General features: G+C 39.0%; 2 pseudogenes; both read right to left on the reverse strand.

The window, feature by feature from the left end:
- Nucleotides 1-7270: 7270 nt before the first annotated feature.
- Nucleotides 7271-75257, reverse strand: LOC100454789 (la-related protein 4-like; annotated as a pseudogene).
- A 66230-nt stretch (nucleotides 75258-141487) lies between these two features.
- On the reverse strand, nucleotides 141488-142238 carry LOC100936261 (14-3-3 protein zeta/delta-like; annotated as a pseudogene).
- Between the last annotated feature and the right edge of the window lie 1941 nt (nucleotides 142239-144179).

Below are 144179 nucleotides of genomic sequence, written 5' to 3' on the forward strand. Positions count from 1 at the left end.
TTAATAAATGGTGCTGGGACAACTGGCTAGCTATGTGTAGAAAGCTGAAACTGGATCCCTTCCTTACACCTTATACAAAAATTAATTGAAGATGGATTAAAGACTTAACTGTTAAACCTAAAACCATAAAAACCCTAGAAGAAAACCTGGGCAATAACATTCAGGACATAGGCACGGGCAAGGACTTCATGACTAAAACACCAAAACCAATGACAACAAAAGCCAAAATTGACAAATGGATCTAATTAAACTGAAATGCTTCTGCACATCAAAAGAAACGGTCATCAGAATGAACAGGCAACCTACAGAATGGGAGGAAATTTTGCAATCTACTCATCTGACAAAGGGCTAATATCCAGAATCTACCAAGAACTTAAGCCAATTTACAAGAAAAAAACAAACAACCCCATCAACAAGTGGGCAAAGGATATGAACAGACACTTCTCAAAAGAAGACATTTATGCAACCAACAGACACATGAAAAAATGCTCATCATCACTGGCCATCAGAGAAATGCAAATCAAAACCACAATGAGATACCATCTCACACCAGTTACAATGGCAATCATTAAAAAGCCAGGAAACAACAGGTGCTGGAGAGGATGTAGAGGAATATGAACACTTTTACACTGTTGGTGGGACTGTAAACTAGTTCAACCATTGTGGAAAACAGTGTGGTGATTCCTCAGGGATATAGAACTAGAAACACCATTTGACCCAGCCATCCCATTGCTGGGCATATACCCAAAGGATTATAAATCATGCTGCTATAAAGACACATGCACACATATGTTTATTGCAGCACTGTTCACAATAGCAAAGACTTGGAACCAACCCAAATGTCCATCCATGATAGACTGGATTAAGAAAATGTGGCCCACATGCATCATGAAATACTATGCCTCCATAAAAAAGGATGAGTTCATGTCCTTTGTGGGGACATGGATGAAGCCGGAGACCATCATTCTGAGCAAACTATCACAAGGACAGAAAACCAAACACCGCATATTCTCACTCATAGGTGGGAATTAAACAATGAGAATACTTGGACACTGGGTGGGGAACATCACACACTGGGGCCTGTCGTGGTGTGAGGGGAGGGAGGAGGGATAGCATTAGGAGATATATCTAATATAAATGAAGAGTTAATGGGTGCAGCACACCAACATGGCACACGTATACATATGTAACAAACTTGCATGTTGTGCACATGTACCCTAGAATTTAATGTGTAATTTAAAAAAAAACTCAGTGCCTCAACTTTATCCCCCAGCTTTTTACCTTTTTGTTTTTTCTATTTATATTTAATTATACTACTATGTTTTGAAAACTTGTTGTAGTTATTATTTTTGATTGGCTCATCATTTAATCTTTTTACTTAGGATTTTATCTTTTTACTTATGATAAAGGCAGTTTACACACCACTCGTTTAGTGTTATAATATGCTGTGTTTTTCTGTGTACTAACTATTTTTTTCAAGTTTTATTTTAAGTCCTGGAGTATATGTGCAGGATGTGCAGATTTGTTATATAGGTAAACGTGTGCAATTGTGGTTTGCTGCATAGATGAATCCATCACCTAGGTATTAAGTTCAGCCTCCATTAGCTATTGTTTTTGATGTTCTTCCTCTCCCCACTTCCTCCTGACAGACCCCAGTGTGTGTTCTTTTCCCATGTATCTGTGTATTATTCAGCTCCCACTCATAAGTGAAACCGTATGGTATTTGGTTTTCTGTTCCCATGTTAGTTTGCAGAGAATAACAGCTTCCAGCTCCATACATGTCCACACAAATGACCTAATCTCATTCTTTTTTATTGCTGCGTTGTATTCAATGTTGTATATATACCATGTTTTTTAATTCATTCTAACATTGATGGGCGTTTGGGTGGATTCCATGTCTTTGCTATTGTGAATAGGGCTTCAATGAACATGCATGTGCATGTATGTTTGTAATAGGATAATCTGTATTCCTTTGAGTATATATTCAGTAATGGGATTGCTGAGTCCCATTGTATTTCTGACTCTAGGTCTTTGAGGAATCACCACACTGTCTTTCACAACTGTTGAACTAATTTACACTTCCACCAATAGTTTAAGAGCATTTTTTTCTCTGCAATCTGGCCAGCATCTGTTGTTTTTTGACATTTAATAATTGCCATTCTGACTGGTGTGAGATGGTATCTCATTGTGCTTTTGAGTTGCATTTCTCTAATAATTGGTGATGCTTAGCTTGTTTTAAATGTGTGTTGACTGCATGTATGCCTTTTATTGAAAAGTGTCCATTCATTTTCTTTTCCCACTTTTTAGTGGGGTTGTTTGTTTATTTCTATTAGATTTGTTTAAGTTCCTTGTAGATTCTGGATATTAGATCTTTGTCAGATGGATAGGTTGCAAAATTTTTCTCCTATTCTGTAGGTGGTCTGTTCACTTTGATGATAGTTTCTTTTGCCGTGCAGAGCTCTTTAATTTAATTAGATTATGTCTGTCAATTTTCATTTTTGTTGCAATTGATTTTGGCGTTTACATCATGAAATATTTGTCCATGCCTATGTCCTGAGTGGTATTGCCCAGATTCTCTTTTTGGCTTTTTACAGTTTTGGGTTTTACATTTAAGTCTTTCATCTATCATGAGTTAGTTTTTGTATAAGGTGTAAAGAAGGAGCCCCATTTCAATTTTCTACATTTGGCTAGTCAGTTCTTCTAGCGCCATTTATTAAATAGAATATCTTTTCCCAATAGCTTGTTTTTGTCAGGTTTGTCAAAGATCAGATGATTGTAGACATGCAGTTTTATTTCTCATTTTTCTATTCTGTTCTATTAATCTATGTATCTGTTTTTGTACCAGTACCATTCTGTTTTGCTTACTGTAGCCTCGTAGTATAGTTAGAAGTTGGGTAGTGTGATGTCTCTAGCTGTGGTCTTTTTGCTTAAGACTGTCCTGGTTATTTGTGCTCTTTTTTGGTTCCATATGAATTTTGAAATAGTTTTCTCTAATTCTGTGAAGAATATCAGTGGTAGTTTAGTGGGAATAGCATTGAATTTATAAGTTACTTTGGGCAGTATGGTCATTTTTATAATACTGATACTTTTTATCCATGAGCATGAAATGTTTTTCCATTTCTTTGTGTCCTCTCTGATTTCCTTGAGCAATGGTTTCTAATTCTCCTTGAAGAGGTCCTTCATTTTCTTGTTAGCTGTATTCATAGGTATTTTATTCTCTTTGTAGCAATTGTGGATGGGAGTTCATTCATGATTTGGCTCTCTGCTTGCTTGTTTGTTGTTGATGTTCAGAAATTCTTGTAATTTTTGCACATTGATTTTTATCTTGAGACTTTGCTGAAGTTTTTTGTCAGCTTAAGAAATTTTTGGGCTAAGACTATGGGATTTTCTAGATGTAGAATTATGTCATATGTAAATAAAGATAATTTGACTTTCTTCCTTTTTATTTGAATATCCTTTATTTCTTTCTCTTGCCTGATTGCCCTGGCCAGAAATTCAAATACTGTGTTGAATAAGAGTGGTGATAGAGGACAGCTTTGTCTTGTGCTGGTTTTCAAGGGGCATGCTTCCAGCTTTTGCCCGTTCAGTATAATATTGGTTGTGGAATTGTCATATATGGATTTTATTATTTTGAGGTATGTTTCTTCAAAACCTAGTTTATTGAGAGTTTTTATTTTCACATGAAGGAATGTTGAATTTTATCAACGGTCTTTTCTGCATCTATTGAGGTAATTATGTGGTTTTTGTCTTTAGTTCTGTTTATGTCATGAATTATATTAATTGATTTGCATATGTTGAACCAATTTTGCATGTTGGGAATTAAGCCAACTTGATCGTGGTTGATATGTTTTTTGATGTGATGCTGTATTTGGTTTTCCAGTATTTTATTGAAGATTTTTGTGTCAATGTTCATCAGGGATATTGGCCTGAAGTTATTTTTTTTTATTGTATCTGCTAAGTTTTGGTATCAGGATAATGCTGGCCTCATAAAGTGATTTAGGGAGGAGTCCCTCCTTTTCAATTGCTTGGAATAGTTTCGGTAGAAATGTTACCATCTCTTCTTTGTACATTTTGTAAGACTCAGCTGTAAATCCGTCTGGTCCTGCATTTTTTGTTTGTTTGTGAGGCCATTTATTACCACCTCAGTTTCAGAACTTGTTATTGATTTATTCAGTAATTCAGTTTCTTCCTGATTCAGTCTTGGGAGGGTCAATGTATCCAGTGATTTATTAATTTCTTCCTGGATTTTCTGGCTTATGTGCATAGTAGTGTTTATAGTATTCTCTGATGATTGTTTATGTATTTCTGTGGAGTCAGTGATAATATTCCCCTTATCATTTCTGATTGTGTCTATTTGATTCTTCTCTTTTTTCTTCTTTATTAGCATAGCTAGCTATCTATTTTATTAATTTATTTTCAAAATATCAGCTCCTGTATTGGTTGTTTTTTTCAGGGATTTTTATGTCTCTATCTCCTTCAGTTCCTATCTGATCTTGGTTATTTCTTGTCTTCTGCTAACTTTGGGGTTTGTTTGCCCTTGGCTCTCTAGTTCTTTTAGTTGTGATGTTAGATTGCTAATTTTAGATCTTTATAGGTTTTTAATGTGGGCATTTAGGGCTGTAAATTTTCCTCTTAACACTGCTTTAGCTGCATTCCAGAGATTCTGGTACATTGTCTCTTTGTTTTCAGTAGTTCTGGAGAACTTCTTGATTTCTGCCTTAATTTCCTTATTTACCCAGGAGTTATTTAGGAGTGCGTTGTTCAATTTCTATGCAGTTGTGTAGTATTGGGTGAATTTTTTAGTCTTGTGTTGTAGTTTGATTGCACGGTGGTGTGGGTGTGAGAGACTGTTATAATTTCAGTTATTTTGCATTTATTTAGGAGTGTTTTTCTTCTTATTATATGAGCAATTTTAGAGTAACTGTCATGTGACAATGAGAAGAGTGTATATTCTTCTATTTTTTTTTTTTTTTTGAGTTGGGTGTGTGGAGAGTTCTATAGATATCTATCGGGTCCCCTTTATCCAGAGCTGAATTCAGGTCCTGAAAATCTTTGTTAATTTTCCATCTTGATGATCTGTCTAGTATTGTCATTTGGGTGTTAAAGTCCCCCATTATTATTGTTTGGGTGTTAAAGTCCCGCATTATTATTGTTTGGGAGTCAAAGTCTCTTTGTAGGTGTCTAAGAACCTGCTTTATGAATCTGGGTGTTCTTGTATTGGGTGTATATAAATTTAGGATAGTTAGCTCTTCTTGTTGAATTGCTTTCCTTAAGTATCAAGCTGATTGGTTGTCATATCTTCAAGTACAATCAGAGCTTAGCAACTTGTTGAATAAAATATTAGAAATGTCAAAAAGGCAGACTAAATTTCAAACTACAAAAAAATCCATTCAATTATTGCATTCAGTTTTCAAAACATTTACTAACACGACAACAGATTTGGTTTCAGGTGCTTTTGTACACACACACTCACAAGAGGCACTCCAGCCACTGGTCTTCTTTGCAGTACAAGGCCGTATAGTCAGAGATGGCATTTTCCAAGCCAAACTTTAAATAGATTTTAAAAAGTAAATTTTAATTTTACAGAAATGCTACTTCAAAAAATGTTTCCTCTCACTCCCTCATCTCTTATACTAAAAAGTGTAAAATTTTTTTTTCTTCCAAGCTGAATCCAAAGCCTCAAAATTGATTCCTGGAAAATAATCTCTGCAAATAGTAATTAAAAACAAAAATATAGAAAAATTATACTTTTTATCTATGTATGTGTAGATAAATAGATAAAGTAATGGATAGATATAGATAGATAGATAGATAGATAGATAGATAGATAGACAGATAGATGGGAATCCTGCAGCCTTTAAAAATCACATTAAAGGTGAATTTTTGGGATCGTATCTGATATGATTTGGCTGTGTCCTTACCAAAATCTTATCTTAAATTTTATTCCCATCATCTCCACGTGTCATAGGAGGGACTTGGTGGAAGGTAATTAAATCATGGGGGAAGTTACCTCATGCTATTCTCGTGATAGTGAGTGAGTTTTCTTGAGATCTGATAGTTTTATAAGAGACTTTTCCCCCTTTGCTTGGCACTTCTCTTTCCTGCCACCATGTGAAGGAGGACATGTTTGCTTTCACTTCCACCATGATTGTAAGTTTCTTGAGTCCTCCCCAGCCCTGCAAAACTGTGAGTCAATTAAACTTCTTTTCTTTATAACTTACCCAGTTGTGGGCAGCTCTTTATAGCAGCATGAGAATGAATTAATATAGTAAATTGGTACTGAGGGAGTGGGAGGCTGATGTTAGGCTACTCAAAAATGTGGAAGTGACTTTTTAACTGGGTCACAGGCAGAGGTTGAAGCAGTTTGGAAGGCTCAGAAGAAGATAGAAATATGTGGGAAAGTTTGAAACTTCCTAGAGACTTGTTGAATGACTTTGACCAAAATGCTGATAGTGATATGGACAATAAAGTCCTGGCTGAGATGGTCTCAGATGGAGATGAGGAACTTGTTGGCAACTGGAGCACAGGTGACTGTTGTGATGCTTTAGTAGAGACTGACAGCATTTTGCCCCAGCCCTAGAGATCTGTGGAACTTTGAACTTGAGAAAGATGATTTAGTGTATCTGGTGGAAGAAATTTCTAAGTGGCAAAGCATTCAAAAGGAAGCAGAGTTTAATAGTTTGGAAAATTTGCAGCCTGATGATGAGATAGATAGAAAAGAAAAACCAATTTTCTGGGGAGAAATTCAAGTTAGCTGCAGAAATTTGCATCAATAACAAGAAGCCAATTGTTAATCTCCAAGAAAATATCTACAGGGAATGTCAGAGACCTTTATGACAAACCCTCCCATCACAAGCCTTGAAGCCTAGGAGGGAAAAATGGTTTCTTGGGCCAGGCCCAGGGCCCCCTGCTCTATACAGCCTCAGGACGTGGTGTCCTGCATTCCAGCTGCTTCAGCTCAAGCTGTGGTTAAAAAAGCCTAAGGTACATCTCAGGCCATTGCTTAAGAAGGTGTAAGTCTCAAGCCTTGGTGGCTTACATGTGGTGTTGAACCCGTGGGTGCACAGAAGTAAAGAATTGAGGTTTGGGAACCTCTGCCTAGATTTCAGAGAATGTACAAAAATGACTGGATGTCCAGGGGAAGTTTGCTACAGGGGTGGAGCCCTCATGGAGCACCTCTGCTAGGGCTATGTGTAACAAAAATGTGGGATTGGAGCCTACACACAGAGTCCTCACTGTGGCACAGCCTAGTGGAGCTGTGAGAAAAGGGTCACTGTTTTCCAGACCCCAGAATGTTAGATCCACCACCAGCTTGCATAGTGCAACTGGAAAAGCCACACATACTAAATTCCAGCCTGTTAAAGCAGTTGGGAGGGAAGCTGTACTTTGCAAAGCCATAGGAGTAGAGCTCCCCAAGGCCATAGGAGCCCACCTGTTGCATCAACCTGATCTGGATGTGAGACATGGACTAAAAGGAGATCATTTTGAAACTTTAAGTTTTAATGACTGCCCTATTGTATTTCAGACTTGCACGGGGCCTGTAGCTCTTTGGTTTTGGCCAATTTTTCCTATATGGAATGGATGTTTTTACCCAATGCCTGTACCTCCATTGGATCTGTGAAGAAACTAACTTGACTTTGATTTTACAGACTGATAGGTGGAAGGGACTTGTCTTGTCTCAGATGAGACTTTGGAGTTGGGCTTTTGGGTTAATGTTGGAATGAGCTAACACTTTGGAGGACTGTTGGGGAGGCATGATTATGTTTTGAAATGTGAGGACGTGAGATTTTGGAAAGATCAGGGGTTGAATAATTTGGTTTGGCTGTGTCCCCACACAAATCTCATCTTGTATTGTTGTTCCCATAATCCCCTCATGTTGTGGGAGGGACCCAGTGGAAGGTAATTACATCATGGGGGCAGTTACCCTCATGCTGTTCTCTTAATAGTGAGTGAGTTCTCATGAGATCTGATTTTTTAAATAAGGTTATTTACCCCCTTTTCTTGGCACTTCTTCCTGCTGCTGTGTGAAGAATGATGTATTTGCTTCTTTTTATGCCATGATTGTATTTCCTGAGGCCTCCCCAGCCCTGGGGAACTGTGAGTCAAGTAAATCTATTTTCTTTATAAATTACCCAGTCTCACGCAGTTTTTTATAGCAATGTGAGAACGGACTAATACACTATAACTCACAACTCCAAAATCCATAATGATTTAAGGATGCACTTTCTCCTGTTTCCTTCCTGGTTACCGCTTCCATTCCAAAACAGTTCAATATAGCCATGGCTCAAGTTTAATAGGAAAAGAGAGAAAATTTTGAATAGTTTTTTGGGGTTGCTTTTGTTGTTTTCCACTTTGGTGATCTGGGTGGTACATATTCCTCTTTGCCATTATATTGAGTAACTCCCTGAGGTATAGTTCTATGGCTAAACTGGCATTTCTTTTCCTTGATTTTTCCACATTCTCCCTGAGAATGGTATTGCCTCCAAAGCCAGAATATTCCTTACTAGTCCTTGCTTCTGGCTGCTCATGTGGTTTCTCAATGGACTTCTCAGGAGCTTCATTGTCTTCATTTTTGGTGGGAGATAGTAAAATGAGTGACGTTCCCAGAGTGGCTGCACAAAAACTGAAGATGGCTCTTTAGGGAGCTTTTGGCACACTTCAGCATAAATTAACATTAGGGGTTCCTGTAGATCCACAGCTGCAGCTGCATTTATGTCATTATTATATGGTGAAGCAGTATTTGCCATTGATAGCTTTGTAGCACTTGGAGGAGAAACTGGTATAGTCCATCTGGTTGAAACTGTACCTCTGAACAGTGGAATTGTCTTTTAGATCTTTTTCTTGCTGAGTTGTGGTTAATGCAAGAAGCTCAGCTGCACATGGAGGACTGGTACTCAAGTTGATTTGCTAATCAGAAGTGCATTGTGTCTGCTCATTTGCAGGCACTGGGCAACAAACAAATCTTTATTATCCTTTTCTTTGTAGCCACCTTTAACAGCATAAGAAATCATATTCTCTAAAATGAGTTCACCTGGAATTCTTGATAAAGTTGGAAAATTTGAGGCTAGTAAGCCAAACTTTGGTGTTGGAGCCTTTGATTCAACTGTTGAAGGATAGGGTCTTGGGATACTATCATCTTCTCATCACCTTCGACCTCTGAAAAGAGTTTTTCTGCTCCTACCGTAGTCCCACTCTGTTTTATCTGCACAATGGAAGTCTCCTTTTGAAGGTAAGTTTGCTCCTGATGCAGGATTATGCTGTTCAGTATGGAAAGTTTCTTGAACTACATGTGTTCAATGATCTTCCCTCCAATAATACAAAGCCCTCTATTTAGTGTTCTGAACCTAAAATGAGGCTTCACACTTTTTTTTTTTTTTTTGGATGGTCGAACTAAATTCAAAGCAGCAGCATTTGTTTTGAGATCCTGATGAATTAAAGCCATTGGCAAAACTACCATTGGGAAAGGAAGCCAGTGGTGTTTCACAGTAAAGTGCAAGATTTGGAGATCAAGACTGAGGCACAATACTGTAGACTGAGTACTGTTGGTGAGGATTATATACAAGCTGCATAAAGACTGGTGAGGCATACTGTGCTTGAGTCTGAATGGGCTGGCTATATATACTAGAATCCATTAGTTGATAATCATTCTTAGCAAGTAAAATGTATTGATGGCCTTTATCCTTGCAATGACTGGCTTGCCCTGAAATGTTTTAACTTACTCTCTTAAGCATTTAAAAGCCTGTTGTGCATCTGTTTCTGACTGGAAAGTGATGTACCCTTTGCGATTGTGTGCAAACTCACAGATTATCACTTTGGTGCAGTTTGCACTTTTGATCAAAGCTTTTACTTCCTCTATTGATGTTCCAGAAATCTCTCTAAGAATCTCAATAGAACGCTTATGACTTGATCTCACTTTCTCACCCTTCTCGTCCACTTGTACCATAGGAGAAGATCTCAACACTTCAAGAATTAGATCAGGGTCTGTGATCAACATTTTTATTTCTTCTAAGTAGGCAACTGTCTAAATTTAGATGAGCTAATCAGTATCCATTGGAGATATCAAGTAAAGATACTTTAACATTTTTTTCTTGAAAAACACAATTCTAATTGTTTCTTCAAACATTCTTTTAAGTCTTTGCTGATTGCTTTCTCAAAATATATCATATATTTGGTAACTCAGACCTTCTGGTCTTGAAATTAGTTTTCAGTTGATTCTTCAATGCCTGTAGTATTTCTTGTGATTTCACAAGATAAAGAATGTATTACGGGGAGGAGCCAAGATGGCGGAATAGGAACAGCTCCGGTCTATAGCCCCCAGCCTGAGTGATGCAGAAGACGGGTGATTTCTGCATTTCCATCTGAGCTTTGAGGAAAGCAGTGGTTCTCCCAGCACGCAGCTGGAGATCTGAGAACGGGCAGACAGCCTCCTCAAGTGGGTCCCTGACCCCTGACCCTCGAGCAGCCTAACTGGGAGGCACCCGGCAACAGGGGCAGACTGACACCTCACACGGCCGGACGGGTACTCCAACAGACCTGGAGCTGAGGGTCCTGTCTGTTAGAAGGAAAACTAACAAACAGAAAGGACATCCACACCAAAAACCCATCTGTACATCACCATCATCAAAGACGAAAAGTAGATAAAACCACAAAGATGGGGGAAAAACAGAGCAGAAAAACTGGAAACTCTAAAAAGCAGAGTGCCTCTCCTCCTCCAAAGGAACGCAGTTCCTCACCAGCAATGGAACAAAGCTGGACGGAGAATGACTTTGACGAGCTGAGAGAAGAAGGCTTCAGATGATCAAATTACTCTGAGCTAACGGAGGATATTCAAACCAAAGGCAAAGAAGTTGAAAACTTTGAAAAAAATTCAGAAGAATGTATAACTAGAATAACCAGTACAGAGAAGTGCTTAAAGGAGCTGATGGAGCTGACAACCAAGGCTCAAGAACTACGTGAAGAATGCAGAAGCCTCAGGAGTTGATGCGATCAAATGGAAGAAAAGATATCAGTGATGGAAGATGAAATGAATGAAATGAAGTGAGAAGGGAAGTTTAGAGAAAAAAGAATAAAAAGAAACAAGCAAAGCCTCCAAGAAATGTGGGACTATGTGACAAGACCAAATCTACGTCTGATTGGTGTACCTGAAAGTGACGGGGAGAATGGAACCAAGTTGGAAAACACTCTGCAGGATATTATCCAGGAGAACTTCCCCAATCTAGCAAGGCAGGCCAACATTCAGATTCAGGAAATACAGAGAACGCCACAAAGATACTCCTCGAGAAGAGCAACTCCAAGACACATAATTGTCAGATTCACCAAAGTTGAAATGAAGGAAACACTGTTAAGGGCAGCCAGAGAGAAAGGTCGGGTTACCATCAAAGGGAAACCCATCAGACTAACAGCGGAACTCTCGGCAGAAACTCTACAAGCCAGAAGAGAGTGGGGACCAATATTCAACATTCTTAAAGAAAAGAATTTTCAACCCAGAATTTCATATCCAGCCAAACTAAGCTTCATAAGTGAAGGAGAAATAAAATACTTTACAGACAAGCAAATGTTGAGAGACTTTGTCACCACCAGGCCTGCCCTAAAAGAGCTCCTGAAGGAAGCACTAAACATGGAAAGGCACAACCAGTACCAGCTACTGCAAAATCATGCCAAAATGTAAAGACCATCAAGACTAGGAAGAGACTGCATCAACTAACGAGCAAAATAACCAGCTAACATCATAATGACAGGATCAAATTCACACATAACAATATTAACATTAAATGTAAATGGACTAAATGCTCCAATTAAAAGACACAGACTGGCAAATTGGATAAAGACTCAAGACCCATCAGTGTGCTGTATTCAGGAAACCCATCTCATGCGCAGAGACACACATAGGCTCAAAATAAAAGGATGGAGGAAGATCTACCAAACGAATGGAAAACAAAAAAAGGCAGGGGTTGCAATCCTAGTCTCTGATAAAACAGACTTTAAACCAACAAACATCAAAAGAGACAAAGAAAGTCATTACATAATGGTAAAGGGATTAATTCAACAAGAAGAGCTAACTATCCTAAATATATATGCACCCAATACAGGAGCACCCAGATTCATAAAGCAAGTACTGAGTGACCTACAAAGAGACTTAGACTCCCACACATTAATAATGGGAGACTTTAACACCCCACTTCAACATTAGACAGATCAAAGAGACAGAAAGTCAACAAGGATACCCAGGAATTGAACTCAGCTCTGCACCAAGCAGACCTAATAGACATCTACAGAACTCTCTACCCCAAATCAACAGAATATACATTTTTTTCAGCACCACACCACACCTATTCCAAAACTGACCACATACTTGGAAGTAAAGCTCTCCTCAGTAAATGTAAAAGAACAGAAATTATAACAAACTATCTCTCAGATCACAGTGCAATCAAGGCAGAACTCAGGATTAAGAATCTCACTCAAAACCGCTCAACTACATGGAAACTGAACAACCTGCTCCTGAATGACTACTGGGTACATAACGAAATGAAGGCAGAAATAAAGATGTTCTTTGAAACCAACGAGAACCAAGACACAACGTACCAGAATCTCTGGGATGCATTCAAAGCAGTGTGTAGAGGGAAATTTATAGCACTAAATGCCCACAAGAGAAAGCAGGAAAGATCCAAAATTGACACCCTAACATCACAATTAAAAGAACTAGAAAAGCAAGAAGAAATACATTGAAAAGCTAGCAGAAGGCAAGAAATAACTAAAATCAGAGCAGAACTGAAGGAAATAGAGACACAAAAAACCCTTCAAAAAATTAATGAATCCAGGAGCTGCTTTTTTGAAAGGATCAACAAAATTGATAGACCGCTAGCAAGATTAATAAAGAAAAAAAGAGAGAAGAGTCAAATAGATGCAATAAAAAATGATACAGAGGATATCACCACTGATCCCACAGAAATACAAACTACCATCAGAGAATACTAAAAACACCTCTATGCAAATAAGCTAGAAGATCCAGAAGAAATGGATAAATTTCTCAACAAATACACCTTCCCAAGACTAAACCAGGAAGAAGTTGAATCTCTGAATAGACCAATAACAGGAGCTGAAATTGTGGCAATAATCAATAGCTTACCAACCAAAAAAAGTCCAGGACCAGATGGATTCACAGCCGAATTCTACCAGAGGTACAAGGAGGAACTGGTACCATTCCTTCTCAAACTATTCCAATCAATAGAAAAAGAGGGAATCCTCCCTAACTCATTTTATGAGGCCAGCATCATCCTGATACCAAAGCCGGGCAGAGACACAACAAAAAAAGAGAATTTTAGACCAATATCCTTGATGAACATTGATGCAAAAATCCTCAATAAAATACTGGCAAACCGAATCCAGCAGCACATCAAAAAGCTTATCCACCATGATCAAGTGGGCTTCATCCCTGGGATGCAAGTCTGGTTCAATATACGCAAATCAATAAATGTAATCCAGCATATAAACAGAACCAAAGACAAAAACCACATGATTATCTCAATAGATGCAGAAAAGGCCTTTGACAAAATTCAACAACACTTCATGCTAAAAACTCTCAATAAATTAGGTATTGATGGGATGTATCTCAAAATAATAAAAGCTATATATGAAAAACCCACAGCCAATATCATACTGAATGGGCAAAAACTGGAAGCATTTCCCTTGAAAACTGGCTCAAGACAGGGATGCCCTCTCTCACCACTTCTGTTCAACATAGTGTTGGAAGTTCTGGCCAGGGCAGTTAGGCAGGAGAAGGAAATAAAGGGCACTCAATTAGGAAAACAGGAAGTCAAATTGTCCCTGTTTGCAGATGACATGATAGTATATCTAGAAAACCCCATTGTCTCAGCCCAAAATCTCCTTAAGCTCATAAGCAGCCTCAGCAAAGTCTCAGGATACAAAATCAATGTATAAAAATCACAAGCATTCTTATACACAAACAACAGACAAACGGAGAGCCAAATCATGAGTGAACTCCTATTCACAATTGCTTCAAAGAGAATAAAATACTTAGGAATCCAACTTACAAGGGATGCGAAAGACCTCTTCAAGGAGAACAACCAACCACTGCTCAAGGAAATAAAAGAGGATACAAACAAATGGAAGAACATTCCATACTCATGGGTAGGAAGAATCAATATCGTGAAAATGGCCATCCTTCCCAAGGTAATTTACAGATTTAATGCCATCCTCATCAAGCCACCAATGACTTTCTTCACAGATTGGAAAAAACTGCTTTAAAGTTCATATGGAACCAAAAAAGAGCCCGCATCGCCAAGTCAATCCTAAGCCAAAAGAACAAAGCTGGAGGCATCACGCTACCTGACTTCAAACTATACTACAAGGCTACAGTAACCAAAACAGCATGGTACTGATACCAAAACAGAGATGTAGATCAATGGAACAGAACAGAGCCCTCAGAAATAACGCCGCATATCTACAGCTATCTGATCTTTGCCAAACCTGAGAAAAACAAGCAATGAGGAAAGGATTCCCTATTTATTAAATGCTGCTGGGAAAACTGGCTAGCCATATTTAGAAAGCTGAAACTGGATCCCTTCCTTACACCTTATACAAAATCAATTCAAGATGGATTAAAGACTTAAACATTAGACCTAAAACCATAAAAACCCTAGAAGAAAACCTAGGCATTACCATTCAGGACATAGGCATGTGCAAGGACTTCATGTCTGAAACACCAAAAGCAATGGCAACAAAAGCCAAAATTGACAAATGGGATCTAATTAAACTAAAGAGCTTCTGCACAGCAAAGGAAACTACCATCAGAGTGAACAGGCAACCTACAAAATGGGAGAAAATTTTCGCAACCTACTCATCTGACAAAGGACTAATACCCAGAATCCACAATGAACTCCAACAAATTTACAAGAAAAAAACAAACAACCCCATCAAAAAGTGGGTGAAGGACATGAACAGACACTTCTCAAAAGAAGACATTTATGCAGCCAAAAAAGACATGAAGAAATGCTCACCATCACTGGCCATCAGAGAAATGCAAATCAAAACCACAATGAGATACCATCTCACACCAGTTGGAATGGCAATCATTAAAAAGTCAGGAAACAACAGGTGCTGGAGAGGATGTGGAGAAATAGGAACACTTTTACACTTTTGGTGGGAATGTAAACTAGTTCAACACTTGTGGAAGTCAGTGTGGTGATTCCTCAGGGATCTAGAACTAGAAATACCATTTGACCCAGCAATCTCATTACTGGGTATATACCCAAAGGATTATAAATCATGCTGCTATAAAGACACATGCACACGTATGTTTATTGCAGCACTATTCACAATAGCAAAGACTTGGAACCAACCCAAATGTCCAACAATGATAGACTGGATTAAGAAAATGTGGCACATATACACCATGGAATACTATGCAGCCATAAAAAATGATGAGTTCATGTCCTTTGTAGGGACATGGATGAAATTGGAAATCATCATTCTCAGTAAACTATCAGAAGAACAAAAAACCAAACACCGCATATTCTCACTCATAGGTGGGAATTGAACAATGAGAACACATGGACACAGGAAGGCGATCATCACACTTTGGGGACTGTTGTGGGGTGGGGGTAGGGTGGACGTATAGCATTGGGAGATATACCTAATGCTAGATGACGAGTTAGTGGGTGCAGCGCACCAGCATGGCACATGTATACATATGTAACTAACCTGCACATTGCGCACATGTACCATAAAACCTGAAGTATAATAATAATAATAAAAAAAAGAATATATTACTTTATATTCTTTACACATGTCTCCTGAGAGCTCTGCATTACACTCAGAATGAGCACCTGATGTAGCTGCTGTTTCATGCCAAGATCTTTCAGTTTCATTAGTTACTTGGGTGGCATCAGTATTTCTAGAAGCAACTCTTTGCCATAATTTGGCATTAGGATTTAAACCAGTTCCTTTAGATGTTACCTGCGCATTTCACCTTTCTCTCTCCTCTGCCTCAAATGTTGCTCACTTCCCTCCCACAGGGCCTCGAAATGTCCCCCTGTGTACTTACTATTACCAGTGAGTTTTTTACCCTCGGATAATTTCTGATTGTTTATTAATGTCTTTTCCTTTCTGATTGAATAATTTCCTTAGCATTTATTTCAAGACAGGTATGGTGTTGAAGAAATCCCTCCACTTTTGTTTGTTAGGGAAAGTCTTTATTTCTCCTTCATGATTTAAGGACATTATTGTCAGATATACTATCCTAAGATATTATTTTTTTCTTCAACACTTTAAATATGTCATGCCATTTTATCCTGGCCTGTAAAGATTCCACTGAAAAGTCTGCTGCCAGACACATTGGACGTCTATTGTGTGTTCTTTGTTTATCTCTTTTCTCTTGCTGATTTTAGGATTTTTTCCTTATCCTTGGCCTTTGAGAGTTTATTAGATTCCTTGAGAAAGTCCTTTTCGGGGTTAAATCTGGTTTGTGTTCTATTACGTTCTTTTTCTTGGATAGTGATATATTTCTCTGGGCTTGGGAAGTTCTGTTACTAGAGCTTTGAGTAACCATCTTCAAGCTCACTATTTTTTTCTTCTTCTTCTTGATCAATTCTGCTATTAAATAACTCTGATGCATTCTTCAGTATGTCAGTGGCATTTTTCAGCTCTAAAATTTCGCTTGATTCTTTGAAATTATTTCAATTTCTTTGTTAGATTTATCTGATATAATTCTGAAATCCTCCTTTGTGTTATGTTGAATTTCTTTGAGTTTCCTCAACTTGGCTACTTTAAATTATCTGTCTGAAAGGTCCCTTCCCTTGTGCCTTACTTAGTTAATTTGGTAAGGTCATATTTTCCTAGATGGTGTCAATGCTAGTAGATGTTTTTCAGTGACTTGACATTGAGGAGTTAGATATTTATTGTAGTCATCACTGCCTGGGCTTATTTGTACCTGTCCCTGGGAAGACTTTACAGATATTTGAAGGGGTTTGCTTGGGTGTTGTGTTCTAAGCTGTTTCTTCTTTATAGGGCACCCCTAAACCCAGTAATGCTCTGGTTCTTGCAGACTTGTAGAGATACCTCCTTGATGGTGTTTGACAAGATCCAGAAGAATTATCTGGATTACCAGCCAAAGATTCTGATTCTCTTCACTTGTTTTTTTTTCCCCAAACAGAGTCTTTCTCTCTCTCTGTTCTGAGCCATCTAAAGCTGGGGTTGAAGTGGAACAAGCACCTCTGTGGCCGCCACCACTATGACTGTGCTGGTTCAGACCTGAAGCCAGTACAGCACTGGGTTTCTCTCAAGGCTTGGTGTAAAAACTCCCTGGCTACTGCCTATGTTCACTCAAGGCACTGGGACACTACAATCAGCAAGTGGCTAAGCCAGCCAGACCTCTTTTGTTTCTTAAGGGTGGCAAGGTGCCCCATGCCTTTGGTGGGTCCAGAGGTGCCATCCAGGAGTCGGGGACTAGAGTTAAAATTCTTAGAAGTCTACCTGGTGTTCTATTGTATTTCAGCTGAGTTGACACTCAAACCACAAGTCACAGTTTTTCCTACTCTTCCCTCCACTTTCCAAAGGCAGAGGAGCTTCACCCTGTAGCCACCACCACCCCAGGACACAAGTCGTACTGCAAAACTGCCACTAATATTTTTTTTAGTGCCCAAGGGCTCTTAAATCAGCTTGTGGTGAATGCTGCCTGGCCTGAGACTCACCCTTCAGAGCAGTTGGCTCCCCTCTAGCCCAGGAAATGTCCAAGAATGCCATCCAAAAGTCAAGTCCTAGAATCAGGGGCCCCAAGAGCCCACATGGTGCTCTACCCCACTGTGGCCATGTTGACACCTAAGGTGCAAGAGAAAGTCACGTTTACTCTTCCCTCTCCTTTTCTCAAGCAGAAAGAGTTTTGCCTCATAGCCACTATATCTGGTAACGTGGTGGAAATGTGCTGAGTCTCACCTGAAGCTAGCAAATGTCAGAGTCTCACCCAAGGCCATCAACATAGTACCTGTGTATCACTGCTGGTTATTCATGGCCCAAGGGCTCTCCAGTTAGCAGGTAATAAATACTGCCAGGACTGAGTCCTTTCCTTTAAGGCAGAGGGTTCCCTTCTGACCCAGGGTATGTCTAGAATTGTCATCTTAGAGCTAGTTCCTGGAACAGGGGCCTCCTGGCTCTGACCAATGTCTTATTCTGCTGTGGCTGAGCTGGTATCCAAGATGCAAGACAAAGTCCTTCCCACTCTTCTCTTCCACCTCCTCAAGTGGAAGGAAGGGGTCTCTTTTGGAGCCATAAGCTGTGCAGCCTGAGTTTAGGGGAGTGGTAATGCCAGCACTTTCTTGGTTGGCATTATCCAGCAGTTCTTTGGCTGGCTGCCCCTGTTGGTGTCTCCATAGGTCACATACCTCACCCCCCGACCACGACAACCACCAAGTCTACTATCTCTGGGCCTAGTTTAGCGCTAACACTCTACTAAGAGTTGCAGTTCTTATGGCCTAGGCTGCCTTTCAAATGTACCTGGAGACACAGGGAACTCTAGCTCTTGGTAATGAGGTTTGTGGGAACTCAAGATTGGACCACTGGAATTGGCAATTACCCTCTGGCTAGGGCTGGTTTAAATCCACCATTCACGGATGGGTGCTAGCTGAGTTTTGTCCAGATTTTGTTTCATCACTAACAGGACAGTCCTGAGTTCAATGCCTAACAATTGCTGTGTTCCCTCTCCCCTGGAGCCCAGAGACACTCTCCACAATATGCTACAGCTGCCAGAGATGGGGCAGGGGTAGCATTGGCAATTTAAGATTTTTTTTCCTATCTCTTCAGTGCCTCTTTCAGTGATATGAAGTTCAAACCAGTGCTCACCTGATTTTTGGTTCTTATGGAGGTGTTTTTTTCAGTGTAGATAGTTTTTAAATTGATGTCTTTGCCAGGGAAACAATCAACAGACTCTCTCTCTCTATATAATATATATGTCATATATATCATATAATATATGATATATATCATGTTATATATATCATATATATGATATATAATACATTATATTATATATATTTTATATTATATATATATATTTATATTATAAAATATATATTATATAAATGTATATTATATATTAATATACATGATATATATTCTATATATCATATATATAACCTCTAATTTTAGGTTCAGGTGTACATGTGCGGGTTTGTTATATAGGTGGTAAATCGTAGGTCACGGGGGTTTGGTGTGTAAATTATTCCATCACCCAGGTGATAAGCATGGTACTCAATAGGTATTTTTCCTGCTCCTTTCCCCCCTCCCACTCTCCACCCTCAAGTAGGCTCTGGTGTCGTTGTTCCCCTCTTTGTGTCCACGATTTCTCATTGTTTAGCTCTCAGTTATAAGTGACAACTTGCGGTACTTGGTTTTCTGTTTCTGCATTAGTTTGCTTAGGATAATGGCCTCCACCTCCATCCATGCTGCAACAAAGAACAAGATCTCATTCTTTTTATTAATTTTTAATTTTAATTAATCTATTTATTTATTGTTGTTTCAATAGTTTCGGGGGAACAAGTGGTATTTGGTTACATTGATGAGTTCTTTAGTGGTGATTTCAGAGATTTTGTTGCACCCATCACCCAAGCAGTGTACACTGTACCCAATGTGTAGAATTTTATCCTTCATCCCCCTTCCCCACTTCTCCCCTCAAGTTTCCAAAGTCCATTGTACCATTCTTATGCCTTTGTGTCCACATAGCTTAACTCCCATTTACAGGTGAGAATATACAATGTTTGATTTTCCATTCCCGAATTACTTCACTTAGAATAATGGTCTCCAACTCCATTCAGGTTGCTGCAAATGCCATTATTTCATTCCTTTTTATGGCTGAGTAGTATTCCATTGTGTATATATGCCACAGTTTCTTTATCCACTCGTTGGTTGATGGACATTTGGGCTGGTTCCATATTTTGCAATTTGAATTGTGCTGCTATAAACATACATATGCAAGTGTCTTTTTCATATCTGGATCTCATTCTGTTTTGTGGCTGCATAGTATTCCATGATATATATGTACCATAATTTTTATACTGTCTACTATTAATGAGAATTTAGGTTGATTCTATGTCTTTGCTATTGTGAATAGTGCTGCAATAAATAAGTGTGCCTTTATGTTAGAGAGATTTATATTTTTTTTTCAGTACATACCCAACGATGGAGTTGCTGGGTTCAATGGTAATTTGGTTTTAAGTTGTTTGAGGAAACACAACACTGCTTTCCACATTGGCTGAACTAATTTGCACTTTCACCAGCACTGTATAAGCATTCCTCTTTCTGCACAACCTCACATGCATGTGTTACTTTTGGACTTTTTTTATATCTATATATATTTTTATTATAGTTTAAGTTCTAGGGTACATGTGCACAATGTGTAGGTTTGTTAGATATGTATACATGTGCCATGTTGGTGTGTTGCACCCATTAACTCCTCATCCACATTAGGTATATCTTCTAATGCTATCAATCCCCCCTCCCCCCACCCCACAACAGTCCCTGGTGTGTGATGTTCCCCTTCCTGTGTCCAAGTGTTCTCATTGTTCAATTCCCACCTACGAGTGAGAACATGAGGCGTTTGGTTTTTCATCTTTGTGATAGTTTGCTGAGAATGATGGTTTTCAGCTTCACCCATGTCCCTACAAAGGACATGAACTCATCCTTTTTTATGGCTGCATAGTATTCCACGGTGTATATATGACACATTTTCTTAATCCACTCTATCATTGTTGGACATTTGGGTTGATTCCAAGTCTTTGCTATTGTGAGTAGTGTCACAATAAACATACGTGTGCATGTGTCCTTATGGCAGCATGATTTATATTCCTTTGGGTATATACCCAGTAATGGGATGTCTGGATGAAATGGTATTTCTAGTTCTAGATCCCTGAGGAATCGCCACACTGTCTTCCACAAGAGTTGAACTAGTTTACAGTCCCACCAACAGTGTAAAAGTGTTCCTATTTCTCCACATCCTCTCCAACACCTGTTGTTTCCTGACTTTTTAATGATTGCCATTCTAACTGGTGTGAGATGGTATCTCATTGTTGTTTTGATTTGCATTTCTCTGAAGATCAGTGATGATGAGCATTTTTTCATGTGTCTGTTGCCTGCATAAATGTCTTCTTTTGAGAAGTGTCTGATTATATCCTTCACCCACTTTTTGATGGGGTTGTTTGATTACTTCTTGTAAATGTGTTTTAATTATTTGTAGATTCTGGATATTAGCCCTTTGTCAGATGAGTAGATTGCAAAAATTTTCTCTCATTCTGTAGGTTGCCTGTTCACTCTGATGGTGGTTTCTTTTGCTGTGCTGAAGCTCCTTAGTTTAATTAGATCCCATTTGTCAATTTTGGCTTTTGTTGCCATTGCTCTTGGTGTTTTAGTCATGAAGCCCTTGCCCATGTCTATGTCCTGAATGATATTGCCTAGGTTTTCTTCTAGGGTTTTTATGGCTTTAGGTCTAACATTTAAGTCTTTAATCCATCTTCAATTAATTTTTGTGTAAGGTGTAAGGAAGGGATCCACTTTCAGCTTTATACATATGGCTAGCCAGTTTTCCCAGTACTATTTATTAAATAGGGAATCCTTTCCCCATTTCTTGTTTTTGTGAGGTTTGTCAAAGATCAGATGGTTGTAGATGTGTGGCATTATTTCTGAGGGCTGTGTTCTGTTCCATTGGTCTATATCTCTATTTTGTTACCAGTACCATGCTGTTTTGGTTACTGTAGCCTTGTAGTATAGTTTGAAGTCAGGTAGTGGGATGTCTCCAGCTTTGTTCTTTTGGCTTAGGATTGACTTGGCAATTCAGGCTCTTTTTTGGTTCCATATGAACTTTAAAGTAGTTTTTCCAATTCTGTGAAGAAAGTCATTGGTAGCTTGGTGAGGATGGCATTGAATCTATAAATTACCTTTGGCAGTATGACCATTTTCACTATATTGATTCTTCCTACCCATGAACATGGAAAGTTCTTCCATTTGTTTGTATCCTCCTTTATTTCCTTGAGCAGTGGTTTGTAGTTGTCCTTGAAGAGGTCCTTCACATCCATTGAAAGTTGGATTCCTAGGTATTTTATTCTCTTTGAAGCAATTGTGAATGGGAGGTCACTCATGATTTGGCTCTCTGTTTGTCTGTTATTTGCGTATAAGAATGCTTGTGATTTTTGCACATGGATTTTGTATCCTGAGTCTTTGCTGAAGTTGCTTATCAGCTTAAGGAGATTTTGGGCTGAGACAATGGGGTTTTCTAGGTGTAAAATCATGTCATCTGCAAACAGGGACAATTTGACTTCCTCTTTTCATAATCGAATACCTTTTATTTCTTTCTCCTGCCTGATTGCCCTGTCCAGAACTGCCGACACTATGTTGAATAGGAGTGGTGAGAGAGGGCATCCCTGTCTTGTGCCAGTTTTCAAAGGGAATGCTTCCAGTTTTTGCCCATTCAGTATGATATTGGCTGTGGGTTTGTCATAAATAGCTCTTAGTATTTTGATATACTTTCCATCAATACGTAGTTTATTGAGAGTTTTTAGCATGAAGGGCTGTTGAATTTTGTTGAAGGCCTTTCTGCATCTATTGAGATAATCATGTGGTTTTTGTCTTTGGTTCTGTTTATATGCTGGATTATGTTTATTGATTTGTGTATGTTGAACCAGCCTTGCATCCCAGGGATGAAGCCAACTTGATCATGGTGGATTAGCTTTTTGATGTGCTGCTGGATTCAGTTTGTGGACTTCTTAACAATAGTCATTCAGACTGGTGTGAGATGGTATTTCATTGTGTTTTTAATTTGCATTTCTCTAATGATTAGTGATGTTGAGCATTATTTCACATGCTTGTTGGCTGCATATATGCCTTCTTTGGAAATGTGTCTGTTCATATCCTTTGCCCATTTTTAACGAGTGTTTTTGATTCTTGCCTGTAAAATTAAGTTTCTCATAAATTATGGATCCAATTTTTGTTGCATGCATAGTTTGAAAATTTTTTCTCCCATTCTGTAGATTGTTTACTCTGTTGATAGTTTCTTTTGCTGCAGTAGCTCTTTAGGTTAATTAGGTACCATTTGATCATGTTTCATTTTGTGCAATTGCTTTTGCTATCTTCATCGTGTAATCTTTGTCAGTTTCCATGTTCAGAATGGTATTGCCTAGGGTTTTTATAGTTTTAGATTTTACATTTATTTCTTTAATCTATCTTAAGTTGATTTTTGTATGTAGGGTAGGAAGGAATCCAGTTTTATTCTTCTGCATATGCGTAGCCAGTTATTCCAGCACCATTTATTAAATAGGGGGTGCTTTCCCTAGTTCTTGTTTTTGTCGACTTTATCAAAGATCAGATGGTGGCAGGTGTAGGGCCTTACTTCTGGGCTCCCTATTCTGTTCCATTGGTCTATGTGTCTGTTTTGGTACCAGTGCCATGTATTTTTGGTTGCTGTTGTCTTATAATGTAGTTGAAAGTCAGGTAGCATGACGCCTTTAGCTTTGTTCTTTTTGTTTAAATTTGCCGTGGGTATTTAGGCTGTTTGTGGTTTCATATGAATTTTTTTAAGATAGTTTTTTTTTTCTAATTCTGTGAAGCATGTCATTAGTAGGTCAGTGGGAATAGCATTCAATCTGTAAGTTGCTTTGAGCAGTATGGCCATGGTTATCACATTGGTTCTATTTATCTATGAACATGTAATAATTTTTACTTGTTTGTGCCATCTCTGATTTCTTTGAGCGGTGTTTTGTAATTCTCATTGTAAAGAACATTCACCTTCCTGGTTAGCTGTATTTCTAGGTATTTTGTTCTTTTTGTGGTAGATATGAGTTGGATTATTATCCTGATTTGGCTGTCATCTTGCATGCTATTAGTGTGTAGAAATGCTACTGTGTTTTGTACATTGATTTTGTATCCTGAAACTTTGCTGAAGTTGTTTATTAGGTGAAGGAGCTTTTGGTCAGAGACTGTGCAATTTTTTACATATAGAATCGTGTCATCTACCAATAGGGAGAGTTTAACTTCCTCTCTTCTTATTTGGATGCCTTTTATTTATTTCTCTTTCCTGATTGCTCTAGCTAGGAATTCCAGTACCCTGTTGAATAAGTGTGGTTAGAATAGCCATCCTTGTCTTGTTCTGGTTCCAAAGGGGAATGCTTTTGGCTTTTTTTATTTTTGCATTTCGTTTATGTTGCCTGTGGGTTTGTCATAGATAGCTCTGATTTCAAGGTATGATCCTTCAATGCCAATTTCTTGAGAATTTTTAACATGAAGAAATGTTGAGTTTTATCACAAGCTTTTTCTACATCTATTGAGATGATTATGTGGTTTCTGTTTTTAGCTCTGTTTATATGATGAATCAAATGTATTTATTTGCATATGCTGAACCAACCTTGCATCCCAGGGATAAAATCTACTAGAGCATCGTGGATTAGCTTTTTGATCTGCTGCTGGATTCAATCATCTATGTTCATCAAGCATACTGGCCGGAGTTTTTCTCTTTTCATTGTGTCTCTGCCAGGTTTTGGTATTAAGATGATGCAGGCCTCATAGAATGAGTTGGGGAGGAATCTCTCCTCCTCAATTTTTTTGGAATAGTTTCAGTTGTAATTGTAATAGCTCTTTATAGAGCTGGCAGAATTTAGTTGTGAATCTGTCTTATCCTGGGCTTTTTTTTCATTGGTAGGCTTTTTAATACCGACCAATTTTTGAACTCCTTATTGGTATATTCCGGGATTCAACTTACTAGTTCAAACTTGGGAGGTTGTGTGTTTCCAGGAATTTGTATGTTTCTAGGAAAACATAGTTTTTCTATCTTGTGTGCATAGATATGTCTGTAGCAGTCTCTGAGGTTTGCTGTATTTCTGTGGGGTGAGAGGTTAACTCCCCTTTGTTATTTCTGATTATGTTTATTTGGATCTTCTCTCTCTCTCTTTTTCTTTATTAGTCTAGCTAGTGGTATATCAATCTTATTTATTCGTTCAATACAGCAGATCCTAGATTTGTTGACCTTTTGTATGGTTTTCACTCTCAATTTCCCTCAGTTCAGCACTGATTTTATTTTATTCTCATTTTCTGCTAGCTTTGGGGTTAGTTTATTCTTTCAGTAGTTCCTCTGGGTGTGATATTAGGTTGTTAATTTGAGATCTTTCTATCTTTTTGATGTGGGATTTTAGTGCTATAATCTTGCGTCTTAACAATGCTTTAGCTGTGTCTCAGAGATTTTGGTATGTTGTATATTTGTTTTCAGTGTTAAAGAATTTCTTAGTTTCTACCTTAATTTCATTGCTTACCCAAAAGTCATTCAGGAGCAGGTTACTTTATTTCCATGTGAATGTATGATTCTGAGTGATTTTCTTAGTATTGGTTCCTATTTTTATTGGGCTGTGGTCTGAGATTGTGTTTGGTATGATTTTGGTTTTTTGAATTTGCTGATAATTGTTTTATGGCTGATTTTGTGTTCAATTTTAAAGTATGTGCCATGTGCAGATGAGAATGTATATTCTGTTTTTTGGGAGTGAAAAATCCTGTAGATGTATGTTAAGCCCATTTGGTCAAGTGCCAAGTTCAGGCCCCAAATATCTTTGTTAATTTTTTGCTTCAGTGGTCTGTCTAAAACAGTTAGTAGGGCACTGAAGTCTCTCACTATTATTGTATGGGTACCTAAGTTTTTTCATAGGTCTCTAAAAACTTACTTTATAAATCTGGGTGCTCCTGTGTTGGGTGCATATGTACTTAGGATGGTTAGGTCTTTTTGTTGAATTGAACCCTTTACCATATGTAATTTCTTTCTTTTTCTCTCTTTTTTTTTAAATTATTGTTGGTTTAAAGTCTATTTTGTTTGAAATTAGAATAGAAGCCCATTTCTTCGGTTTTCTGTTTGCTTGGTGGATTTTTCTCCATCTTCTTACTTGAGACCTATGGGTGTCACTACATGTGGGAAGGGTCTCTTGAAGAGAGTGAACTGTTGGGTCTTGCTTCTTTATCCAACTTGACACTCTGCCTTTTAATTTGGGGTATTTATCCCATTTACATTCAAGGTTAATATTATGTCTAGATTTTATCCTGTCAGCGTGTTGATAGCTGGTTATTTTGCAGACTTGCTTGTGTGATTGCTTTTTAGTTTTAATAGTCTGTATAGTTAAGTGTGTTTTTATGTTGGCCAGCAATAGTCTTGCTTTTTATATTTAGCACTTCCTTAAAAATCACTTATAAGATAAGTCTGGTGATAATAAATTTTCTTACTATTTGCTTTTCTGGAAAGGATTTTTTTTCTCTCTTGCTTATGAAGCATAGTTTTCCTAGATATAAAATTATTGGTGGAATTCTTTTCTTTGGGTATGCTTTATATAGATACCCAACCTGTTCTGGCTTGCAGGTTTTCCACTGAAAGTTCTGCTGTTAGCCTGATGGGGTTCCTTTTTTTAGGTGGCCTCCTCTCTAGCTGTCTTTAACATTTTTTCTTCCATTTCGACTTTGGAGAATCTCATGCATATTTTTCTTGGGGATGGCCATCTTATATAGTATCTTGATGGCATTCTCTGCATTTCCTGAATTTGAATGTTAACCTCTCTAGTGAGTTTGAGGAAACTTTCATGGATGACATCTTTATTTATGTTTTCCATGTTGCTTGCTTTCTCTCTTTCTCTTTTAGGGATGCCAAAGAGTCATAGATTTGGTATGTTTACATAATCCCATGTTGCTCGGAGGAGTTTTTTTTCTCCATTTTTTAAAATTTTTGCTTACTGAGTTATTTCAGAGAACTAACCTTCGAGCTCTGAGATGCTTTCCTCAGCTGTGTTGATTCGGCTGTTAATACTTGCAATTGTACTATAAAATTCTTGAAGTGAGTTTTTCTTAGCTATCATACAGTTTAGTTTTTTTAATGGCCATTTTATTATTCATCTCCTGTATTATTTTATTCTATTTCTTAAATTTCTTTGGTTTGTTTAAACTTTTCCCTGAATCTCCATGACTTTTTTTTCTATCCATATTCTAAATTATATTTTTGTCATTTCAGCCATTTCAGCCTGGTTAAAATTCATTGCTGGGGAAGTATAGACTTGTTTGGATGTGAGAAGACATCTGGCTGTTTGAGTTGCCAGTGTTCTTGTGTTCATTATTTCTCATCTGTGTGAGCTGATGTTCCTTCTATCTTTGAAGTTGTTATCCTTTGGATGGCTTTTTTAATTATTTTTCTTTTTTGATGCCCTTGAAGGTTTGATTGTTGTATAAGGTAGGTTCACTCAACTGGGTTTATTTCTGAAAGATTTTAGGGGACCAAAACTCAGCTCAGCACTCCTGGTCTGCATACTCTTACTTTGTGTGCCTGATACCGGGACCCTGGCTTTGTTCTCTGGGCCCTCAAAGTTAGGAACCTGCAGCACTGGAGGTGCTGATGTGTTCCTGGCCCACTGGCCACAACGTTTCAATGGGTAGTGCCAACCTACGTGCTTCTTTTAGGCTGTGGAAGCAAGATCCATGCTCACTTACATATGCCAGGATCCATGGCAGCAAAGTGGGGTAAACATGTCAAGAGGTGAGGGGGAGCAGTGGAAGTGAGACTGTGGTTTTCTTGTGTGTGCTTACTCCAGTGGCAGGGCTCAGGTGGGGATGGGGTTTAGGGTCCATCACTACTTTCTAATTTCAGAACTTTTCATCATTCCCAAAAGAAACCTCATTAGTAGTCATTCCCCATCCACTACATCGCTACCCTCAGTCCTTGGTGAAAACTAATATATTTTCTATTTCTATTAAAATCCCATTCCAGGAATTTTATATAAATCAAAATCTATGACGTGATATTTTGTAACTGGATTATTTCCCATAGTATGTCTTCAAAGTTCATCATGTTGGAGCATGTATCGTTACAAATATTGTCTCCCTGTTGTTTTTCATTCCATTTTCTAGTGGTGTCTTTTGGAACACAAACATTTATAATTTCAATGAAGTCCAATTTATCTATTTCCTTTTATTGATTGTGCTAAATCAGAGTCTGTACTGGAGAGGGAAAAGCTATAAAAAGAAATTATTGAGTCAGTTGATAAAATTGAAATACAAATGGCAGGTTAAATACAAGAATTAGGGTCAGACAAGGTAGTTCACACCTGAAAGCCCAGCACCTTGGGAGGCCAAGGTAGGAGGGTCACTTGAGCCCAGGATTTTAAGACCAGCCTGGGCAAAATAGTGAGATCCCACCTCAAAGAAAAATAAAAGAATTAGCCAGGCATGGTGGCACACACCTGTAGTCCCAGTCACTTTGGAGGCTAAGGTGGGAGAATCACTTGGCCTGAGAGGTCAAGGCTGCAGTGAATTATGATCATGCCACTTACTACAAACTGAAAGGCTGTCAGTTTTTCCCCATTCAGTATGCTACTAGCCATGGGTCCATTGTATATGGCTTTTATTATGTTGAGATATGTTTATTCAATAACCAGTTTTTTAAGGGTTTTTATCATGAAGGGATGTTGAATTTTATCAAATGCTATTTCAGCGTCAATTAAAATAATCTTAAGGTTTTTGTCATGTATACATTTATTAAACCATACTTGCATCTCAGGGAAAAATCTCACTTGATCATAATGGATGATCTTTTTAATGTGTTGCTGAATTTGGTTTACTAGTATTTTGTTGGAAATTTCTGCATCGCTATTCATCAGTTATATTGGCCTGTAGTTTGTTTGTTTTTTTAATGTGTCTTCAGTTTTGGTGTCAGAGTAATACTGACCTCATAGAATGAGTTTAGAAGTATTACCTTTCCCACTATTCTTCAGAATAGTTTGAGTAGAATTAGTGTTACTTCTTCTTTAAATATTTGGTAGAATGCAGAAGTGAAACCATCAGATCTCGGGCTTTTCTTCACTGGGAAAGTATTTATTATGGCTTTGATTTTTTTATTTGTTATTGGTGTGCTTAGGTTTCTAATTTCTCCATGGTTCAATCCTTGTAGGTGATGTGTGTTTGGGAATTTGCCTATTTTTTCTAGATTTTTCTATTTATTGGCATATTGTTGCACATAGTAGCCACTAATGATCCCTTCAATTTCAGCAGTATCAGTCATAACGTCCCCTTTTAAATCTCTGCTATTATTTATTTGGGTCTTCTCCCTTTTTTCCTTAGTCTCCTTAAATGTTTGTCAATTTTGTTGTTCTTTTCAAAAAACTGACTTTTTTTCGTTTATCTTTTATGTTGTTTTCTCCATTTCAAATTCATTTATTTCTGCCCTCATACTTATTTTTTCCTTTTAATAATTTTGCATTTGGTTTGCTCTTGATTTTCTAATTTTTAGAGATGTAATGTTAAAGTTATGTATTTGAAGTTTTTTTTTTTCTTTTTTGATGTAGGCACTTACAGCTATAAACTTCCCTCTTAGCACTGCTTTTGCTGTACCCCATAGGTTTTGATGTTTCCATTATAGTTTGTCTCAAGAAATTTTTCAGTTTTGCTTATAATGTCTTCATTGTCCCACTGGTCATTCAAAAGCATATTGTTTAGATGCCATAAGTTTTTTAGTTTCCAAATTTCTCCTTGTTATTGATTTATCATTTTATTCCATTGTGGTCAGAGAAAATGCTTATATTTAAATTTTTTGAATGTTTTATGCCTTGTTTTGTAACCTAACATATTGTTTGTCCTTAAGAATGATCTATGTTCTGAGCAGAAGAATGTGTATTTTGGAGCTATTAGATGAAATGTTCTATAAATCTCTGTTAAGTCCATTTGCTGTGTAGTGCAGATAAAGTCTGATGTTTCTCTGTTGAGTTTCTGTCTGGGAGATGTGCCCAATGCTGACACTGAGGTTGTAATGTCTACAGCTATTATTTTATTGAGATATATTTCTTTCTTTAGCTTTAATAATATTTGCTATATATATCTGGGTGCTTCAGTGTTGGGTGCATAAAGATGTACAACCATTATATCCTATTGTTGGATTGGCCCTTTTAGCATTATATAATAACCTTCTTTATCTTTTAGAGTTTTTTCCTTGCAATCTATTTTCTCTGATATCAAAATAGCTACTCTTGCCTTTTTTTGGTTTTCATTGGCATGAAGTATCTTTTTTCTACCTCTTTATTTTTAGTCTATGCATATCTTTGTAAGTAAAGTGTGTTTCTTGTAGGCAATAGAGCATAAGATCTTGTTCTTTTATGCATTAAGCCACTCTATGTCTTTTGATTGGGGAGTTTAGTCCATTCACATTCAATGTTATTAATGATAAGTAGGAACTTACTCCTGCCATTTTGTTAGTTTCCTGAATGTTTTGTGGTATTGTCTTCCTTCTTTCCTTCCTTCCTGTCTTCCTTTCAGTGAAGATAAATTTTCTCTGGTGGTATGATTTAATTTCTTGCTTTTTATTTTTATTTTTGTATCTATTGTATGTTTTTTGATTTGAGATTACTCTGAAACTTGCAATTACTATCTTACAACTCATTATTTTAAACTGATGACAACTTAACACTAATTGCATAAAGAAACAAATAAAAAAACATGGAAAAAACACTAATAAAAACTCTACACTTCAACATTATCCTCTCACTTTTTAACTTCTTGTTGCAAGGTGTTGTAGTCATTTTCTTTGTTGGTTCATCATTTAGTCTTTCTACTTAAGATGTGAGTATTTATACACCACAATTACAGTGTTATAATATTCTGTGAGGTGAAGGGGGTATAGCTCAGGGGTAGAGCATTTGACTGCAGTGTTATAATATTCTGTGTGCTGACTATTACTAGTGAGTTCTGTATCTTCAGGTAATTTATTCTTGCTCATTGAAATCCTTTGCTTTCAGATTGAAAAACGTTTTTCAGCATTTGTTTTTAGGACAAATCTGGTGCTGATGTAATCCCACAGCTTTTGTTTGTCTGAGAAAGTCTTTATTTCTCCTTTGGGGTTGAAGAATGTTTTCACCAGATATCTTCTTCTAGGGCAAAAGTTTTATTTGTTTTTTTTTTTCCTTCAGCTCTTTAAATATGCCATGACACACTCTCCTGGACTGTAAGGTTTCCACTGAAAAGTCTGCTTCCAGATGTATTGAACCTCTATTGTATGCTATTTGTTTCTTTTCCTTGCTGGTTTTATAATCCTTTCTCTTTTTTTTTTTTTTTTTGTTGGTATCCCAAGATTTTTTTTTTATTATTATACTTTAAGTTTTAGGGTACATGCGCACAATGTGCAGGTTAGTTACATATGTATACATGTGCCATGTTGGTGTGCTGCACCCATCAACTTGTCATTTAACATTAGGTATATCTCCTAATGCTATCCTTCCCCCCTCCCCCCACGCCACAACAAGCCCCAGTGTGTGATGTTCCCCTTCCTGTGTCCATGTTTTCTCATTGTTCAATTCCCACCTATGAGTGAGAACATGCGGTTTTTGGTTTTTTGTCCTTGCGATAGTTTGCTTCTTTGACTTTTGGGAGTTTGATTATTAAATACCTTGAGGTAGAATTCTTTGGGTTCTATCTTCTTGGTGTTTTGTAGCCTTCTTGTATTTGAATGTTGATACCGTTCTCCAGATTTGGGAAGTTCTCTACTATTATCCCTTTGAATAAACTTTCTACCCTGATCTTTTTCTCTACTTCCTCTTTAAGGCCAATAACTCTCAGATTTGCCATTTTGAGGCTATTTTTGTATCTTGCAACTTTACTTCATTGTTTTTGGTTTTTTCTTTTGTCTCCTATGACTGTGTATTTTAAAGGAGACTGTCTGCAAGCTCACTAATTCTTCATTCTGCTTGATCAAGTCTGTTATTAAGTGACTCTGATGCATTCTTTGGTATGTCACTTGCATTTTTGCTTGATGCTTTTAAATTATTTTAATCTCTTTGTTAAATTTATTTTATGGAATTCTGAATTCCTTTTCTGTGTTTTCAATTTCTTTGAGTTTTCTCAAAAGGGCCATTTTGAATTATCTCTCTGAAAGGTCACATGTGACTGTTTCCCCAGGACTAATCCCTGGTGCCTTATTTAGGTCATTTAGTGAGGTCATAGTTTCCTGGATGGTCTTGATGCTTGTAGACGTTCATCCATGTCATCAGGGCATTGAAGAGCTAGATATTTATTGTAGTTGTCACTCTCTGGGCTTGGTTGTGACTGTCCTTATTAAGAAGGCTTTCCAGGTATTCAAAGAAACTCGGGTCTCAAGCTAAATATTGCTGTTGTTTTTGCAGATTTGCAAAGGTACAAAGTTGGTAGTTTTGGATAAGATGTAGAAGAATTCTCTAGATTACTGGGAAAGGACTCTTTTTTGTGTGCCTTACTTTCCCTCAAATGAATGGTGTCCCTCTGTCTATGCTGAGCCACCTAGGACTGGGTGTGTGGTGGTGCAAGTATCCTTTGGCTGACACTCCTGTGCTGGGTCAGACCTGAAGTCAGCACACACTGGTTCTTGCCCGAGGCCTGCTATAACCACTTCCCGGCTACCACCTATGTTTATTCAAGCTCCTAGGGCTCTACAATCAGCTGGTGGTAAAGCCATCCAGGTTTGTGTTCTTCCCTTCAAGGCTGCAAGTTCTCCTAGGCCTCAGGCAGGTCCAGAGATGCCAACTGAAAGTCAGAATTTGAAGTCAAAAACCTTAGAAATTTGTCTGATGTTCTATTCTACTGTAGCTAAGCTGGCACTCAAACCACAATATAAAGTCCTTCCCACTTTTCCGTTCCCTTTCCACAGGCAAAGGAGCCTCTCTCTGTGGGCACCACCATCACCAGCCCATAGAGCAGGGGGGTCGTTCTGCCAGTCCACCACTAATGTTCACAAAGCCCAAGATCTTTTCAGTCATTTTGTGTTGAATGCTGCCAGGTCTGAGACTCACCCTTTAGGGCAATGGACTCTACTCTGGCCCAGGACTGGTCTAGAAATGCGGCCCAGGACTGGTCTAGAATTGCGGTCCAGGAGCCTAGGCCTGAACTTGGGGACCCTAATAGTCTGCTTCTTGCTCTATCCCACTGTGGTTGAGCTGGTACCTAAGGTACAAGACAAAGTGCCCTTTATTTCTCCCTCTGCTTTTTTTAAACAGGAGTCTTTCACTATGGCCACAACAGCTGGGAATGTGCTGGGTCACATCTTTAGTCAGCACATCTCAGAGCCCAAGGCCCATTGTGTACTACCTGGATATGGCTGTTTTCTAGGGACTAAGCGCTTTTTAGTCAGCAGGTGATGAACTCTTCTAGGACTGGATCTTTCCCTTCAAGGCAGCGGGCTCTCTTTTGGCTCAGGCTGTGTGTAGAAATGTCATCCAGGAGCTCGGACCTGTAACGGGGACCTTACAACTCTGCCTGGTGACATATTCTACTGTGGGTGAGCTAGTATCCAAGATCCAAGACAACACCCTCTTTACTCTTTATTATCCTCCCCTTAAGAAGAAGAAAGAAGATGCTTTCATTGTTGTGAGCTACACTGCCTGGGGTTGGGGGAGGGGTGGGGCAAACACTCCTTTAGCTGCCCCAGCTGGTATCTCCCTAGGCCACATGCCACTCTAGTCCTCTGGCTCTGAGCCTAGTCCAGCACTAAGAGTTGCCTTGGAGTTGCAATATTTGTGTCCTAGATTGCCTTCCAAGTTTACCTAGTACCCCAGATCACTTTGGCCCATGCTGGCCAGGCTTGCGGAGAAACTCCAGTTCTGACCGATGGGGTGGGCAGTTCTCCTCTGGCTAAAGCTGGTCCAAATTCTTCTTTCATGCACAGGCACTGGCTGAGCCCAGCACAGCTTCATTCTGTGCTGTGACAGGGTAGCACCGAGTTCAATGTAATGTCCCACAGTCACTACACTCTCCCTCCCCAAGTGCAAAGACTGACGATGCTTCATGGTGACTGCTGGGAGATGAGAGATAGGTGTCATTGGGGATTCAAGACTGTCTTTCCAGCCTTCAGCCTTCATCAATGCTTCTTTCAATGATATGAAGTTAAAACCAGGTACTGTGATTGCTCACCTGATTTTTGGTTCTTGTTATGATGATTTTCTGTGTGCAGGTAGCTGTTAAAATTTGATGTTCCTGCAGGGGGTATAAATGGTGGTAGGCTCCCATTCTGCCATCTTCTGTGTGTTATTTCTATTTTGACTATGTTTTTGTAACTTGGAAATTATTTCAAAATATGTTCAGAGCTTCAAAAATGCTCACAATAGGAAATCTAACTGGCACAGTTTGGATCATGTGCCCATGCTCAGTCCAATCAACCATGCTCAGTGCCTTTGCTCTCCTTTTACTAATATGGGTGCCAGACATCAAGATTGTGAATAAAGGAATTTCCTTTTTTTTTTTTAAGGTAAAGGGTAACAGCTTGTGGGATGAATAGACACCCCAAAAGCTGATCATAATAGGTCACATGCCCCCATTCATGAGCACCACATCCTGTTTCTTCAGAAGAATCTCACCATCACCAAGACTAAAGTAGTATTTTAGCCTGGGATTTCCCCTTCAACTCTACATAAAGAATGTCAAAGCTGGAAAGGCTATCAGAGATCCTTAGGATGAGCCTCATCATTTGTTAAGGATGAAGAAACAAGGCCCAGAGAAGAAATTGATATCACATAATGAGTCAGTATTACATACAGATTCTCTGACTACATTTCATGTTCTTTCTCCTAAATGAAGCTCTATTTTAATCTGAGAAAGGACTCAGAATCTCATCTGTAGGGTTACACATTGGTTCTCAGTTGGCTAAAGGCTTAATTTCTGACTTCAGGAGATTTATTAATATATATGTGTGGGAGTGAGAATCTTCATCCTTTCCCACCCTGGCTGTCCTACCCCTACCTCATCCTTCCCCCATTCCCAACTCCCCCTCTACCAGCCGCTCTTGGCAAGCTGGAAGATGTCTGCCCCATTCCTCAATAGGGGATGTTAATGATTCTGGGTAAACTTATATTGTGTTTTTGGCCAAGGCCAACCTATTAGTGTGTGATTGGCTTTCCTTTTATCTGTAGACTTTACTAATGGTACTCATGTCAGGATATCTGGAGTTCCATGGACAAATTTTAAAAATATGTATTTTACAATATATTTTATTGTGTGGTTCATTTCCGCTATCATATGTATTTTTGCAACAGCTGCAGCTCTCCATTCAAATGTGAAATTCAGCCTCACATTAGGAAGCTGGATCCATAGGTTCAATCCACCTCCATTATGACCACCCTCATCCCACACTACCTGGTTCCATCTAAAAAGAGATCTCCATCATACTCTTACCATTTGGGGTTATTTCTGGACTCCTCGTTTTGACTGAGTCTTCACAATAGATTCTTTTTATTCAAAATTTACTTTATTTAAAATGTTTTATCAAAGCAATATATAGCTGGAAGAGCAGTTTATTCCATCAGCCCCATTTCTCAATAGGTGCCAGTAATTCCTTCTGACCCCCAGGTGTATTTCCCAGAGTTAAACATCTCTAAATCTTTCAGTTTTTCTTCTGCTAGATATTATTATGTCTCTAAAACAGAGGTTGAAAACTAGCCACCCACAGACATGCTTTATTGTGCCCATGAACTGTTTTAAACTCCTTGGAATTGACTGATAATATTTAATAGTTGAATGTTTTCATATAAAAATCCAATTTTTTAAACAGTTCTGTAAAAATTAGTAGATCTGCCAAAATTAGGCTCACATATCCACATGGAAACAATGAATTATAGTGGAGTAGTAGCTACCTCCTTTTGAATAGGACCAGAATACTTCAATTTGTCACATTTTTCCCTCTTTCACTCATTTATGATATCTGGCCTATAAACATTTGAGTTGCAATATCTGTTCTAAATGGTTTGCTTCTATAACTGTTTCATGATTTACCCTTTTAAAATATGATATATTATTTCCTACCTATGTTAGTGAAAGCTTTAACCCCTATAATCCTCCTCTTCACATCCCTTCTATTTTTTAAATTATACTTTAAGTTCTACGGCACATGTGCACAATGTGCAGGCTTGTTATACATGTAAACATGTGCAATATTGGTGTGCTACACCGATTAACTCATCATTTACATTAGGTATATCTCCTAATACTATCCCTCCCCCCCTCCCCACCCCACAACAGTCCCCAGTGTGTGATGTTCTCCATCCTGTGTCCAACTGTTCTCATTGTTCAAATCCCACCTATGAGTGAGAACATGTGGCATTTGGTTTTCTGTCCTTGCGACAGTTTGCTCAGAATGATGGTCTTCAGCTTCATCCATGTCCCTACAAAGGACATGAACTCATCCTTTTTTATGGCTGCATAGTATTCCATGGTGTATATGTGCCACACTTTCTTACTCCAGTCTATCATTGTTGGACATTTGGGTTGGTTCCAAGTCTTTGCTATTGTGAATAGTGCCGCAATAAACTGACATGTGCATGTGTCTCTATAGCAACATGATTTATAATCCTTTGGGTATATACCCAGTAATGGCATTCCTGGGTCAAACGGTATATCTAGTTCTAGATCCTTGAGGAATAACCACACTGTCTTCCACAATGGTTGAACTAGTTTACAGTCCCACCAACAGTGTAAAAGTGTTCTTATTTCTCCACATCCTCTCCAGCACCTGTTGTTTCCTGACTTTTTAATGATCACCATTCTAACTGGTGTGAGACGGTATCTCATTGTGGTTTTGATTTGCATTTCTCTGATGTCCAGTGATGATGAGCATATTTCATGTGTCTGTTGGCTGCATAAAAGTCTTCTTTTGAGAAGTGTCTGTTCATATCCTTTGCCCACTTTTTGATGGGGTTGTTTGTTTTTTTCTTGTAAATTTGCTTAAGTTCTTGGTAGATTCTGGATATTACCGCTTTGTCAGATGAGTAGATTGCAAAAATTTTCCCCATTCGGTAGGTGCCTGTTCACTCTGATGGTAGTTTCTTTTGCTGTGCAGAAGCTCGTCAGTTTAATTAGATCCCATTTGTCAATTTTGGCTTTTGTTGCCATTGCTTTTGATGTTTGATGAAGTCCTTGCCCATGCCTATGTCCTGAATGGTATTGCCTAGGTTTTCTTCCAGGGTTTCTATGGTTTTAGGTCTAACATTTAAGTCTTTAATCCATCTTCAATTAATTTTTGTATAAGGTGTAAGGAAGGAATCCAGTTTCAGCTTTCTACATATGGCTAGCCAGTTTTCCCAGTACCATTTATTAAATAGGGAATCCTTTCCCCATTTCTTGTTTTTGTCAGGTTTGCCAAAGATCAGATGGTTGTAGATGTGTGGTGTTATTTCTGAGGGCTCTGCTCTGGTTCTGTTCATTGGTCTATATCTCTGTTTTGGTGCCAGTACCATGCTGTTTTGTTTACTGTAGTCTTGTAGTATAGTTTGAAGTCAGGTAGCGTGATGCTTCCAGCTTTGTTCTTTTGGCTTAGGATTGACTTCGCAATGTGGGCTCGTTTTTGGTTCCACATGAACTTTAAAGTAGTTTTCCAATTCTGTGAAGAAAGTCATTGGTAGCTTGATGGGGATGGCATTGAATCTATAAATTACCTTGGGCAGTATGGCCATTTTCACGATATTGATTCTTCCTATCCATGAGCATGGAATGTTCTTCCATTTGTTTGTGTCCTCTTTTATTTCATTGAGCAGTGGTTTATAGTCCTCCTTGAAAAGGTCCTTCACATCCCTTGTAAGTTGGATTCCTAGGTATTTTATTCTCTTTGAAGCAATTGTGAATGGGAGTTCACTCATGATTTGGCTCTCTGTTTGTCTGTTATTGGTGTATAAGAATGTATGTGAGTTTTGCACATTGATTTTGTATCCTGAGAATTTGCTGAAGTTGCTTATCAGGTTAACGAGATTTTGGGCTGAGATGATGGGGTTTTCTAAATTTGCAATCATGTCATCTGCAAACAGGGACAATTTGACTTCCTCTTTTCCTAATTGGATACCCTTTATTTCTTTCTCCTGCCTAATTGCCCTGGCCAGAACTGCCAACACTATGTTGAATAGGAGTGGTGAGAGAGGGCATCCCTGTCTTGTGCCAGGTTTCAAAGGGAAAGCTTCCAGTTTTTGCCCATTCAGTATGATATTGTCTGTGGGTTTGTTATAAATAGCTCTCATTATTTTGATATACTTTCCATTAATCCCTAATTTATTGAGAGTTTTTAGCATGAAAGGCTGTTGAATTTTGTCGAAGGCCTTTTCTGCATCTATTGAGATAATCATGTGGTTTTTGTCTTTGGATCTGTTTATATGCTGCATTATGTTTTTTGATTTGTGTATGTTGAACCAGCCTTGCATCCCAGGGATGAAGCCCACTTGATCATGGTGGGTAAGCTTTTTGATATACTGCTGTATTCGGTTTTCCAGTATTTTATTGAGGATTTTTACATAAATATTCATCAGAGATATTGGTCTAAAATTCTCTCTCTTTTTTTGTGTGTGTCTTTGCTAAGCCTTGGTATCAGGATGATGCTGGCCTCATAAAATGAGTTAGGGAGGATTCTCTCTTTTTCTATTGATTGGAATAGTTTCAGAATGAATGGTACCAGCTCCTCTGTGTACCTCTGGTAGAATTCAGCGGTGAATCTGTCTGGTCTTGGACTTTTTTTGCTTGGTAGGCTATTAATTATTGCTTCAATTTCAGAGCCTGTTATTGATCTATTCAGAGATTCAACTTCTTCTTGGTGTAGTTTTGGGAGGATGTATGTGTCGAGGAATTTATCCGTTTCGTCTAGATTTTCTAGTTTATTTGCGTAGAGGTGTTTATAGTATTCTCTGATGGTAGTTTGTATTTCTGTGGGATTGGTGGTGATATCCACTTTATCATTTTGTATTGCATCTATTTGATTCTTCTCTCTTTTCTTCTTTTTTAGTCTTGATAGCAGTCTAATTTTGTTGATCTTTTCAAAAACCAACTCCTGGATTAATTGATTTTTTAAAGGGTTTTTTGTTTCTCTATCTTCTTCAGTTCTGCTCTGATCTTATTTATTTCTTCCCTTCTGCTAGCATTTGAATGTGTTTGCTCTTGCTTCTCTAGTTCTTTTAATTGTGATGTTAGGGTGTCAATTTTAGATCTTTCCTGCTTTCTCCTGTGGGCATTTAGTGCTATAAATTTCCCTCTACCCACTGCTTTAAATGTGTCCCAGAGATTCTGGTATGTTGTGTCTTTGTTCTCATTGATTTCAAAGAACATCTTTATTTCTGCCTTCATTTCATTATGTACCCAGTAGTCATTCAGGAGCAGGTTGTTCAGTTTCCATGTAGTTGAGCAGTTTTGAGTGAGGTTCTTATTCCTGAGTTCTAGTTTGATTGCACTGTGTTCTGAGAGAGAGTTTGTTATAATTTCTGTTCTTTTACATTTGCTGAGGAGTGCTTTACTTGCAAATATGTGGTCAATTTTGGAATAAGTTCAATGTGGTGCTGAGAAGAATATATATTCTGTTGATTTGGGGTGGAGAGTTCTGTAGATGTCTATTAGGTCTGCTTGGTGCAGAGCTGAGTTCAATTCCTGGGTATTCTTGTTGACTTTCTGTCTCGTTGTTGTGTCTAATGTTGACAGTGGGGTGTTGAAGTCTCCCATTATTATTGTGTGGGAGTCTAAGTCTCTTTGTAGGTCACTGAGGACTTGCTTTATGAATCTGGGTGCTCCTGTATTGGGTGCATATATATTTAGGATAGTTAGCTCTTCTTGTTGAATTGATCCCTTTACCATTATGTAATAGTCTTCTTTGTCTCTTTTGATCTTTGTTGGTTTAAAGTCTGTTTTATCAGAGACTAGGATTGAAATCCCTGCTTTTTTAGTTTTCCATTTGCTTGGTAGATCTTCCTCCATCCCTTTATTTTGAGCCTATGTGTGTCTCTGTATGTGAGATGGGTTTCCTGAATACAGCACACTGATGGGTCTTGAGTCTTTATCCAATTTGCCAGTCTGTGTCTTTTAATTGGAGCATTTAGTCCATTGACATTTAAGGTTAATATTGTTATATGTGAATTTGATCCTGTCATTATGATGTTAGCTGGTTATTTTGCTCGTTAGTTGATGCAGTTTCTTCCTATCCTCGATGGTCTTTACAATTTGGCATGTTTTTTCGGTGGCTGGTACCGGTTGTTCCTTTCCATGTTTAGTGCTTCCTTCAGGAGCTCTTTTAGGGCAGGCCTGTTGTTGACAAAATCTCTCAGCATTTTCTTGTCTGTAAGGGATTTATTTCCCCTTCACTTATGAAGCTTAGTTTGGCTGGATATGCAATTCTGGGTTGAAAATTCTTTTCTTTAAGAATGTTGAATGTTGGCCCCCACTCTCTTCTGGCTTGTAGAGTTTCTGCTGAGAAATCTACTGTTAGTCTGATGGACTTCGCTTTGTGTGTAACCCGACCTTTCTCTCTGGCTGCCCTTGACATTTTTTCCTTCATTTCAACTTTGGTGAATCTGACAGTTATGTGTCTTGGAGTTGCTCTTCTTGAGAAGTATCTTTGTGGCATTCTGTGTATTTCCTGAATTTGAATGTTGGCCTGCCTTGCTAGGTTGGGGAAGTTCTCCTGCATAATATCCTGCAGTGTTTTCCAACTTGGTTCCATTCTCCCTGTCACTTTCAAGTACACCAATCAGACGCATATTTGCTCTTTTCACATAGTCCCATATTTCCTGGAGGCTTTGTTAATTTTCTTTTACTCTTTTTTCTCTAAACTTCTCTTCTCACTTCATTTCATTCATTTGATCTTCCATTACTGATACCCTTTCTTCCAGTTGATCGAATCAGCTACTGAGGCTTGTGCATGCCTCACGTAGTTCTCATGCCATTGTTTTCAGCTCCATCAGGTCATTTAAGGTCTTCTTTATACTGTTTATTCTAGTTATCCATTTGTCTAATCTTTTTCAAGGCTTTTAGCTTCTTTGTGATGGGTTCAAACATCCTCCTTTAGCTTGGAGAAGTTTGTTATTACTGATCATCTGAAGACTTCTCTCAGTTCGTCAAAGTCATTCTCTGTCCTGCTTTGTTCTGTTGCTGGCAAGGAGCTGTGTTCCTTTGGAAGAGAAGAGGCACTCTGATTTTTAGAATTTTCAGCTTTTCTGCTCTGGTTTCTCCCCATTTTGGTGGTTTTATCTGTCTTTGGTCTTTGATGATCATGACATACAGATGGGGTTTTGTTGTGGATGTCCTTTCTGTTTGTTAGTTTTCCTCCTAACATCAGGACCCTCAGCTGCAAGTCTGTTGGAGTTTGCTGGAGGTCCACTCGAGACCCTGTTTGCCTGCGTATCACCAGCAGAGGCTGCAGAAAAGCAAATATTGCAGAACAGAAAATGTTGCTGTCTGATCCTTCACCTGGAAGCTTCCTCTCAGAGGGTTACCCGGCCGTGTGAGGTATCAGTCAGCTCCTACTGGAGGTGCCTCCCAGTTAGTCTACTTGGGGGCCAGGGACCCACTTGAGGAGGCAGTCTGTCCGTTCTCGGATCTCAGACTCTGTGCTGGGAGAACCACTACTCTCTTCAAAGCTGTCAGATAGGGATGTTTAAGTTTGCAAAAGTTTCTGCTGCTTTTTGTTAGGCTATGCCCTGTCCCCAGAGGTGGAGTCTACAGAGGCTGGCAGGCCTCCTTGAGCTGCAGTGGGCTCCATCCAGTTCGAGCTTCCAGGCCACTTTGTTTACCTACTCAAGCCTCAGCAATGGTAGGCGCTCCTCCTCCAGTCTTGCTGTTGCCTTGTAGTTTGATCTCAGACTGCTGTGCTAGCAATGAGGGAGGCTCTGTGGGCATGGGACCCTCTGAGCCAGGCACGGGATATAATCTCCTGGTGTGCCCTTTGCTAAGACCATTGGAAAAGCTCAGTATTAGGGTAGGAGTGACCTGATTTTCCAGGTGCCGTCTGTTCTGTCTTCTCTTGGCTAGGAAATGGTATTCCCCAACCCCCTGTGCTTCCTGGGTGAGGCGATGCCTCGCCCTGCTTTGGCTCATGCTCTGTGGGCTTCACCCACTTTCCTGCTCCCACTGTCCAACAAGCCCCAGTGAGATGAACCTGGTACCTCAGTTGGAAATGCAGAAATCCCCCATCTTCTGCATCGCTCACACTGGGAGCTGTAGACTGGAGCTGTTCCTATTTGGCCATCTTGGAACCTGACTCCCATCCTTTCTATTTTTATACTATTACTTTCAGCTCCTCTATTGGTACCTTTGTAACATTAAGTAATATTCCAATACCACTAATTCTTGTTCCACCCACCATGAACAGTATCTTTTGGCTCACTACTTTGGAAGACGACTATATTAGCATCTATTCCCTTCCCTTTGGCTGTCATTCTTCCTTCCTGCTCCCACTGTCTACAACTGTTCTTTGACTTTTTCCCTATCAAGGTTGATGACAATCATGTTCTGTTTTGTAAATGTAATTCAGTCTGCTTGTTTCTTAGGTTGATTCTAAAAGTTTAACGTCAGTAAACCCACAATTACATTTTTATTATTTTTTCTTGTGTAGCTTTTATTTTTCTGGAGTGTCTAACTGCATTTCTTTTCTTTTCTTTTCTTTTCCTTTTTGTTTTCTTGCTCTGTTTGTTTTAATCACAGACTGGAGCTTTTTTTCAATCTCTTCACTCAATTCAGTTTTCTATTAAGTCCCCCCTTTTTCTTGACTTCTGTCTGCTTTGGTACTCCATGCCCTTGCTCCAGTCTTGACTGGTAACCTTTAAATTTGAAGCATAATAGCTTACTGGGGTTTTCCTTCACTGTCTCTCTGGGTTGGAGACATTCTCTCCTGGGTTCCATGTCTTCCTTTTGCTTGTTTTTTAGATAAAGGTTTCCTGTAACTTCTTAAGAATGGGTGTGTGGTAGGTAAATTTTTATCATATCTATCTTAAAAATATCATTTTTCTACTTTCATGCTTCATTGCTAAGCAGAATGAATATAGATTCTAGGTTGAAATTAATTTTCCTTAGCACTTGAAAGCATTGTTCAACACAACCAGTGTTGAAAAATCAGACACAGTTCTGGTTCCTGATTCTTGACTGAAAATCTGTGTTTTCTTTCTTTGAGCTTTTTGTCTGTTTTTAATCTCTGATGTTCTCAAATTTCACAATAATGTGCCTAAGTGTAAATCTTTATTCTTCTGGGCCCTTGGTGGGCCCTTTCAACCTGAAAATTTGTGTCTTTTCCCTTGAGAAAACTTTCTTATTTCTTTAATAATGTCCTCCTTTCATTTTCTTTTTGTCTCTTCCTAGAAGTTCATTAGTTGGATATTGAATCTCTCGGATTGATTTTCTAATTTTTAAATCTTTTATCTAATGTTACTTCTTTTTTGTTTTGTTTTACTTTCTAAATTTTCTCTGCTTTGTCTTCCAACCCTTATCTTGAATTTGCTCATCCTGGCAATTATTTTTAAATTTGTGGGGTATTTTTTAATTTTTTAATTCTACATAGAAATTTCTTCTCATTTTATCATAAAGGTATCTTCTCTGATCTCCTTGAGGATTCTAATGAAAGTTTTTCAAATTTTCTTCTGTTCTTTTCATTGTCTCTTTTCCTCCTGAGCCTTTTGCTTTTCTACTTATTTATCATGGTCACTCTGCTTACTATTGGAAACATTTTATTAAACATTTGATGATCTTTGCTTGTCCATTTGTATTTAAGAATGAGACACCATAAGTATGATTGGAAGCACTATATAAGTGGACAAATTGGTCTGAATATGGGCTACAGTTTTAGATTATTGAGTGGGGTTCTGGGAAACTCCTGAATGTCAGAACAAGCTTTTCTCTGAAGATGCTCAATTTCCTTTATTATAAGCCCTGATGGTTGGATGCCCAGCTGCTTAGAAATCTGCACATCAAGGAGTGGGAGCTCAGTCAATTATTATGCGCAGATTTCCAATCCTTTACTGCAGCATACACCTGTCCTCTGTTGTTCTTTGCCTAAGTTCCAATCATCTGTTGGATTGTTTTTGTTTGTCTAAATCAAGTCACATTGACCACTATTTTAGCTCTTTCTCTTTGTGTATTCTAGACTGTGTCTTCTTCTGCCCTGCATCATTATGTCACCCAGCTGCTCTCCAGCTTCTAGAAGTTTATTGAAATATTTTATCCACAAATATGCACTCATTCTCTTTTTATTAGAGCTTCAGACTTTTCTCATTCTTTTACTATCAATTTAGGGAACCTCAAAGGGAAAAGGAGAGAAATATGTGTGGTCATTCAGCCGTCTTTAATGATAAGTTTCTTGGTAATTAAAGTATAAGCTTTGGAGCAAGGCTGCCTGGATTCAGGTTCTTTCTTTCCAATTTACTAGCTGTATGTCCTTGCCAAGTTATTTGACCTCTCCACTTCATCATCTGTAAATCAGGAATAATAATAATACAGCTATCTCATAGAGTTGATTTGGAAGATTAAATGAACCAATACTGATAAATACTTTGAATATTCCTTACACATAGGAAGGGGCCTGTAAGTGTTTGCTATTATTATTGTTGTTACTCCTATATTTCTAACAAAATTAGAGCTTCTATTCGTGTTTTTTAAAATTTTTATTACACACACAAAATACATGCTTATTATAGTAAAAATAGATAACACAGAAAAATAGAAGAAAATAAAAAACACTGGTAATCACAGTACCCAAAGATGACTTATGTTAGTATTTTGGTGTTTTTCTTCATGTTTTTTCACCAACTCAAGCTTGATTCTGTCTGCTCTAACCAGACTGGCTACTGACAGCTGTTCTCATTCTCTTGTTTTAGAACACATTTCACCTTTCAGACACTTGGCACCTTTGTCCTGGTTGTGACCTTGGCTTCTCTTGAAAAGCCTCAGGTTACCTTCAGTAGACCTGTTTCTAATCTAATAGTGCCCCCTTGTTTATTACTGTCATGGCGTCACTCTAGTCTTGGCCATCAAGTGATAAAGGCAATCTTGTACTTCTAGAATCTCTCAGTGCACTTTCAAAAATTTCTAGGACAGGCTCAACATGGTGCTGAAGATGAGGCTGTCATGTGTGGACAAGACCTCATCAACCCACTATCAGAGGTCAGTGCAGAGTTTCTGGTCTCATGCACAACCTTCAGCCTGCACAACTAGGAGCACCGGCTCTGCAGCTGTGCTTGCACTGGATGCTTTTGCAGGAGTACTTTGCTGGCAAAACAACACAGTTTCCTGGATTCCTCATGCAAGTGGGCAACTTCTTGTACTCTCAGGCCTTGTGTTTCTCAGGTGAATCACAATAGACAGAACTTTGGTTTCCTGCCTGATGAAGGAGACAGGGAGTTCAGTCATCTTGGGCACATAGGAGAAAATTCCCTATTTATGAAGTCTTGGTGGGCTTCCCAGATGTTTGGCAATTTTAGATTTTCCCTTCTTCACAAGGAGAGAAGGTAAGTCAGTCAATAGGTGACAGAGTTCTGACTGCTAAGCCTAGTTCTGTCCTCAAAAGACACCAGGAAGGGCTTGCCAACCTGTTCCCAATGAATCGGCCCAACAGCTGAAGTTGGCAGCCATCTGGCAAAACTACTGACTAGTATGTGGCCAGGAAGCCAGCTGTCTTCCTAGCTATGCCTACTGGGGAATAGTCTGCAATGACCATAAAGTGGATCCCCCGTCAAGATTTAGGATAAGACCATGTGGATAGGGGAAGCATATCTCCTGTCAATTATAGCTAATGCAAGCAGCCAAAACTGTGTTAATATTTACCTCCTGAGGCACAGAACCTCAGATGATTAGGAGTAGGAGAACTGGCCTGGATCACATTTATCTCTCCACTTTTCCCTTCTCTAGCCTTAGGGGTGCTCTAGCTATGTATGAGACTGTATAAAGACAAATACAGTGAACCCCAGGTGGTGGTATACTCCAAGGTATCAAATAATTTTGTCATTTGGGTTTTGTCCAAACAGAACCATCTTTATTGCTACTATTATTAATATTACTGTCACTGCTACTGCTACTGCTATTGCTACTACTACAACCATTTATTGAGAATCTACATTCTCAGAAACTGCACTAAGTGCTTTACATATATTATTGCATTTAATTGTCACTGTAATGAAAAAGGTACCTCTATTATCTTCTTTTCACACATGAGGAAAGTTAGGCCCAAGGTCCCGTGGATGAAAATGACAGAACCAGGATTTGAACCCAGTCTATCTGATTCCAAACTGTGGTTCTTTCCATTAAACTATAATTACCTCCCAACTTGCTACAAGCTCAGGCTTGTTTAGGTGGACATTGTCAACATGTGTTCCTGACTAGAAGACCCCACCATCGCCTATAAGCCCCTACCCTTGAAAGTTAAGGTAGGTGACCAAATGAACCTTCTGGTCCTATTACTCACTTTCCCCTATGCTACCTGTGCTAAACTTTGTGTGATCTGAGCTCTGCTCTCTAACAGTAGCCTGGAACATCCAGGTCATGCCCTGCATTTTGGCCATTGGCTGCTAATATTTTCAGTGGGAACTGAGGCAGCTGATCAGCTTGTGTCACAGGTACCTAGAGTGCCAGGCTAGTAACTCACCTGCTGAGAAGTCTTCTTAGAATAAGAGACATGGAATAAGGACTACAATTATGCCATTAACTTTATGATTAGGACCTAAATTCTGGTGAAATGTGTATATACTCTTGCAGAATAAACTTTTGAGAGTACACTGTCAAGGACCTGTATTTAGGGTCCATCTGACCTTCAACATCCACTGCTGTCAATTCAGCCTTGGTCATCAAAAAGACAAATTGAAGAAGTTGGGCACTATTAGGCTAAGAGAAGCCTAAATTTGGTGATGATTCAGAACTGCTCCCTATCTCATACCTGCTGGACCAGCACTGAAGAAATTCAACCTCAGAAATTATATAGGAGTTACATTTGAAAAAAAAAAACATACTAAAAGATAGCATTTCATCCCATGTCCACGGAGCCTCGCTCATTGCTAGCACAGCAGTCTGAGATCTAAATGCAAGGCGGCAGCGAGGCTGGGGGAGGGGTGCCCGCCATTGCTGAGGCTTGAGTAGGTAAACAAAGCAGCCTGGAAGCTCGAACTGGGTGGAGCCCACCGCAGCTCAAGGAGGCCTGCAAGCCTCTGTAGACTCCACCTCTGGGGCAGGGTTTAGCTGAACAAAAAGCAGCAGAAACCTCTGCATATTTAAAAGTCCCTGTCTGACAGCTTTGAAGAGAGTAGTCATTCTCCCAGCATGGAGTTTGAGATCTGAGAACAGACAGACTGCCTCCTCAAGTGGGTCCCTAACCCCCAAGTAGCCTAACTGGGAGGCACCTCCCAGTAGGGGCTCACTGATCCATCATATGGCCTGGTGCCCCTTTGAGATGAAGCTTCCAGATGAAGGATTAGACAGCAACATTTGCTGCTCAGCAATATTCTCTGTTCTGCAGCCTCTGCTGCTTATACCCAGGCAAACAGGGTCTCGAGTGGACCTCCAGCAAACTGCAACAGACCTGCATATGAGGGTCTTGACTGTTAGAAGGAAAACTAACAAACAGAAGGGACATCCACACTAAAACCCCATATGTAAGTCACCATCAGCAAAGACCAAAGGTAGATAAAACCGCAAAGATGGGGAAAAAACAAAGCAGAAAAGCTGAAAATTCTAAAAATCAGAGCACCTCTCCCCCTCTAAAGGAACGCAGCTCCTCACCAGCAACAGAAAAAAGCTGGATGGAGAACGACTTTGACGAGTTGAGAGAAGGCTTCAGATGATAAAACTTCTCCAAGCTAAAGGAGGAAGTTCAAACCCATGGCAAATAATCTAAAAACCTTGGAAAAATATTAGACGAATGACTAACTAGAATAACCAGTGTAGAGAAGACCTTAAATCACCTGATGGAGCTGAAAACCATGGCTTGAGAACTACATGATGAATGCACAAGCTTCAGTAACTGATTAGATCAACTGGAAGAAAGGATATCAGTGATTGAAGATCAAATGAATGAAATGAAGTGAGAAGAGAAGTTTAGAGAAAAAAGAGTAAAAGGAAAAGAACAAAGCCTCTAAGAAATATGGGACTATGTGAAAAGAGCAAATCTACGTCTGATTGGTGTACCTGAAAGTGACAGGGAGAATGGAACCAAGTTGGAAAACACTCTGCAGGATATTATGCAGGAGAACTTCCCCAACCTAGCAAAGCAGGCCAACATTCAAATTCAGGAAATACAGAGAAGGCCACAAAGTTAATCCTCGAGAAGAACAACCCCAAGGCACATAATTGTCAGATTCACCAAAGTTGAAATGAAGGAAAAAATGTCAAGGGCAGCCAGAGAGAAAGGCCATGTTACCCACAAAGGGAAGCCCATCAGACTAACAGCAGATCTCTCAGCAGAAACTCTACAAGCCAGAAAAGAGTGGGGTCAATATTCAACATTCTTAAAGAAAATAATTTTCAGCCCAGAATTTCATATCTAGCCAATCTAAGCTTCATAAGTGAAGGAGAAAGAAAATCCATTACAGACAAGCAAGTGCTGAGACATTTTGTCACCACCAGGCCTGCCCTGAAAGAGCTCCTGAAGGAAGCACTAAACATGGAAAGGAACAACCGGTACCAGCCACCGTAAAAATATGCCAAATTATAAAGACCATCGAGGCTAGGAAGAAACTGCATCAATTAATGAGCAAAATAACCGGCTAACATCATAATGACAGGATCAAATTCACACATAAAAATATTAACCTTAAATGCAAATGGGCTAAATGCTCCAATTAAAAGACACAGACTGGCAAATTGGATAGTCAAGACCCATCAGTGTGCTGTATTCAGGAGACCCATCTCACATACAGAAACACACATAGGCTCAAAATAAAGGGATGGAGGACGATCTACCAGGCAAATGGAAAAAAAAAAAAAAAAAAAAAAGGCCAGGGTTGCAATCTTAGTCTCTGAAAAAACAGACTTTAAACCAACAAATATCAAAAGAGACAAAGAAGGCCATAACATAATGGCAAAGTGATCAACTCAACAAGAAGAGCTAACTATCCTAAATATATATGCACCGAATACAGGAGCACCCAGATTCATAAAGCAAGTCCTTAGAGACTTATAAAGAGACTTAGACTCCCATACAATAATAAAGGGAGACTTTAACACCCCATTGTCAACATTAGACAGATCAATGAGGCAGGAAGTTAACAGTGATACCCAGTATTCAAACTCAGCTCTGCACCAAGCAGACCTAATAGACATCTATAGAACTCTCCACTTGAAATCAACAGAATATACATTCTTCTCAGCACCACATTGAACTTATTCCAAAATTGACCACATAGTTGGAAGTAAAGCACTCCTCAGCAATGCATTCAAAAGCTAGCAGAAGGGAAGAAGTAACTAAGATCAGAGCAGAACTGAAGCAGATACAGACACACAAAACCTTTCAAAAATTCAATGAATCCAGGAGCTGGTTTTTTGAAAAGATCAACAAAATTGATACATCACCAGCAAGACAAATAAAGAAGAAAAGAGAGAAGAATCAAATAGATGCAATAAAAAATGATAAAGGGGATATCACTACTGATCCCACAGAAATACAAACTACCATCAGAGAATACTATAAACACCTCTATGCAAATAAACTAGAAAATCTAGAAGAAATGGATAAATTCCTCGATACATACACCCTCCCAAGACTAAATCAGGAAGACATTGAATCCCTGAACAGACCAATAACAGGCTCTGAAATTGAGGCAATAATTAAAAGCCTACCAACCAAAAAAAAAGTCCAGAGTCAGACAGATTCACAGCTGAATTCTACCAGAGGTACAAGGAAGAGCTGTTACCATTCCTTCTGAAACTATTCCAATCAATAGAAAAAGAGGGACTCCTCCCTAACTCATTTTATGAGGCCAACATCATCCTGATACCAAAGCCTGGCAGAGACCCAACAAAAAAAGAAAACTTTATACCAATATCCCTGATGAACATTGATGTAAAAATCCTCAATAAAATACTGGCAAACCAAATCCAGCAGCACATCAAAAAGCTTATCCACCATGATCAAGTGGGCTTCATCCCTGGGATGCAAGGCTGGCTCAACATACACAAATCAATAAACATAATGCAGTGTATAAACAGAACCAAAGACAAAAACCACATGATTATCTCAATAGATGCAGAAAAGGCCTTTGACAAAATTCAACAGCCTTTCATGTTGAAAACTCTCAATAAATTAGGTATTGATGGGAACTATCTCAAAATAATAAGAGCCATCTATCACAAACCCACAGACAATATCATACTGAATGGGCAAAAACTGGAAGCATTCCCTTTGAAATCTGGCACAAGACAGGGATGCCCTTTCTCACCACTCCTATTCAACAGAGTGTTGGCAGTTCTGGCCAGGACAATCAGGCAAGAGAAAGAAATAAAAGGTATTCAATTAGGAAAAGAGGAAGTCAAATTGTCCCTGTTTGCAGATGACGTGACTGTATATCTAGAAAACCCCATCATCTCAGCCCAAAATCTCCTCAAGCTGATAAGCAACTTCAGCAAAGTCTCAGGATACAAAATCCATGTGCAAAAATCACAAGCATTCTTATATACTAATAACAAACAGAGAGCCAAATCATGAGTGAATTCCCATTCGCAATTGCTTCAAAGAGAATAAAATACCTAGAAATCCAACTTATAAGGGATGTGAAGGACCTCTTCAAGGACAACTACAAACCACTGCTCAAGGAAATAAAAGAAGATACAAACAAATGGAAGAACATTCCATGCTCATGGGTAGGAAGAAGCAATATCGTGAAAATGGCCATACGGCCAAAGGTAATTTATAGATTCAATGCCATCCCCATCAAGCTACCAATGACTTTCTTCACAGAATTGGAAAAAACTACTTTAAAGTTCATATGGAACCAAAAAAGAGCCCGCATTGCCAAGACAATCCTAAGCCAAAAGAACAAAGCTGGAGGCATCACACTACCTGACTTCAAACTGTACTATAAAGCTACAGTAACCAAAACAGCATGGTACTGGTACCAAAACAGAGATATAGACCAATGGAAAAGAACAGAGCCCTCAGAAATAATACCACACATCTACAAGCATCTGATCTTTGACAAACTTGTCAAAAACAAGAAATGGGGAAAGGATTCCCTATTTAATAAATGATACTGGGAAAACTGGCTAGCCATATATAAAAAGCTGAAACTGGATCCCTTCCTTACACCTTATACAAAAATCAATTCAAGATGGATTAAAGACTTAAATGTTAGACCTAAAACCATAAAAACCCTGGAAGAAAACCTAGGCAGTACCATTCAAGACATAGACTTGGGCAAGGTCTTCATGTCTAAAACACCAAAAGCAATGGCAACAAAAGCCAAAATAGACAAATGGGATCTAATTAAACTAAAGAGCTTCTGCACAGCAAAAGAAACTACCATCAAAGTTAAGAGGCAACTTACAGAATGGGGAAAAATTTTTGGAACCTACTCATATGACAAATGGCTAATACCCAAAGTTTACCAAGAACTTAAACAAATTTACAAGAGAAAATCAGACAACTCCATCAAAAAGTAGGCAAAGGATATGAAGAGACACTTCTCAAAAGAAGACATTTATGCAACCAAAAGACACATGAGAAAATGCTCATCATCACTGGCCATCAGAGAAATGCAAATCAAAACCGCAATCAGATACCATCTCACATCAGTTAGAATGGCAATCGTTAAAAAGTTAGGAAACAACAGGTGCTGGAGAGGATGTGGAGAAACAGGAATGCTTTTACACTGTTTTTGGGACTGTAATCTAGTTCAACCATTGTGGAAGACAGTGTGGCAATTCCTCAAGGATCTGGAACTAGAAACACCATTTGACCCAGCCATCCCATTACTGGGTATATACCCAAAGGATTATAAATCATGCTGCTATAAAGACACATGCACACGTAGGTTTATTGCGGCACTTTTCACAATAGCAAAGACTTGGAACCAACCCAAGTGGCCATCAATGATAGACTGGATTAAGAAAATGTGGCACATATACACTATGGAATACTATGCAGCCATAAAAAAGAATGAGTTCATGTCCTTTGTAGGGACATGGATGAAGCTGGAAACCATCATTCTCAGCAAACTATTGCAAGGACAGAAAACCAAACACCACATGTTCTCACTCATAAGTGGGAATTGAGCAATGGGAACACTTTGACACAGGAAGGGGAACATCACACACCAGGGACTGTTGTGGGGTGGGGGGAGGGGGGAGGGATTGCATTAGGAGATATACCTAATGTAAATGATGAGTTAATGGGTACAGTACACCAACATGGCACATGTATACATATGTAACAAACCTGCACGTTGTGCACATGTACCCTAAAACTTAAAGTACAATAGAAAAAACAAAGAAGAAAAAAGAGCACTTCTAACCAGATTTCAACAATTCAAATATTAGGTAAAGCCCTCTTCGCCTGTGGTAACATGGTTTCAAAGTTCCACTGCTCTAAATGGCATCTTCCATTACGCTCTGACCCTTTGTATAAGGGAGCAGAAACTATGAAAATACAGAGAAAGCAAGTCAGTAGAGACATTCCCTGATATCTCTGCTTTGTTAGAGAGGGATAAAAAAGAGGCTAATTTTACTCTGATGAACAAGAAATGAAGTTAAGACACTTTAAAATGCCTGAGTCCTGGCAACACAACAGATTAGAATGGTGCCTTTAAACTCAATCTTAGTTGCCTAGTTTTCTCTATTAGATTTTTTGTTTTTTGAGACAGTGTCTCCTTCTGTTGCCTAGAATAGAGTGCAGTGGTGTGATCACAGCTCACTGCAGCCTTGAATTCCTGGGCTCAAGCAATTCTTGCACCTCAGTCTCCCAAGTAGCTGGAACTAGAGGGGCATGTCACCACACCCAGCTAATTTTTATTTATTTACTTATTTATTTTAGAGATGGGGTCTTGCCATATTTCCCAGGCTGATCTTGAACTCCTGGCCTCAAGAAATCCTCCTGCCTCAGCCTCCCAAAGGGCTGGCATTACAGGCATGAACCACAGCATCTGGCAAGTTTTCTTTAGAACAGGTAATGTAAAGGCCTACAGGTGAGCTATGGTCCAGGATGAGCCATTAATACTGAGTCTGCCACAGGCCATTTATCCTGAGTTGAAGAATGCTCAGATCCCTAGACAATTCACACCATTTTAATCTTTTTCCTGTTTCACACATACTTGGTAAATGGATCTCTTCTCTCTCATTCTCTGTCTCGCTCTTTTGTTTTTTAAGCACCCAATATTAAAGACAGCTTAATTGAGATGAATCATGTGGGTGGGCAAGGAAGGAATGAAATAGACTATAACTTACTGAAGTCAGCCCATATGAGTCAATTTTGCAATAGACATACGATCTGATTACCCAAGCCTGAAGCATCTGCAAACTCAGTCAGTGCCAGATGCAGGGCTTCCTAAGTTCTTATATATGGGAGTTTCGTAGCACCTAGGTACTTGGTAAACAAAAGCAAAGCAACACTCTACACTTTCAAGACTTCTAGTAGTCCCACATCTGGTAAGATAATCAAAAGTATATCAAATGCATGGAATATTTCCAGAATGTCCCCAGTGGTGTTGATGTTGTTGGTCCAGGGCCCACACTTTATAAACTACTGATGTAGACTAAGGCTTGCTCGGGTAGCTTCTTGACACTTATCTTCTCCCTGTGACTGCAGTATAACTGGTCTAAGCTTCCCCCTTCATAGCTTCTTTCCTATGGAACCCACTGATCCTACTGGGCTTACCACATTAGCTATATGGAAGTGAAAAACAGAGAGTTATCTAAATGAGAGTGCACCATGAAGTTGCATACTATCAGTAAGTGAAGACCTATTAACATCTCTTACCCCTACTAATTGTACCTTTTTTTCTGTCCCCAACCCACCAACCCCTAGCAATTCCTCCACAGTAGTAGTAGTGATAGTGGAAATCTTGACCACTTTCTGTAGTTAGTATGTGTTACAGACAGTTCTCTACATTTTGTTCTTCATCTAGCTAAATAAAATGAGCCTAACAGTAGGGCTTGCTGTCAACCAGGGTTACTTTTGTCTTCTTCATGGGAAACAATCAGCAGAGTACCAGAAAAGTCCTGTTGTACCACCATTAAACCTGTCTCTCTAGTTGTTGGCACTGTACCTGGGACCAATAAGATGATTAGATCATTAGATCAGCCCCTCAAGGTCTTCAATGAATGTCTCTCTGAAACTCTCCTTCGAGTCCACTTAAATGCATAAGGACATTGCTTCAATTAAGCTAATTTCAAAGCTACACTACAAAAAATGCCAGGAAGTCATCTTCCCAGTTTCCATCTTTAATTGTGCTCAACTATATTATATCAGATAATGGCATCAGTATAGTCCCAATAATTCAGTTCCAGTAATACAAAATGTACCAATTTTCTCCCTTTTCTTTTTTTTAAATTATACTTTAAGTTTTAGGGTACATGTGCACAACGTGCAGGTTTGTTACATATGTATACATGTGCCATGTTGGTGGGCTGCACCCATTAACTCATCATTTAATATTAGGTATATCTCCTAATGCTATCCCTCTCCCCTCCCCCCACCCCACAACAGACCCTGGTGTGTGATGCTCCGCTTCCTGTGTCCATGTGTTCTCATTGTTCAATTCCCACCAATGGGTGAGAATATGCGGTGTTTGGTTTTTTGTCCTTGAAATAGTTTGCTGAGAATGATGGTTTCCAGCAAAGGACATGAACTCATCCTTTTTTATGGCTACATAGTATTCCATGGTGTATATGTGCCACACTTTCTTAATCTAGTCTATCATTGTTGGACATTTGGGTTGGTTCCAAGTCTTTGCTATTGTGGATAGTGCCGTAATAAACCAACGGGTGCATGTGTCTTTATAGCAACATGATTTATAATCCTTTCGGTATGTACCCAGTAATGGGATTGCGTGGTCAAATGGTATGTCTAGTTCTAGATCCCTGAGGAATCGCCACACTGTCTTCCACAATGGTTGAACTAGTTTACAGTCCCACCAACAGTGGAAAAGTGTTCCTATTTCTCCACGTCCTCTCCAGCACCTGTTGTTTCCTGACTTTTTAATGATTGCCATTCTAACTGGTGTGAGATGGTATCTCATTGTGGTTTTGATTTGCATTTCTCTGATGGCCATTGATGACGAGCATTTTTTCATGTGTCTGTTGGCTGCATAAATGTCTTCCTTTGAGAAGGGTCTCTTCATATCCTTTGCCCACTTGTTGATGGGGTTGTTTGTGTTTTTCTTGTAAATTTGTTGGAGTTCATTGTAGATTCTGGATATTAGCCCTTTGTCAGATGAGTAGATTGCAAAAATTTTCTCCCATTCTGTAGGTTGTCTGTTCACTCTGATGGTAGTTTCTTTTGCTGTGCAGAAGCTCTTGAGTTTAGTTAGATCTCATTTGTCAATTTTGGCTTTTGTTGCCATTGCTTTTGGTGTTTTAGACATGAAGTCCTTGCACATGCCTATGTCCTGAATGGTATTGCCTAGGTTTTCTTCTAGGGTTTTTATGGTTTTAAGTTTAACACATAAGTCTTTAATCCATCTTGAATTAATTTTTCTATAAGGTGTAAGGAAGGGATCCAGTTTCAGCTTTCTACATATGGCTAGCCAGTTTTCCCAGCAGCATTTATTAAATAGGGAATCCTTTCCCCATTGCTTGTTTTTCTCAGGTTTGTCAAAGATCAGATGGTTGTAGATATGCAGCGTTATTTCTGAGGGTTATGTTCTGTTCCATTGGTCCATATCTCTGTTTTGGTACCAGTACCATGGTGTTTTGGTTACTGTAGCCTTGTAGTATAGTTTGAAGTCAGGTAGCGGGATGTCTCCAGCTTTGTTCTTTTGGCTTAGGATTGACTTGGCGATGCAGGCTCTTTTTTGGTTCCATATGAACTTTAAAGTAGTTGTTTCCAATTCTGTGAAGAAAGTCATTGGTAGCTTGATGGGGATGGCATTGAATCTACAAATTATCTTTGGCAGTATGGCCATTTTCACGATATTGCTTCTTCCTACCCATGAGCATGGAATGTTCTTCCATTTGTTTGTATCTTCTTTTATTTCCTTGAGCAGTGGTTTGTTGTTGTCCTTGAAGAGGTCCTTCACATCCCTTATAAGTTGGATTCCTAGGTATTTTATTCTCTTTGAAGCAGTTGTGAATGGGAGTTCACTCATGATTTGGCTCTCTGTTTGTCTGTTATTGGTGTATAAGAATGCTTGTGATTTTTGTACATTGATTTTGTATCCTGAGACTTTGCAGGAGTTGCTTATAAGCTTAAGGAGATTTTGGGCTGAGATGATGGGGTTTTCTAGATATACAATCATGTCATCTGCAAACAGGGACAATCTGACTTCCTCTTTTCCTAATTGAATACCCCTTATTTCTTTCTCCTGCCTGATTGCCCTGGCCAGAACTGCCAACACTATGTTGAATAGGAGTGGTGAGAGAGGGCATCCCTGTCTTGTGCCAGATTTCAAAGGGAATGCTTCCAGTTTTTGCCCATTCAGTATGATATTGGCTGTGGGTTTGTGATAAATAGCTCTTATTATTTTGAAATAGTTCCCATCAATACCTAATTTATTGAGAGTTTTCAACATGAAAGGCTGTTGAATTTTGTCAAAGGCCTTTTCTGTATCTATTGAGATAATCATGGAGCCAAGATGGCCAAATAGGAACCGCTCCAGTCTATAGGTCCCAGCCTGAGTGACGCAGAAGACAGGTGATTTCTGCATTTCCAACTGAGGTATCGGGTTCATCTCACTGGGGAGTGTTGGAAAGTGGGTGCAGCACACCGAGCATGAACTGAAGCAGGGCGAGGCATCACCTCACCTGGGAAGTACAAGGGGTCAGGGAATTCCCTTTCCTAGTCAAAGAAAGGGGGTGACAGATGGCACCTGGAAAATTGGGTAACTCCCACCCTAATACTGTGCTTTTCCAATGGTCTTAGCAAACAGCACACCAGGAGATAATATCCCACACCTGGCTCAGAGGGTCCTACTCCCAGGGAGCTCACTCATTGCTAGCACAGTAGTCTGAGATCAAACTGCAAAGAGGCAGTGAGGCTGGGGGAGGGGCACCTACCATTGCTGAGGCTTGAGTAGGTAAACAGAGTGGCCAGGAAGCTCGAACTGGGTGAAGCCCACCACAGCCATAGGAGGCCTGCCTGCCTCTGTAGACTCCACCTCTGCGGGAAGGGCGTAGCCAAGCAAAAGGCTGCAGAATCCTCTGCAGACTTAAATGTCCCTGTCTGACAGCTTTGAAGAGAGTAGTGGTTCTCCCAGCATGCAGCTTAAGATCTGAGAATGGACAGATTACCTCCTCAAGTGGGTCCCTGAACCCTGAGTAGCCTAACTGGGAGGTACCCCCCAGTAGGGGCAGACTGACACCTCACATGGCTGGGTACTCCTCTGAGACAAAACTTCCAGAGGAACGATCAGGCAGTAACATTTGCTGTTCACCAATATCTGCTGTTCTGCAGCCTCCGCTGCTGATACCCAGGCAAACAGGGTCTGGAGTGGACCTCCAGCAAACTCCAACAGACCTGCAGGGGAGGGTCTTGACTGTTAGAAGGAAAACTAACAAACAGAAAGGACATCCACACCAAAACCCCATCTGTATGTCACCATCATCAAAGACCAAAGGTAGACAAAACCACAAAGATGGGGAAGAAAACTGCAGAAAAACTGGAAACTTTAAAAGTCAGAGCACCTCTCCTCCTCCAAAGGAACACAGCTCCTCACCAGTAATGGAACAAAGCTGGATGGAGAATGACTTTGATGAGTTGAGAGAAGAAGGCTTCTCCCTTTTCTACAACTTCTTTAACTTAGCAGTAAAAATGCCTCCTGTTACCACATTAGTCCTTTGTTATCAGAAAGAAATTTGACTTCCCAGATGTACAGCAGTAACTTTCCTTCCTACTTTATTGTCATTATGCTTATTCTCAGACCTGCTGAATAAGAAATTCTGGGCCTAAATCCTTGCTTCTCAAAATGTTGTCTGTACAACAACAACATTTATATCACCTGACAACTTCTTAGACGCGCAGAATGTGAGGCCGTGCTCCATATTTACAGAATCAGAATCGTCATTTTGACAACATTCCCAGAAAGTTCCTACAGATCATAAGAATTAAGGATCACTGGTTCTTAACATTGGCTGCTCCTAACCTGAGAAGCTTTGTAAAATCCCATTGCTCAGACCACAGCTCAGAGCAATTACAACACAATCTCTGAGCATAGGATCCAGGCATTAGCATTTTCAAAATCTCCTCAGACAATTTCAATGTGTAGTCAATGTTGAAAACTCTTGCTCTAGACCATAAGTTATGGGGCCAAAATTAGGTCCATGGGCTTATACTTGGTCTAGTTCTATTTATCATGGAAGGAAATCACACAAGTATTTGGGGCCAAAGTTTCTAGCTAGTAATAATATATGTTTGCCTGGAGTGACTCTGCATATGGCCCACAAGGACATGCAGGAACCTCTGGCCAGTTTCAAGGACTTGGGATTCCAGTCAAATATCTCATTCTTTCTCTGAAGGCAATCTGGCTTATGATTTCTAAGACTCACATCTCTAAGACCTATTCTGGGAATAGGTCATCATGTTTGCCACAGTATCAAGTGGTCTGAACATAGTGCCAGCAGAGCAACATAAGTTTCTCCCCTTGGAGAAACTCTCTGCTGCCTGGTGCTTGCTGGCAAAGGCTTGGTAATGGTATTTGTTTTGCCAGTCCTCCCAGCTAGCCTAAATCTCTTGCTCTAGACCATAAGCTATGGAGGGGAAAGCGCCTCTAAATTCTGGCTCCTGTAGATTCTGACTAGGTTATAGAGTTATGATGGTATGCTGCAAGAAAGAAAAAAGGTGGACACCAAAAATACCGTGGTGAAGGATGATCTGTTTAGAGTAATGACAACATTAGGGAATTAATGTGACAGGGACAAAAAATTAATATTTAAGTATTCACAGGCTTTTCTGTTCCTTGGTATTCTAACCCACAGGTTGGCAAACTACAGGTCTTGGGACAAATCTGGCTCCATGACTGTCTATGTATGGCTCTCAAGTTGAGAATGATTTTGATTTTTTTAATGGCTGGAAAAAAGTCAAAAGAAGCATATTTTGTGACATGTGAAAATTATTCCATGACTGCTTTTAAGCTTTAACAGTAGAATTAAATAGTTGTGACAGAGACTATATGACTCACAAAGCCTAACATATTTACTATTTGGCCCTTTAGAGAAAAAGTTTGCCACCCCTTGCCAGTGCTTCTCAAACTTTTAATATGCACTGGAATCAAATCATCTGGGGATCTTGTGGAAAAGCAGGTTTTGAGTCGATAGGTCTTGGGGGGAAGGGGTTGAAATTCTTCATTTTTAACAAGCTTTCAGCAAAAGGTCCATGGGCCACATGTGTATCAAGGGGCTAGGAAGATTGTTCATTTGTGTTGCTCAGCTCCCAAGGTTTTATTGTGCTGATCAGGTTAACGGGTGATTATCCCAGGGGTGAAAAATAGGCAGCCAGAAAGCCAAATTCATTTCATAGGTGTGTTTTCTGTGTTTTAGAGATCTCTGGCTTCCCATGAAAAACTGAAAGATCATGGGCCCGATTTTCAAATGGCAACAATTGTCTGGACTGAATATAGGCTGCCCCCTTCAGACAAGACATGCACTGTCTAATTTTCCACAGTCTTCACCATTCCCTCCAGTATTACCCTTGGCTTATTTTACCTTTAGGTTACCTGCCTGGCCACCGTAGTTATTGGAGCTTGCTCTTCCTATGGAAGAGACTTCTATGTGCCATCCAATATTTATTATCCCACTTTCTCCTTATTAATGGAATGACTTAGTTTTAGTTTGCACATAGCTGATCCAGCCACTCCCAACCTCTCTGTAGCTAAATGTGGCTACACAACTAAATTATAGCCAAGGGGATATGAGTAAAAGTGATGGGTACAACTTCTATGATGCATTTTTAAAAGGATGAATATGCCCACTCCTTATACTTTCCCTCTTCCTAATGTCTGTGATACGGTTAGGCTTTGTGTCTCCATCCAAATCCCATCTTGAATTGTAATCCCCAGGAGTTGAGAAAGAGACCCGGTGGGAGGTGGTGGGGTCATGGTAGTGGTTTCTCCCAATCTCAAGATCTGATGGTTTTATAAGGGGCTTTTCCCCTTCCCCCTTCGCTCCTCACACTTCTCTCCTGCCACCATGTAAGGAAGGTCCTTGATTCTTCTTTGACTTCCACCATGATTGTAACTTTCCTGATGCCTCTCCAGCCATGTAGAACTGTGAGTCAATTAAACCTTTTTTCTTTATAAATTACCCAGTCTCGGGTATTTATAGCAGTGTGAACATGGACTAATACAGTCTGGAAAGCGGATGTGTAAGTAGGAGCTAGAACAGCCATCTTATACCATGACATGGGAAAGCATGTTGAAGACGATACAACAACATCATCTCCAACACCACGGAGCCAACATGTCAGCCCTGGACTACATTTTCTCAGAAATTTAAAAAAAAAAAAACTTTCACCCATAAGCCACTATAATTTTTTTTTACAGTAGCTGAACTGGTACCCTAAGTTATATACAACTCCCAGACTACTCCAAAATGAAGTGTCAGTTGTGTCATGTATTCAATGGCTCCAGCAAGATATCAAAGCATATAAACATATCAGAACATACCAAAATAAATTTCCAGAACCAAATTGATCTACTGAAGCTGTTTATAATCTTATTTCACTCTCCAAATCTACATTGTTATCAGCTGTAGACCATGGCAGATACGTAGTGTAACTTGGCAAATGGGGCAAGGAGGTAATCAGGAAAAAAAAAGAAAAAAGAAAAAACAAAAATAAAATCACTAGAACTTCATGGTTTCTGCTTCTGTAAGTATCAGGCCATCCAAGGGCACTGTCCAGAGGGTGTACATGTGATCTGCAAACTCAATTGGAAGAATTCTCCTAACAAAAGGTTAACTGTGATACTAAGATTTCCACATCCTTGAAAGGTTAGAACCCTCCATGCGTGTAGTTTTCCTCTTCTCTTGAAAAATAGTATCTGAAACATGTCTGTGTTCTAAAAAAACTTAGAAATCTGCTTTGCTGGTCCTTCCATGTGGGCCTTCTCCACTTCTCCAAAGTGTCCCCCTTTTTTTCAATACCTTTTAAAAGCTTTAAAACTTTTTATTTTTCTAGTTTACAATATTTCATTATATTATTCTTCCATATTCTCTTCTTCCCATGTCCTTTCTCCTCACCCTAAAATGAGTGTGGACTCTCTATAGACAGGATCTCCACATTTTCTTGTGAGCAAGAGTCCTCACATTGATAATAGACAACTTTCTAGGCAAAATTTGATTTGAAGTGGTGAAATCTGTCATCTGCTTAGGACTTCTGGAACTCCTTTTCATGCAATTCCAATTGAATTTGTCAGATACCAACTTGCCTCATAAGATGTTAACTAACAAGGTTTGCTGTGTCTTGCTACAGCCTCTGTGACCACCCACCTCCTTCAATTCATTCACCCCATTCTCTCTGAACCACATGCTTAATAGTTGGATCCTCCTTGAGGTCTAAGAATCAAGGTAAATCTGAATCACAGAATCAAAAGAAACACCATTGGCCTTACTTGAATAATGGAAGCAGGTAATTTTACATCTGAAACATAACAAAATGAGTATATATTGTTCAAGAAAAAAAGGGAAAACCTCCCATTGCAACATTTTAATTTTATAATCTTCTCCCAGTTCAGCACCTTCACAATGTTCTTCTCATGGCAAACAACAGGACTATTATGAGGAGTGAAAAAAAAAGGCATGCACTGACAGATCTTTGATCATCAGTGCAGATATGTTCGTTACAGATATCTCAACCAATAATCTTATCTTTATCTTGGGGACATTTGGCTTTTTGTGCCATAATCAGCACCTGCCTATGCAATATATGCAGTTTCCGGATGGGCTTTCTCAAAAATGTGGCACCCAAGGAAACTACTTAGGCCAACCCACAAGAGTGTTGTCTCTTCAAGTGTGGACTGTGGATCACCAGTACCAGAATCACCCATTGAATCAGAACCTTTGGGAAAACGGATCTGGGGAATCTGCATGTTTAACAAGCTCCATTTGTTTTCTTATATAAAAATAATTTTTACCACATAAAAGTACATAGATATTAGAATAATAGAAACTCATATACTAACCACCCAGCTTAAGAAATAACTTCTTAATCCAGTCTATCATTGTTGGACATTTGGGATGGTTCCAAGTATTTGCTATTGTGAGTAGTGCTGCAATAAACATATGTGTGCATGTGTCTTTATAGCAACATGATTTGTAATCCTTTGGGTATATACCCAGTAATGGGATTGCTGGGTCAGATGGTATTTCTAGTTCTACATCCCTGAGGAATTGCCACACTGACTTCCACAAGGGTTGAACTAGTTTACAGTCTCACCAACAATGTAAAAGTTTTCCTATTTCTCCACATCCTCTCCAGCACCTGTTGTTTTCTGACTTTTTAATGATCGCCATTCTAACTGGTGTGAGATGGTATCTCATTGTGGTTTTGATTTGCATTTCTCTGATGGCCAGTGATGATGAGCATTTTCTCATGTGTCTTTAGGCTGCATAAATGTCTTCTTTTGAGAAGTGTCTGTTCATATCTTTTGCCCACTTTTTGATGGGGTTGTTTGTTTTTATCTTGTAAATCTGTTGGAGTTCATTGTAGATTCTGGATATTAGCCCTTTGTCAGATGAGTAGATTGCAAAAATTTTCTCCCATTCTGTCAGTTGCCTGTTCACTCACATATACACCGTGGAATACTATGCAGCCATAAAAAAGGATAAGTTCATGTCCTTTGTAGGGACATGGATGAAGCTTGAAACCATCATTCTCAGCAAACTATCACAAGGACAAAAAACCAAACACCACGTGTTCTCACTCATAGGTGGGAATTGAGCAATGTGAACACATGGACACAGGAAGGGGAACATCACACACTGGGGCCTGTTTTGGGGTGAGGGAAGGGGGGAGGGATAACATTAGGAGATATACCTAATGTTAAATGATGACGAGTTAATGGGTGCAGCCCACCAACATGGCACATGTATACATATGTAACTAGTCTGCACATTGTACACATGTACCCTAAAACTTAAAGTATAATACTAAAAAAAAAAAGAAATAACTTCTGAGATAATCTTATATACATCAAAGCCTGTGAATTAGTGAATTTGGAAAACATGAAAGCAAATGATTTTGAGTCAAGAGAGTGCAGGTAACTATAAAATAGCCTGAATTAATGGGTGAGAACAAAATGACAGCAAGAATGTGGGGAAAAATGATAATAAATTTTCAAAGAAATACCATCAATCATCAAAGTATATTATGAACACCTCTATGCACATAAACTAGAAAATCTAGGAGAAATTGATAAATTCCTGGATACATACATCCTCCTAAGACTAAACCAGGAAGAAACTGAAGCCCTGAACAGAACAATAATGAGCTCTGAAATTGAGGCAGTAATAAATAGCTTACAAACCAAAAAAAAAAAAAAAAAATCCAAGACCAGACAGACTCACAGTTGAGTTCTACCAGATTTACAAAAAAAGAGCTGCTACCATTCCTACTGAAACTACTCCAAAAATTGGGAAGGAGGGACTTCTCCCTAACTCATTCTATGAGACCAGCATCATCCTGATACCTGGCAGAGATACAACAACAAAAACAAAAACTTCAGGCCAATATCCTTGATGAATATCAGTGTAAAAATTCTCAACAAAATATTGGCAAATCAAATCCAGCAGTACATCAAAAAGCTTATCCACCACGAGCAAGTAAGCTTTCTCATGGTTATCAACCTTATGCAAGGTTGGTTAAACATACACAAATCAAGAAATGTGATTCATCACATAAACAGAACTAAATACAAAAAGCACATGATTATCCCAATAGATGCAGAAAAGGCTTTCAATAAAAATTCAAAGTCAATTCATGTTAAAAGAAAACTCTCAATAAACTAGGTGTTGAAGGAACATACCTTAAAATAATAAGAGTTATATATGGCAAACCCACAACCAACGTAATACTGAATGGGCAAAAGTTAAAAGCATTCCCCTTGAAAGTCTGTACAAGACAAAGATGATCTCTCTCACCACTCCTATTCAACATAGTATTGGAAGTCCTGGCCAGGGCAATCAGGCAAGAGAAAGAAATAAAGCCATCCAAATAGGAAGAGAGGAAGTCAAACTATCCCTGTTTGCAGATGACATAATCCATAATCCTGTATCTACAAAACCCCATAGTCTCAGCTCAAAAGCTTGTTAAGCTGATAATCAACTTCAGCAGTCTCAGAAAACAAAATCAATGTGAAAAAATCACTAGTATTCCTATATACCAACAGCAATCAAGCCGAGAACCAAACTAGGAATGAACTCCTATTCACAATTACCACAAAAATAATAAAATACCTGGGAATACAGCTAACTGGGGAGGTGAAAGAACTCTAAAAGGAGAACTACTCAAAGAAATCACTGCCCAAAGAAATTAGAGATCATACAAACAAATGGAAAAAAACATTCCATGCTCTTGAATAGGAAGAATTAATATAGTTAAAATACCCACACTGCCCAAAGCAATTTATAGATTAAATGCTATTCCTGTTGAGCTACTATTAAGATTATTCAGACAACTAGAAAAAAACTATTGTAAAATTCATATGGAACCAAAAAAGATCCTGAATAGCCAAGGCAATCCTAAGCAAAAGCAACAAAGCTGGAGGCATTTCACTACCTAACTTCAAACTATACTACAGAGCTACAGAAACAAACAGAGCATGGTACAGGGGCAAAAACAGACATGTAGATTAAAGGAACAGAATAGATTGCCCAGAAATAAGACCACACTCCAACAACTATCTGATCTTTGACAAAACTGACAAAAGCAAGCAATGTGGAAAGGATTTCTTATTCAATAAATGGTGCTGAGATAACTGGTTAGCCATATGCAGAAGATTGAAACTGGACCCCTTTTTTATACCACATTCAAAAATTAACTCAAGGCAGATTAAAGACTTAAATGTAAAACCCCAAACCACAAAAACCCTGAAAGACAACTTAGGTAATACCATTCAGCACATAGGCACAGGCAAAGATTTCATGACAAAGATGCCAAAAGCAATTGCAACAAAAGCAAAAATTAACAAATGGGATCTAATTCAACTAAAGAGCTTCTACACAGCAAAAGATAGTATCAACAGAGTAAACAGACGACCTACAGTATGGGAGAAAATTTTTGCAAACTCTACATTTGACAAAGGTCCAATATCCAGCATCTATAAGGAACTTAAACAAATTTACACACACACAAAAAAACAAACAACCCCATTAAAAAGTGGTCAGTGGACATGAACAGACACTTTTCAAAAGAAGACACACATGTGGCCACCAATCAAAGAAAAAAGCTCAACACCCCTGATCATTAGAGAAATGCAACTCAAAACCACATTGAGATGCTATCTCATACTAGTCAGAACGGCTATTACTATAAAGGCAAAACAGATGCTGGTGAGGTTTTGGAGAAAAAGAAATGCTTAAACCCTGTTGATGGGAGTGTAAATTAGTTCAACCATTGTGGAAGACAGTGTGGCGATTCCTCAAAGACCAAAGGCAGAAGTACCATTTGACCCAGCAATCCCATTACTGGGTATATACCCAACCAAAGGAATACAGATTGTTCTATTATGAAGATACATGCATGCCTATGTTCATTGCAGCAGTGCTCACAATAGCAAAGACATAGAATCAACTTAAATGGCCACCAATGATAGATTGAATTTGAAAATGTGGTACATATACACAATAGAATACTATGCAGCCGTAAAAAAGAACAAGATTATGTCCTTTGCAGGGACATGTATGGAGCTGGAGGCCATTATCCTTAGTAACCTAATGCAGGAACAGAAAACCAAATACCACATGTTCTCACTTATAAGTGGGAGCTAAATGATGAGAACACATGGACACACAGAGGGGAACAACACATATTTGGCCTACTTGAGGGTGGAGGCTGGGATGAGAGAGAGGATCAGAGAAAATAACTAATGGGTACTATGCCTAATACTTGGGTGATGAAATAATCTGTACAACAAACCCTCATGCCAGAAGTTTACCTAAGTTAACAAACCTGCACATGAACATCTTAACTTAAAATAAAACTTAATAAATAAATACAAAAGAAAAAGCTAAAAAATTAATGGGAGAGGAAATGCAGGGCATTGCTAAACTGAAGAATAAAGTAGAGGAAAGACCAGCCAAGGCCAAAACTCCAGCTCCTTAAGTGAGGATTTCCGATAAATTATTCCTGAATTAAACCTGATTTTTTTTTTTTAAGAGACAAGGCCTTGCTATGTTGCCCAGGCTAGTCTTGAACTCCTAGCCTCAAGTGATTTTCCAGCCTTGGCCATCCAAAGTGACCATTGATTTTTAAGCCTCCCTCACTAGTTCTAAATGGCTGTCTCCTTTAATCTCTCTTGCTGCCATGGTTCATCTTTTGAGGACCAGGACAAAATCTGCATTTGTGTAAGGTGGTTCTATTCCTTCTGGATATGATTTTTTCTCCCCAAAGCCAGGGAAAGTTTTCTCATCACTTGACTCATCCTAAAAGCTCTAGATCCTTTTTCTATTTCTGAACAAATGTGATTTCCAGAGCCAAGGCACAAGAGCTATGGTTGGTTAAAACTAACACTTTGGCCATTGGATTTGTGATTAGTTTAATTTCCACTTCACTTCAGCCCACAGGGATAACTCCTTCCTTATACAGCTTATGCCTTGCTCCCACTTTGTAGTATACATGTGTTTTGGCCATGGAAGAACCCCACTGATACCTCTCAGGCTCCTGACATATATGATCAAGGCCAAGTAGCTCCTCTTTATGTAAGAGGGCCAGGATAAAGAGGCAAAGAGAACATGGGGCAGTGGCCACGGGGTCACAGACTATTTTAGAAGTCTACACAGAGGAAATGTGGCCAATTTTAATGTGAGCCAACCCTGGCCAAAGAAATAAATCCCTGGTACTGCCAGGAACAGATTCCTGCCTGTTCCTGGCAGCTTCAAAGATTCATTTTGTCCTTGCCCAGGTCTGACTATATTTTCCTGTGGGGTGGGATTTTAGGGAGCAGAGTTCTGATCTCCTCTGGTGTAGCAATAATACTGACAATAATGATAATGATAACGATTTCACAGCTTGATTAAAATGCTACTTCCTTTAGGAGGCAATCTGATTTCTCAACTAGAAATGAGCCTAGCTTGCTCCTTCTCCCACAGCATATATATTTGTCTTATTATACATGCCCCATCTCCTCTGTGCTAAAGTGATTCAGGTATCTGTTAACTTTCACTTGGTTCTGTGCTATTTGGAAACAAGGGTCATGTCTTTTTTATGCTTGTACTTACCACAGTGTCTATCATAGAGCTCTGCACATGGCTGGCCTTTAAACATTTTGCCATCCACATTGTTGTGAGCTCTTCAGCTCACCCTGCCAGTGTCCATGTTGACTAAAAATTATTTAATATACTCAGTCAAGAAAAAGCTCTTCTGAAAACTGCACTGTGCCATGTATTTTAGCCTGTGGCCAGAGCATGTGAGTAGATCCAAAAGAAATAGAAATTGGAATGCCCTTCTTTCAAATTCAGAGATCCTTCCAGTCCATATGGAAGTATATCAATGAAAATCTACAGTAAACCCTAAAATTCCTCTTCACTGGAATCTTGGTACTATCCATGGAGGCAAAATAGGAATACATTACAACCTTGCTGAGACTATTGTGGGCTGAAGAGGGTAGTGGTGTAGCAGCCAACATATGTCTCTATTTATCTTCCCAGACTTGCTGTAAGGGCCTTCCTGTTTGTGTTCTCACCTTTATCCTGCTGTCCTTTTCCTTCTTTTCCTACTTCACTATGCATTTGAGGTCAAACTTCTGCAATCTCAGGCAGCTCCAGGCCTTCCAGGTGTTAAGCTAGAAAGAGGTACACATTCCAGGTAGCAAGAACCATTGTACAAATGTTCAAGCCTATTAAGTGTGTTGGGAGCTTTCCTTTATCAAAAAATCTCCTACCTAGAACATATTGTTGTCCTGCATTTCCACCAGGAGCTCAAGGTTTATCTAGTGACTGCAGATGAGACACATACATGGTTGAATCTCCAGGATTACTGGGTCCTGGCCCCAGAAAAGGTCAAGTGCAAAAATTTCTCATAAACTCAAATCCACCTAAAAGTCTTAAAGGCAAGGCCCAAACCCAGCTAAACATATTGCTCTTGTAAACAACATAATCTAAGGCAGCAATCTCTAAACTTGCATTAGTCAAGTAACCTCAATATGATGGAGGAGCTTCTTTGGTTGAAGACAAGGTAGGGCCTTTTCCTTTTCCCCCACAGTGGTCTCTAGTGAATCTCCACTGAATCCAGGAATAAAGCTCAGACTTCAGAAATCTTAGGGCCTTGGCATTGAGGGCTATTGGGCCACTAGAGAAGTGATCATGAACTTTTTGCCTCTCTAGCTACACTCACTTCCTAGGTTATGGTTTTAAATACCACCTGTACACTGATGAACTTCAAATGTACATATTGAGCCCTGATGACTTTCCTGAAATTGAGAGTCATTTGTCCAATTGCCTACTCAATATCTCTATGTAAATATCTAATACTTATTCCAAACTTAACATCTACAAAACTGATCTCTTGTTCTTTCTCTTAATCCTTGTCCCTCTCTCTTCATTTTATTAAATGGCAACATCATCCTTCCAATTTCTCAGACAAAATACCTTTGAGTCATTTTTTACTCCTCTCATTCACACAGTATCATCAAGAAACTGTATAGGCTCCACTTTGAAATATATCAAGAGATATATAAATACATTTCTTAATAAAAACACTCAACACATTATAGATAGAAAGGAATTTTCTCTACATGTGAAAAGACATCTATATAACCTGACAGCTAACATCATACTTAATGGTGAAAGACTGAATGCAAACATCAGGAACAAGACAGAGATGTCTGTTCTCACCATTGCTGTTTATTGTAGTGGGGATTCTAGCCAGGGCAATTAGGGAAGCAAATGAAACAAAACACATCCAGATTGGAAAGGGAAAAAGAAAAACTACTCTATTCACAGATACATGATCTCATGTATAGAAAACTCTAATATATCTACTAAAACAGTATTAGAACTAATAAACAAGTTCAACAAGGTTTCAAGATACGAGACCAATATAAAAATTTAATTGTATTCCTATACGTTTGCAATGAATAATGTAAAAATGAAATTAGGAAAACAATTCCACTTACATTAACCTCAAAAACAATGAAGTAGTTTGGAATGATTTAACAAAATAAATGCAAGATTTGTACACTGAAAACTACAAAACACATTTTGAAAGAAATTAAATAAGATCTAAAGAGAAACACAACAGCTAATTCCACTGCCTGCAATATCCTGGCTAACCAGAGGTCCTGAGTCTGTCTACATGACAACTTCACTGCTAGCATAAACCAGCATGCAAGAAAGCCAGCACACTAATATCTACAACCAAGGACTCTCACAGAGTCTACTTCTCTGCTCTCTACCTCCACCAGAGGAGGTGCTAGTATTCATCGCCAAGAGACCTGAAGACAGATCACAACACAGGATGCTTTGCAAACATTTCCTAGCACCAGCCTGGAGCCTGGTAGCCCCATTGGCTGGTTAGACCCAGAAGAGCAATTAAAATCACTGCAGGCTGGCTTTCAGCAAGCCCCATCCCTAGGGGAATGGGGAGAGCACCACATCAAAGGATCAGCTGATGGGACGAAAGGATCTGAACGGCAGCCCTTGAGTTCCAGATCTTTTCACTGAAATAGTCTACCCAAATAAGAAGGAAGTGGAGAAGTAATTCTGCTAATATGAAACAACAGGGTTCTATAACACCCTCAAAAGATCGCACTAGCTCTACGGCAAAGCATCCAAACTAAGAGGAAATCTCTGAATTGCCAGATAAAGAATTCAGAAGGTTGATTATTAATCTACTCAAGGAGATACTAGAGAAAGGTGAAAATCAACTTAAAGAAATTTTAAAAATCCAATATATGGATGGAAAAAAGTCTCCAGAGAAATAGATATCATAAAGAAAAGACAATCACAACTTGTGGAAATGAAAGACACACTTGAGGAATACAAAATGCTCTGAAAAGACTCAATTATAGACCAGTACAATTAGAAGAAAGAATTTCAGAGCTTGAAGACAAGGCTTTCAAATTAACCCAACCAGAAAAAGACAAATAATTAAAAAATGAACAAAACCTCCAAGAAATTTGGGATTATGTTTAATGACAAAACATAAGAATAATTGGTGTTCCAGAAGAAGAGAAATATAAAAGTTTGGAAAAATATTTGAGAAAATAATAAAGAAAACTTTTCCAGCCTTGCTAGAGTTCTAGACATTCAAATACAAGAAGCTAAAACAAATGAAAACACAGCCCATACTAATGGATGGGTAGAATCAATATTGTGAAAATGACCATACTGCCAAAAGCAATCTATAAATTCAATGCAATTCCCATCAAAATACCATCACCGTTCTTCACAGAACTAGAAAAAAAAATCTTAAAATTCATATGGAACCAAAAAGAGCCTGTATAGCTAAAGCAAAGCTAAGCAAAACAAAACAAAACAAAACAAGAAAAAACACAAATCTGGAGGTATCATATTGCCAAACTTCAAACCATACTACATGTCTATAGCCACCAAAACAGAATGGTACTGACATAAAAATAGGCATGTAGACTAATGAACATAATAGAGAACTCAGAAATAAAGCCAAATACTTACAGCCAACTTATCTTCAACAAGCAAACAAAAACATAAAATAGGGAAAGTACATCCTATTTAACAAATAGTTCTGGGATAATTGACAAGCCACATGTAGAAGAATGAAACTGGATCCTCATCTCTCACCTTATACAAAAATCAACTCAAGATGGATCAATGACTTAAATCTAAGATATGAAATCATAAAACTTTTAGAAGGTAACATCAGAAAAACTCTTCTAGACATTGGTTCAGGCAAAGACTTCATGACCAAGAACCCAAAAGCAAATGCAACAAAAACAAAAATAATAGCACTTAATTAAAACTAAAAAGCTTCTAAGCAGCAAAAGAAATAATTAGCAGAGTAAACAGACAACCTACAGAGTGGGAGAAAATATTCACAAACTATGCATCATACAAAGGAACCTACAAGAAATCTACAAGAAACTCAAACAAATCAGCAATAAAAGCCAAGTAATCCCATCAAAAAGTGGACAAAATATATGAATAGACCATTCTCAAAAGAAAATATACAGATGTCTAACGAACATATAAAAATGCTCAATATCACTAATTATAAGTGAAATGCAAATCCAAACCACAATATGATACCACCTTACTCCTGCATAATGGCCATAATTTTAAAAAATTTAAAAAAATAGATGATGGCATGGATGTGGTGAAAAAGAAACATTTTTACATTACTGGTGGGAATGTAAACTAGTACAATCACTATGGGAAACAGTATGGAGATGTTTTAAGAAACTAAAATTAGAACTACCATTTGATCCAGCAATCCCACCACTGGGTATCTACCCAGAGGAAAAGAAGCCATTATATAAAAAAGACACTTGCACACACATTTATAGCAGAACAATTTGCAATTGCAAAAATATGGAACCAGCACAAGTGCCCATCAACCAACAAATGGATAATGAAAATGTGGTATATATACACCATGGATTCTACTCAGCCATATAAAGGGACAAAATAATGGCATTCACAGAAACCAGGATGGAGTTGGAGACCATTATTCTGAGTGAAGTAACTCGGGAATGGAAAACCAAACATCATGTGTTCTCACTCATAAGTGAGAGCTAAGCTATGAGGATGCAAAAGGTGAAGAATGATACAATGAACTCTGGGGACTTGAGGGGGAAGGGTGGAAGGGAGATGATGGATAGTTTTAAGGAACTAAAAGTAGAACTACATTGGTGCAGTGTACACTGCATGGGTGGTGGGTGCACCAAAATCTCAGAAATCACAACTAAATAACTTATCCATGTAACCAAACACAACTTGTTACCCTAAAACCATTGAAATAAAAAAATAAGGAAAGTCTCAAATCAATAACCTAAGTTTCTACCTTAAAAAACCAGAATAGAGTAGAAATTAATAAAATGAAGAAGAGAAAAGCAATAGAGAAAATCAACAAGGCCAAAGTTTGGTTATTTGAAAAAATAAAATTGACAAATCTTTACTTAGACTTATGTGTGTGTGTGTGTGTGTGTGTGTGTGTGAGAGAGAGAGAGAGAGAGGGAGAGCGAGAGAAAGAGAGAGGAGAGAATAGACATGAGAAAGACTCAAATTACTAAAATCAGAAATAAAACAAGTATCAGTACTCCATTCCTTTCATGGCTAAATACTACTACATTGTGTAGATATACAAACACTTTACCACATTTTGTTATCAATTCACCAGTTGAGGGACATTGGGTTGTTTTCACCTTTTGGCTACTATTAATGCTGATATGAACATTCATATACAAGCTTTTGTGTGGACATATGTTTTCCTTTTTCTGGGGTATATATGTAGGAGTGGAGTTGATGGATCAAATAATAACTTTATATTTAACTTTTTGAAAATTGTCATACTGTTTTCCACCAGCAAAAGTAGCTCACTGGCAAAATACGAACACTCCAATTTCTCTACATCCTCTCCAACACTTACTGCTATTGTGTGACTTTTTGTTATTACAACCATACTAATATGCATGAAGTGGTATCTCATTGCAGTTTTGATTTGCATTTTCCTAGTTACTGACAATGGTGAGTGTCTGTTCTTATTTATTGACTATTTGTATATCTTCCTTGGAGAAGTGTCTATTCAAATCATCTGCTCATTTTAAAATTTAATTATTTGTTGCTACGGTCCAAATGTTTGTGTCCTCCCCAAATTCATATATTGAAATCCTAACCTCCAAGGTGATGATATTAGGAGGTGAGGCCTTTTTGTGATGATTAGGTCAGAAGAGTGGAGTCTTCATGACTGGTATTTGCGCCCTTATAAAGAGACCCCAGAGAGGTAGTAAGTCCATTCCACCATGTGAGGACACAACTAGAAGGTGGCATCTATGAACCCCAAAGTAGACCCTCATAAGACACTGAATCTGCTGATGTCTTGATCTTGGACTTCCTAGCCAAGAAATAAATACATCTTTGTTGTTTGTAAGCTACATAGCTTAGGATATTTTGTTGTTGCAGCCCAAAGAGACTGAGACATTTTCTTTTTTATTGTCGAGCAGAAAATATTCCTTATATATCCTGGAAACAAGTTCCCTATCAGACGCATTATTTGGTAAAATTATCTCCCATTTTGTGGCTTGTCTTTTCTTTTTCTTGTAATGCCATTTGATGCACAAAAGTTTACAATCTTGGTAAAGGCCTATTTACCTATTTTTGGTCTGATGTTGCTTGTGCGTATGGTATCATATATAAGGATTTTTTTTCCTAATCTAAGATTTCAATGATTTATGTTTTTTTTTTTCTAAGAGTTTTATGGTGATAGCACTTACATTTAGGTCTGTGATTCATTTTGAGTTAATTTTCCTGTGTAGTGTGAGGTATTTTTTCAACTCCATTCTTTTAGATATGGGTATCTAATTGTCTCAACACAATTTGTTGGAAAGATTTCTTTCTCCATTTAATGTCTTGATATCCTTTCAAAAAGAAATTGAAGATAATTGTATGGGTTTAACTCTCTTTTCTGTTCCATCAATCTATATTTCTTTATTTATGCCAGTACAACACTGTTTGGATTACTACAGCTTTGTGGTAAGTTTTGAAATCAGGACACATAAGCCTTTAAAGTTTGCTCTTCTTTTTAAATATTATTTTGGTTATTGTGGGTCCCTTGCATTTCCATATGAATTTTAGGATTCGCTTGTCACTTCTACAAAGAAGGCCTTAGGTGTTATTCTTAGCTCTCTTTTCTTTTTGACTTTATATCTTTTTATTAGTCAGGGATCTCCAGGTAAACAGAACGAATAAGAGGGAGAGAGGGAGAAAGAGAGCGAGAGAGAGAGAGAGAGAGTGAGAGAGAGAGATATTCATCTAGATAATAGATAAATAGATTTATTATAAGGAATTGGCTCATATGATTATGGAGGCTAGCAAGTCCAAAATATGTAATGTGGGCTGGCAGGTCCAAGACCCAGGAGAGTTTATAGTGCAGTTTCAGTCCAAAGACTGGGCAACCAGGAAATCCAAGAAGGCTGATGGTGCAGATGAATTCTAACGACATTATTCTGGGGAATTTTCTTTTGCTCAGGGAGGCTGGTCTTTTATTCTATTTAGGCTTTCAACTACTTGTGTAAGGTCCATTCACATAGACAGCAACCTGCTTTAGTCAAGGTTCAATGATTTAAATGTCAGCCTCATCCAAAAATACCTTCAGAGTTGATGCATAAAATTAACCATCATAACCTCCTCCCCAGCATTTAAAACCTTTAGCATAAATTACTTATGATTTGCAAGCCTCTATCTTCTGCTAAATAGTTCTCTTGAGAAATTTATGTATATACACACACAAACACCTACTTCCATATATCCATTTACCTATTCCACATCTTCATCTGAATATCCATCGAGCCCCTCAAACCAGGTTTGTTCAAAACTAAATTCATCTTCTCTCCCTCCCTCACCAAGGAAGCAAACAAATCTGCTACTCATCCTCACCATTCACCCACTCAATTGAGTCAGAAACTTGGGAATCTCTCATTCCTGTCACTCATCATCCAACCCAGTGACATCCTAACTATTCCTCCCCTGTATCTCTCCTATTACCTCTTTCTTTTCATTGTACCATCTCATTGTTGCTGCCACTTCCTTGCTGCAAGCCCTTATCCTCTATTACCTTGGCGAGAGCCTACTAACTGTTCTCCCTTTTCTAGCCTCACTTTCTATGTACCCCACCCACATGTTGATAACAAAGTAGCCTGTTTAAAATTCGCATCTGCTTAAATCTCTTCCTGCTTAAAACCTTCTGATGGCCACTTAACACCTAAGGTACATCCAACCCCCATGATGCAGCTATCAAGTTATTTCAAGATATGGGTCTTGCCTGCCTCTCCAACCTCATCTCTATCTAGACCTCCTTGGCACTCCCTCACATTTTATGCTCCAGCAATACCAAATTGGATACTATTTCCAAAATACACCACATCATTTCTCACCTTTGCACACACTACTGCCTCCATATAAACTTTTGCTCCCACCCCCTTACTCCTCTGGAAAACTTGAATGCATTGCTCAATAACCTGCTCCCATGGTTTCTCCACAATTTTTCGCATGACCCCCAGAGTTATACACAATCATCAATTTCTCCATGTTACTGCCATAAAATATACCTGTTTACATTTTTGCTCTTTTCATAATGTCTCAGCTTTAGATTTATTGCATATCTCTCCTATTAGTCAAAAAACAGGAAACTATGTCATATTCAGCACTGATCTCCACTGCCTTGCTAAGGGCTTAGCTCATACAGGACTCAATAAATATTTGAGATGGAGTTATTGTTGAATACATGTTCAAGCAACTGATTGAAATGAAAATGGTTTCACCTGATACTTATATGCTGTTGGCTCCCAGATCTTTGTTGCCAGTCCTTTCCTGAATTCTAGACCTATGTGCAGCTGTTACCTAAACATTTCCACTTGGATACAATAACTCCAACTCAACCTATTCAAACTTACCTCATCAAACCTGCTCCTTCAACTTATGTAGGTAAATGGCATCACCTAGAAACACAAGTTCAGAATCTGAAACTTATCTTAAACTTTCCACGACCCTGCCCTTCAGCTTCTGTCACCTCCCCTCCAATCAGTCACAAGGCCCCCCTGATTCCAATTCCATAACTTCTCTTATATGTGTTCCCCCATCCCCTGTCTGGCCTAGTGGGAGCATTTAATATGGCAGTCTACATCAAGGTACAGGTTTCTAGGAATTGTGTGGAACCAGAAGAGTTGTGAACCTCAGATAATATAGTAAGTGAGAAAGGCCCAAGCACACTCTAACATGTTTCTAATTCATATTCTGATATGACTGTGAGCAGCTCCTCCTCTCTTCATCCCTTATCAGAAATCATCACTTTGCCAATGCCACACATCAGCCAGAGAAAATGACTGAATCCCTTTTGCACGGGCTGGAGCAGACCAGGCAGGAATTCTGGCCTTATCATCTGACACCAAGGTATGGCCCTGAGAGTTGAGGTTAGGTAAGACAGCTTTGTTCACAAAACAAAAATGTTTTGTGTGACTAATAAGCCCTCAGAGAGACAGGATAGAACAGTGATTAGAGTAAACTGCTAGGTTTGACTTACGCTACTGTGGTATGTGACCTTGGAAAAGGAACGTAGTCTTTTCTCTTTATATAACGATAGTACCTACAGGATAATTATAGTACCTACAGATTATGAGGTTGTTGTGAAAATTAAAAGAATCATTGCATAGAAGGCTCACTGAATCATACTTGACACATTGTAAACACAATATAAATATCTGTTATATATTATTATTTTGTGGTCCAGGCCCCGTGTTCCTTGCAACATTGTTGCTCCTATCGCTTGAGACAAATAAAATGCAGAAATTGAAAACACATTCTATGTGGAGAAGAGACAAGGCCTGTGTTGGAGTTGTAGTATCATATGTCAGGTCCAAGGATCAAAGGGAAAGCCAAAGACAAGAGAAGGTGTAAGAGACAAAGACCAAAGATAAAACCAGAGGTGGAAAGCAAGGCAAGGAGAGAGACTATATGGGTCAGGAGATGGGGCAGAAGACACCAACTAGCAGCGGGGTCAGAGCCTAGGAACCGCATCAGACTAGATGAACTGTTTTAATGAAGCAGCACAAAGTAGTATAATCAGAAGAGCAGTGTGGGGGAATAGAACCTGGATGGAGCTGGGAGAACCTTCCCAAGTGTCAAGGATGAAGAAAGATGAAGAGCTGTGTAAAGGTGTCAAAATCTGCGAAGATCAGGACACAAGAAGTAGGATGAAGGCATTTGTGTATTTTGGGGTTGAGGGAGGGTCTGCCAGGGTCTTAGGGCCAGGCCGCATGTGGGGTACAGGCTGCGGTCTAAGCAGATGGGCTCTGATAAGGAGCAGTAACAGTGATCATGGTAATATTAACCAATAACTAAGTCTACTAATCACTTGGTATGGGAGCTAAACCCACTCAACAATTAATATGGGCTGGAGAAAGTGGACAGGATGGTTGAGCCAGACTAGGGGAGAGGAAGCTGTAAGGACACAAGGCTGGGCCATGAGCTCTGAGATTTTGACTGGGCCTAGGAACAATTCCTTGACATTGGTCTGGGACAAGACATGTAGTCAGGGTAGGAAGAGATCCAGAAGGAGACACCTACCTGCACTAATTGCCTAGGGACCCATGCTCTTTGGCAGAAGTGATATCAATCAGAAAGGGCCCTGCTTGTTCCCATGGGCAGGCTGGCACTTCCCCAGAGAAAGACCAGGAGTTGAGGTTGTGGTGATGCTATCAGTAAAGAACTGACTGGAAATGAGAAACAGGAGGGCGGGTATCTACATGGACAAATTCGGAGAGGTATATACACATAGAAACAGTGTGTTGGACAGGAAAAGATCACTTGACCTGTAATATGTCATGCCTGTGGTGGAATATAGGCTCTGTGACCTTAGGCAAGTTATTTAGCCTTTCTGGGCTTCTGTTTCTTTCTTGTCATACAGGAGCCAAGAGTCATGCTTCTCTCATGAGCCTCTTGTGAAGGTGAAATGATATGGTGCCTGTGAAGCACATAACATGGCATCTGATGTAGAGTGAATGTAAGATGAATACTAGTTATCATTATCATCAGCATTATTACTATACTCTCAAACAGAGGGCATCAGGACTATGCTCCCAAAAGTTCCATTCTAGAGGAAAATAAAATCGGACCTGGGCAAGGACAAAATGAAATCTTTGAAGCTGCCAGGAGCAAACAGGAATCCATTCCTGGCAGGACCAGGGATTTATTTATTTTACCAGGGATGGCTCACATTAAAATTGTCCTCATTTCTGTGTGTGGACTTCTGTGCAGTCTACAGCCCTCTGCTCTACCGGCTGAGCAATTGAATGGCACACCTTTGGGTGGACTTCCAAAAGAGCCTATGACCCCATGGCCACTGCTCCGCATTATCTCTGCCTCTTTATCCTGATCTTCTTGGGTTCTGGGGAAATGAGGAGGTACTTGGCCTTGATCATGTATGTCAGCAGCCTGGAAGGAATGGGTGGGGTTCTCCCATGGCTAAAATACACACACACACACACCCTCTAAACAGACAAAGAGAGAGCAGAGCCTGAGCTCCATAGGGTATGAGTCATCTCCATGGGCTGAAATGGAGTGGAAATTAAACTGACTACAAATTCAATGGCCAAAGAATTATTTTTATCTGCCTATACCTGTTGTATCTTGGCTCTGGAAACTACATTTGTACAGAAATATAGGAAGAATCTGGAGCTTTTAGGATGGGTAAAATGATGAAAAGACTTACTCAGGTTTTAGAGAGAAAAAAAAAAACATGTCCAGAAGGATAAGACCACCTTACGCAAATGTAGATTTTGATCTGGTCCTCAAAAGATGAACTGTGACAAAGAGACAAAGAAGTTAAAAGGGGCAGCCATTTAGAACTAGTGAGGGAAGCTTAAAAATCAGTCAGAATTCGGGGATGATTCGTGTGGAATCCCCACTTAAGGGACTGGTGGTTTGAAGCCAAATATGCCTTAGCTGGTCTTCCTCTTCCCCACTTTGTCCTTCTGTATATATACACATACAGAAGATACAAAAATCATTCGTATTTTTATACATATATACATACATATATAAAAATGATTTTCAAAGAAATAATATAATAATGGAAATTAAAAAGAAAATTCAATGGACATATACAAAAAGAAATGAACCACTGAACAGATTTGAAGAAATAGCCTAGGATACAACATAGATAGCATAGAGATGGAAAATATAAATGAGAGACAAAGAAAGTAGAGTGAGATGCTGTAATATACATCTAATTGGCTTTCCATAAGAAGACAATAGAAATATTTTTTTGAATTGAGGAAATGCAGCTGTAGTTGAATTCAGATAGCCTAATTGATCCTAAGCAAACATTCTAAGATGTCTCACCCTAGAACCATTATGGTGAAACTGTAGAATCCCTAAGACAAAGAAAAAAAAATCATTAAAAATAACCAAAAAAGATGGATTACTTACACAGGAATAATAATTAGATTGACAATTTACTTCTCATAACAATGAAAATGAGAAAAAATAAATTGATATTACCAATGTGCTGAAAAAGAATAATTGTCAACTAGGAATTCTATACCTTGTAAACTGTCTTTAAAGAATGAGGGAAAAATAAAGACATTTTTAACCAAACCAAACCAAGCCAAAAAGAAAACTGAGATGGTGTGTCATAAAGAGACCTTTGCCACAGGAAATTCTGAAGGATACATTTGAGTCAGAAAGATACCCCAGATGGAAGGTCTGAGATGCAAGAAAGAAGGATGGGTAAAATAAGAATGTAAATATGTGAGCAGATGTTTAACTATTGACTGAATGAAGTATTGATAATAATGTCTAATTTGTGGGGTTAAAAAAGATAACTAAAATACTAAGAGGAAAAGCATATATATTGGTATGTAGTAAATAGAGCTAAGATTTTCTGTGGCTTCTGTATTTTTCTGGATGAGTATATGAATGTTGATTTTTTTAACTTTGTTAAGCATAAATGTTAAATGTTCTAGGTAGAGCGATTGCTAAAAGCAAAACAAACAAACAAACAAACAAAAAAAGAGTGTGCTTCTAGTGTAGTAGAGAGAAAAAAGAAAAAGGGTAATATAAATGAAAAGGAAAAGGTAGAAAAAGTGGGTTAAAGAGAAATTCCTAAATAAGATGGTAAAAATAAATTCAAATATATCGGTAACAACAAGTGTACTAAATTATCCAGGTAAAAGACAGATTGTTCAAAATGGAAAAATCTATCTATATTCTGTTACAAAGGACATGTTTAAACATAGTAATACAGAGAGACTGGCTGTAGTAAAAACAGTGGGGAAAAATGTACTAGGTAAATACTAACTGACAGAAAGCTGGTGTAGCTATATTAATGGCAAACCAAATAGACCAAGGCAAAAAGTATTACTAGAAATAAAGTCACTACATAATTGTAATAGATTTAATTTACTTTGAAGACACAACAATTTTAACTTATATGTATCTAATAACACAGCTTTAAATATTTATATTAGAAGGTAAGGAAGGCTGAAAATTAAGATGTTGAGCATATCTTATTAAATCAAAAAAGACCAATGGAATTAAAGCAAGGAAAATAAAAAGAATGCATGGTGGCTCATGCCTATAATCCCAGCATATTGGAAGGCTTAGGCGGGCAGATTGCTTGAGCCCAGAAGTCTGAGACCAGCCTGCGGAACATGGCAAAACTCTGTCTCTACAAAAAATACAAAAATCAGCCTGGTGTGTTGGAGCCCACTTTAGTCTCAGCTACTTGGGAGGCTGAGGTAGGAGGATTGCCGAAGCCCAGGGAGGTCAAGGCTGCAGTGAGCTGTGATTGTGCCACTGCACTCCGGCCTGGGCAAAAGAGTAAGACACTGTCTAAAAATAAATAAAAATTAAAGAAAGAAAGAAAGAAAGAAAAATGCCAGTAATCACAAGTGAAATAGAAAATAAATATATGTCAAAGAATATTAACTGAGCCAAAAGCTGATGCACTAAAAATGTTAGTAAATCCCTGGCAAGTATTCTCAATAAAAAAGCAAAACAGCAACAACAACAACAAAACCTGGCTTGGCAGGATGACGCATGCCTAAGATCTCAACATTCTGGGAGTTTGAGGTGGGAGGATTGCTTGAGCCCAGGAGTTAGAGATCAGCCTGGGCAACACGGAGAGATCCTGTCTCTACAAAAAGTTTAAAAATTGGCCTTGTGCGGTGGCTCATGCCTGTAATCCCAGCACTTTGGGAGGCCGAGGCGGGTGGATTACCTGAGGTCAGGAGTTCAGATCAAGCCTGGCCAATATAGTGAAACCCCGTCTCTACTAAAAATACAAAAATTAGCCAGGCATGGTGACAGATGCCTGTATTCCCAGGTACTCTGGAGGCTGAGGCAGTAGAGTCACTTGAGCCCTGGAAGTGGAGGTTGCAGTGAGCCGAGATTGCGCCATTGCACTCCAGCCTGGGCGACGGAGCGGGACTCTGTCTCCAAAACAAAACAAAACAAAAATTTAAAAAATTTAGCAGGTTGTGGCAGCACGTGCTGATAGTACCAGCTGCTCGAGAGACTGAGATGGGAGGATCAGTTTAGCCTGGGAGTTTGAGGATGCAGTGAGCCATGATCTCACTACTGCACTTCAGCCACTCCAGCCTGGGTGACAGAGCAAGACCCTGTCTCAAAAGAAAAAATAAAAAGAGCAGGAGAGAGAAAGCACAATATTAAAAATAAGAAAAGGTACATGCCTACAAGGTCTGCAGAGGTTATAAAGATACTAAGAGGATACTATAAACAATATAAACTTTTTTTTCTATAAAGACCAAATTTGCCAAAAGTGATTCAAAGAGAAATTAAAACCTTGACTAATTATTCAATAATTTTTAAAATGATCTAGTAGTGGGAAAAACATCCTTAATAGACATTAGGCAGAGATAGTTTAAAAGGCGATTTGAAAAACTGATCATTCCAATCTTATAAATACTCTTCTAGAATACAGGAAAAGAGGGAATAATTTCCAACTTTTTTTTTAGAAAAGGCCTCGCTCTGTCACCTAGACTGGAGTACAGTGGTGTGATCACGCTCTCTGTAGCCTAGTACTCCCAAGCTGAAGTGATCTTCCCACATCAACCTCCCAACTAGCTGGTACTTCAGGCACTTGCCACCACGCCTGGCTAATTTTTTTATTTTTATTTTCTGTACAGACGAGGTTTCACCATGTTGCCTTGGCTGGTCTCAAACTCCTGGGCTCAATGGATCCTCCTGCCTTGGGCCTCCCAAAGTGCTGGGATTACAGGCATAAGCCATCATGCCTGGCTCCCAGCTGTTTTTATGAGACTAGCTTAAACTTGGTACAAAAACCAAACAATAACTAAATGACAAAGGAAAATCCACAGATCATTTAACTTTTGAATATGAGTGCAACAATCCAGCAATATATGACAAAAGAAAAGATCAAAATCGGTTTAGCCCAGGAATGCAGGAATAGTGTTACTTTGAAAAATCTGGTAATGTATTTCACATTAGCAGATCAAAGCAGGGGGCTAAACTATGTGATCGCTCTGAGAGATACGGAGAAAGTATATAATAAAATTCAACATTCTTTCATGGTGACTAAAAAAAAAAAAAAAAAAAAAATAGCAGGCCAGACTCAGTGGCTCATGCCTGTAATCCCAGCATTTTGGGAGGCCAAAGTGGGCAGATCGCTTGAGTTCAAGAGTTCAAGACCAGTCTGGGCAACATGGTGAAACCCTGTCTCTATAAAAAATACAAAAAAAGTGGCCAGGTTTGGTGGTTGCATGTCTGTAGTCCCAGCTACTTGGGAGGCTGAGGTGGGAGGATGGCTTGAGCCTGGGAGGCAGAGGTTTCAGTGAGCTGAGATTGTGCCACTGTACTCCCACCTGGGAGCAAGACACAGTCAAAAAAAAAAAAAAAAACCTTAGCAAACTAGAAACAGAAGGGAACTTCCTTGAGCTAATAGAGGATAGCCATAAAAAAACCCTACAAGCAATATCATTACTTAATGGTGAAATATTTTTATTTTTAATTAATTCATTAGACAGGGTCTTGCTCTGTTGCCCAGGATGGAGTGCAGTGGTGAACACAGCTCACTGCAGCCTCAACCTCCTGGGCTGAAGTGATCCTCTGCCTCAGCCTCCCTCATAGCTGGAATCACAGGTATGCAACACACTCAGCTAATTCTTTTATTTTTTGTAGAGATGGGGGTCTCACATCATTGCCCAGGCTGGTCTGTTACTCCTGGGCTCAAGCAATCCTCCAGCCTTTGCCTCGCAAATGAGCCGCCACAAGGCCAATGGTGAAATCTTAAAAGTGTTCACATTACTATCAGAGAAAAGCAATAAATAAACAAAACTGTTATTATAGACACAGAGATAAATGTCCGTGTAGAAAATCCCCCAAATTATTGACAAATTATTATAATCAGTAAGTTATTTTGTAACAAGGTTGATGGGGGGAAAATTAATGCCTAAAGTGTAACACATCTCTCTATCTCAGTGCAAAACTGAAAACATAATTTTTAAACGATCATTTACAAATGTGGTAATAAATGCAAAGGTACTCGGAATAAATTTAACAAAAGATGTATACGATGTTTGTGTACGGCATGAGAAAAAATTTTATTGAAAGACATTAAAGGCTGTGCACAGTGGCTCATGCCTGTAATCCCAGTATTTTGGGAGGCCAAGGCAGGAGGATCACTTGAGGACAGGAGTTCGAGACCAGCCTGGGCAAGATAATATCTCACCTCTACAAAATAATTTAAAATTAGCCAGGCATTGTGGCATGTGCCTGCCATCTCAGCTACTCAGAAGGCTGAGGTGGGAGGATTACTTAAGCCTGGGAGATTAAGGCTGTGGTGAGTCATGATTATGCCACTGCACTTCAGCTTGGGCAACAGAGCAAGACCCTGTCTCAAAAAAAAAAAAAAAAAATAAGACAGACATTAAAGAAGAGCTAAATGAAGGGAGACATGTAACATCCTCGTGGAAAGAAAAAACCAATTTCATAGAGATGCCATGGCTTCCCATATTAATGTATGCATTCAGGCAATTTCAATAGAATTTCAAAAGCATATTTATGACATTTGTCAAGCTGATTCTAAAATTTTTATGAAAGAGAAAACTACCAAGTACAGCCAAGGTATTTCCAAAGAAGAAGAAAAGTTAGGGTTTTTGCCATACCAAATGTCAAAATTTACCATAATTCCATAGAAATTAAGACAGTGTGATTTTAGTGTAGGGATACAGAAATATACCAGTGCAACAGTACAAAGGCCCCATAAAATGACCAATGCACATAATGAAAGCTTATTAATTACATAGCTTGCATAAGGATCTTGAGGAAAAGAGTCAGTAAATGGTACTGAGAAATTGATTATCAATTTGGGGAAAAAATAATTGTAATCCTAATTCACATCACATACAATTTTATTTCAGTTGGATTAAGGAGTCAAATATGAAAGAAAACTGTAACATTTTAGAAGATAATATAGGAAAATGTCTTTATGACTTTTAGGTAAAAAGTGAGTTCTCAACAAGTCACACACACACAAATGATCATAAAATTACAGAGTAGTAAAATACCCAAATTCTGTTTTTCAAAAGAGTATGTAAGAAGACCTGTACATTGAAAACTACAAAACAGTATAAATAGCCCTTATACACTGAGCAGTGGTTCATGTTTGTAATCTCAGTACTTTGGGAGGCCGAGGCAGGCGGATTTCTTGTGCCCTTGAATTCGAGACAAGCCAGGACAACATAGCACGACCCCATCTCTACAAAAGCTTTTAAAAAATTAGCCAGATGTGGTGGTGTGTGCCTATAGTTCTATCTATGTGAAAGCCTGAGATGGAAGGGTCACTTGAGTCCAGTAGTTTGAGGTTGCAGTGGGCTATGATTGTGCCACTGCACTCCAACCTGAACAAAAGAGTGAGACCTTGTCTCTAAAAAGGAAAAGAAAAATAAAAGAAAAGAAAAAAGAGAATACTTAAAGACAAATAACCCAATTTAAAAATGAGCAAAAGGTCTGAATATATATTTCAACAAAGAAGATATAAAATAGCCAATAAACATATGAATGGATGCTCAACCTCATTAGTCAATAAGAAAAAGCAAATCAAAATCATGAGAAAATACCACTGCTTGCCAGTGAGGATGACTGTAAGAAAAATGTCAGAGGGTAACAAGTATTGGTGAAGATGTAGAGAAATTGAGACACTCACATTGCTAGTGGAAATTTATTTATTTATTTATTTATTTATTTATTTATTTATTTATTTATTATACTTTTAAGTTTTAGGGTACATGTGCACAATGTGCAGTTTTGTTACCTATGTATACATGTGCCCTGTTCGTGTGCTGCACCCATTAACACGTCATTTAACATTAGGTATATCTCCTAATGCTATCCCTCCCCCCTCCCCCCACCCCACAACAGGCCCCAGTGTGTGATGTTCCCCTTCCTGTGTCCATGTGTTCTTATTGTTAAATTCCCACCTATGAGTGAGAACATGTGGTGTTTGGTTTTTTGTCCTTGTGATAGTTTGCTGAGAATGATGGTTTCCAGCTTCATCCATGTCCCTACAAAGGGCATGAACTCATCCTTTTTAATGGCTGCATAGTATTCCATGGTGTATATGTGACACATTTTCTTAATCCAGTCTATCATTGATGGACATTTGGGTTGGTTCCAACCCAAATGTCCAACAATGATAGACTGGATTAGGAAATTTAAAACTGATGCAACTGCTTTGGAAAATAGTCTGGCAGTTCCTCAAAAAAGTTGAAATAAGTTGAGTTCAGTGGCTCACTCCAGTAATCCCATCACTTTTTGGCACCAAGGCAGGAGGATCACTTGAGGCCAAGAATTCAAGACCAGCCTACTTAACACAGCAAGAACCTGTCTCTACACAAAAAAATAATAATAATAAAATAAAAATTTTAAAAAAGCCAGGCACTACACATTTACAACCATCTGATCCTCAATAAACCTGACAGAAACAAGCAATGGGGAAAGAATTCCCTATTTAATAAGTGGTGCTGGGAAAACTGGTGAGCTATTTGCAGAAAACTAAAACTGGACTCCTTCCTTACACCCTATACAAAAATTAAATTAAGATGGATTAAAGACTTAAATGTAAAGTCCAAAACCATAAACACCCTAGAAGAAAATCTAGGCAATACCATTTAGAACATAGGCATGGGCAAAGATTTTATTTTTGAAACATCAAAAGCAATTGCAACAAAAGCCAGAATTGACAAATGGGATCTAATTAAACTAAAGAGCTTCTGCACAGCAAAAGAAACTATAATCAGAGTGAAAAGGCAAACCACAGAATGGAGGAAAATTTTTCAATCTACCCATCTGACAAAGGTCTAGTATCCAGACTCTACAAGGAACTTAAACAAATTTACAAGAAAATCTCAAAGAACTCCATCAAAAAGTGGGCAAAGGGTATGAAGAGACACTTCTCAAAGGAAGACATTCATGTGGCCAACAAACACATGAAAAAAAGCTTAACATCACTGATCATTAGAGAAATGCACATCAAAACCACAATGAGATAAAATCTCACGCTAGTCAGAATGGAGATTATTAAAAAGTCAAGAAACAACAGATACTGGCAAGGATGTGGAGAAATAAGAATGCTTTTACACTGTTGGTGGGAATGTAGATTAGTCCAACCATTGCGGAAGACAGTGTGGTGATTCCTCAGGGATCTAGAACCAAAAATACCACTTGACCCAGCAATCCCATTACTGGGTATATACTCAAAGAAATATAAATCATTCTACTATATAGGCACATGAACACATATGCTTATTACAGCACTATCTACAATAGCAAAGAAATGGAACCAACCCAAATGCCCATCAATGATAGAGTGGATAGAGAAAATGTGGTACATATACACCATGGAATACCATGCAGCCATAAAAAGGAATGAGATCATGTCCTTTTCAGGGACATGAATAAAGCTGGAAGCCATCATACTCAACAAACTATCACAGGAACAGAAAACCAAACACCACATATTCTCACTCACAAGTGGGAGTTGAACAATGAGAACACGTGGACACAGGGAGGGGAAAAACACACACCAGGGCCTGTTGGTGGGGGCAACAGGAGGGAGAGCATTAGGACAAATAGCTGATGCACACAGGGCTTAAAACGTAGATGTTGGGTTGATAGGTGCAGCAAACCACCAAGGCACACATATACCTGTGTAACAAACCTGCATGTTCTGCACAGGTATCCCAGGACTTAAAGTTAAATAAATAAATAAATAAATAAATGGGCAAAAAAGCAAATTAAACTTAGAATAAGCAAATGAAAGGAAATAATGAAGATTAGACTGGAAGTCAGTAAAGTAGAGAACAGAAAAATGATTTTATAAGTCAATTAAATCAAAGTTAGTTCTTTGAGAAGAGCAATAACATTGATAAACTTCTGACAAGACTAATCGGCAAAAAAGAGAGAAGACACAAATTGGTGGTATTGAGAATGGGAGAGGTGACATCAATACACATTTTATAGATGATAAAAAGTTAAAAAGGGAACATTATGTACAACTTTATGTTAGTAAATTTGACAAGTTAAAAAAATTAACAAATTACTTGAAAGGCAAACTACTGAATCTCACTTAACAAGAAATAGATAACTTGTATAGCCTAAATCTATTTAAAAATTGAACTTTCAATCAAGCACAGTAGCTCATGTCTATAATCCCAATAATTTGAGAGGCCAAGGTGGGAGAATCACTTGGGCTCAGGAATTCAAGACCAGCTTGGGCAACATAGTGGGACTCTGCCTCTTAAAAAATAATGAACTTTCAGTTCATAACCTTCCCACAAATAAAGCACTAAGTCCATATAATTTTACTGGCTAATTCATCCAAAAATTTAACAAATAATACCATTGGACATGATATCACAGGCCTGTAATCTCAGCACTTTGGGAGGCTGAAGTGGGATGATTACTTGAGCTCATGAGTTTGAGACCAGCCTGGGAAGAAGCATGAAACTTTGTCTCTGCTGAAAAGTTTCTTTTAAAAAAATTGCAGGGTATGGCAGTGCACACCCATCCCAGCTACTTGGGAGGCTGAGGAGGGAGGATTCCTTGAGCCAGGAGTTTGAGGCCACAGTGAACTGTGATGGCACCACTGCACCCCAGACTGGGTGACAGAGTGAGACTCTGTCTCGAAAAAAAAAAAAGAGGAAAAAGAATGAATACCTATTCTATAGCAACTCTTCCTGAAAATTGAAGGGGAGAGAATATTTCACAACTCATTCTATGAGACAAGCATTACTCTAATACCAAAACAAACCGACACAGTACAAGAAATGAAAACTACAGACAAATATCCCTCATAAACACAGATGCAGATATTCTAAACTAAATTTCATTAAATTGAATTCAACAATATAAAAATATATTATGGTCAAGTAAGAATGCTGGGTTGAACAAATGCTTCTGAAAAGAAGACATAAACACATCCAACAAGCATATGAAAAAATGCTCAACATCATTAATCATTAGAGACTTACAAATCAAAACCACAATGAGATACTATCTCATGCCAATAAGAATGGCTATTTAAAAAGTTAAAAGATAGGCCGGGTGCGGTGCTTCACGCCTGTAATCCCAGCACATTGGGAGGCCAAGGCAGGCTGATCATTTGAGGTCAGGAGTTCAAGACCAGCCTGACCAACATGGTGAAACCCTGTCTCTACTAACAATACAAAAAAATGAGTCAGGTGTGGTGGTGCACGCCTTATAATCTCAGCTACTCTGGGGTCTGAGGCATGAAAATCGCTTGAACCCAGGAGGTGGAGGTTGCAGTGAGCCGTGATTGCACTACTGCACCCCAACCTGGGTGACAGAGTGAGAATCTGTCTCAAAAAATCACAAATGGTAAGGCTGTGAAGAAAAGGGAACACTTATACACTGCTGGTGAGAATGTAAATTATTTCAACCACTGTGGGAAGCAGTTTGGAGATTTCTCAAACAACTTAAGACAGAGCTACCATTCAACCCAGCAATGCTGTTACTGGATATATACTCAAAGGAATATAAATAATTCTACCAAAAAGACACAAGGATGGATATGTTTATCACAGTCCTATGCACAATATCAAAGACAAAAATCCACCTAGATGTCCATCAGTTGTGGACTGGATAAAGAAAATGTGGCACAAAGCCAGGTGTGGTGGTTCACACCTGTAATCCCAGCACTTTGGGAGGCTGAGGAGGGCGAATCACTTGAGCTCAAGAGTTTGAAACCAACCTTGGCAACATGGAAAAACACTGTCTCTACTAAAAATACAAAAATAAAAATAAAAAATCAGCTGGGCATGGTGGCACCTGCTTGCGATCTCAGCTACTCGGGAGGCTGAGCTTGCTGTGAGCTGAGATCGCACCACTGCACTTCATCTTGGGTGACAGAGTGAGACAGTCTTAAAAAAGAAGAAGAAAGAAGAAAAAGAAGGAGGAGGAGGAGGAGAAAATGTGGTATATATACACCATGGAATACTACAAAGCCATAAAAAAAAAAAGAAACGATGTCCTTTGCAGCAGCATGGATGGATCTAGAGGCCATTATCTTAAGCAAATAAATATGGGAAGAGAAAACCAAATACTGCATATTCTCACTTATAAGTGGAAGCTAAACATTGGGTACACGTGGACACAAAGATGAGAAAATAGACCCCAGGGCCTACTTGAGGTGGGGAGGATGGGAGGAGGGTGAGAGTTGAAAAACTATCTATTGAGTACTATACTTACTAATTGGGTGATAAAATCATTTGTATATCAAACCCCACTGACATGCAATCTACCAATGTAACAAACCTGCACATTTACCCCCTGAACCTAAAATAAAAATTTTCAAAAGAAAAACAAAGGAATGTTTGGTTGGCTTAATATTTACTACATATGGATACATATGCAAAAAAGAAACTTTGATCCATACCTTGCACTATATGCAATAATTAACTCCAAATGGCTCATAGACCTAGCTGTAAAATCCCCAACCCTAAGTTTTCTAGGAGAAAATCTTTGTTTCTTGATGTCATGGACTGAATGTGTCCCCACCAAACTTCATATGTAGAAGTCCTAACCCCCAATCTGACTGTATTTGAAGATGGGCCAATTATGATTAAATGAGGACATAAGCATGTGGCCCTAATCCAATACGGTAGTACTGATGTCCTTATAAGAAGAGTAAGAGACACCAGACACCAGGGATCTATCTCTCTTTCCACTCACAAAGGAAAGTCCATGTGAAAAACACAGTGAGAAAGTGGTCATTTTCAAACCAGGAATAGAAAATTCATCAGGTGCCAAACTGTTGGCACCTTGATCTTGGACTTCCAGCCTCCAGATTGAGAAAATAAATGTTTTTTAAGCTATCCGATCTGTGTTACCTTGTTATGACAGCCTGAGCTGGTTTAGGCAAGTCTTAGATATGTCACCAAAGGCAGCATCCATTAAAAAAAAAGATAAATTGGACTTCATTAAAATTAAAATATTCTGTTTTCAAAATGTATTTCTGGGAGAATGAAAAGACAAGCCAAAGATGGTGAGAAAATATTTGCATAGCATATTTTGATAAACAGTCTGTATCAAAATTATACATATAAGTAATTTTCAAATCTTAATACTATGAAAATAACCCAATAACAAAATGGACAAATTATTTGTACAGATATGTTACCAAAGAGGCTAACACGGGTGGCAAATAAGCACATGAAAAGATGTTTATCATTATTAGTAATTAGAGAAGTGCAAATTTAAACCACAATGTAGGCTGGATGTGGTGGCTCCCACCTGTAATTCCAACACTTTGGGAGGCGAAGAGGAGCACTTGAGACCAGGAGGTTGAAGCTACAGTGGGTCGTGATTGCACCACTGCACTTCAGTCTGGTGACAGAGTGAGATCCTGTCTCAAAAAATAAAATTAAATAAATAAAACCACAATGGGATACCACTGTTGGCAGAGATGTGGAGGAATTGGTGGCCTGAATGAAAAATGATAAAACCACATTGGAAAACAGCTTGGCAGTTTCTTTTTATTTTTCCCTTTTAAAATGTAGTCTATTTTCATCAATCAAAACACACATAATGTATTTTATTATAAAACATTAGACAATAGTACTTCTGAGATATGCAACCTTAAAGGACACACCTGTATTTACTAACAGTATGGAATACCAGAGGAGTTACGTTAAAAATCATCCAGATGCACTCATACATTATTATCATGACTTACACAGCATTAAATCCTTATTAAATCAGTATCCCATTCAGTGTTTCAAATATGAACCTTGGGTATCATCAAGGAGCCCTGCAGAGGGCCCCAGTTCTTTTCAGCACTGGGGCTCTGAGTTTCATGTGTCAAAGATAAGAGCAGAGCTCTTTTTCATCTCTAGGCTCAAGGCTGATTCAATGTGTGCAACCAGTGTTTCCAGAGTGCTTTCCTATTCTAATAGAACCCTGCCTGTTATCCATAATCTGTACTTGAGATTCACACTTGAACAGAGAGGAGGCAGTCATTTCCTTTTTGACTAAAAACAGCTAACAAATGAAACAAACCTAGTCCAAATTCCATAATAATAATAAATTACCTGGTTTATAAAAATACATGTCCAAAATAGTGACTTCCAATGCTGTTTGCAATATAAATTACAAAAATAAAATAGAAGAAAATGAACAAGTTGAGCACATTGTTCAGTTCTATACCCAATATCAGCATTTATCCATAGAGATCACTTTGAAGCCATTTACATTGCAACAGGACCCTGGCATATCTAGGCTCAGGAGAGAGGACCCTGAAATTGGGGTGAGGTATTTCTATGGAGTTAAGTGGCCTGTCTTAGGTGCACTGACCCATACTGGATGGATCCCAATCGTGGGATCCATCTGTGATAACAGACTGAATGCACAAAGGAGTGAATATGCAGCCAGCCAATCTGTGGGGCCCCTTGCTCCACTTACAAATGTCTCCTTCTCGTAAGTGGAACCTTGATGGATCTTCATAACCAGCATGCTGCATTTATACAGCATAGAGCAGATAATACATTTTAAAAACTTTCCTGTTTTTGGTTTTCCCTTTTAAATGTAAATTTAGTAAAGTCTTCAAAAAGAATATGCATTAGAGAAAAGACCATTTTAAGATGTTTAAATATGTATAGTGATTACTTTCTTAACTGTACCACCAGGCCTCCAAGGCTAAAATAATCTACACCATATAGTAGGTGTTTTTGCCTAATCTGAGTTAGTGCTACCATTTTGTACTAGAAAGTGTCTAAATGACACAATATAAAACAATTTCTTATTTCAATATTAATTTTGTTCATCGAAGTTTTCAGTTTCCAGTGATAAGATCAACTCATAAGATAAAACTGGTGCAGAGAGAATCATATATTTTAGATGACATTTGTGACAAACTTTTACGTCAGTTTCTCCTCAGAATTCATTCTAGAGAATGCTGACAAAATATCTTCCAAAATAACTGAACACAAGGTACAAATCAGTAGCAAAATAAGCTCAAAGAATAAAACATTATGAACACAGGTAGCCAAAATGTGACCATCATAACACTATTTCTTCAGTGACACTTAAACACACAATATTTTAATGAATTTTGAATAATTTACCTACCATAAAATGTGAAAGTATAAATTTTAGGCTATTGGTTTGTTGGTTTGTTTGTTTGTTTGTTTGTTTGTTTTGAGACAGGGTCTTACTCTATCACCTAGGCTGGAGTGCAGTGGTGCGATCTCAGGTCACTACAGCCTCAACCTTCCAGGCTTAAGTGATCCTCCTACCTCAGCCTCCAGAGTAGATGGGACTGTAGTCACACACCACAACATCTGACTTTTTTCTTTTTTCTTTTTGGTATTTTTCGTAGGAACAAAGTTTTGCCATGTTGCCCGGGCTGGTCTCTCCTGAACTCAAGTATTCTGTCCACCTTGGCCTCCAAAAGTGCTGGAATTACAGGCGTGAGCCACCAAGCCCAGCCTAGCAAGCAGTTTTAAATCAGAAAATATTCAGTAGTTAATCCCTATTCTTTAGGGTATATCCTTCATATCCCTCTGAAGAGTTTTCTCACAATATTCATGGATTTCACTGAGGAAAAGAAAACACTTGGCATTTTCTGAAAAAGTTAAACATATACATACCACATGATCTGTCCTTTCAAACTCTAGGTATTTACCCAAGAGAAGGGAAACATACATCCACACAAGACTTGTACATGAATGTTCACCGAAGTTTTATTTATTTATTTATTTATTTTTGAGATAGAGTCTCGCTCTGTCACCTAGGCTGGATTGCAGTGGCATGATCTCAGCTCACTGCAGCCTCCACCTCCTGGGTTCAAGCAATTTTCTTGCCTCAGCCTCCCCAGCAGCTGGGATTACAGGCACCCACTACCATGACCGGCTAATTTTTGTATTTTTAGTAGAGACAGGGTTTCACCATGTTGGCCAGGCTGGTCTTGAACTCCTGACCTCAGGTTATCCGCCTGCCTCAGCCTCCCAAAGTGCTGGGATTAGAGGCGTGAGCCACTGTGCCCGGCCAGAAGCTTTATTTTTAATAACAAAAAATTGGAAACGACCTAAATGTCCCTTAATGAGTTAGTAAATAAACACATCTTGGTATACCCATAAACTTGAATATTACTTAGCAATATAAAGAAATGAACCATTGACACTAAACAGCTGGATGATTAACAACATAATTATGTTGAGTGAAAAATCCAGATAGATAAGAATATATACTTTATGGTTCCATTATATGAATCTCTAGATAATTCAAACTAATTTATACTGATAGAAAATATGTCAATGATTGCCTGGGGATGGATGGGAGGGATTGCAAAGGGACATGAAAAAATGTTTGGGAGTTGTGGATTTGTTCATTTTCTTGATTGTGATGTTGGTTTTGTGGCTTTATGCATATATCTGAAGTTATCTAATGGTACACTTTATACATGTGCACTTTACTAGATATCAATTATACCTTAATAAAGCTGTCCAAATGTATCAACAACAAGCATAAATCCAAATAACAATGGATTAAATAAGATAGGGTCATTTTTTTCTCTCTCATCATAACAAGAAGTACAGAGATGGGCAGTCCAGGGCAGGAACAGTGGCTCCAAGGATGTCAGAATAAGGTTTCCGATTCTTTTGGCTTTTCTCTCATGGTGGAGCACAGTATGGCTGCTGACACTCCAGTCATTACTTACACATTTCAGTGAGGAAGAAGGATCAACTAAAAGGCTAAATTATATGTGTCATCTGAGCTTCTTTCATATTTCTGAAAACACACACACAAGCTGCTATGGCTTAGATACGTTTTTTTGCCTCATCGAGTCTTGTGTTAAAATTTGATCCCCAGTATTCAAAATGGGGCGTGGTGGGAGGTATCTGGGTCATTGTGGCAGATTCCTCATGAATGGATTGGTGCAATCCTGGTAGTAATGAGTGATTTCTCCCTGTATTACCCACACCCTACCTGATCATTAAAAAGAGCCTGACACCTCCTACACTCTGTCTTGCCTCCTTTCTCATCATATTACCTCTGCACGCACCATCTCCCCTTCCCCTTCCTTCATGAATGGAAGCAGCCTAAGGCACTCCCAAATGCTGGCACCTTGCTTCTTATACAGCCTGCAGAAATGTAAGCCAAATTAACCTCTTCTCTTTTTAAATTATCCAGCCTCAGGCATTCCTTTACTAGGAACACAAATGGACTAAGACACACCCATATTTTAAGAGCTTGCCACAAAGCGCCACCAAATAACTTTCGGTTACATTTTATTGTCCAGTACTGTGTTGCATGACCATCCTTATCTGCAAGGAGGTAGGGAAGTGTTGACTCCTTAAAGTCTGAGAACATTTCTACCCCTAACAAAATCAGAGTTCTGTTAGTCAGAGAGAAGGGGAGACTGGATATTGAGTAGACAATTAGCAATCTCCACCACAGATGACAGCTACCTTTATTTTTTAAATTTATTTTATTTTTTATTTATTTTTTGAGGCAGGATCTTGCACTGACACCCAGACTAGAGTAAGATTTTGCAGTCACGGCTCACTGCAGCCTGAATATCCCAGGCTCAAGTGATCCTCCCACCTCACCCTCTCAAGTAGCTAAGACCACAGGCATGTGTCACCATACTTGGCTAATTTTTTTTTTTTTTTTTTATGTAGAAATGGGGTCTCACTATGCTTCCCAGGCTGGCCTTGACTTCCTGGGCTCAAGCAATCCACTAACCTCGGCTTCCCAAAGTGTTGGGATTACAGATGTGAGCCACTGTACCTGGTCCAGAGATACCTTAGTCTGATAAAAAGTTTCTACAAAAAGTGTACAGCAGACATCACACTTAAGAGTGAAACATTAGAAGTATTTCTTTCAAAGTCAGGAAGAAGACAAGGAGACCCATTACTAGTTAACACCTTCTACTACCACTACTACTCAATGCTGTTCAAAAGGTTTTAGCTGGTACAGTAAGACACACACACACACACACACACACACACACACACGAGAGAGAGAGAGAGAAAGTAATATTAATTGGAAACGAATAAATAAAGCTCATTTTTCACAAACAATATGTTTGTCTACCATTAAACTCAAATAAAAAACTTCAAATAATCTATGTTAAAATTATAATAAAAAATTGAGCAGAGCTGTTGGGTATATGATCAATATATAAAAATCCACTGCATTTCTATATACCAGCAATAAACAGCCTGAAAATGTAATTTTTTTATAAAAATACCATTACAATGGCAATAAAATGTATCAAGTATCTAGGAGTAAATTCAACCAAAGATGGACATGACCTTCATGGAAAAAAGTATAAAAATTTATTGAAAGACTTTAAAGAAGAACAAAAACATGGTGAGACATATTACTCTTATTTATAAGATAAAAAATCATAAAAATGTTAATCCCCCCAAATTAATTCATAAATTCAGTGCAAATCCCAACAAGATTTCTAAAATGAAATTTGACAGACTTAGTCTAAAATTTGTATGGTATATTAAATATGCAAGAATAGCCAGAATAATTTTCATAAAGGACAAAGATAAAGTACTCTCTCTGTAAGATATCAAGATAGATAATAAGGCCATAGTGATGAAAACAATGTGGTATTGATAAGAAAAGTGCAGACAAATATATAAATGGACCAAGAATAAGAATAAAGAATCCAGAAACAGACTAATGTATATATGAAAATTTAGTACATCATAAAGGTGACATATCAAATAAGTTGAAAACAAACAATTTAATAAATATCTGTGGACAACTGGGCATTCATTGGGGGAAAAATTATCTCTTTGTTCTCTATCACAGACTTTTCATAAAATACATCCCAGTTATATTAAAAGTTTAGCCACCAAAACCAAAATTATAAAAAAAGTATTTGAAAAAAGTATAGGCACATATGCTCATGGATTTAGAGGATGGAATGCCCTTTTAAAGAGGACACAAAAAAGTTAAGAAAAATATTGGTAAATTTGACCACATTCCACATAAAATTTTTGTGCAGAAAATAATCATAAATAACGGAAAAGACAAATCACAGGCTAGGAGAAAATATTTGCAATATAAATAATAGTCAAAATATTTGCATCCAAAATAAATCACCAGCCTCTACAAATCAAAAAAAGAGACAAATGACTCAAGAGAAAAACAGGCAAATGACAATTCACAGAAAAGTAGGTTGAAATCCCAACCTAGACAATTCACAGAAAAAGAATTACAATGTGGCCTGCAACCTGATAAAATTATACATGATTATGGAACCTCGCTAGTATAATCAAGGAAATGCAAATTAAAATAATTATGAGAAACAATTTTATACCAGCAGTTTGTTAAAAAGTTAAAATATTAATAATATGAAGTTTTGAGGGTATGGGGAAATGAATACACAGTTTGACCAAGTGCATATTAGTATGGCTACTGTAGAGGCCTAAGAATAAAATGAGATGCTTCTAATGATTTAGCAAACAGCAGCAGTCATCCAAAAGGCCCTCACATTCCTTTTATAATTTTAGCTCATTCAGTCACACAATGCCTTTTTTTTTTTTTGAGATGGAGTCTCGCTCTGTCCCCCAGGTTGGAGTGCAGTGGTGCGATCTCGGCTAGCTGCAAGCTCCACCTCCCAGGTTCACACCATTCTCCTGCCTCAGTCTCCCTAGTAGCTGGGACTACAGGCACCCGCCACCATGCCTGGCTAATTTTTGTATTTTTAGTAGAGACGAGGTTTCACCATGTTAGCCAGGATGGTCTCGATCTCCTGACCTCGTGATCTACCCGCCTCGGCCTCCCAAAGTGCTGGGATTACAGGCGTGAGCCACCGTGCCTGGCCCACAATGCCTTCTTAGAAGTAAGGAGGAGGTATATTGGGAGGTAAACTTATCTCATAGGTTATACACCAGGTAGACTTACACTGACCTTCATCACCAGGTAGACCTATACTGACCTTCATCTTCAGGGAGAATGAGACTGTGCAGATCTTGGGGCTAGAATAATTTCTCACTGAGACAATGGAGAGTACTTAATCAAGGAAACAAGTAGAGCCAAGAACTATGTGGAAACCAGTGTCAGAAAAGCCTGAAGAAAGTGAGTCTCAAGGATCCACATCCAAGGGGTCAAGACAGATTCAGGTGCTGAGGTTTCTTTTATGTGTCAAGCACTGTACTAGGCATTGGGGTTTTACATCAGTTGAACAAAACTGATGTAAAACAAGGTCCCTGACTGCATTTCAAACAAATATGTTAGTTGGTGATCCTTACGATGAATTATCAGGATATGATATAGAGTGATGCAAGGGAAAAGTGGTAGTAGCTATTTTAGAAAATCTCTAGAGAAAATGTTTTGGGTCCTTAAATAAGTTTGGTGTTTGAAGAAGAGCAAGAAAGTTAGTGAGGCTGAGGGAAAGTGGCTGGGAGCAGAAGATACAGCTGAAAAGGCAAGGAAGGGATACATCCTGTAGGGCCTTTTTAGACTTTAGTAAAAAGTTTGATTTTGCTCCAAATATAATGAGAAGCCACTTGAAGATTTCGAGTAGGAAAGGATTGTGATCTACCTTATTTAAAAAAACAAAACAAAACAGAAAAAGCTTGGCTGCTGGTGCAGAATGGACTTTAAGGGGACAAGAGTGGAAACAAGTAAACAAATAAGGAGGTTACTGCAAGTGTCCAGATGAAAGATTATAGTGGCTTGGACCAGGGTGGAGTGAGTAGAGGTGATGAGAAAGGATTAGATTTCCTCTTCTCAGCCCAAAATCTCCTTATACTGATAGGCAACTTCAGCAAAGTCTCAGGATACAAAATCAACGTGCAAAAATCACAAGCATTCTTACACACCAATAACAGACAGAGAGCCAAATCATGAGTGAACTCCCATTCACAACTGCTTCAAAGAGAATAAAATACCTAGGAATCCAACTTACAAGGGATGTGAAGGACCTCTTCAAGGAGAACTACAAACCACTGCTCAATGAAATAAAAGAGGATACAAACAAATGGAAGAATATTCCATGCTCATGGGTAGGAAGAATCAATATCGTGAAAATGGCCATACTGCCCAAGGTAATTTATAGATTCAGTGCAATCCCCATCAAACTACCAATGACTTTCTTCACAGAATTGGAAAAAACTACTTTAAAGTTCATATGGAATCAAAAAAGAGCCCGCATCGCCAAGTCAATCCTAAGCCAAAAGAACAAAGCTGGAGGCATCACGCTACCTGACTTCAAATTATACTACAAGGCTACAGTAACCAAAACAGCATGGTACTGGTACCAAAACAGAGATATAGACCAATGGAACAGAATACAGCCCTCAGAAATAATGCTGCATATCTACAACTACCTGATCTTTGACAAACCTGAGAAAAACAAGAAATAGGGAAAGGATTCCCTATTTAATAAATGGTGCTGGGAAAACTGGCTAGCCATATGGAGAAAGCTGAAACTGGATCCCTTCCTTACACCTTATACAAAAATTAATTCAAGATGGATTAACGACTTACATGTTAGACCTAAAACCATAAAAACCCTAGAAGAAAACCTAGGCAATACCATTCAGGACATAGGCATGGGCAAGGACTGCGTGTCTAAAACACCAAAAGCAATGGCAACAAAAGCCAAAATTGACAAATGGGATCTAATTAAACTAAAGAGCTTCTGCACAGCAAAAGAAACTACCATCAGAGTGAACAGGCAACCTACAGAATGGGAGAAAATTTTTGCAATCTACTCATCTGACAAAGGGCTAATATCCAGAATCTACAATGAACTCAAACAAATTTACAAGAAGAAAACAACCCCATCAACAAGTGGGCGAAGGAAATGAACAGACACTTCTCAAAAGAAGATATTTATGCAGCCTAAAGACACATGAAAAAATGTTCATTATCACTGGCCATCAGAGAAATGCAAATCAAAACCACAATGAGATACCATCTCACACCAGTTAGAATGGTGATCATTAAAAAGTCAGGAAACAACAGGTGCTGGAGAGGATGTGGAGAAATAGGAACTCACTTTTACACTGTTGGTGGGACTGTAAACTAGTTCAACCATTGTGGAAGTCAGTGTGGTGATTCCTCAGGGATCTAGAACTAGAAATACCATTTGACCCAGCCATCCCATTACTGGGTATATACCCAAAGGATTATAAATCATGCTGCTATAAAGACACATGCACACGTACGTTTATTGTGGCACTACTCACAATAGCAAAGACTTGGAACCAACCCAAATGTCCAACAATAATACCTAGGTTTGTTACATAGGTATACACGTGCCATGGTGGTTTGCTGCACCCATCAACCCTTCATCTAAATTAGGTATTTCTCCTAATGCTATCCCTCTCCTAGCTCCCCACAACCCAACAGTCCTCGGTGTGTAATGTCCCCCTTCCTGTGTCCATGTATTCTCATTGTTCAGCTCTCACTTATGAGTGAGAACATATAGTGCTTGGTTTTCTGTTCTTGCATTAGTTTGCTGAGAGTGATGGTTTCCAGCTTCATCCATGTCCCTGCAAAGGACATGAACTCATACATTTTTATGGCTGCATAGCATTCCATGGTGTATAAGTGCCACATTTTCTTTATCCAGTCTACCATTGATGGGCATTTGGGTTGGTTCCAAGTCTTTGTTATTGTGAACAATGTCGCAATAAACATACGTGTGCATGTGTCTTTATAGTAGAATGATTTATAATCTTTTGGGTATATACCCAGTAATAGGATTGCTGGGCCAAATGGTATTTCTAGTTCTAGATCTTTGAGGAATTGCCACACTGTCTTCCACAATGATTGAACTAGTTTACACTCCCGCTAACAGTATAAAAGTGTTCCTATTTCTCCACATCCTCTCCAGCACCTGTTGTTTCCTGATTTTTTAATAATTGCCATTCTAACTGGTGTGAGATGGTATCACATTGTGGTTTCAATTTGCATTTCTCTAATGATCAGTGATGATGAGCTTTTTTTCATATGTTTGTTGGCTGCGTAAATGTCTTCTTTTGAGAAGTGTCTGTTCATATCCTTCACTCACTTTTTGATGTTTTTTTCTTGTAAATTTGTTTAAGTTCTTTGTAGATTTTGGATATTAGCCCTTTGTGAGATGGATAGACTGCAAAAATTTTCTCCCAGTTCACTCTGATTTTTATTTATTTATTTATTTATTTATTTATGATTTATTTTTTTGCTGTGCAGAAGCTCTTTAGTTTAATTAGGTCCCATTTGTCAATTTTGGCTTTTGTTCCCATTGCTTTTTGTGTTTTAGCCATGAAGTCTTTGCCATGCCTATGTCCTGAATGGCATTGCCTAGGTTTTCTTCTAGGATTTTTATGGTTTTGGACCTTACGTTTAAATCTTTAATCCATCTTGAGTTAATTTTTGTATAAAGTGTAAGGAAGGGATCCAGTTTCAGTTTTCTGCATATGGCTAGCCAGTTTTCCCAGCACCATTTATTAAATTGGGAATTCTTTCTCCATTGCTTGTTTTTTTTGTCAGGTTTGTCAAAGATCAGATGGTTGTAGATATGTGGTCTTATTTCTGAGCCCTCTGTTGAGTTCCATTGGTCTATATATCTGTTTTGGTACCAGTACCATGCTGTTTTGGTTACTGTAGCCTTGTAGTATAGTTTGAAGTCAGATAGCATGATGCCTCCCAGCTTTGTTCTTCTTGCTTGGGATTGTCTTGGCTATGTGGGCTCTTTTTTGGTTCCATATGAAATTTAAAGTAGTTTTTTTTTTTTCTAATTTTGTGAAGAAAGTCAATGGTAGCTTGATGAGGATAGCATTGAATCTATAAATTACTTTGGGCAGTATGGCCATTTTCATGATATTGTTTCTTCCTATCCACGAGAATGGACTGTTTTCCCATTTGCTGGTGTCCTTTCTTACTTCCTTGAGCAGTGGTTTGTAATTCTCCTTGAAGAGGTTCTTCACATCCATTGCTAGTTGGATTCCTTGGTATTTTATTCCTTTGTAGCAATTGTGGATGTGAATGTGAATTCACTCGTGATTTGGCTCTCTGTTTGTCATTACCTCAGTCAGTACTTAGCAACTGCTAAGGAAAGTATTGACTTTCAAAGGATTGTAGACCTCTTTGTGTATGTACAGTACAAACTCCAGTATTCTACTGATCCCTTTACCGTACCACAAATTAAGACCCAGCTCTCAATAGTACTAGCTAAAGCTATGCTGCTGCCAGGCCAGCAGAGGAAGAACAAGTACAGAGCACTATATTTTCCCAGATGGAGGAGAGAGGAAGCATGAAGAGCCAGTAAAACAACCATTTCCAAAATTTTGGAAAAATATTTCCCCTAAATTTTGTCAAGGATCCTCACAAGATCCCATGTGGTGGGCAGAGCATGTGTATGTCTAAATCTATTTAACCAATGAGGAATGGATCTCAGGGAGGTGAAGAGGCTGAGCCCCTTTCCCAGAGGCTTCTGAATTTCTCCAAAGAAGCAGAAGACAGGATAGCCATGGAAGGAGTTGGGAAAGAGCTTGCCGACTAGGTCTCTGCAGGAAGAGGATATAATCCTGCATATGGGAGCTAGAGTTGGCAGGGCTCAGGAAATACCCCAATCCCAAAGAATGCCTATGGAGTGAGGTTCAAGAATTGAGGTATACGGGAACAGAATTTTTATGATGGAGACAGGTAGATCTGACTTAATATTTGTGGTGCTATGAGCTAGATGTGTAACCTCAGACAAGTTATTTTTGCCTCTCTGAGACTATTGTCTCACTTATAAAATGGGGCCAATATTACTAATCTCATGCAATTATTTTGAGGACAAAAAGTTCAATGTGTGTGGAGTACCTGGCAAAAAGTAGGCATTCAGTAAATGATGGCTACTATTGTGCAAGCACCCAGCAGCCAGCAGTGTGGGATATTTCAGTAGGTCTTCTCACACAGAAACCTGGGCCGACTGGGCTCCTCACACTAGGGAGGGGAAAGAACTTGCCAGGTATTTTGACCCCCGGGTCTGGGCTCTTTCTGCTGCTTTGAGGGAGGTAATTACATTAAAGAGGCTCTGTTTCTGTGGGCTGCTACCCTTAGTTGCTGAAAGGAACTGAGAAAAGAAAAGAACTCTTGTCTGAGGAACGCACGTCCTTTTAGATTATCAGGCCCAGAGAGACATTCAGATGAGACAGCAATCACGTCCTACTCCTCCGTTTGAGCTATGTATTCATCTCTTAAAACTGCTCACTATTGCCACAAACAGCTAGAAACTAACCTAATAAGGCCACATCAGACACTATGACCTACACCCTATAGCTTAACAGTGCTATTAATACTATTTCTGTAAAACCTTTTATACAAATAATCAGGCCAAATATAATATTATGATTTATTTTACAAATAAATTACTCCTAGTAAAATTTATCTGTAGTAAAAAAAAGACTGAAAAAATATGTTTTAAAACACCTATAGTGTACCTGTTATTTAATTCTAGCCTTGTCCATTGTTTTTAAGTTTCATTATTTGCCTACTTCCTGACTGTGAGTCTCTTAAGAAAACCTACATTTCATTTTCTTCATGTTTTTAATTGACTCCTCAATAAAATAGTTTTTTCGTTCTAACATACAAATGTTCTTTTTGTTATAATCCACATCTCTCGTTGTTTTACTTCTTAAAAAACCAAATTCATAATACTCCAAAGATTCTATAAGCAACAACAGCCATAAATCAATAACTTTGACAAGACTACCCAGAAATGTGACTTCCTGGCAATGAGAGACATCTCAACACTCAAATTTTGATCATCAATATGAATATTTCAATCTGGTGAGAGCTAAAGAGAAAATACAGAAGGGATGCAGAGTATAGATCTGGATCAGTGGGATTCATAATAATAGCAGCAGGAGGCAGCCAAATGCCTAGGCAGATGAGGTGGGTCCCCAGTGAAACCCCACCTCCAAGCAGAAGACAGTTTAAAGCCTGAAAGCGAAGCTAGAAATCAAATCCATGAACTGGATTGAGAACATGTCTCCCCTTTTGACACGCTTGCCTCTGATTGATTCCCACCCTTCATCTATTTTACATTTCCCTTCCCTTTCCTAGTTGGTTTTCTACGCTGTCATGTTCACCTTTGAGTGATGTCTTTACCTTAACCATTTCTGAATACTCACAAACCAATCAGTGTGCACTCCCCATTCTGAGTCCATAAAAAGCCCCAGACCCAGCCACACTGAGAGAAAAACTACCTGATTATGTGGATGGGGGACCACCTCCCGTGTCCCCTCTCTGCTGAGAGCTGTTCTGTGGCTCAAGAAAATTCTTCTCCGCCCATCTTCACCCTTCATTCTTCTTGGATGTGGAACAAGAGCTCATGAACTGCAGAATGTGGGTACAATCTATAACACAGGCAGGCCAAGTAGGCGGGGTGCCTCCAGAGGCAGGCCTGAGGACAAGCAACCCCCCAGGCATGGGGGCATTGCCGTCCATGGAGGTCCCTGGTTGGCAAAGTGGCTGAGAAAAATCCTGCATCAATAACATATGCATCACATGTTCTTAGGCAATAATAGATATTAGGTATCAAATGCCCACCCTTTGCCAGGCATTCCACATACATTATGTTTTTCTCTTCAAGAGAATTATATGTGATAAGTAGTATTAAACTTTATGTGTGTGTGTTTGTGTGTCATATTCAAGTAATTCAGTCAGTGGGCCAGGAGCGAGTGAAATGAGAATTGTGAGCTGCACCATGGTGTGGAGGGAAGAATACTTGCAGTCTTCTAGTAAGATCTATATTTTTTAAGTTCATATTTTGAATAGGTAGAAAACACTTATAACATAGAATTCAAACTATAAAAATATATATAGTGAATAGAAAGTTTCGCTCCCTCCCCTGTACCTAAGTCACGCCAAATTCACCTTCCTGGAAAAAAATCACTATTATGGTTTCTTAAATTTCCACACAAATGATAGCATACCTATAACATGCTGCTTTGCATCTTGCATTTTAAACTTACATTATTCTGCAACAGCAAATAGAGTTCATACTTGTCAATGGCTGCATAGTACTCTGTCATACAGATAGACGTACTGTAATTTATTTAAAGAGACCCCGATAGACATTTAGATTGTTTATAAACTACACTTCATTGAATCTCCTTGTATATCCATAATGTGCAAGTATACCTGTGAGATAAATTCCCACAAGTGGAATTGCTGGGTCAAGAGATATGCACATTAAAAATCTTGATATAGACAAAATGCCCACTATAGAGGTTGTTCTTGATTTATATTCTCACTGGCCATGTATAAGAATGACTGTTTCTTTATATCCTTGCTAATACAGTGCTTACAAACATTTTCATTTATGCCAATATGATAGGTGAAAAATGATATAGCACAGTTTGATTTTGCTTTCCTCTTATTATGATGAGACTATAACCATCTTTTATATATTTAAAAGACACTTGTATTTCCTTTTGTATAAACTGTTCTATTAATATATTTTGCCAATTTTTTTGTCACTGAGTTTTTGGTCTTATTCCTATGACTTGTAGGAGCTTTTGTTTTATGAGATAGGGTCTAGCTCTGCCAACCAGGCTGGAGTGTAGTGGTGCAATCTCTGCTCACCGCAACCTCCACCTCCTGAGCTCAAGCTATCCTCTCACTTCAGCCTCCTGAGTAGCTGGGAACACAGGCCCATGAATCATGCCTGGCTATTTTTTTTATTTTTTATTTTTTTGGTAGAGACAGGGTTTCGCCATGTTGCTCAGGCTGGTCTTGAATTCCTGGGCTCAAGCCATCTGCCCGCCTCAGCCTCCCAAAGTGCTGGGGTTACAGGTATGAGTCACTACCCTGGGCCGACTTTTAGGAGCTTTTTAAACAGAAAATTAGCCATTTGTGATAAGAAAGTTGCAAATATTTATTGTTGCATTTTGCTTTCTGTTGCCATGCAGAAAATTTGAATTTTATAGAGTCAAATTTATCCTTTTTTTTTTTTTTTGTGGTTTCTGGGTTCTATGTCATTGTTAGATTGATTATTAAAAGTGTATTTAATATTTTCTCTTATAATAATAACTTGTTTTACACTTAAGTTATTGATCCATACGGAAATTATTTTGATGTATGACATGAATTAGAGAGGTATATAGCTTTATTTTTTTCCAGATGACTACTCAATTGTCCCAATGCCATTTACTGCAATTTTTTTCTCTACTGATTTGAAAAACCACCTTTACCATGTATATTTGAATTCCCATATGTATTTGAATCAACTTCTGAACTTTCTATTCTGTTCTAATTTATCAGATAGTCCTGGATGAGTCCTGGCCCTGTCACTTCTGTCCGTGTGAGTCTGGGCACACTACAATTCTTACCAAGTCTCAGTTTTCTCATCCGTGAAGTGGAAGATCACTTACCTCATGGGCTTGTAAGGAATGCAAGAGATAACAGATGTGAAGATGCTTTGTAAACTGCAAATAACACACAGTTGAATATTATGGGAACTGTATAGTTGGAGAAAAAATTGCTAAGAATTAATTTTTTAATCAAAGATCAAAATAAACAGATCTGGACCCTAAAGAAAGAATCAACTGGATCCTGGCAAAATTAAAGAAAACTGGGGTCAATTGTAACAGTGAGATAGTACAGTGCTATGACCTAGAAAACAACAAATATTAATGTTTATGATAAGGAACTGTGTATGGATTAGGGTGTAGGCATGTATGTGTGTGTGGTTGGGGGGAGGGTTATAAAGAAAAGAGCCCAGAATTAACCCTAGCAGAGACAGATAGGCGCTTGGCAGTGTGTGGGGAGAGGGCCTGCCATAGTGAGTCAGGAAAGAGAAGGGCAGAAATTAAGGGTTACTGAAAGAACAGGGCGAGATTGTTGTTACTATGCATTTCCCTGTGAAATAAATCCCCAAAACATATAACATTTGAGCTGGAAAAGACTCAAGAGGTTATCTTCTGCAATTTTCCATTGTATAGGATTTGAAAGTGAATTTCAATAATATTATAAGATTATAGATCTTATAATATGCTAAAATATTTTCAGCTTTAATATTAACAATTGAGCACCCAGCAATTCCCATGTGAACACATGTACACCCCTCTGGCCTGCACTGGTGGGAATAAAGGGAGGCAGCCATTAAAGGGAAATGGGGGAAGGGGAGGGAAGTGGGTAGAAACCCAGCCTCTCAGCTGCTAGCTAGAGGCAGCAGGTGGCTGGGGCACGGACGGGGGTGGGGCAGGAGTAGAGAGCAGGATGAGTAGTTCAGGCTTCTCACGAAGGAGCTGTAAGGTCAGCCAAGAGAAAGGAAGAATAGACCCAAAGCCAGGCGAGGAAGTTTATTGAACCTGCCAGGATGCTCCACCATACTCAGAGGAGACAGCCCTGAGCTTACAAAATGAGGGGTTTATATTGGGGAGAGGAGTTTGGGGCAGTTCTTTGGTATGGCCGCATTCCAGGCTTGTTTGCTGGTTAATTTTGCCACATATCACCTCGTGACGTTTATGATAGCAGGAACTTACAAAAGTGTGTAGGTAAAGTTTGTTTTTTTTTTCTTTTATTATTATTATTATTATTATTATTATTATTATTATTATTATACTTTAGGTTTTATGGTACATGTGCGCAATGTGCAGGTAAGTTACATATGTATACATGTGCCATGCTGGTGCGCTGCACCCACCAACTCGTCATCTAGCATTAGGTATATCTCCCAATGCTATCCTTCCCCCCTCCCCCCACCCCACAACAGTCCCCAGAGTGTGATGTTCCCCTTCCTGTGTCCATGTGTTCTCATTGTTCAATTCCCACCTATGAGTGAGAATATGCGGTGTTTGTTTTTTTGTTCTTGCGATAGTTTACTGAGAATGATGATTTCCAATTTCATCCATGTCCCTACAAAGGACGTGAACTCATCATTTTTTATGGCTGCATAGTATTCCATGGTGTATATGTGCCACATTTTCTTAATCCAGTCTATCATGCCACATATCTACAAATATCTGATCTTTGACAAACCTGACAAAAACAAGAAATGGGGAAAGGATTCCCTATTTAATAAATGGTGCTGGGAAAACTGGCTAGCCATATGTAGAAAGCTGAAACTGGATCCCTTCCTTACACCTTATACAAAAATCAATTCAAGATGGATTAAAGACTTAAATGTTAGACCTAAAACCATAAAAACCCTAGAAGAAAACCTAGGCATTACCATTCAGGACATAGGCATGGGCAAGGACTTCATGTCTAAAACACCAAAAGCAATGGCAACAAAAGCCAAAATTGACAAATGGGATCTAATTAAACTAAAGAGCTTCTGCACAGCAAAAGAAACTACCATCAGAGTGAACAGGCAACCTACAAAATGGGAGAAAATTTTCGCAACCTACTCATCTGACAAAGGGCTAATATCCAGAATCTACAATGAACTCCAACAAATTTACAAGAAAAAAACAAACAACCCCATCAAAAAGTGGGCGAAGGACATGAACAGACACTTCTCAAAAGAAGACATTTATGCAGCCAAAAAACACATGAAAAAATGCTCACCATCACTGGCCATCAGAGAAATGCAAATCAAAACCACAATGAGATACCATCTCACACCAGTTAGAATGGCAATCATTAAAAAGTCAGGAAACAACAGGTGCTGGAGAGGATGTGGAGAAATAGGAACACTTTTACACTGTTGGTGGGACTGTAAACTAGTTCAACCCTTGTGGAAGTCAGTGTGGCGATTCCTCAGGGATCTAGAACTAGAAATTCCATTCGACCCAGCCATCCCATTACTGGGTATATACCCAAAGGACTATAAATCATGCTGCTATAAAGACACATGCACACGTATGTTTATTGCGGCATTATTCACAATAGCAAAGACTTGGTAAAGTTTGTTTATGCTTCCCATGACCTCCCCCTGTGTGGTCTGGATGGTTTGTAATTAGGGTTTGCTTATTGCAGCAAGGTCTGATAAGTGAAGTCTGCTGGCTTCACTGTGGTTCCTTGATAAGGGCTTAGAAATGTAAAGAGGCTTGGGGGAAGGGTGGGCAGTGCGGAGAGGTTTAGGGAAAGTGTCTGCAGTACTAAGAAGCTTTCTGGGGCCATCTGTCCCTAACAGGAGCCACCTGAGACCTGCCCTGGGCTTCCAAGCAAGACAAGCTGTGGCTAATGGGTGGCTGAGCAGTGCTGGGCGATCACAGCCATGTGTGTGGGTGGGTGTCTAGGCCACTTGTTATGGGTAAGGCTCAGCGGTCTGGTTTGAGGCTGCTATTCCAGGCCAGTGCCCTGTTGCTGGCTATGCCCAGAGGTGCCATGGCTCAAGGTGAGTTCTGGATGGATAGTACATGGTTATGGCATGGAGGCTTCCAGTGCCCAGAGGGATATGATAAGCCCAATACTACTTTCTGCTGTGGGATACGTAATCTTCATTACTGTTGTACCACCCTCCAGGCTCGGCTAGGTCAGGGACAGTGTCCAGAGGATGCACCTTGGCACTCCCATGAGGCTATGATCCCATCTCCAGAAGCTAATCCTGGGGTTGATGTGAGTAGCAGAGGGGAGCTAAGACTGTGGCAGGGGAGGGAGATGTCTTCTTTCCACTGGGTTCATGTATTGGTGCCAGGGGAATTCAAGGTATTTGGCATGGTAAATGGAGGGTCAGATGACCAATGTTGGAACTCCAATTCCACCCCATCCTAACTGTGTGACTTTAGGTCAGGCACTTTGCTTCTCAGAACCTGCTTCCTCAATAGCTTGCTACTTATATCAGGTTGGGATGGAGCTATGAGGAATCAGATGATTTCTATGAATTACAAAAGTCTTATTATAACTGAGAGGAAAGTGCTTCAGGATGGTCTTGAACCCAGCAACCTAGGTCTACCTTGGGAAATCAGATCCCAAGACCCTTTGCCTCATAATTTTGCTTTCAAATGTAAGTGTTTGTCAGGCAGGGGTTTGGAATGCTCCCACAGTCCACCTTCACCTGAGCTCTTGGGGAAGTCTGGGACTCCCTGTCTAGGAGAAGCAGTTACTCATCAGATCCCATTCACCCACCAAGATGTGTTCCTGATTGGTCTCAGCTTGAGATAAATAAAATATCATTTATTTGCTTATTATTGAGCACCTACCCTGTGCCAGACAGCAGAGACCCCATGCTGAAAAGTATTGCCTTTGCTTCCCCCTCCCTTTGAGGATGTGTCGGGGAAGAAAAGATTGTGGGAATTGTGACAGGGACAGGACTTCGAGAAGGCTTGTCTGACCCTTCTCCCTTCAAATCACGTTAAAACTCATTTTTCTTGATTGGACAACATTTTTGTGTTTCTGAGCCCACCTTGGGGCTCTCTCCCTGCCCCCCTCATTCCTGTTTGTCTTCCCTGTTATCAAATAGCCTGGAAGTCCTGGGACTCTTGCAAGCAGTACTCCCCAGTCCCCAACCCCAAGGCTACCCTGGAGGCTTTGCATTTCTTTGGGCCTAGGATGGTCTTAGCCAGAAAAATTAATACCGGTGGAGGCATCAGGGAGCTCAGTACCAGATTTCCTCCAGCCCAATATGTCCTCTGTATAGTGTCTTCACTACTCAAGTCCCTAGATCTGAGGGCTTAGGACACCCCAAAGTATTGGAAAGGGCCAGCAGGCCTGGGGGACCTGGACCACAGCCGTGTGTGGCCTTGTGTAAAACAGGTCTAACCCCTGCTTTGCAGGATGGCTGAGGACTAAAAGAGACCATACATGTAGCATTGTGCCTGGCACATACATGTTTTAAATATATATGATAATGTCTCCACAGCCTACTGGTGTCCCCTGAGGTTCTACTATAAACTGCCCGACTGGCTGGCTGAACTCCCCTTCCAGGGTCACTTCTGAAGTGAAGAAAGATCCCTCCTCTAACCCACAAAGCAGAGCAGAGGTGCTCATTTACACACCTGCAGAGCCTGCCCCACTTGGTAGGCAGAAGTTCCAAGAAGTACTTCCTATTTTCCCATCCTATTTTCCCTCACAGATCCCACCTCTTCCAGAATATATCCTCATTTCTCTTACTCTGCCACCCTTATTCCTTTTGCTTAGAACTTCCATTACCTCTGTCTGTTGTCTCAAGAGTCAGTAGAACACAGCGATTAAGAAGCATTTAAGGGTCAGTTGCCATGGTTGAAGCCTGTAATCCTGGCACTTTGTGGGGCTAAGATGAGAGGATTGCTTGAACTCAGGAATTCAAGACCAGCCTGGGCAACATAGTGGGACCCTTGTCTCTACAAAAAATACAAAATAGCTGCATGTGGTGGTGTGTGCCTGTAGTTTCAGCTATTCAGGAGGCTGAGGCAGGAGGATCACCAGAGCCCAGGAGGTCATGGCTGCAGTGAGCCGTGATGGCACTACTGAGCTCCAGCCTGGGTAACAGAATGAGACCCTGTCTTGAAAAAATAAAAATAAAACAAAATAAAAAGGAAGCATTTGAGATCTGAAATCAGAAAGAGGTGGATTTAAATCTGGCCTCTTTCTATTTAGCAACTGGTTCACCTTGGGTAAATTACTTTATCTTTGAGACTCAGTTTTCTCATTTGTAAAATAAGGTTGTTGTGAGGATTAAATAAATGCATGCAAAACACTTAGCATAGCATCTGGCACACAATAAGTGCTAAATAAATGGTACTACATTTCCTTGAAACAGCATCTGGCATACAATAGTGCTTTTTCTTGAAATTTCTGATCCAATTCCAGCTCTTCCAAGAAGCCAGAATGAAATTCTCTCCCTTCTCACAACTCCCAAACTTCTATTACAGTATTTGTCAGAGTCACCTTTCTAGTAGACACACTGTTTTACCTGTCTCTACTAGACTAGGGTGGAGATAGTATCTTATTCATCTTTGCATTCCCTACAATGAGGAGGAGCACAGTGCCTGGCACTTATATACTCAGGAAATACTGATCAAATTTGCTTTGGCCTCCCACTAAAAGGCAGTCCCCTGTCCCACTTCTTTATGGCCTTACTCTAAGTTGTCGTAACTTTCTATGGTGGTGTGAGGTATTTCTCTCCAAGGTTTAAATATTCACTGGTGGCATTTCAGGAACAATGGCAAGGAGTAAAAATAAGATTGCTTTGGGGAGGGATACCTGCTGGTACCACTCACATAATACTCCACAAATAGCTGCCATTTCTCAAAAATAGCTCTGCCCTGGATTCCCTCATGGCTGCTACAGACACTTTTAGAGGTTTGGAGAAGTTATATAGCCATTGTTCTTGAAATTTGGAGCCGATAAAACCACCTCATATGAGGATGTGGAACTTTAGTTTCTATAGAACTTTAAAAATATCTAGTTCACATTGTCCTCACATTTGTTGGTAACTAGTAGACCTAGTATTTTTTTTAACAAGTAGTCCTCTTAGTTTGGTAGCTTCTCCATGCCACTACAGCTGCCACAGGGGTCGGGAATTCTTACATGGCAGCAGGATTTTTTTTTTTTTAAGACAAGGTTGCACTCTCTTACCCAGGGTCTCACTCCTTTTACAGGCTGGAGCACAGTTGCATGATCACTGCTCACTGCAGCCTTGTGGGTTCGGGTGATCCTCTCACCTCAGCCTCACAAGTAGCTGGGTCTACAGGCATCCATCCTCATGACCAGCTAATTTTTTTTTTTCTATTTTTTTGTAGAGACAAGGTTTTGCCATGTTACCCAGCCTGGTCTTGAACTCCTGGGCTCAAGCAACTCATACACTCAGCCTCCCAAAGTGCTGGGATTACAAGCAGGACATTTTATTAAAGATATTTTATTTGGACTTACTTCCACTCAGTTCAATATGCTTTGGCGGTTTTATGAGCCAGTAAACATATCTAATTCAAGGGTGGTGTCAGCAAGAAGCATAGGGTTTCCTATTCAGTCTCCAAATGAACCAATTTAGGTTTGTTACTACTAATAAGCAGTTGAGACCATCAGCATTTCATTTGTTCTCTCTGAATCTCAGATTTTTCACGTATAATATGGTATAATAATAGTATCTGGGTTGTTGAAGAAATTTAGAAATGATGGGAAAACATTAGATATAAACTAAGTGTCTATCAAGTCTATCAATAGTGTACAGGTTACATTATGATACAGAGACAATGGCATACTATAAAGCCAACCAAAAAATTTGAAGAAGTTCTCTGTAAACTGATAATGGAAAGATTTCCAGAACATATTGTTTGGTAGAAAAAAAGCGAGGTGCAAAACAGTATATGCTATGCTACCTTTTGTGGAATGGAACAGGTGTGAGAATACAGATTTGAATTTTCCTGTGTTTTCATGTAAGAACACTGGAGGGATACAAAGGACATTAATAAAAGAGGTAATCCTTGGGGGCTTCAAGGATGATACTAGTACTATGTGGACAGGGACAGAGGTAGGAACAAGATTCCTCAATTGCATGTCATTGTTTATGATTTTGACTTTTGAGCCATATGAATGCATTTTCTACAAAAATACTTTGAAAACTGTAAGCATTGTACTAGGAATAGGAAGTTATTTCTAGATGCCTAAAGTCACTATGGTGTTTTGTATGGTACTTTATATATTTTGTTCCCTTTGTTTGAATGTTCCTCACTTTCTTGTCCACCTTGAAAATTCCTAAATAGTAATTCTTCAAAATTCAGCTCTAGACAGAAACCATCCTTCACTGTCTCTCCCGAATTTGTGTTTTAGAGTAGTTCTGCCTCTGTCTTTACTAATTCTGATTTCTAAATTCAGTATTTTCTTTCCATTGAAAGTTACACCTGTTCTTTGGGAAACACATCTTCACTGTCTCAGATAGAGCTGCCCACTCACAGTCTCTGATGTATATTTGCAGACTTGCCTGCTTATAGCAGGACTGTACTTGGTTGTTTGTCAGTCATCTTTCCAATTGGGCAGAGCTCCTTGCAGGACAGGGCCCACATCTCTGTCATCTCTGATTCCACAGTTAACCACATAATCAGGCTGCCCGTTATGAGTAAGATTCAGGATCCAGAAAGCCCAGGCATGTGTGATACAGAGGACTCAGAGCCTCTCCAAGGGCAAAGCCTAAACATGAGCCCTGAAGAGCTTATTCTACTCTTCACAACCTATTATGGGGCTGCTATAAAATAATTGAGCGATATCCCCCAAATCTCACTTTCTGCACCATCTCTTAGGACAAGATTACTTCAAGTTGACCACCTCCCCGCAACTGCCTGTGAATAACCAATCTTTTCCTGTTTCTAAGTGAATATTTTCTGAGCGTGGGAAGTTCCAATGCTGTACAAGCACAAAAGCCCTTGTATTCAAGTGTTCAGTAAGCTTGAAGATTTTGATTCCACTTTATTACAACCCTCCTTCCCATTGTTTTGCCCCTTCCTTCCCTATTGGTTGGCATAATTTCATATGGACCAGCCTCTGGTCCACACACCCCAGGCACACTACTCCAGGACCCCTTGTTTTATCCTGAACCTCATTGTTAGGGAAGCACCAAGCAAACGGGAAAACAAAGCTCAGACCCAGCCCTGGATCTTAGAGGTGATTTTCTGTTTTCTTTTTTTTTTTTTTTTTTTTTTTGAGACGGAGTCTTGCTCTGTCGCCCAGGCTGGAGTGCGGTGGCGCAAATCTCGGCTCACTCTGAGCTCCGCCTCCAGGGTTCACGCCATTCTCCTGCCTCAGCTGGGACTACAGGCGCCTGCCACCACGCCCAGCTAATTTTTTGTATTTTTAGTAGAGACGGGGTTTCACCGTGTTAGCCAGGATGGTCTCGATCTCCTGACCTCATGATCCCCCTGCCTCGGCCTCCCAAAGTGCTGGGATTACAGGCGTGAGCCACCGCACCCGGCCGGTTTTCTGTTTTCTAATAAAAAAAGTTCCTCTTAAGATGGACAAGAGTCTCGTCTGCCTGGTTTTTATTAACAGTACACTGTGGCTGCTGTCATTGCTTTCTCATAAAGGGGAAGGGCTTCACTTGCAAACAATATAATTTAGCTGATGAGTGGGGGAAACTATGTCTATAGTGGGAATGTTCTCATCAGTTCCAAGGTGGTCTTAAGGTTTCTTAACGCATTAAAAAGTGTATCCCATGTTTATATGCTGAGGGAAACTTATAAGAAGGCAGTATTTCACTTGTGCTGGTTAATATTTACTCCAGAATTAGCCATTTAATCTCCCATTTAGACCCTGGCTTCCTACAAGATAGATGAGGGAGTTTGGGGATTCAGCTCACCCTGATAACTGTGGGGCTTTGGGGATTCAGCTCACCCTGATAACTGTGGGGCTTTTTTTTTTTTTTTTTGAGACGGAGTCTTACTCTGTCACCTAGACTGGAGTACAATGGTGTGATCTCAACTCACTGCAAACTCCGCCTCCTGGGTTCAAGCAATTCTCTTGCCTCATCCTCCCGAATAGCTGAGAATACAGGCATATGCCACCACGCCCGGCTAATTTTTGTATTTTTAGTAGAGACGGGGTTTCGCCATGTTGGCCAGGCTGGTCTCAAACTCCTGACCTCAAATGATCTGCTCATCTCAGCCTCCCAAAGTGTTGTGATTACAAGCGTGAGCCATCCTCGGCCAACTGTGGGACTTTAACTGTCAGCATGAAATACATGCACACGAATGCATGCATATGTAGATACATATTTCTTTTTCAGAACAATATTTAATGGAGAACTTTAAAGATAGCTAGAGATCAATGGGGACTGCACCTGCACTTCACAGGAGAAAGTAGGATTTCTAGAAAAAGACTGCAGGTTGCAAATTTTAAAGGAAGTAGAAAAGGATTTATTGCTCTTTTCCTAAGGGCCGAAACCTGCTGCTGCTAATAGATGGCCTGACCTCTGAGATATAATTAAGCCAAAATATTTTTCAACAGGGCAAACATGCAAAACCTCCCCAAAATAATCTGAATGGTTTAAATTACAAGTGTTTAAGTTTACAGTTGCAAATTAATAACTTCTTCCAGGATCAATCAGGTAGGAAGAATTATTCATAATTTACCCATGAATAGTTTCTTCTGGTCCTTGAACCAATGAAGCCTGAATTAGAGACCTCAGGGACCCAGAGGTGATTACTGCTTTAGTATAGATCGGATCTGTGGAAGAATAAGAAAGGCTACCGCAAATACTGAATTTAAGGGAAAAAAAATGCCCATCCCATTCACCTCCCTTCATGTTGATTTGCTTGCTTATTGCCAGTTTAGTGATTCTTTCAGGAATGCTCACACATGCTGATTAGACACTTTCTTGTTGTAGGCTTGGCTATCAGTTTTCTGTGTGACCTTGGGCAAGTTACTTTGCCCCATAGGCCTCAGTTTCTCCTCCTGTCAAAATAGGATGATGAAATAGATAGTTATGCTCATTTCCAGCTCTATCTATGACAGTGGTTACTTCTGACTGCACATTAGAATCATCTGGGAACTTGGAAAAAGTACAGATGGGGACCTACCTCAGACCAGCTACATCTGGGCACAGATATTAATTTTTTTTAAAAAAGATTTCTGTTTGATGTAATGTACAGCTAGGACTGAAAACCACTGATTTCTGTTCTGTGCCTTTCCATCTTGGGCTAGATCTGATCCAACTTAGAAGCAGTTGCAAGGTAAGTGTCTTTGTTTCCTATTGCCGCTGTAACAAATTACTACAAATGTACTGGCTTAAAATGATACAAATGTATTATCTGACATTTCTGGAGGTCAGAAGTCCAAAAGTAGTTTCATTGCACAAAAGTCAAAGTGTGTCACCAGGACTGGTCTCTCTGCAGGCTCTGGGGTTGAGGTAGGGGAGGGGAGAATCTGTTTCCTTGCCTATTTCAGCTTATAGTGGCTGCCTGTATTCATTGGTTTGTGATCCTTTCCTCCGTCTTCATGTGCATCGTTCTAATATCTGCTTCTGTAATCACATCACTCATTCCTTTGGCTCTGAATCCCCCTGCCTTCTTTTTATAAGGACCATTGTCATTATATTGGGCCCATCCAGATGGTCCAGGATGGTCACCCCATCAAAAGATCCTTAATTTAATCACATCTGAAAATTTCCTTTGCCATATAAGGAAACATTCACAGGTCTCAAAGATTAGGACATGGACTTATATATGGGGGAATATTATTCAGCCTATTACAGTAATCTTTCACTTTTCCTACTGTATATACTGAGTGATTTAAGAGACAGATAAAATGCTTGATTATAGCTGGAATTTTCTCAGTAAGAGAAGCAGAAAGTGTCTCAGAGTGGAATAAAAATAATACCTTGCATTTGTGTAATGCTTCACTTTTACATCCTTTACCTTCTTTGATCCTTAGAGTCAGCTTGGGAGGTTGCTGGGGTTAGTTGAGGCCATAGGTAATGAGGTAAGTTATCCAAAGTAAAGTGACAGGGTAGGACTTGGTATAGGGTTGCCAAATTTAGTAAAGAAGAGTGCAGCTGCTCAATTAAAATTTAAATTTAGATAAACCACACATTTGTTTTACTATATATGTGTCCTATGTAATGTTTGGAGCACACTACAAAAGTATTCATTGTTTATCTGAAATTTAAATTTAATTTGGCATGCAATTTAAATTTAATTTCCTGCAATGTCTGTTGTATTTTATCTGGCATCTCTACTTTGATATGTTCACTCCATTATGTTCCAGTTGTCTCTTGTTATTCCATGGTCCCATGCCTCTGCTCCTACCATTATCAGTAATATTTTAAAACTTTTCATTATATATAGTTTTATAGTTTATGAAGCTCTTTGACATATTATTAACTTTGCTCCTCAAAATAAACCTGCTTTTCCCAGAGACAAAGCAGAGTACATATTGTGGGTTTTCATTTTACAGATAGAAATCAAACCCAAGAAAGATCACTGACTTGCCCACTACCAGCTGAAACCTGGATCTTTTGCTCTTTCATCTTATCCTGGACTTGCTCCCCTGTGATGTTCCACATTCATCCACAGGGCCTCAGTTATTTCCCTCTTTCCCAGCTCCTTGAATTCATCCCTTCAACACTTTGAACTCATATAGACCTTGCTGCAATGTCTGTAAGATGAGCCCTTTCTGGTCTGAACTGCTGGTCTCCCAGGGTGAGGATGTCCTCATCCTATAGCTTCCTTCATGCAAGCTTCAGATTCCTGTGTGACAATCTAGCTTTGCTGATTCCATGAACCACTATCTGCTTCTCACTTACGGAGATGGAGAAGTGGTATGCCTGAGAAGTGACTTGGTTCACTCATTCATGCACACAGTGTGACATGAATTTGAGGAGACAAGTGAAGTAAAATTCTAAGAATTGAAGAAAGAGAATTTGAAAGACAGAACCAAACTTCAGCGCTCTGAATCCTGCAATGGTCCCCAGAATTTATATGGTTTCTCCAGAAGATTCTATGCATGGGCTTTGATGGGATTGGCCACAAGGTATAGGCAGACTGGACAGCAAAGTTACCCCTTCCTTTTACAGATAAAGAAGCAGGTCCAGGGAGGAGTCATAATGTGTGAGCTACAGCGCTGGAGCTAGATTTCAGTTTTTTTCAATTTCCAGTCCAGTTTACTTTCCACCCACAAAGATGGGAAACTATTTAGTATTTTTTTGTAGCAATCCCTTGCTTGAACAAGACACACTCTTGTCATTATCTTAGTCTTGTTTGTAGAAGGATTAGTCTGAGAGCCACTTCTAGTAGAGGTACCAGCAAGCTAGGCTTATTTGCAACTGTGTACACCTCTAAACTTTTTTTTTTTTTTTTTGAGATGGAGTTTCGCTTTTGTCACCCAGGCTGGAGTGCAATGGTGTGATCAGCTCACTGCAACCTCTGCCCCTTGGGTTCAAGTGATTCTCCTGCCTCAACCTCCTCAGTAGCTGGGACCACAGGTGTGCGCCACTATGCCTGGCTAATTTTTTATTTTGAGTAGAGATGGGGTTTCACTGTGTTTGCCAGGCTAGTATCAAACTCCTGACCTCGGGTGATCTACTCACCTCGGCCTCCCAAAGTGTTGGGATTACAGGCGTGAGCCATCGCCCCTGTCCTGCCTCTTAATTTGAACTGAAAATAGTTCAGTGATCCCCTCTCTCCCTTCCCAACTGGCTGCCCCACCACGACCTCCCTCTCTACTCAGAAGAAAACAGAAAAGACTCAGGTGGGCTTGATATGCCTTCAAGTTGTTGGCATTAATTGATCCTGGCTTGAAACATTTTTATGCTAAGATACTTTCCTCCTTTATATTTTTCTGTATCCAAATATAAGGAACAGTGCTTAGCCAAGCTGGATGGATCACTGGATGCCTATTGTACTGAGGTGCTTTAAAGAATGAGACCTCTTTTACTCCCTACCCCTTTCTACTCTCAGTCAAGAAATAATGACGGGCCTTTCCTTGGCACCTCTGCTAATGACGTGAGGCCTCTGAGTCCAGGATTCTAATCTTAGTTGAACAATGAACAAAGCAATGGCTTTGGACTTACATGCAAGAGACAATCAGAGGATATAAGACAGAGTTTGATAAAGTGCTACATTGTATAGTACAGGCTATGAGTGCATTGGAGATAGGCAGAATTACTAAGGAAAAAAATATTACGACAGTTAAAATGGTAAGAAAAATTTTAGGAACATTGTTAATAGATGTCGAGGCTATCATAATATGGGAGAGATCAGGCTCAACTCCAAATGCAGCAGGGACAAGTAGGGATTTATAGCCAACAAGCAGAACCTCATTCTGCTTGTTGGGATGGAGCAAGTGGATGGAAAGTTACTAAAAAGTCACATCAAGGATTGGGTGTTTCTTGCTAAACTGATTTAACAGAATTCTTGCTGAAGGCAGGCCAGGGTGATCAGATGTTAAGGGTGAGAGATTCTCTCTATACTGACTTAGAAGGATTCTTGCTACCACTGGACTAGATGGGCCAAAGATAAGGCCCAAGGAAAAAGCCTAGTCAAAAAGAGGGCTCAGAGGAGCCTAGCTAAAGTTTGGTCAAGGAGATGGTCTTTGTTGGAATCCAATGGATACCAGGAGAACAGGGATGAACTGACTATAGCACTCAATATGGAATCTGTGGGTGTTTGATGGCAATTAATTGATTAGGCTCACATGACTGCTAGTTTCTACCAAGTTCTAAATCCTGGGGGGTAGAGGTCTTAGTGTTCTGTAAAAATCTGCAAATACCTTGGCAATAGTAATAATGTCTTATGCTGCTCAGTATATTTAACTCCTCTAATGTCCTCTTTTTACAAGTATACAGTCTTTTGGACTTAGAAAATTTCAGAAGTGGATATGCCCTTGTAAATCACATCTAGTATAATAACTATAATTGTAATAATAGCAGATAAGATTTTTTAAGGGCTTACTGCCACCTGGGCACTGCGTTAAGGAGCATTACATGCAGTATCTCATTGAATCCTTACAACAAATCTACTTCCAGGCCTGACCCACAGACCCTGGCCGAACAATGGATGAAAAAATGTACACAGACACAGGCTTTTTCCCTGGCTGCATGGTAGGGGACCGGGCTGCTCACTGACATCGAGGAGAATGCCATAAAGAGTCACAGTGGCCACAGCCATGACAAGCTGGCACTGAAGGCATTTCTTTAGTACAGATTTAATGACAAAGGCTTTGAGTCAACACACTTGTGGGTAATTAACATGGTCACATGGTTGTGCCCTGCCCCAGGTCTTGTGCAGGGATAATTAAAGGCCAGGTTCCGAGGCCTAAGTAAACTAATTTATCTAGATCAATTTATTTACATCCTCTTGTTATCTAACCTTTGCTTTCAGGCTCTGGATAAGAGAATCTGGCTGGCTTCAGCCAAATCCTCTTTCAAAGCTTTTGTAAAACCTCCTGGCCTTCCAAGAAGGTTTGCATCTTTTTTCTATAATTTCTCCCACCACACTGACAGATCTCCTACAACCTACAAAATGTGTACTATTATATAATTTCACAGATGAGAAAACAGATTCAAAGAGGTAAATCAATTAGCCAAAGATCACACAATTAGTAACTGACCAAGCTAGGATTTGAACTCAAGTTTGTCTGAAATTAAAGTCTAAGATCTTAGCCATTACTCTCACTTTACCGGACAGAGGACTTGAGCCCTAGGGATAGGAAGTGACTTTTCAAAATCACAGAGCAAATTGGGTGATCAGGTAAGGACTGTAACCCAGAAATCTTGGCTCTTAGTTTAGTGGGCCTTTATGGTATCTACCCCATCTCACCAGTTTGCTGACAGCAAGGTAGACTTAAAAGAATGTCAGATTAAGTCCTGACTATCTCACCTACTGGCTGTGTGTGACCTGGGGTTAGTTACTTAACTTGGCTTCACCTCAATTTTCTCATTTGTAAAACAGAAGCCAGAATAACTACTCTGACCTGTGAAGCTGTTATGAGAATCAAATGAGATATGGGTATGAAAATGCTTTGTAAATAACAAAAGACTCTACACTTCAGAGGGCAATTTTCCAGTCCAGAGCACCTAGTGAATTCTTGATGTCATCTATTATCAATAAGTCCTCATTGGAGAACTATTGGCTAGCAATGACAACTGAAAACTTGAGGCCTGACTCCAGCCCAAGTAAAGGGAACAATAATTCCTGGCTATCCATAACTTTCCAGTGGTTTAAAAGATTAATTTTAAAGAACATTGCTTTAAAGGAGGACAAGCAGAATGAAATGATTTAAGGTCTATAAAGTAGGAGACACTCCCCCAGAGAGAAGTGGTAGAGTCAATGAAAACTACTATTGCTGAGACAAACCCGATGAGAAATTGCAGTGCCCACAAGCCTCATTTGGTGTTTGCAGTTGGAGAGAATCAATTTGCTAAACTGGAAATGAAATCTGAATTGAATTCAGTGACTGAAGATTAAGTTTCTTCAGCTCTTTGCATTCTTAAAGTTTCTACTAGCACACAGAAAACAGCTTGCATGCTAAATCCCCTTTCCTTCTCAAGAAGGTGAATATTTATGGTCAATCCTGGAGAAAGAGAGAGAGACAGCCTTTAATCTCCATGTGTTCCCTTTCCTCCAACAAGAGTTTAACAGGGAGAAGACTAGAGACAGTAGGAAAGTTTGCAAAAACACATCACGATGATTTTCAGATGCAGCCTCTTAAAGAGGATGTAAGCAAAATTTCCCCTTGTTAAGAACAAAAAGGGAAAGAAAAAACTATCTGTAGCTACAAGTAAACACATTCCCCAAAAGCTTCAGGCCTAATTTTCTATTAAGGGACAATAAACCTAGCTTCCTTAATTGTCTGGCTTATTTCCCAAGTTGTCTCTACTTTCCAAATTCATCTCTGACCAGAGACTGTATTTGCATAACTCCCAGACCATGGTTCTGAAAGAGCTGTTAGAGTCGATCAAGTCCCAGGCAATTAGACTTGGGGCATCTGTCAAAAGAATTCCTCATGTGCTTTAAGGGCACTTAGTTGACAAATTATTTTCACTTGAACTTTTCTCTTTTGATCCTCCTTAAACTTCAGAGAAGTTGGGCCAAACAGGTATTATTCATATTTCACAATTAAGGAAGTAGGTCCAGCGGAATGATTTGTCTAATATCTCAGAGTAATTAAGTGGCAAAGACAGTCTAGGTGTTCTGATTTCTAGCTAAGGACTTTCCAGGAAATACTATAGCTTCCTTATCCAACCCTCCTCACTGCCCCAGGATTCTCAGAGCTCTCAAGCATTCTCTCCCTCTTCACCTATTAAATAAGGAGAAGAGGTAGTGGTAGTCACTTGCTGGGAAATATATATATTTTTGGAAGGACAATGCCTCACCCCAAAGGAATCAGTTGAATTATGAATTTCAGGTTATTTGTAGCCAGGTGAGGGTGGAATCTGAGGAGTAGAGGACCATTTTGGCTCCAGAAAAGGTCCCATCATGTGGGCCCAGGTATGATCAGCCATGTTTATAGTAGGAAATAATAGACTGGGCAACCTCTGGCCTGGTTATAGTGTCCAGAGATATTGGAGCGTATTCTGAGATGAACCAGGACATCAAGGTTTCATTCTTGCCTTCAGTGATGATTCACTTTGGTTTATTCTGTTTGGCAACGGTTACATCCAGCAGAAGGCCTCAGAGGCCATTTCCCAGGGCCAGTGATCTGGAAAAGTCCTCAGAGACCTTTGACTCTATCTCCCTTCATTGTACAGGTGGTAAAAGAGAAGCCCACTCAGGGCACAGGCTTAGGGGCCCGAGGTGACAAAAACAATGTGAAGGTTAGAAGTAAGGCCCCCTATATCTGGTAAAGGAGGAATAAGGAGAGTGAGTGCCTGGTATTCAACTTTGTTTGTAATAGCAAAAAAGTTGGTAAGCACACAAGTCCCTAAACTCAGGAATGTTTAAGACAAGTATTGCAGATGATTGAATATCTCCATCTATAAAGGGTGGCAATGTTTTTTTAATGCTTAATATATGGTTAGCAAATGCATGAATATGTGCACAGTGGGTGCTCAATACAGATTGTCTGATACAAACAGAGGTGGGGATAGCTAGCAACACACTTTTGTTCCTACTAGGCTGTTAAGAGCCATAAATAATCTTAGAAATCATCCCAATCATTTTTCCATTCTCCATTTTAAACTGAGGCATAAAAAGAAGTAGTGGTTTGCCTACAATCATATAGTTAGTGGTAGAGCTATTACTCTAGTCTTCTGACTACCAAACCAACATTTTCCCTACCATATCACATCATTTTACAAAGTCCTGGAGAAGGAAAGTGTCCTGCCCAAAGCCACACAGCTATGCAGTCACAAAGCAGTACTAAAGCCAGGACTAAATAAATATTTCGTATTATTCCTTTTTTTTTTTTTTTTTTGAGACAGGATCTTGTTTTGTTTCCCAGGCTGGAGTGTAATGGTATGATCACAGCACACTGCAGCCTTCATCTCCTGGGCTCAAGTGATCCTCCCACATCAGTCTCCCAAGTAGCTGGGACTACAGGTGTGCACTAACATGCCTGGCTATCTTTTTTTTTATTTTTAGTAGAGGTAAGGTCTCACTATGTTACCCAGTCTGGTCTTGAACTCCTGGGCTCAAGTGATCATCCTACCTCACCCTCCCGAAGTGCTGGGAGCACAGGCATGAGCTGCCATGCCTGGCCTTATTATCTATCTTAATCTTTGAAACAACCTGTGAGGTAGAGAGTACTACAGCCACAATTTTATAGATGAAAAGCTTATAATTCTGAGAGGCTAATTTGTCTGAAGCATAGCTGAGATTCATATTCAGATCTGACTCCAAAGCCTGTGTTTTTAACCATTGTACTCTCAATAGATACCAGGTAAATCAAGCCAGAGAAGTTAGTTCTAACGACCTTAGTGGGGCTCTAAAAATACCGTGTGAATTTGAAAAATCAAAAATTATTAAAATAACTCCTTTGGGTGCAAATAAAAGTAATTCATTTTTTCTATTATAAAATTTGGAAAATATTAAAAACATTAAAAAATTACCATACTCCTACCACCCAGACTTACTATCTTGGTATATTGTCTTCCCCAGTCTTCTGATGAATCAAACTTTAGATAGCCTGAATTCTATGATTCCAAAGAACTCTGTGGTCAAACAATACATTCTTTAAATTAGACCAATCTCCCCCAGTACATTTCAAAAGTTGACCAATCTCCCCCAGTAAATTTCAAATGTAGACCAATCTCCAAATTGCCCATATAGCCGACAAGTTCCTGTGGAAGTCCTTATACCTTGCTACTCTCAGATAATTAAGCATTTGTTTATCAACTGTAAGCAATCTTACCATCTAATTCAGTATTATTCAATGTGTTATCCACGGAATGGTAGTCTTCTAAGATACTCTGGGGGAAGAGAGTCCTGTGGTTGAATAAGATTGGAAAATACTATATACTAGGTTCCTTGCCTGAGATTTATGATAGTCAAAGTTCTTCAGAAAAGAGCCATGTATAGGCACAATTTTCCAGGTTTCTTTCATCCTAGAACTCCCTTTTCTACAAAAAAATCTATTAGTGTCAAGTAGTATTTCGAAAAATGCTGATCTAGTTAAGGTGACCAACCATTCAGTTTGTGTGGGACTTAGGGGGTTTCCAGGATGTTGGACTTTCAGTTTTAAAACCAGAAAAGTCCTGGGTAAACAAGGAAAAATTAGTCAGCATAGATTTCTATCTAAACTTCCTCTCCTTGAACTAAAAACCACTGCTCAACAAAATAAAAGAGGACACAAACAAATGGAAGAACATTCCATGCTCATGGACAGGAAGAATCAATGTCATGAAAATGGCCACACTGCCCAAGGTAATTTATAGATTCAATGTCATGCCCATCAAGCTACCAATGACTTTCTTCACAGAATTGGAAAAAAAATTACTTTAAAGTTCATATGGAACCGAAAAAGAGCCCACATTGCCAAGTCAATCCTAAGCCAAAAGAACAAAGCTGGAGGCACCATGCTACCTGACTTCAAATTATACTACAAGGCTACAGTAACCAAAACAGCATGGTACTGGTACCAAAACAGAGATATAGACCAATGGAACAGAATACAGCCCTCAGAAATAATGCTGCATATCTACAACTATCTGATCTTTGACAAACCTGAGAAAAACAAGAAATAGGGAAAGGATTCCCTATTTAATAAATGGTGCTGGGAAAACTGGCTAGCCATATGTAGAAAGCTGAAACTGGATCCCTTCCTTACACCTTATACAAAAATTAATTCAAGATGGATTAACGACTTACATGTTAGATCTAAAAACATAAAAACCCTGGAAGAAAACCTAGGCAATACCATTCAGGACATAGGCATGGGCAAGGACTTCATGACTAAAACACCAAAAGCAATGGCAACAAAAGCCAAAATTGACAAATGGGATCTAATTAAACTAAAGAGCTTCTGCACAGCCAAAGAAACTACCATCAGAGTGAACAGGCACCTACAGAATGGGAGAAAATTTTTGCAATCTACTCATCTGACAAAGGGCTAATATCCAGAATCTACAATGAACTCAAACAAATCTACAAGAAGAAAACAACCCCATCAAAAAGTAGGCAAAGGATATGAACAGACACTTCTCAAAAGAAGACATTTATGCAGCCAACAGACACATGAAAAAAGTGCTCATCATCGCTGGTCATCAGAGAAATGCAAATCAAAACCACAATGAGATACCATCTCACACCAGTTAGAATGGTGATCATTAAAAAGTCAGGAAACAACAGGTGCTGGAGAGGATGTGGAGAAATAGGAACACTTTTACACTGTTGGTGGGACTGTAAACTAGTTCAACCATTGTGGAAGACAATGTGGCAATTCCTGAAGGATTTAGAACTAGAATTACCATTTGACCCAGCCATCCAATTACTAGGTATATACCCAAAGGATTATAAATCATGTTGCTATAAAGACACAGGCACACGTATGTTTATTGTGGCACTATTCACAATAGCAAAGACTTGGAACCAACCCAAATGTCCAACAATGATAGACTGGATTAAGAAAATGTGGCACATATACACCATGGCATACTATGCAGCCATAAAAAAGGATGAGTTCATGTCCTTTGTAGGGACATGGATGAAGCTGGAAACCATCATTCTCAGCAAACTGTCGCAAGGACAGAAAACCAAACACTGCATGTTCTCACTCATAGGTGAGAATTGAACAATGAGAACACTTTGACACAGGAAGGTAAACATCACACACCAGGATCTGTTGTGGGGTGGGAGGATGCCTAGAACTTAAAGTATAATAATAATAACAAAAGAAATTAAAAAATAAAAAAATAAACTTCCTCTCCTTATCTCTCATTTTACAGATAAAGAAATTATGATCTAGAAAGGAAAAAGTAATTTTATACACCTATCCAATGTCAAAACTGGAATTCAAACCCAGTACTCATGGATCCCAAGGCAGTAATCTTTCTATACTATACTAGGGAGAAATTTATGGGAGATTAAAATTAAGGCATCTGAGAATCTAATATGCTAATTCATGACTATTTCTTATAGGTAATAATCATACTAAATTTGAATCAGTCATTATGACCTGAAAGATGGGTGTCTCATGCACTAGGCTTTTACTGAGTTCTTGACAGGAGGAAAATAGGGCCGCCTGTTGTCCAAGTATGAGGATGGTATAAAGCTAGGTAGAAGTAGTCTCTCCTTTCTGATCTTCACTGACATTTGGTCAAAAAGTCAGGATTTTTAAGCTTGACTCCTACTTTTGCCTGGCAGTTGTGGAATGTTTTTTAGTGGGCTGACTTTTCTCTTTCCTGAGATTATATAATTTTCCATTTACTAAAACTTCCTGCAAATTCTTCTCCTCACCTCCCTTTCAGCTCATGATCTTGCTTCGTACTTCACTGAGGAAATATAAGCCATGTGAAGCAAACTCTTCTCTCCCTCCCACCACACCTTGCTATTGCCTCTTTAGCCATACTCTGCCTTCCTGTATGCCCCAACATAAGAAGTCATTCTGCTCTTAGCTAAGACCACATGTGTTCTGGCTCCTATCTCTTTTTGTTCACTTTTGTATCCCTAGCACATAATACACAGTGGTAGACACATAACATCATGCAATAGGTATTTGACAGATGAGTGAATATGTGAATGGGTGAATAAAGCATTTCTCTCTCTGAATTTCAGTTTCTGTATTTATAAATGGAATTCCAGAGAGGTAGCTTGGACTGAGTGAGAAAGGTTTTCCTATTGCTTCAGAATAGCTCTGTTTTATCTTTTTTACACATCAAGATTCATATAAGGCTTCCTTTTAAGGAAAGGATTTTGTGGACTCAACCCCTAAAAAGCCTTTGAAAACCAGTAGCTAGGTTAATTCAACGGATTCTTCTGGTTTCAAATGATGGATCTTGAAATCTGATCCATCTGATTTGGGATTCTTTCAGTCAACCAACATTTATCAAGCCTCTTTGGGTATTGAATATGAATATAAATATATGGCAGAGGCCCTTCAGTCCTCATTTCCAAGCCCCACACTGCCAAACCCAGACTTCTAAAGCATAAATATAAATTAAAACAATATATGTTCATATTGTCATATCTAAAAGGTTTGTCACTTTACAAAAAGGATTGACACCACTTTTAAATGATAAGCCTACTATTGTACTTCAAATAGATTTAACATAAATTAATTTTTACCCTATTTTTAGTCACCTGATTATAGCTGACTGAAATCTACTTCTATCCTTTAAGATACTTGATCCTCTTGGCTTTCAAATGTCTATACAAATTATAAAATGCTTTAATATCTCACTGGTTATCATAAATAACACCTAGCAAGTTATGGTGCATGTAGGAGACGCCTGCTGAAGACTTGATCAATAATTTTCCCATCTTCAATCTTGTGTCACCTCTGGTACGACTGGTATCCATTATATAAGTAGCTAAGAAAGTATTACAAATGCATATTTCCTGGCTTTGTTAACAAGATAGTCTCATCACTTTGGAATGATGCCCTCTTGGCTTCTCTTTTCCATTTCTCTTTGTTCTTCCTGTTTTGAGGGGTGATTACCTGCTCTAGAGATTTGTTTCATCAGAAGAGGCATAAAAGTTATATTATATCTGTCTATTTAGAGTTTCCTTGGTTTGGAGTTTATAACCCCCCACCCCCGTCATTTATCAAGAATGAAGACTCTGTCCATTGAGTTACAAAAATGTGGGAAGGGGTGTGTGTGTGTGTTAGTGTGTGTGTCTGTGTGTGTTATGGAGTGATTGTGTTCTCCCAAACTTCGTATGTTGAAATCCTACCCCCAATATGATGGCATTAGGAGATGGGGCCTTTGGTAAGTGATTAGGCCATAAGGACAGAGCCCTCATGAATGGGATTAGTGCCCTTATAAAAGACACCCTGGAGAGCTCTCTCACCCCTTTTGCCTTCTGCCATGTGAGGACACAGCAAGAAGATGGCCATCTATGAAACAAGTGAGCCCTCACCAGACACTGAATTTGATGGCACCTTGATCTAGAACTTCTATCCTCCAGAAATTTGAGAAATAAGTGTTTGTTGCTTAAGCCATCCAGTCTATGGTATTTTTGTTATATTAGCCCAAGTGGATTAAGCTTCACACACAAAGAAGCTATGTGTGTGAGAGTGGTGAGGGTTAGGGAGAAGGGAAATTCTCTCTCTCTCTCTCAACTTAGCTAAGGAAAGGATTTTTTTTTCTTTTTTTATTATTATACTTTAAGTTTTAGGGTACATGTGCACAATGTGCAGGTTAGTTACATATGTATACATGTGCCATGCTGGTGTGCTGCACCCATTAACTTGTCATTTAGCCTTAGGTATATCTCCTAATGCTCTCCCTCCCCCCTCCCCCCACTCCACATGTTTTTACCACACCTTATCTGCCTTATTTATTCCTCCAACAAATATTTTATGAAGAAATGTATATGTATGTGTATATATATATAACACTTTTCACAACATTACATCTTTGACTGTACTGTTCTAGCTGTTTGGAATGCCTTCCCCTCTTCCACCCCTATCCACCTGGCAATCTCTTACTCATTCTTTAAGGTTAGGTTTAAATACCATTTTTCTGAAGTGCTTCCTGAGAAGCTCTTTCTGTTTTTATCCCAAGTGGAATTAATTATTCTCTTATCTAGAGTCTTACAATATTTCCAAAACACTTCTACAGTATATACCATGTTTGCATTATTGAATTTGCTTATTCATTTATCTTCCCTACTAGACTACGAACTTGTTGAGGGCAGTGATTGAGTCACCACTGTGTATGTTAGTGTTTGGTGTATGGTAGACATCTTGTTTGTTGAATGAATGGCAGATCTCTCTTCATTAAGATCTCTGCTAACTGTCTCCCTCAGTAAGGCTTTCCCTGAGAAGCCTATTTAAACTAACACCTCTGGTAACTCCCTATCTGTGCCATTAACTTTTTTTCTTTTTCTTCATAGTAATAACAACTACCTAATTTTATATATTTCCAATTTTCTTGTTACCTGTCTCCTTCCTAGATTGTAAGATCCATGAGGGCAGGGTCTCTTTTCATTCTTGAACCCCTAGTACTTGAAAAAGAGTCAGACACATAAGAGGCACTCATTTTTGATAAATGAATGAATTTCAATGTTATATCACCAAAGGATATAGCAAGTGTTCAGTGAACGTACCTGAACTACCATGTAAGACTGCTATGAGGATCAAATGATTCAATATTTCAGAATTTTTTTTTGTGGATTGTAAGTACTACAGGAATGTAATTACTGATATTAATACAACCACCTTTTTTTTTTACCAACTTTTTCATTCAGCATTTTTTTTAATTATTATTATACTTTAGGTTTTATGGTACATGTGCGCAATGTGCAGGTTAGTTACATATGTATACATGTGCCATGCTGCTGTGCTGCACCCACTAGCTCGTCATCTAGCATTAGGTATATCTCCCAATGCTATCCCTCCCCCCTCCCCCCACCCCACAACAGTCCCCGAAGTGTGATGTTCCCCTTCCTCTGTCCATGTGTTCTCATTGTTCAATTCCCACCTATGAGTGAGAATATGCAGTGTTTGGTTTTTTGTTCTTGCACAACCACCTTTTTAAAAGTTTTATTTTTAATTAATATTTCATCATTGTACCTACTTATGGGGTACAATGTGATGCACTAACACATGTTACATTGTGTAATAATCAAATCAGGGTAATTAGCAAATATTTCATTGAAACATTTATCATTTATTTCTGGTGAGAACATCAAAATATTTTCCTCTAGCTATTTTGAAATATACAATACATTATTGTTAACTATACTCACCCTACTGTGCAATAGAATCTTAAAATGATAAATTTCTAGACTCCACATTACGCATAAAGATTTTGTAGTACCACTATTTTTTTTTATTTAAGTTCTAGGGTACATGTGCACAACGTGCAGGTTTGATACATAGGTATGTGTGTGCCATTTGGTGTGCTGCACCCATCAACTCATCATTTAAATTAGGTATTTCTCCTAATGCTATCCCTCCCCCTGCCCCCCCCACCCCCTGAAAGTCCCCAGTGTGTGATGTTCTCCGCCCTGTGTCCAAGTGCTCTCATTGTTCAAGTCCCACCTATAAGTGAGAACATGTGGTGTTTGGTTTTCTGTACTTGTGACAGTTTGCTGAGAATGATGGTTTCCAGCTTCATCCATGTCCCTGCAAAGGACAGGAACTCATCCTTTTATATGGCTGCATAGTATTCCATGGTGTATATATGCCACATTTTCTTTCTTTCTTTTTTTTATTAATTATACTTTAAGTTCTAGGGTACATGTGCACAATGTGCAGGTTTGTTACATATGTATACATGTGCCATGTTGGTTTGCTGCACCCATTAACTCATCATTTACATTAGGTATTTCTCCTAATGCTATCCCTACCCCATCCCCTGAACCCATGACACGTCCCAGTGTGTGATGTTCCCTGCCCTGTGTCCAAATGTTCCCATTGTTCAATTCCCACCTATGAGTGAGAACATGTGGTGGTTGGTTTTCTGTCCTTGTGATAGTTTGTTCAGAATGATGGTTTCCAGCTTCATCCATGTCCCTGCAAAGGACATGAACTCAGCCTTCTTTGTGGCTGCATAGTATTCCATGGTGTATATGTGCCACATTTTCTTAATCCAGTCTTCCATTGATGGATATTTGGGTTGGTTCCAAGTCTCTATTGTTGTGAATAGGGCCGCAATAAACATACATATGCATGTGTCTTTATAGTAGCATGACTTATAATCCTTTGGGTATATACCCAGTAATGAGATTGCTGGGTCAAATGGCATTTCTAGTTCTAGATCCTTCAGGAATTGCCACACTGTCTTCTACAATGGTTGAACTGGTTTATAGTCCCACCAACAGTGTAAAAGCATTCCTATTTCTCCACATCCTCTCCAGCACCTGTTGTTTCCTGACTTTTTAATGATCACCATTCTGACTGGCATGAGATGCTATCTCATTGTGGTTTTGTGCATTTCTCTGATAACCAGTGATGATGAGCATTTCTTCATGTGTCTGTTGGCTGCATAGATGTCTTCTTTTGAAAAGTATCTGTTCATTTCCTTTGCCCACATTTTGATGGGGTTGTTTTTATCTTGTAAATTTGTTTAAGTTCTTTGTAGATTCTGTATATTAGCCCTTTGTCAGATGGGTAGATTGCAAAAATTTTCTCCCATTCTGTAGATTACCTGTTCACTCTGATGGTAGTTCCTTTTGCTGTGCAGAAGCTGTTCAGTTTAATTACATCCCATTTGTCAATTTTGGCTTTTGTTGCCATTGCCTTTGGTGTTTTAGTCATGAAGTCCTTGCCCATGTCTATCTCCTGAATGATATTGCCTAGGTTTTCTTCTAGGGTTTTTATGGTTTTAGGTCTAACATGTAAGTGTTTAATCCATCTTGAGTTAATTTTTGTATAAGGTGTAAGGAAGGGATCCAGTTTCAGCTTTCTACATATGGCTAGCCAGTTTTCCCAGCACCATTTATTAAATAGGGAAACCTTTCCCCATTTCTTGTTTTTGTCAGCTTTGTCAAAGATCAGATAGTTGTAGATATGCGGCATTATTTCTGAGGGCTCTGTTCTGTTCCATTGGTCTATGTCTCTGTTTTGGTACCAGTACCATGCTGTTTTGGTTACTGTAGCCTTGTAGTATAGTTTGAAGTCAGGTAGCGGGATGTCTCCAGCTTTGTTCTTTTGGCTTAGGATTGTCTTGACAATGCAGGCTCTTTTTTGGTTCCACATGAACTTTAAAGTAGTTTTTTCCAATTCTGTGAAGAAAGTCATTGGTAGCTTGATGGGGGGGGGGGGGGATGGCATTGAATTTATAAATTACCTTGGTCAGTATGGCCATTTTCACGATATTGATTTCTCCTATCCATGAGCATGGAATGTTCTTCTATTTCTTTGTGTCCTCTTTTATTTCATTGAGCAGTGGTTTGTAGTTCTCCTTGAAAAGGTCCTTCACATCCCTTGTAAATTGGATTCCTAGGTATTTTATTCTCTTTGTAGCAATTGTGAATGTGAGTTCACTCATGATTTGGCTCTCTGTTTGTCTATTAATGGTGCATGGGAATGCTTGTGATTTTTGCACATTGATTTTGTATCCTGAGACTTTGCTGAAGTTGCTTATCAGCTTCAGTAGGTTTTAGGCTGAGACAATGGGGTTTGTAAATATGCAATCATGTCATCTGCAAACAGGGACAATTTGAGATCTTGTTTTCCTAATTGAATACCATTTATTTCTTTATCTTGCCTGACTGTCCTGGCCCAAACTTCCAACAATATGTTGAATAGGAGTGGTGAGAGAGGGCAACCCTGTCTTATGCCAGTTTTCAAAGGGAGTGCTTCCAGTTTTTGCCTATTCAGTATGCTATTGGCTGAGGGTCTGTCATAAATAGCTCTTATTATTTTTAGATATGTTCCATCAATACCTAGTTTTTTGAGAGTTTTTAGCATGAAGTGCTGTTGAATTTTGTTGAAGGCCTTTTCTGCATCTATTGAGATAATCATGTGGTTTTTGTCTTTGATTCTCATCATGTGATGGATTATGATTATTGATTTGCGTATGTTGAACCAGACTCGCATCCCAGAGATGAAGCTGACTTGATCATGGTGCATAAGCTTTTTGATGTGCTGTTGGATTCAGTTTGCCAGTATTTTTTTGAGGATTTTCACATCAATGTTCATCAGGCATATTGGTCTAAAATTTTCTTTTTTTGTTGTGTCTCTGCCAGTCTTTGTTATCAGGTTTATGTTGGCCTCATAAAATGTGTTAGGGAGGATTTTCTCTTTTTCTATAGATTGGAATAGTTTCAGAAGGAATGGTACCAGCTTCTCTCTGTACCTCTGGTAGAATTCGGGTGTGAATCCGTCTGGTGCTGGACTTTTTTTGATTGGTAGGCTATGAATTATTGCCTCAATTTCAGAGCCTCTTATTGGTCTATTCAGAGATTCGACTTCTTCCTTGTTTAGTCTTGGAAGGGTGTATGTGTCCAGGAATTTATCCATTCCTTCTAGATTTTCTAGTTTCTTTGGGTAGATGTGTTTATAGTATTCTCTGATGGTAGTGTGTATTTCTGTGGGATCATTGGTGATATCCCCTTTATCATGTTTTAGTGTGTCTGTTTGATTCTTCCCTCTTTTCTTCTTTGTTAGTCATGCTAGCAGTCTATAAATTTTGTTGGTCTTTTCAAAAAACTAGCTCCTAGATTCATTAATTTTTTGAGGGTTTTTTTGTGTCTCTATCTCTTTCAGTTCTGCTCTGATCTTAGTTATTTCTTGCCTTCTGCTAGCTTTTGAATTTGTTTGCTCTTACTTCTATAGTTCTTTTAATTGTGATGTTAGGGTGTTGATTTTAGATCTTTCCTGCTTTCTCTAGTGGGCATTTAGTGCTATAAATTTCTCTCTACACACTGCTTTAAATGTGTCACTGAGATTCTGGTACATTGTGTTTTTGTTCTCATTGGTTTTAAGGTACATCTTTATTTCTGCTTTCATTTCATTATTTACCCAGTAGTCATTCAGTAGAAAGTTGTTCGGTTTCCATGAGTTGTGCAGTTTTCAGTGAGTTTCTTAATCCTGAGTTCTAATCTGATTGCAGTGTGGTCTCAGAGACAGTTTTTGTGATTTCTGTTCTTTTCCATTGTCTGAGGAGTGTTTTACTTCCAATTACGTGGTCAGTTTTAGAATAAATGTGATGTGGTGCTGAGAAGAATGTGTATTCTGTTGATTTGGGGTGGAAAGATCTGTAGATGTCTATTAGGTCTGGTTTTTGCAAAGCTGATTTCAGGTCCTGGATATCCTTGTTAACCTTCTGTCTCATTGATCTGTCTAATATTGACAGTGATGTGTTAAAATCTCCCATTATTATTGTGTGGGAGTCTAAGTCTCCTTGTACTTCTCTAAGTATTGCTTTATGAATCTGGGTGCTCCTGTATTGGGTGCATATATATTTAGGATAGTTATCTCTTCTTGTTGAATTGATCCCTTTACCATTATGTAATGGGTTTCTTTGTCTCTTTTGATCTTGGCTGGTTTAAAGTCTGTTTTATCAGACAGAAGGATTGCATCCCCCTTTTTTTTTTTTTTTTTTTTTTTGCTTTCCATTTGCTTTGTACATCTTCCTCCATCCCTTTATTTTGAGCCTATGTGCGTCTTTGCATGTGAGATGGGTGTCCTGAATAAGCACACTGATGGGTCTTGGCTATTTATCTAATTTGCCAGTCTGTGTCTTTTAATTGTGGGATTTAGCCCACTTACATTTAAGGTTAATATTGTTATGTGTGAATTTGATCCTGTCATTATGAGGTTTGCCGGTTATTTTGCCAGTTAATTGATGCAGTTTCTTCATAGCATTGATGGTCTTTACAATTTGACCTGTTTTTGAAATGGCTGGTACTGGTTGTTTCTTTCCATGTGTGCTTCTTTCAGGAGCTCTTGTAAGGCAGGCCTGGTGGTGACAAAATCTCTCAGCATTTGCTTGTCTGTAAAGGATTTTATTTCTCCTTCACTTATGAAGCTTAGTTTGGCTGAATATGAAATTCTGGGTTGAAACTTCTTTTCTTTAAGAATGTTGAATATTGGCCCCCACTCTCTTCTGACTTGCAGGGTTTTTGCAGAGATATCCACTGTTAGTCTGATGGGCTTCCCTTTGCGGGTAACTCAACCTTTCTCTCTGGCTGCGCTTAACACTTTTTGCTTCATTTCAACCTTGGAGAATCTGACAATTATGTGTCTTGGGGTTGCTCTTCTCGAGGAGTATCTTTGTGGTGTTCTCTGTATTTCCTAAATTTGAATGTTGGCCTACCTTTCTAGGTTGGGGAAGTTCTGGATAATATACTGAAGAGTGTTTTCCAACTTGGTTCCATTCTCCCTATCACTTTCAGGCATACCAATCAAACATAGATTTAGTCTTTTCACATAGTCCCATATTTCTTGGAGACTTTGTTCATTTCTTTTTACTCTTTTATCTCTAACCTTGTTTTCTCACTTTATTTCATTAATTTGATCTTCAATCACTGGTACCCTTTCTTCCACTTGATCTCATCAGCTATTGAAGCTTATGCATGCATCACAAAGTTCTCACGCCATGGTTTTCAACTCCATCAGGTCATTTAAGGTCTTATCTACACTGTTTATTCTAGTTAGCCATTTGCTTAATCGTTTTTCAAGGTTTTTAGCTCCCTTGCAATAGGTTTGAACATTCTCCTTTAGGTTGGAGAAGTTTGTTATTACCGACCTTCTGAAGCCTATTTCTGTAAACTTTTCAAAGTCATTCTCCATTCAGCTTTGTTCCATTGCTGGAGAGGAGCTGCAATCCTTTTAAGGAAAACAGTCAATCTGATTTTTAGAATTTTCAGCTTTTCTGCTCTGGTTTCTCCTCATCTTTGTGGTTTTATCTACCTTTGGTCTTTGATGATGGTGAATTACAGATGGGATTTTGGTGTAGATGTCCTTTTTGTTGATGTTGATGCTATTCCTTTCTGTTTGTTAGTTTTCCTTCTAACAGTCAGGTCCCTCAGCTGCAGATCTGTTGGAGTTTACTGGAGTTCTACCTTGACCCTGTTTTCCTGGGTACCACCAGCGGAAGCTACAGAACAGCAAATATTGCAGAACAGCAAATAGTTCTGCCTGGTCTTTCCTCTGGAAGCTTTGTTCCAGAAGGGCAGTCGCCTATATGAGGTGTCATTCAGCCCCTACTGGGAGGTGTCTCCCAGTTAGTCCGCACAGGGTTCAGGGACCCACATGAGGAGGCAGTCTGTCCATTCTCAAAGCTCAAACGCCATGCTGGGAGAACCACTGCTTTCTTCAGAGCTGTCAGACAGGGACATTTAGGTTTGCAGAAGTTGTCTGCTGCCTTTTGTTCATCTATGCCCTGCCTACAGAGGTGGAGTCTAGAGGCCATAGGCCTTGTTGAGCTGCACTGTTCTCCGCTCAGTTCAAGTTTCCTGGAGGCTTTGTTTACCTACTCAAGCCTCAGCAATAGTGGACATCCCTCCCCCAGCCAGGCTGCCATCTCGCAGTTTGATCTCAGACTGCTGCGCTAGCAGTGATCAAGGCTCCATGGGTGTCGGAGCCACTGAGCCAGGCACAGGAGAGAATCACTTTCTCTGCTGGTTGCTGAGACCTTGGAAAAAGCACAGGATTTGTGTGCGAGTGTCCTGTTTTTCCAAGTAGTCTGTCATGGCTTCCTTTGTCTAGGAAAGGGAAATCCCCTGACCCCTTGTGCTTCCCAGGTGAGGTGATGCCCCACCCTGCTTTGCCTCACTCTCTGTGGGCTGCACCCACTGTCCAACCAGTCCTAATGAGAATAAACCAGGTACCTCAGTTGGAAATGCAGAAATAACCTGTCTTCTGCATCGATCATGCTGGGACCTGCAGACTGGAGCTGTTCCTCTTCAACCAACCACTGTTTCAAATCCCATCCCTGAAACGCAGGATAAGATGGGCTGACTGCAGAATTTTTTAAGAATATTTGAAGGACTATTTTAAGAATCATTTGATAAAATGTTTCAATGGCATTTTAGAAGAAGGCACAATTCTCATAGGCAGACACATCATAATTTCGTGTAAACGTGAAACAGATCCTTGAAAGAATGGGTCTTATAGTCAGTCCTTTATAATTTTTTTTTACCAAGATAGTTTATGTCCATATTAGCTAAGAATGGATTAATATAATTTTAGAATGTATTCATAAAGACCAAAGCAGATTTATCATAAATAGGCACTTGGCAGGCAGTGGAAGGAGAATTTTTAAATGAGTGCACTACTATAAATAGTACAAATTGTCGATGTCAACAGTAACATCAGATAGGCACTGCAAAAGTTTTTGTCTGCCTTAAATGAATATTACTTTGAAAACTTGTTTTAAAAAAAGCAATTTGGATAAATTTTCCTCCAGCTAGTTAATGCTCTAAGTAAGGAATGAAACCACATAAAATTAAAGAATTTTTTTTTTATTTTGCAGTTAAGAAAGAAATGAGTTTTCTACTCTCTACATTCCATTTTGCTTGAAAAGGAAAACCACTGGCAATTTCTGTAAGAATATAACTGAAAATCTCAAGTGCTTCATGCATTATTAGCCTATTTATGGATGATATAATTTACCTATTGCAAGAACTGAAGATTCACCAGTTATCCAGTTACCAACAAGGTTTAGGCTTCGAAGTGTCATAAAATCAGAATTTATAGCTGGGTATACACCAAATGATCTACTCTGTTTAGTCCCTACTAAATGTAAACGAGTCTAGGTGATGTTTTATTTATAGACCACTGGGAATAAAAATGTCCTACGTAATCTGTAATTTGATCATAAACAGTCATGCAAAATTATTCTGTGGAATTTAAAAAGACCTATTATATTGGCCAACTATCCAAATGTGATTGGCAAAAATTCAGATGGTTAAGACAGTTATTTTGCTTCCAAAATCAAAATCATATTTTTTGAAATCATCATTGAAACTGCTCAAATCTACCCACTAACTGGAAAAAAAATGAATAGGCAATGATATTTGGGACAGCAAAATGATTAGACTATTAATAGATTCAATATGATACTACTGAAATACGAAAGCCTGGGAACCTCAGACCTTAGCTCACAAATAGGCATTATGATGGAACCTAAGACTGAACAAAGGAGATAATGTATATAACTGAAGAGCTCTAAGAATACATGACAAGTCACAAAGGAAAGATGTACATGCTGGTACCTGAACAACATGGGCAGTGGTAGTGGATACCCACTCACTGTGGTGAAGCAGAGTGGGATGACGCCAAGCTTGGGTGACAGTGGCTTGGTTACTAGGAATGGTTCTGAAAAGAAAGGCCATTCAACATAAACAGAGTATATAAGAGTGTTCCATTGTCTCAAGCCTAGCTTTCAAAGCAGTTGTTTTCTCAGTATCCAATCAGAGATATGGGGCATGTCTGTAGGGTGTCCAGGTAGTCATGATGAGAGACCAGTCTACATATAGCAGTATTCCTATTAGGGGTCAGAGAATGGAGGCAGGGTTTTGCACTTGGAGAATGGAGGCTGCCAGTACCTGGTGGGGTATCAGGACTGAGGTGTAACTTAAGCATCAGTCTCAAGAAAGAGAGGGTTTCTAGGTACTGCAACAGGTCAGCAATTAGCAACATAAGGACTGTAGTTAATACTACTAGTTCATTGTATTTAGGATTTTTGCTAAATGACTGCCAGTAACTGTTGGGGTATCAGGGATGAGGTGCAACTTAAGGACCAGTTTCAGGAAAGGGAGGATTACTAGGCAATGCAACTAGACAGCAATGTGCAACATGAGGACTATAGTTAATATTAATTAGTTCATTATATTCAAGACTTTTGCTAAATGAGTAGGCTATGAGTTTCTCTTGCCACAGGGAGAAAAATGGGTAACGATGTGAGATAATAGATTTATTCATTTGCTCCATTATAGTAACCATTTTACTATATATGTATTTTATAACATCATGTTGTACATACTAAATATACACAATAAAATTCATTTTTAAAAAGCAAAGAAAATCCGGGCATGGTCTCGCACACCTGTAATCCCAGCAGTTTGGGAGGCTGAGTTGGGTGGATCACCTGAGGTCAGGAGTTCGAGACCAGCCTGACCAACATGGAGAAACCTCATCTCTACTAAAAATACAAAATTAGCCGGGTGTGGTGGTGCATGCCTGTAATCCCAGCTACTTGGGAGGCTGAGGCAGGAGAATCGCTTGAACCCGGGAGGCAGAGGTTGAGGTATGCTGAGATAGTGCCATTGCACTCCAGCCTGGGCAACAAGAGTGAAATTCCATCTCAAAAAAAAAAAAAACCTAGTAAAAGTCTAGATCTAGATTCTTTGAAAGTTCTAGGCTAACAAAAATTGTTTTATGCCACATTGCTTTTGGTTAATGACATCTATACTACCATATTTACTTTTTACTCTAGTCCTCTTTTATTAAAAAGTCTTCTTTTCTCATTAAAAATTTAAGAGTCAATACACATTTTTATGGTTGCTTTTTTAAATTTTATTATTATTATAATTTAAGTTTTAGGGTACATGTGCACAATGTGCAGATTTGTTACATATGTATACATGTGCCATGTTGGTGTGCTGCACGCATTAACTCGTCATTTAGCATTAGGTATATCTCCTAATGCTATCCCTCCCCCCTCCCCCCACCCCACAACAGTCCCCAGAGTGTGATGTTCCCCTTCCTGTGTCCATGTGTTCTCTTTGTTCAATTCCCACCTATGAGTGAGAACATGCAGTGTTTGGTTTTTTGTCCTTGCAATAGTTTACTGAGAATGATGGTTTCCAGTTTCATACATGTCCCTACAAAGGACATGAACTCTTCATTTAGTATTCCATGGTGTATATGTGCCACATTTTCTGAGATACCATCTCTCACCAGTTAGAATGGCAATCATTAAAAAGTCAGGAAACAACAGGTGCTGGAGAGGATTTGGAGAAATAGGAATACTTTTACACTGTTGGTGGGACTGTAAACTAGTTCAACCATTGTGGAAGTCAGTGTGGCAATTCTTCAGGGATCTAGAACTAGAAATACCATTTGACCCAGCCATGCCATTACTGGGTATATACCCAAAGGATTATAAATCATGCTGCTATAAAGACACATGCACACATATGTTTATTGCGGCACTATTCACTATGGTTGCTTTTTTATGGAGAGTAGGGTGGGTAACCATATTTGAGGAGAGCTATTACTTTGGTCTCTAAGATTTATATGTTGAGGATCTTGCATTCTTTTTATTTTTGCTATTATTATCATCATTAGAGAATATTTAAAATATGAAAATACACATTCTGTCTTAATATAAACTATTAACAAAAATGTGGCTCCCCTAGGATGGGGCATTTGATTATCTTAACCCTTTAAGCAGTCCTCTTGCCAGTGACATCAGCACAACAATCTTTTTATTTTTTAAATTATTTCTTATTTGTATAGATTTAAAAAGTACAAGTGCAGATTTGTTAAATGGATAGTTGTGTAGTGGTGAAATCTAGGCTTTTAGTATAACCATCTCAGCACAACAATCTTTAGTAAGGACATTAACAAGTTTTCCATACAGCCATCTTGCTTGTCAAAACTAAAATTCAGGTGATTCATTTGATGGAGTTATGGCATTATCATGTATATGAAGTTCAAAACAACTTCTTCTACAGTAATGCTGTTTGACTGAACGGAGTCTGAAGTTTGAAATGTCCAAGATGTTACTTCAGTGCCTCATATCTCAGAAATCAAAGGAACAGCTTGCAATATAAATGCAGCACTTAACTCATGGGCTTTTACAAAGAGGGTCAGCAAAATAGCAACATGCAGGAAAATGACGCTACAGAAAATTTTCAGAGAATTTCAAATCTGCCAAGCCCAGCTGAAGCTGTGGAAGGTTACACATCAAAATTTGGCCTACAGATTCCAGAATTTAAACAATAAATTCTATTATGGTCACACTACCTTGAGAGTACGTTCTGGTCAAAAATCTATTAAAATGAAATCCAGGAACTGACACCACAGCGGTAACATATCCTGTGTTGTTAAACAATTTGTGATCTTATTATTCACACAACAGCAAAAGTCAGGAGGCATAAGGATAGTTAGATCTCAAGGCAGGATGCCTTGAGATGTGGTCTATTAATAATAACTCAAATGTGGCCTATTAATAATCTCTATATCTTCATCTCACAAGACTGTGGGGGACACCACATATTAAGATAATAATTATCACACAATTGAGACTGCTGGAATATAGTCTTTTCATAGAGATTTCCCTGATCTCAAGAAGGAGAGATGCCTAACTGCTGCCTGGGAGGAAGTGGTTTACTTTATTGGCAATAGTTTCCAAATCACTGATACCATTAGAATACCTCAACTATAAGAAGCTGGTAACAGATTTCCTAAAGTATTCTTTTAGGATGTAAAGGCTCCAAACCTTAAAGTGCCCACAATTACTTGTGACTGGACCCAAGGTACCAATGATCCCTTTTATTCCCCACCGAGACAAACCAATATGTAGGCAGTTTTCTTTGCTTAGATATGGAAGTGTTAAAACCGACCCTTGTGAAGCCACAATGTAGCAAAAGTACTATGCCAAACATTTATAACTTGTATAAAAATTCCACATCCCCATATTGGCCAGCTCAAGATGAAAACAGATAACTCCCTAAATGTTAACTGGCTTTAATCCCCTAACATTAAATATAAAAACCACATGAGAAATATAGAAATTCAAATAGAAGTAAAATAAACCTGTCAAAAATCATAAACAAAAAGCTATTTGTGGTACAGTATGGATGACAAACGTTCTACTGTGTAAATTTTAGAATGAGGCAGACAAAAGTTGGAAGGCCAGTTAATTTTCCCCTACTTCTATTGCTTCAGCTTCATCTCCTTGGCATCTGATGTCCACAATGTCGAGTTGTCTCTCAGTAATTGCATTATTAGCGTGCTGTCTTTGTATGACTTAATGTATCAAGTTCAGCAATAGCTTCATTGGCAGCTGTCTTTGTATGACTTAATGTATCAAGTTCAGCAATAGCTTCATTGGCAGCTGTCTTTGCAAGACAGCAGGCTTTCTCTGGGGGAGTTCAGAATCTCATAATAAAACACAGAGTAGTTAAGGGCCAGCCCCAGTCTGATAGGATGTGCTGGTTGCATTTCCTTTTTGCTGATTCCAAAAGCTTCTTGGTATGCTTGTTGTGACTGATCCACAATCCCCTTCTTGTGATCACCAGCAGCAACCTCAGACAAGTAACTGTAGTAGTCTCCTTTCATTTTCAAGACTTTGCTCTCTGCTTGTGAAGCATTGGGGATCAAGAACTTTTCCAAAAAAGGAGTAAATCATTGCAGATATCTCCTAGCTCCATCTCAATTTTCTCTTTGTATTCTCATACTATCTACTGTTTGTTTTTTTCTCAGCACCTTCTGTCTTTTGTTCAATACTTGAGAGGATCCTCCAAGATGATCTACGGGCTTCTACAACATTTTTATAAGCAGCTGAGAGAAGGTTCCTCTCCTCATTGGACAATTCAGCTCCTTACTCAGTTACAAGACTTCATGCAGGCTGCCATGTCATCATATCTCTCAGCCTACTCGGCCAGTTTGGCCTTCTGAAAGTGAGTGGTGGCCTATGAACCGGGGCTCAGCAGTCTCTTGGTGTCAGCAGCAGCGGGGCTGAGACTGTCCCTGGGTCTCGCTGCTCACAGGCTAAAGCCGCTCTGCAGACAGGGTTTCCCTGTTATTTTTCATCTCTTTGATACTAGCCATTTTGACAAGTGTGAGGTGATATTTCATTGTGGTTTTAATTTGCATTTCCCTAATGATTAGTGATGTTGAGCATTATTTTATATATCTGTTAGCCATTTGTATGTCTTGAGAAATGTCTATTCAGGTCCTTTGTCCATTTTTATTTTATTTATTTACTGATTTATTTATTTATTTTTGAGACAGAGTGTCCCTGTGACACCCAGGCTGGAGTGCAATGGCATGATCTCAGCTCACTGCAACCTCCGCTTCCCAGGTTCAAGCAATTCTCCTGCTTCAGCCTCCCAAGTAGCTAGGACTACAGGAGCATGCCACCACACCTGGCTAATTTTTGTGTTTTAGTAGAGATGGGGTTTCACCATATTGGCCAGGCTGGTCTCCAACTCCTGACCTCAAATGATTTGCCCTCTTCAGCCTCTCAAAGTGCTGTGGTTACAGGCATGAGCCACCATGCCTGGTCTAAATTGGGTTATTTGTTCTTTTGCTATTGAGTTGTTTGAGTTCCTTATATATTTTGGAAATTCATCCCTTATAAAATGTATTATTTCCAAATATTTCTCCCAATCTGTAGGTCATCTATTCATTTTGTTCATTGTTTCTTTTGTTATGCAGAAGCTATTTAGTTTTATGTAATCACATTTGGCTATTTGTGCTTCTGTTGCCTAATCTTTTGGAGCCAAATCCAACAAATCATTGCCCAGACCAATGTCATTTCATTTTTCCCTACATTTTCTTTTAGTCTTAAGTTGATTCTGAGTGGATTTTTGTATGTGATATGAGATAAGGGTCCAATTTCCTTCCTTGTCTGTGCATATCTAATTTTCCCAGCATCATTTATTGAAGAGAGTACCCTTTCCCCAGTGTATATTCTTGGCACCTTTGTCAAAAATAAGTTAACTGTAAATGTGTGGATTTATTTCAGGGTTCTCTATTCCATTCCATTGGTCTGTGTGTCTGTTTTTAGGCCACCACCACTATGCTGTTTTGGTTATTATAATGTTGTTATATATTTTGAAGTCAGATAGGGTGATGCCTACAGCTTTGTTATTTTTTCCCCAAGATTGCTTTGAATATTTAGAGACTCTTGTGGTTTCATATAAATTTTCAACTTTTTTCTTATATCTGTGAAAAATATCATGGGTATTTTGATTGGGATGACATTTAACATGTAAACTGCTTTGGGTGGCATTGTCATTTTAACAATATTAATTCTCCCAATCTATAAGCATGGCATATTTTTCCATTTTTTGTTTTATCATCTATTTCTTTCATCAAAGTCTTATAGTTTTCCGTGTATAGATCTTTCAGTTCTTTGGTTACATTGATTCCTAGGTATTTTATATATTATTTTTTTTTGTAAATATTGTAAATGAGATTGCTTTCTTGATTTTCAGATCATTTGCTGTTGGTGTATATAAATGCTACTAATATTTTTGTGTTTATTTGCATCCTGCAATTTTACTGAATTCATTTATCAATTCTAACGTTGGTGGAGTCCTTAGGTTTTTCTACGTATAACATCTTGTCATCTGGCTGGGCTTGGTGGCTCATGCCTGTGGTCCCAGCACTTTGGGAGGCTGAGGCAGGTGGATCACGAGGTCAGGAGATTGAGACCATCCTGGCTAACAAGATGGAACCCCATCTCTACTAAGAGTGCAGAAAATCAGCCCTGCGTGGTGGCTGGTTCCTGTAGTCCCAGTTACTTGGGAGGCTGAGGCAGGAGAACGGCATGAACCCAGGAGGTGGGAGCTTGCAGTGAGCAAAGATTGCGCCACTGCACT

The sequence above is a fragment of the Pongo abelii genome, chromosome X (genome assembly GCF_028885655.2).
Source record: "Pongo abelii isolate AG06213 chromosome X, NHGRI_mPonAbe1-v2.0_pri, whole genome shotgun sequence".
Taxonomy (NCBI): Eukaryota; Metazoa; Chordata; class Mammalia; order Primates; family Hominidae; genus Pongo; species Pongo abelii.